Below are 144,179 nucleotides of genomic sequence, written 5' to 3'. Positions count from 1 at the left end.
TCTGGGAATTGAACCCTTGATCCCTGTGACCAAAGGCCAGCATGCTAACCATTTAGGCATGGAGCCAGACAGTGAATTTAGAAATGATCTTCAATGAAGGGTCCTTCAGGACATTTTGCAGAGGCCTCAGGATGCTCTATTGTCTAACATTCATGCATAGCATAGAGCTTGAATGTTACAGCAAAAATCAATTCTAAACATGAAATTACCAGTATTTCACCCCAATATGGCAGCAGGCTCATCAACTAGAATGCCACACCTTTCCAAGATGCTGGCGGCTATTGCACCGGTGATTCACCGTTGCAAGCCTCCTTTGAAGCACATGCTTTGATAACTGGTAATTTCACTCCTGAAAAATCCTTAAGAGCTTGAATACTTTCAATTGTTTAAATTACAGTGTAGTAGCAATTGGTAAAATTAAATTAGGGTTCCTTGTTGGGATTTACTTTTTGATATAAATTCTGAACAGTTCCAGAAGTTGTGATTGTCCTGAAATCCCAGATAAGTTGGTTGGCACATGAAATCCTTGTCAATAGATTTACTGGCACATAGAGAAACCACTTTTTAGGGCAAAATACTGGCTTTCTGGTGTCTCTTAGAAAGAAAAAATAATTTCAAGGGATGGTAATGCCATATCATCATCATCATCATCACCACCACATCTGCCTCCTTCTATTTCTTCTTCTTCTTCTTCTTCTGTCAAAAGGTAACTAACTTGACATGAAATTCAGAGAATAGACTAAACACTATGTAAGTGTATTCATAGTTCAACACTGCAATTTTTAAACAGCATTGTACTTTACTGTTTACTTTACTTCCTCTTCATGGATTAGGCTAATAGCCCGTTTCAACCTCAGATTTCATTCCAACTCTTCACAGGACAACCAACATCTCTTCTTCCCGTAGGATGGTATTCCAGGACAAGTTTTGGGATTCTGTTGTTATCCGTCCTCAGAACGTGTTTTTTCCAATTTATCCTGTTTTGGAATATTCTTTCATTAACTGAGAATATACTTAATTGTTGTCTTATCTCTTCATTTCATATTTTATCTTTTAGGGAGTATCCTTTCACTGACCTTAGGAATCTCATTTTAGATTATTGCGTTTTGTTCATATAGCTTGTTTTATCACCCATGTCTCACTTCCATATAACAAAGTTGGTACAGTCATAGTCTTATAGAATTTAAGTTATCTTCTCTTACTTTTCCTTTCAGTGTTTGGCAAATTGTCCCACACATATATTGAAATCAAAGAAGCTTCTTCTTCACCTTGTCATCATCATCATCATCATTAAAAGATATTTCACAACCAAGGTACTTGTTCTAATGGTTGATTGTAGAACAAGCCTCAAGACGACACGTACACCCAGCCCCCGTGTCAGTGGAATTAACCAATTATGGTTGTCATGGTAATGATCTCTAGGAGAAGTGCAAGCCAGTCTGCTAGTACATCATAGTCTTGCTTGCTCAGTGTACGGTATGTTGAAGAAGGATTGCCAGACTGTATAACAGCAAGCTTTGGTAGATTAGATGTGCTGCATTACTGTTCTAGAATGGTCTCTTCAGTCATCTAATGACAGAGTTAGTGCAAGTTACACCTGCAGTTGAGTTGTGGCTTTGGTGGACCAGATTGACATGTAGATTACAAATATGCACACATTATGTGCCATTGTTAATTGTATTGCAGTTCACAAACATGTTTCTGTTCACTCACAGAGTTTTAAAAAAATGGATATTTCTTGGATGTATGGCAACATGCCTATTTCTACTGAGTTCAAAATGAAAGAGTTATATAGAGATAACATGTTTTGGCATATTTGGGAATGGTAGGACCAATTTTTATTTTACTTTTTGCCTTTTAAAGTGATAAATTGATACATTTATTCACTTTTTCCCATTATGTTCAGAACATGTCCTATTCTAATATTCTCTTCTAGGAATACAATGCTGACTGTCGGTAATGGTGAGAAAGTAGCAAACATAAGTTCTCCAACCCTTGTAAATACAAAGACATTCTTGAAATTTCCAGGGCTACCTGAACCTCATAATGACTACTAAATACTGCATGATGACTACCCCTTATTTTTTTCCCACCATTGCCCCTTCATCTCTGAGTCTCTGTTCTAAACTAGCATGTCTGTTGTAGAGTACTTTAGGGTTTGGTTTTCTGTAAACGTGAATTGCCCATAGTCATCTTGTTTTTGCTAGTGGCTTTACGCCACACCGACACAGATAGGTCTTATATCGACGATGGGATAGGAAAGGCCTAGGAGTTGGAAGGAAGCTGCCGTGGCCTTAATTAAGGTACAGCTCCAGCATTTGCCTGGTGTGAAAATGGGAAACCACGGAAAACCATCTTCAGGGCCCATAGTCTAAATGCTGAGAAGAGATAGATGCAGTATGCTGAAGTTAAGTAGATCATTGAGCAGCAAATTGCATGGCTATGTTAGGGAGTTCAGTGCTGATGTATTTTCAAACAGACAGAACAGTTTTATTGTGGAAAGGTTGTACAAAAAAAAAAAAACGAGTACTTTTAACACAACATACCTCTATATCCAAGCATAAATTTGTACATTGTTATGTTATTATTTAAGTACTGTATATGTAAATGTTGATGTTTATCCAACCCTTGTCCCGTTTCCCTACGGGGTCGGGTATGAGGTGAGATGAATCTGTCGTGGCGGGTTTTTATGACCGGATGCCCTTCCTGACATCAACCTCATCAGAGGAGTTAATGAGATGAAATGAATGACATGATGTATGATCGTAGGGGGAGGGTGAAACCCGGTGCCGGCACATAGCCTACTGCTGTCGAATAGCACCAAGGGGTCTGTTCAAGGCCTAACATCTCCATCCGATGGATGAATCACCATCAACAGCGTCATATGCCCTCACTCCATATGAGCACTGCGGAGAGGTTTGGAATTTAATCCAGGCTTTTGGCACGCAATCTAGTGGTTAGAAATTGTATACCACCACCTCTCCTACCTTGCCGGCCAACATTCTGATGGTGAAATTTTTTTTTCGACCAACGGGACTCGAACCGGCTAACCTCGGTGTCAGACCATTTAGACTACAGCGCCTTAACGATCATGGCCACCAGGCAGTCATGGTTCAAACAGTGTACACTAAAGGAAAACTATTAGTAATAATCTGTCCCTGTGAAGCATTCCCTGGGAATAACAATATTACAGAACTGACATATCAAATCAACCGGAGAATAAACTAAATGTATTATTATTCTGACTGAAGTCTTGTTCTGGAATGTTTTGCAGCTATTTGCACTACCTGTGTGTTACACAGCAGACTAAAGTGGTAAATATTGATATTTTTTTAAATGCATTCTTTTAAATTTGAAATGCTTATTTTACGTATATGGCATGCCTTTTTTTGACTACTTTGTGTACATAAACATCCAGGCTCTACTTTCAAGGATGCACTTGTTCATGAAGTATGAAATATAAATTGATCACAGTAAGATGCACTTTACAAATGCTTGCTGCAGGCAATCTTCTCAGTCACACTGCTTTTCAAGATCAAAAATTTGCCGGGCTGAGTGGCTCAGACGGTTAAGGCGCTGGCTTTCTAACCCCAACTTGGCAGGTTCGATCCTGGCTCAGTCCGGTGGTATTTGAAGGTGCTCAAATACGACAGCCCCGTGTCGGTAGATTTACTGGCACGTAAAAGAACTCCTGCGGGACTAAATTCCGGCACCTCGGCGTCTCCGAAGACCTTAAAAAGTAGTTAGTGGGACGTAAAACAAATAACATTATTATAAGATCAAAAATTTATCCAATAGGGTCCGAAACTGCTTTGGTCTGATGGTGAAGCCATCATATCCAGCTACCGTCCAGAAATATCTAATGAAGTCTGCAAACTTAGGAGAACAAAATTTATTGTGTATTATACACATAAGAATTGAAATTGAATCCTTAATTTGTGGTGTGAAGTGAATATTGTTAAGTATGACATGATCTTCAATTCATCCAGGAAGAATTGATGGTGGTGATTATTGTGTTAAGAGGAAGTACAATTAGACAACCATCCTCTATATAAACTAATCGGAGAGAAAAAATAGAAGGGAGCCGACACTTCGAAAAATGAAGGCATCAGCCAAAGGAAAACAAGGGCCACAAAGGACGTGGAAATGAAAGACTCCCTAGGCCTCCTAACGTAATAACATCTGGGTCAGAAAAGAATAAAAGAGTTGACCATGGGAAGTCAGATAGGATAGATGAAAGTGAATAGCCTGGAACAAGTAAGTGGAAGCAATGCCAGGACTCAGCGAAGGGCCCCATGGTTGCCAACCCATGCTCCCAAGTTGAGAGCCTCTAGGGCCCCCTTTAGTCACCTCTTGAGACAGGCAGGAGATACTGTGGATGTTATTCTACTTCCCCCATCCACAGGGGGACAACACTGATGCACTTGAATGACAATCGTTATACTTGCAAGGGAGTGTAACAACAATGGAATGGCATGTTTTCTGAATGCAGCAAAGGGATTAATGTGTAAAGGGTCATAATAACATCAGCAGTTGTGACTCATTTCTCTAGAGATTTTATATGACCTCATTAGAAAATTGTATTAAAGATACTTCCATTCTTTGTCAATAAGGCTGTGAGAAAATGGACTTCACTTTATTCACTTGCAAGGCTGTCGTGGCCAATGTGTTTTGATGTTACAGGAAAACTGTACGTTGTTCTCTTTGCACAGGTAATGGTATTTGATGAAGATGATTTTCTGTATACACTGCAGTACATATACTATATTGTTTTCCAACATTCATTCCAGTTGTTTGATGACTAGGTTGATTGCTCAATCTGGGTGGATACTGGTCTGATCAGCCATTACAGATGGCCTAGGCACCTTTGAAGAGGCATACCAGGGAAATTAGGCTTTCCTCACTGAGCCAGAAGTTGATATTGCATATCATTCTGCCAAATCCACTGAAATATATGCACCAGCCAATCCTATGAGCAACAGCATCTATTGTGCATCAGTTGTAGAGTGTTGGCCTCTGGATCCCAAGATTGTAGGGTCAAACACAGCAGAAGGAGTCAGACAAAGGTGGTCCTTTAACAGAGAAACAATCCAGTCGACCTCAATAATGATTCATGCAATGCTGGTGTTGTAAGTGCCGATGAAGGTACTGGAAATACCGTGTCTACCACGTTAAAGGAAATTAAATAATTCATTATGTTGCCAACATGTGCAGTCTCTCAGATGAATTTTTAATGAACATGTATTAAAATTACACTTACTACCCAGCATTCACCACACTATGAACACTTGCTAGGGTTGGTAGTGTGTATGAGTATTACAGCAGTCGTTTTCACTCTCCTCTGACCATGTTGACACACTACAGGAACACCAATCTTCAGCACGATATTGCATGTTCTCATGTCATTAGAGCAACCAACACATCATACTCTACATGGTGTATGCATGCCGCTAGCCTGATGGGATGGTGGTGATTACTGCTTTAAGAGGAAATACAACTCGGCAACAATCCTCTATATAACACTAATCAGAGAGAAACAATGGAAGGGATCTGACACTTCAAAAAATAGAGGTATTGGCCAAAGAAAGACAAGGGCCACAAAGGGTATGGAAATGAAAGACTCCCTAGGCCTCCATACGTAATACCATCAGGGTCAGAAAATAACAAGAGTTGACCAGTTGAGATCGGATAGGATAGATGAAAGTATGGCACAAGTATGTGGAAGCAATGGCAGGACTCGGGTGAGAGCCCTGTGGTCGCTAACCCACACTCCCTAGTTTAGAGCCCGTGGGTCCCCATTTAGTTGCCTCTTATGACAGGCGGGTATACTGTGGATTATTACATGTGTGATAAATATCATTCTTGATCCGTATTGATGATACTTGAATGGAATAATATCAATAAGTTAATTTATTGAATTTGATTAGGTGGTAAATTCAATAAATTAACTTATTGATATTATTCCATTATGCTGTGGATGTCATGATGGGACAGCACCTGATGTCCAGCGCAGCCCTGGGAATGACCATAGCCTAAGTATGCCATCAAGTACAGTGATCATGGGAAACCACAACCTAGAGAGACATTCTGTATTTGTATGACAGATTACATGTCAGAACTGCTGCATATGTGGCCATTCAGGGTGGTTACACTCCTTATTAAGGTGCCTGCTGTGTCACATTTAATGTTCTGGATGTTTTACGGTCTTGATGTTTTGATCAGTCCCACATGCCACCTCCATCTATGTGTACCAACTTTAGGGCAAATTTGTTTATTCCTATGGGGTGTTCATATATGTACTTAGGTGGCATATGGGCAGGCAGACCGCCATATTTTGAAGGTTTTTTTAAAAATTGTAGAAAATAGTAGGTAAGTTACAATTGTAACATATTTATATCATCAAAAAATTAAAAGTGTCTATTATGCAGATTAAGAAGTTGCGTTAAGATCTAGTGAATACATTTCACATTACACATTTTCCAACGGTATGCCTTTTGCAACAACAAAAAAGTATGACAACAAAGTCTTACATATAATGAGCTTAAGTGAGGAATAGTTGGAAGCATTCAGGGTTACAAAGTGCTATAGAACACACTGGACATCACCAGCATGTCTATTTCCTTGTTACTTTCCCATTTTCTGCTTTTCCTTTATCTGCACAGACTTTGCAAGTGCATCCAAATCACCAGAAGTACCCGGCGAATGTGAATCATTCCCTGCCTTTGAATTATCATTGCTTGTGTCACTTCGTTCTAAAATAAATAAAACTGCATTACTAATTTATTTCTGAATAAATCTCCAGTCATATAAAGATCATGAAACATTAGCTAAATAAAATACAAAGTGCAAAATCAAACTTGGGTAGAATATGATAGATCATCCTCATCATCAATGTCCCACTCCAGTCACCCGGGTGTGGTTAACAAGCCTCCTCCACTCCTTTCTGTCCTTCCACTTTTCCTGCTCCATAACTTCTGCCACATCCAATCCAGCTTCTCTAATGTCCTTCCAAATCTGATCCATCCACCTTCTTCTCGGTCTTCCAACTGGTCTGTTTCCCTTAACTTCCGTTTCCAATTCCCTTCTTACTACCCGTTCCTTTCCCATTCTTTTTACATGTCCGAACCATCTCAGTCTTGCTTTCTGTATATTCTGTACTAACGGTTCTATATTTAGCTCTTCTCTGATTTTAATATTTTGAATTATATCTCTTCTTGTCTTTTTAACAATTTAAAAACTTCATTTCTACTACTTGGATCTTACTATCTTTTCTCTTATTAGTTACCAGCGTTTCTAGTCTGTATGTTACAATTGGTATGAAATACTGTTTATATAATGTTAATTTTGTTCTCTTCGGTACTTTGTCATCTCATAAAAGCTCTCTGACTTGATGATAAAATGTTGTACCTTTACTTATCTGTTATTAATTTCAGGATTGATTTCATTACTTCCATTAATAATGCTACCCAGATATGTAAACTGTTCTACATTCTCTAACCGTTCTCCGTCTATGTTCACTTGGCTTCTCTTTTCCACAGTGCATGACTACAGTTTTCTTTTTACTAATTACCATTCCAAACTACTTCAGATTTTCATTCCAAATATCAAGTCTCCTTTGTACTTCCTTTTCTCCCTTTCCCCAAATCACCACATTATCTGCAAATACCAAACCATTCACTTCATCACTACTGATACTCTGTTTTACACGTTTTATGATTTCATCCATCAACATAATAAACAATAATGATGACAGTGCACTTCCTTGCTTGAGTCCTTTTTTTGTATAAAATATTTCAGAGTCACCACTCCCCACTTGTACACTGCTTTTACTGTCATGATACAACATTTTTATCTTGTTATTTAATCATTTTGGTACATTCCTTTTCAGTAGGCAATTCCCATACAGTACATGTTTTCTCTTACTGTATCATAAGCTTTTTCCAAATCCAAAAATACGAAGATGATTTCCTTGTTCCTTTCCAGATGTTTTTCCATTATCGTTCGCACTGTAAATATCAAGTCTATTGTTGATCTATTCGGTCTAAAGCCATATTGTTCTTCCTCTAACTGTGTTTCTATTATATCACTCAGTCTTTTTTCTATGACTTTCTCCATTATTTTTAGCTCATGTGACTATCTTGCTCAATAATTTTCACATTTCTTCCTATTTCCTTTTTTGAACAGTGGTACAATGGTTCCTTGTTGCCAATCTTCAGGTATCCTTTCATTCTTCCATGTGGCATTGAGGGCTCTGTATAGCCACTGTAGTCCAATGCTTCTTGCTGCCTAATCATATCAACATTGAATCAGTCTTTTCCACTTGCTTTACCTTTGGTCATTGCTTTCACTGCCCTTTCAAGTTCCCACCATGTTATCGGGTTCTCTTCTTTTTCTCCATCTATTATTTCCATTTTCTTATCTCCTTTCTCCGAGCAGTCATCCTCATTATAAAGTTTTTCGAAATACTTTGCCATCACCTTCTGAAGACCTTTTTTTTTTTTTTTTTTTTTTTTTGCTATTGGCTTTACGTCGCACCGACACAGATAGGTCTTATGGCGACGATGGGACAGGGAAGGGCTAGGACTGGAAAGGAAGCGGCCGTGGCCTTAATTAAGGTACAGCCCCAGCATTTGCCTGGTGTGAAAATGGGAAACCACGGAAAAACCATCTTCAGGGCTGCCGACAGTGGGGTTCGAACCACCTATCTCCCGAATACTGGATACTGGCCGCACTTAAGCGACTGCAGCTATCGAGCTCGGTGAAGACCTTTTTTGTCATGTATTATGGATTCATCTTCCCTCTCAAATGCCTTGATTTTTCCTGATTTATTCTTTTTGATTTTATTACTCTGTATAATAGTTTCTGATTTCCTTGACTATCTTGCTCAATTTTGTTGGTAAACTCTCCCCAACATTTCTCCTTTTCTTCCTTGATACTCCTCTTTACTTATAGTTTCAATCTTTTGTATTCCACATGTAACCTTTCTATCTTATTCTCATCCCCCTGATATGTTTTTTGCTTTTCCTTATCCATTTCTTTCTTCACCTTGTTCCTTTCTTTTATTTCTGTTTTTATTTTGTCTGTCGACCACTGTGTCTCCTTTCTCTTAACCTTTGCTTTTGTTTTCCCGCATACCTCAATTGTTGCTTCCACAAATGTCTGTTTTAAATTGTCCCACTCTTCTTCTCCACTTCATATTTCTGTGTTAGGCAACTTCCTTTTTATACAATCTTGGAATGCCATTATTTTATCCTCCTCCTCCAATTCCCAAATCCTGATCTTTGGTTTCGTCTTCAGTACAATGATCAGGATGATAGAATAGGTTATAAATACCTTCATCACTAATATGTTCTAAATCAGGGTCTAGACCTGAATTATCTACCTCTTTTTCTGAACCACTGTCATCAAAATTCTCTTCTAACATCTCTACAATTCCACTTTCATTCAATGATCCATTCATGATAGCAGAAACAAATCACAGTCCAAACACTTCGCACGATGTAAACAAAACTCTGAAAGTGCACGCCTTCAGCAGCTGGAAGTAAGGCTGGAAGCATGGAGTGTAGAAGTGAACACGTGCAAAAAATAAGCTGCTATAAGTTCGATAAAACAACGACAGAGGAGACGAGCGCGTGGTATAGCTGTTATAAAAATTCTAAAAAGTGGTATATATAGTTTTCGCCCGATTCTCGTTCTGGCTGTGTTGAAAATGTAATAAATACGTGGACCCGAGTTAGCCTCGGGCGTGGTCAGTCTGCGCAGTTGCCCCACCCCAATACACACTGGGCTTGGTCTCCAATGTGTTAATCAGGTGAACAACATAGCAGGTCAGTGTGAGAAAAGGGAGCAACAGAAATAGGAGACAAGGACATTCTCCACATCTTCATATACAGTCGTCTTCAAATACATAGGCTCTCTTCTCATCAATCCCTGGTATTGAAAAATGGGAACAGCTGTATTAAAACTAGAAACAAAAAATTCTCCACTTCAATAGTGGATGTTCGACAGAAGTAGATACTTAAAAGCGACATATGTTGACTGTGAATTTCTGCTTACTACAAAATTTTGAGATGCTCGTAGTAAAACTGCAATCCGCTGATGTAGGCTTACTGTTGAAGGGAATGCATATTGTTCCTGAAACATGTATGATAGAATAAATAATTTTCAATAATTAAAAGTGTACTGGCAAGGTGGACCCAACATAAACTATTTTAAATAGTTTCTTTAATAGATGTAGGTTCAGTAAGTCTGGTGATGATCATATTCTACATTAATAGCAATGTAAGTGAAATGGGGATAGGCATTGAACTCTACTGAGCGGTCATCGGCCGATGGAATAACCGCATAAAGTACCAGGTATGTGGACTAAAATGTGATGTAAATTACTTTGAAATGGTGTTGGTGGTGATAGTAATTGCAGTGCTGTTGGTAATTGAAGGAGTGGAAAGCAATCCTGGACTATTGAGTTGGGAGGATATTGAAAAAATTAAAGAAGTCAGCCAAGAGGTAAAAGAGGTCAGCCAAGCTGACACAATGAGAGAGCTGATCATAGAACAGCATAAGGACATTCAGGACTTGAAAGATAGCCTGAGAGGTGACATGGCAGGTATAAAAGAACACCTGGATAAATACCAGGAGGAAGTGGAAATTTCAAAGGAACATCACTTGGTGTTGGAGCAGCGCACACAGGAGCTGGAGATGCAGGTTCGGAGATCAACTCTTGCCCAACGTAGCAGATGCCTGAACATATATGGGATTAAAGAGAATAAGGGCAAGGGTAAATTGGCATCATTACTTTCTGTGTTGTAAGTGCTTACGGCAGGAGTGAAAGTAAATTGCATAGAATCGAATGTGGATGACATGCAGAGAATAGGAAGGACCCAAGAAAATGGGCCGATTAAGGTGCAATTGGTATCCAGGATGAAAGCTTAAATTAATAGTAAGAGAGTGAGAGTTGGATCAATGAGATAAAAACTAAGCTCACTAAAAGCAGTTATGGAAAAGAATTAGAGATAACTAAGTCAGTCGTCAAGTGCATCGAAAAGAAAAAAATGGTTAAAACACGTTAGCCTATTTTTAGAATAGGCATGATCAGTTGAATTGGAACTATGAGGATCAAAATTATTCCTGTAGTTTCACTGGCAAATCATTTTCCAATGAAGATCAAATTGGAGAAGCAGAAAATTATTGTGGACTGTTTGTTGTTACATTAAATAATTCAATACTTTCCTCTTTATGGATATTGACTTTCTTTCTCCACAACCATTTAAACATTAAACACTTAAGGAGCTGGAATGATCAGCTCAGATGGTAGAGTTCTGGCCTTCTGAGCTGAAGTTGGCAGCTTCAATCCCGGCTCAGTCCGGTGGTCTTTGAAGGTGCTCAAAATTTTGGTACATCACATTTAAAAATAATTGGTTTTTTAATTTACAATTTCGCTTTATGTCGCACTGACACAGATAGGTCTTATGGCGATAATGGGATAGGAAAGGACTAGGAGTAGGAAAGGAAGCAACTATGGTTTCAATTAAGGTTTAGCCCCAGAATTTTTCTTCTTCTTCTTCTTCTTTTGCTACTGCTTTTCCCCACACCTGTGGGGTCTCGGGTGCGAGCTGCGTCGCACATGTGGATTTGGCCCTCTTGGTGTTGGTAGTGTGGTATGTTGTCAGAATTTGATGAGGAGAGTGTTGGGACGGACACATGTAATTAGTGGAATGTAAAATCAATAAAAAGAGTTTTGTTAAATCTCAAGGAAGGAAGGAACAGGTGTCCTCTTCTCTCTTCTTGAAGGATGCCACTGACGAAGAAACTAATTTAGGGTACTAGAGAAACAAACTGTAAAAAAACTATTGCCATTGATGCTTTCATGGCTGTACTTATAGACATGATATAGGCTTTTGGGCTTATGCTGTGTTAAGAAAATAATGTGAAATTCTTTGTTTTTCGCAGAGAACTATGCGCTGTGTCATCAGAAGAAAATTTTGACTGTCCTCGAAAGGCTTCTAAAACAATGAACAAGTTTTGAATATAGACGTTACCCAATAGAAGTGGAAATGGTATGTTCATTCATCACCAGATGGCTCCTCGGATGTGGTACATTGCTAGTGTTCGAAGCGGGGGCTGACTGAACCATCAGAATCATTCTGAGAGGGTCACATAACATAACAGGTGTACGCACATATGAAGGTATGACATTGACACAAGTCTCAAATGAAACATCTGATGATGAGGAACGTACGAATTTGGAAAGCACTGAAACGAAATAACAGTAGTGAAGGGACAGGAAAGGGAAATACCTACGTAAATCCTTAATGGTTGGCAACCAGGCATTACTTAATTGATAGCCAGTGTCCCTGTTCAAATTGTTAGAATTTCTACGTATTTCCACAGCTCCCAATATAATCCTGGACCTGTAGTGTCTTGTGTGAGCAAGGGCTCCACCATCTTGGAACATGACATCACGATCCGACGATAGAGCGTGCTCAGCTGTTGCTGATTTGTCTGGATGGTTGAGACGAATATTACGTTCATGTTCCTTGATGCGAGTACCAATGGACCGGCATGTTTGGCCAATGTATACCTTGCCGCAAATACAGAGAATTTCTTATACCCCAGGATGTAAAAGTGGGGACAATTCGTCCTTGGTTTTACCCAGACTGTGAGCAATTTTAGTGACGGTGCCAAACACTGTTTTTATATTGTGTTTGCTGAGGACCTTGGCAATTCTATCTGTGGTGTTATGAGCTCTTACTCACGCAAGACACTACAGGTCCAGGAACATATGGGAAGCTGTGGAAATACGTAGAAATCCTAACAATTTCAACAGGGACACTGGCTATCAATTAAGTAATACCTGGTTGCCAGCCATTAAGGATTTACGTAGGTAGTTCCCTTCCCAGTCCCTTCACTATTGTTATTTTGTTTAGGTGTTTTTCCAAATTCGTACGTTCCTCATCGCCAGATGTTTCATTCCGGACTTGTGTCATTGTCATATCTTCATATGTGTGTGCACCTGTTATGTTATGTGACCCTCTCAGAATGATTCTGATGGTTCCGTCAGCCTCCGCTTCGAACGCTAGTGATGTACCACGTCCGAGGAGCCATCTGGTGATGAATGAACGCACCCTTTTCACTTCTGTTGGGTATATAATAATTTTGTGTGGCTATTTTTAGCCGAATGCAGCCCTTGTAAGGCAGACCCTCCGATGAGGGTGGGCGGCATCTGCCATATGTAGGTAACTGCGTGTTATTGTGGTGGAGGATAGTGTTATGTGTGGTGTGTGAGTTGCAGGGATGTTGGGGACAGCACAAACGCTCAGCCCCCGGGCCACTGGAATTAACCAATGAAGGTTAAAATCCCCAACCCGGCCGGGAATCGAACCCGGGACCCTCTGAACCGAAGGCCAGTACGCTGACCATTCAGCCAACGAGTCGGACACTTCTGTTGGGTGACATCTAAACTCAAAACTCGTTCATTGTTTTAGAAGCCTTTCTCGAGGACAGTAGAGATTTTCTTCTGATGACGCAGCGCATAGTTCTCTGCGAAACGTAAAGAATTTCACCTTATTTTCTTGACACGGCATAAACCCAAAAGCCTATATCATGTCTGTAAAAAAACTATTTATAACTCTAATCTCAACATCAATTAACTGCTTCAGATCCTTTGTCCTTCTGTGTGACCATTTTTTTCAGCAAACAGTGGCTACCAAGATGAAGGAACATTTGAAACATGCCTGCCTGCTAGATGTCTTACGCATATGAAACCTATCATACGGTCTTATTTTGTGAGGTTACAGTTCCAAGCTGATCGGAAGAGTACCTACCTAGTTAAGACTTAAACACATTCCGCCAAAGTTAATAGAGATGTAGGCTGTTATTTATACAGAACATGGACAGACATTGTTATCTTTCTTACTACCAAGGTAAAGAAATTGCTTAATTACAGGACTTTATAGACACAGTAAAATTATCTTTTTTCTTTCATTAATTCACTGTCCTTCATCTATTAACATTAGAGATGGAATGCTTTGACCAGTAATTTTGGGAGGTATGGGTATAGCATTTTTGTGTGTTCTATACATTATTGTTTTCTTCTAATTACCTTTTCGTTACTCAAATAATTAATATCATTACAAATCAAATGTTATATGAGTACAATGAACTACGGAGATAAAACTTTAAACACTACAGTATATTGCTTGTAATGTTGCAGAATATTCTTAACTACAAAAAAATCTCTTACTTTAGCACTAATGAAATGTTATCGTATAAAACCTCTTAGTACACATAACAGGAAAGTAATTGTGTTCAGAAATGAAGGATGTCCTTTTCAGCTTGGCTACATGTTCTGAAATCATCTTCTAGATCTTAAGATGTTAAATAGTAAAGGATTTTCCCTCTACAGTGTGGGATAACGAAGGAAATTTTAAAAAAAGAAAAGGACACTATATCACCCCTAGTGGTTTTCCCAGTGGTCAAACCTTTCTGCCGACACTATTTTACTATTCAGTTATATGAAAAATTTGGATGGGAGAGGGCTATGTTGTGCCCTCCTCAATAACTATTAATTGTCAGCATCAGTTTACAGCTACATACACGAAACTTGCTAGACAAGGCACAAGACTAATTACAGCTGCACCGTCACTCCAACTCAATCTCGTACATTGTAGTAATGCCACAAAATCATCAGAATAGTTTTCAAGCAACTATCTGCTGTACTGAAGTAAGCTTTAAGCAAAATTTTCAGATTTGAAGAAACCTTCCGAGATGTCCATCTTACAAGACGATCGCAATTTTATGAGTCCAAACATCAAAGCCATCATTCTCTGTCCACTTTACAAGCGAGAATACTGGAAACAATGTGAAACAGATGCTGCTCTGTGGAGAAAGTTCTACAGATTTAATTTCTTGGGGAATCAGATGCAATATCACCATATCAAGGATACTAAAAATATACATATATATATCTATATATATAAAATAACTTGTCCTGACTGACTGACTGACTGACTGACTGATTCATCATTGCCGAGCCAAAACTACTGGACATAATGAAAGGAAATTTTGAGGATACATTTATAGTACAATGTAGGTGCTCGCTAAGAGAGGATTTTTGGATATTCCTTCGCTAAGGGGGTGAAAAGGGGGGTGAAATTTTAAAATGAGTGTATCTATATCTCAAAATTTTAAAAGTTTACAGATGTAAAAATTAGTATTTAGAATCTCCTTCAAAAATAAGGAAACATGCATTTTTTTGTTTTCAGAAAATCCCAACAGGAGGGGTGAAAAAGGGGGATACTTATATCTCAGAACTGAAGGTAACAGACGTGAATATTGGTATTTGGAATCTTCTTTAAACATAAAGAATGAGGATACTTATATCTCAGAAACTGAAGGTATTACAGACCTGAAAATTAGTATTTGGGATCTCCTTTAAAAATAAAGAAACACGTACTTTTTGTTTTTGGAAAATACAATTAATGGGAGGGTAAAAAGGGGGTAAATTTTTAAAATGAGTTAATCTATATCTCAAAACTTTAAAAGTTTACAGATGTAAAAATTGGTATTTAGAATCTCCTTTAAAAATAAAGAAACACTTTTTTTTTTTTTGGAAAATCCAATTAATAGCGGGGGGGGGGGGCTGAAAAGGGTGTGAATTTTTAAAATGAGTGTATCTATATCTCAAAACCTTTGAAGTTTACAGATGTAAAAATTGGTATTTGGGTCCCCTTTAAAAATAAGGAAACACTTTTTTTGTTTTCGGAAAATCCCCATAGGAGGGGCGAAAAGGGATGAAAAAGGGGTTGAATGCTTTAAATGAGGATACTTATATCTCAGACACAAAAGATATTACAGACCTAAAAATTAGTATTTAAAAACTCCTTATAAAATAAAGAAACTCGTATGTTTGTTTTTGGAAAATCCAATTAATGGGGGTTAAACAGGAGTGACAAATTGGGGTGAAGTTTTAGAAAGACTATATCTACAGTATGTCTCAGAAACATAAACTTTTACAGACGTAAAAATTGGTATATGGAATCTCCTTTAAAAGTAAAGAAACATAAGTGATTTGTTTTTGGAAACTCCAATTAAGGGGAACTAAAAAGGGGGTGATATTTTAAAATGAGCATTTCTACAGTATATCTCAAAAACATAACATATTACCGAAGTAAACAATAGTTTTTTATCTCTATTAAAATAAAGAAACATGTATTTTTTGTTTTCTGAAAAACCACTTGGGTTGCTGGGTGGTAAATGTGACTGAAAATGGGGTTGAATTATTTTAATTAGGACACTGATATCCCAAAAGCTGAAGATGTTACAGATGTGAAATTTGGTATTTGGAATCTCCTTTCAAAATAAAGAAATTTTTTTGTTTTTTGTTTTTGGAAATTCACCTAAGGTGGGGGATTGAAAAATTAGTTGAATTATTTGTATGACGATACTATTGTCTCAAAAACAAAAGATTTTGCAGACGTGAAAATTAGTATTTGGAAGCTGCTTTAAAATTAAAGAAACACGTATTCTTCGAAAATCCAATGAAATGGGGGGAGTGAATGAATTGAAAAATTAATTGAATTAATTGTATGAGGATATTTACACCTTATAAAAAGTAAAGTTGTTACAGATGTGAAAACTGGTATTTGGGTCTCCTTTAAAAACAAAGAAAGAAAGTGTTTGGGGGGGGGGGGAATCATCTTGGGGGTAGGGGTGAAAAGGAGTTGAATTCTTTTTATGAGGACACATTTCTCAAAACTGAAGATTTTAGAGTCGTGATAATTGGTATTTAGAAGATCCTTTACCATTAAAGAAACAAGTATTTTTTGCCGGAAAATTAATTTAGGCGGGGGGGGGGGGGGGAGTGTGAAAGGAAGTGAAAAAAGTGAATTCTTTTTATGGGGATACTTATATCTCAGAACTGAAGGTAACAGACGTGAACATTGGTATTTGGAATCTCCTTTAAACATAAAGAAACACGCCTTTTTTTTTGGGGGAGGGGGTGGGGGGTTGTAAATCAACTTAACGGCAGCGGAGCGAAAAAAGAGTTGAGACAATTGATTTACTGTTCATAATGTACTTATTCTGATCATAAACTGATCATTTTTAATCTTTCCTGGGTTTGTTTTCAAGAGCCATCTTTTGCTTTGGACAACATAAAGTTAGATTACAGTTGATTCTCCTGGCATATAAATAAAAATTTAAACGTATTTGAAAAAAAAGATATGAATGATATTGACCGTGCAATTGTTCACCTCTATAATAAGGTTAATAATGCACGCATGTATATCATTCGTGTCGCCAGAAATCTCGCGCACTTGCCTACGTGCGACGATGGTGCTGGTCGCATTGTCAGCAATGACAATGGCAGCAGATGTAATATACCACCAAGTAGCGGTCTTGCATCTTGCTGTGGGGTCCAGAACATCAATAATAATAATAATAATAATAATAATAATAATAATAATAATAATAATAATAATAATAATAATAATAATAATAATAATAATAATATTCTGGACCGTCATCAAAATGTGCGGGCCGCACTGGAAACGAGTCCTGGCCGGGTAATGACTACGAATGCAGTCCGCCCGCGGGTTCAGTACCGCAAAGGCACCAAAGACGTCACCACGCCGGATCTCCTCAAGGATTTGATCCATATTAAAAATGCTTATAGGAAAAGATGGCAAAGATTTAGGGGCCCAACTGACTGGGTGGAATACCTGGACCTATCCCGGGAAGTACGAAATCGATTGCTGGAAAGAAAGATTAAAAAATGGGAGGAATTTTGCCGTAATCTGTCAGAAAACGAGTCAGATCGTTAATTTGGATGGATTCTCTCAGAAAAGATCGTGAATTTCGGCGGATTCAATTATAAATTTCGGTATAATACCATAGCGAAGCATGGGTATCTCGCTAGTATATATATATATATGCAGTGTTATTAGTAGCATTTATTTCTAATACAGCATCAATTAATTTCACAATAAGAAGTGAATGGATGCAAACCAGGAGCTTTGCCACTAGCCATCCACAGATTCCACCAAAAATTTTGTGCTACATCCCGACATCATGAAATGAATGTGAACTGCATGTGTTCGTTATGCGGCAAAGTTTGCGATTGTTCCCACATTCAAAATTGCAAGAAAAGAACAAAGTTGATTGTGGACTACAATAAAGAGAACTAGTTTAATTTAATCTGCAATTATTTGTACATTTGTGTGCATTTCTTTCAATAATAATAATAAATGTCATTTAGCAACTTTCAATAGAGATTTTGAACACATCTGATAATTAGTAGAATGCAGTTCTGCCTGAATGTTTGAGACTAATGCTTGAATTTCGCTTTTAAATTTGCTTTTTCAGGATTTACAGAATGAAAAAAAAATCATTCCCGGTGCTTTTGGTGTATTCCCTCCTCTGTTCTGACAATCCATCACCCTTCTCCTCACTGTCAAACACCAACAGAAAAGAAGGTTAGAGAAATAATACAGCTTTGACACACTCCAGATGTCACTGAAATGGACTTTGTACAATTTTCCATCATATAAAACCTGACACTCATATCTCTTAAACATATCTTTTGTGATTTTCCATGGGATGCCACTTTCCTCCAGCATTTGTCATGGAACTCTTCTATTAAAGGTGAGATATACAGTGTTTTGCCACACAACACACTACTCCAAAATAAATAGATAAAGTTAAAGCAACTCTGGTGCTTGTGGAAGACTGTCTGTTTTTCTGAAGGCATAACTCAACATCATCTTTCACTCTATTTAAAATTATTTTTTGAAGTTGTGTGCAGGGTGCAGATAGCAGAATAATTCCTCTCCAGTTGTTAAAATTCTTAATGTCTTTCTTTGCACATTCACAATTAGACCTTTTTTCCAGTCTGTAGTCAATTTTTCTTCATCCCAAATTCTTTCTAGCATATGTTTCAGCAGATCAACAGAGGTTACTATACCTCTATGATAAATCAAGTAAGTCTTGGAGTGTGTTAAGTATAGCAAACATGAAGATCAAGAATTAAAAAGTGGCCCAGGACAAGTAGCTCGGACAGTAGAGTGCCAAATACATCTGCCTCATACAACACATACAAGAACTCCTGCAGAACAAAATTCTGGCACCCTAGTAACTCCGAAAAAATAGTTAGTAAGGCATAAAACCATTAACTCACAAACATATATCAGGTCATATATACACAGAGATAGGAACAAGAAAAAGAATGCCAGTGTATGAAGATGAGGTGATTGTCCTTGTCATTGTGTTTGTCCATTGTTTGTTCCTTTTCCTGCTCCTATCTCCCTCTATATGACTTGATTTGACACTTGGTTGTTGTTCCTTTCTATTACAGTACTTACAAACATATAGAGCTACAAGCACAGAAATGAAATGGCGTATGGCTTTTAGTGCCGGGAGTGTCTGAGGACAAGTTCGGTTCGCCAGATGCAGGTCTTTCGATTTGACACCCGTAGGCGACCTGTGTGTCATGATGAGGATGAAATGATGATGAAGACGACACATACACCCAGTCCCCGTGGCAGCGAAATTAACCACTGATGGTTAAAATTCCCAACCCTGCCAGGATTTGAACCCAGGACCCCTGTGACCAAAGGCCAGCACGCTAACCATTTAGCCATGAACCAGACTACAAGCACAGAAGATAAAGACCACTCTCACACTTAAAATATTCCTCCATTTAAAAACATAATTTGTTGCTGATTTCTCATCAAGATGGCCATAGTTTGGCTCCTAGTCTATGCATGTGGGAATTTGCAAAATAGAAAATCATACCCCAGAGATTCAGATTCCACCCAATGCTGTAGATCCAGTTATTTATATTTTTAAAAGCAATTATCTTAAGCTCAGGAAGTTCATAGAATATCAGATCAAACTTTTTTAATCTGTGACTAAGAAAAATCTGGAAATGTACAAATAACTGAAGGGGGAAGGAAATAGTCTCCATGACTCTATGCTACACTCTTTAATGTAGGAAGACATAAACAGTTTATCAATAATGAATCTATAATGTGTTTTTTCTTTTGAATGTCTTTTTTCTTACAGCTTCTTATAGCTTATAGATTTTAAGTCATTATTTGTTCACAACTTTAGTAGTATAAAAATTTATCACTGATGTTGCATTCACTTGAATCGTATCAGATAATTTGAATTAATAATGACCACATTTCTCTTTGGAAACTTCTAATTCTAATGTTTGGGACAGTAAATCAAAAATTTCAGGTCACTCAATTGTAAAAGTTGTTAGCTTGACTTCTATATTATTAGCACTGGTTGCTGACTTTACTAATGTGCTGTACATCATGTAATGTTTCATACACCTAATACAAACTGAATTCTGGCAAGATTAATTGTCGTTACGACCTTGCTCCTCCAGGGCGATCACAAGTAACATGCCCACGAGTTACGATAAAGATAATTAAGAGCAATTGCAAGTTGGGTGCCAAGCTTCGAAATTAAATGGAATTTGAAACCGAATTTTGATATAAATAATACTAAACTTAATTTTATGAGACTATCCCGGTCATGAGGTATAAGGACACTAACCATTCAATACCATGTGAAAAAACATAGGGAACCAACTAAAAAGTAAATTATTTAAAGAAGTACAAAAAAATTTATTGCATAAAAGGATGAAATTACATAACGAGTTATTCCCAAAATTGAAAATGAATGACTGAGATTACCAATTAAACTCTATACATGCAGACTTGAGATAACAGGGCTAACTAATGCTCACCAGAGGTTGATCTTTTCATCGTCTGCTTTCGTGGTTGATAGTTTTCGTCCTTCCTCCAACAGCATCATCCTCGGCATCTGCTTCATAGAATGGATTCCACCCTGAATCTATCACTCCCTATTGTGCTAGGTACCAAAAACATAGTACCAGCCTTACAATATGAAATTCCACTTCAGAATTAATTGGATAGAGAGGGCTGAAAACGTCCAGTCCTTCTATATTGTATGAACTTGGCTTTCTAAATAATCTGAGTAAGTCTCACAGAGACGATAAGAAATATTGAATGTAAGCACATCATAAGCGATGCACTCAGATAGCAGAGTGACTCTCTAAAAGCCGGGGACTACCTGAGAATGGAGACTCAAGAAAGATGGATGCAGAGTAATTCTTCACCACGCAGTGTAGTTCTATATAAATCATCTTCACATTTCCACTTCCTCCCTCGATGTTACATGACGAGTCCTTCCAATGAGAGCTTACATACGTCACCATCCTGTCGATATAGATGTAGTGTCTGTCCTAGACAGAAAGAGCCCTCCTGATAGGAGCATGTAATGTGAGGTGATTTAGCATCCCAACAAAAAAATTTATGGAGCTCCCTCGTACCGTTGTGTACGTTTCCAAGAACCGTCCAAAATGAACCTGCTGTTCCTAGACTATTACGAGACACAAAGTAGCATGTTAGCACAAGACCTACTGTCTTAACATTACACTGGAATATTCTAGTATATTACAGTTAAAAATTATTTCTCGTTCTTACGTACCAATTACGTAAATGATGATGATGGACGTTAATAGTGAATAAAATTACATATGATACATGATACATACATATATATATACATACACAATTAATTTGGATGGGCAATCGAAATTATGTAAATGTCATGGCGACCACGATATTACAACCAGACACCATGAAGTAATGCATATCTCAAGAAACATATGGATGTTGCTATTGATGCTTTCACGGCCCGTACTTATAGACATGATACTGTATAGGCTTTTGGGCTTATGCCGTGTCAAGAAAATAAGGTGACATTCTTTGTGTTTCGCAGAGAACTGTGCTCTGCGTCCTCAGAAGAAATCTCGACTGTCCACGAGAAAGGCTTCTTAAGAAGCCTATACAGTATCATGTCTATAACATATGGATGATATGAAAACAGTCTGCATGTGAGCAGTCGGTGGGGTAATTATGTTGGGCTGAGAATCAGAAGATAAGAAAATAAATAAAACAACAGTAACACACTACAAATACAAGACACCAACATTTTTCCTTTCCTTTTTTCTTTTAAGTATCATGGCAATGTGGTTGCCCTCAGTGTCCTAAAACACACATGTGCCAACCACCTACTCCCTCTTTTATTTGCAATTTCAGTTCTATGACTTTGGACTCTATAATTAAGTTGTATATCAATAATGAGGCACAGTTGATGATGTACAAAACATGTTTTGACCATCTCAGGGACCAGATCACTGCTAAACTCACTTGAAACTAGATGTTCACTGCTGATTGTTGGTTTATTCACAGTTCGATGATGCTCTTGTGATCCTTGATTCACTATTTGGTTACTTGCACATTCCTGCATTGGTCTCTGCACTTAATTTCCCTGTTGTCAGATAGGATTACAAAGTGTTAAATTTAATGATCATGTACAAGGAGAAGTTGATTTTGTTGTTTACATTGTAATTATTTACAAAGATATCCATAGTATTGTAGAAGTATTAACCAAATACCCCTCGTTGCTCATGAATTAAGTCAGGGGAAAAATGTCAGTCTAGTCTTGTTATATGTATCCTTACTGTGCCTAAACCTCCCCTGTCTTTTTTTTTTTTAATCCTCAGATAGATATTCTCTATCCCCTACACATTGCTTTAGTCAGAGACAAAATATTTCAACAGTTTTTTTTCTAATTTCAGTATACATATTTTGTAAAAAATAAATACGTGTAAGTGCATACCTGTTCATCATCAAGGAAGGAACAGGCTTAGTAAGTACGCTAATTTGTATATGCATGAAAGAGCAAATGTGTGTGTAATATTTCCTTTGTTATGTAGGATCTTACGATTTGAAGACAGCTGTTCTTAACATTAAGTTCTCATGTGTTAAGTATTTTGTAGTCCAGAATACTTAATTTTTTTTAAGTCTTTTGCTTGTACGGTATCTTATTTTATAAAATTTGTGTTGTTTCATTGAGAATAAGGTAAAAATATTGAAATGTATGAATGTTTGTATATGAGTATTTTAAACTTGTTATAAGCAAAATTTTACTATGTATGAGCTTTAGAAATAAATCCCACTTTTCTTTTTCTCTGCTCTTTTCTCCTTGCTTGCACAGAATCATTGTCATATGTAGATCCTCCCAGCAGGAGGATTTGTGGGAAGAATATGCCTCCATCCTTTCCTGTCTTTGTACTACTTCTCTCATTACATATTCCCTTTTTTATTAGTTCTTATTTAATTTGGTCCAACCACTTTCTTCTGGGATGTTCCATTAGTCCTTTTTACAGCCACCATTCTCTAAGTACTTCCTGGAAATCCGCATCTCCTATATTAACTTTACGTGGCCAAACCATTTCAGCCGTGCAGCTCTCAGTTTTTCATCTATTGTTGAGTTCATCTGCATATCCCTTCTGATGTAATCATTGTGATTCTGTCCCTTCTTGTCTTCTGCATAATTAGAAACTGCATTTCACATACTTGTAATTTGCATAAGTCTTATGAAATTAATACACAACTCTCTAAGGTTATGGCAGACAGTATGATTTGAACATTGTCTGTTTTGCTCTTAAAGGAACTGCCTTGTCTCAGATTAGATTCTGCACTTGGTAAAAGAAATTGGATTCTTTGGACACACTATTTTGTACTTCTAGTTTAACATTCCCATTACTGGAGACAAGTTTTTCATATTCAGTTCTCTCTCCCTCAAGTGTAGATGTTCTACTCATTTTCATGGTCACTGCCTTTTGCTTGTTCATAGTTAACTTTTATTCACTAAACTTGCTTCTCCATCAATCCAACCTCCTCTGTACCTCCTGCTCTGTCTCTCCCCAAATGGCAACATCATCAGCATAAACACATGCACAGCTTATAACAAGTTAAAACATAATATTTATACTCTTTATGAGAAAGCTATCTGGCTATTAAATTTTAGATATGTAATTTCCAGGAAATGGATATAGAGTAGCAGGAAAAATAGGAGGGACTGGACTTGGGATAGGACCTACATCTTGTATTTCTGCATTCATTACTCTACCAGATTAAGGATTAACCCTCCCTGCCCCTTTTTTGACATGTACATCTGCAAATTTTGAATCTTACCAAGCACAGGGAGAGCTATTGTTGGATCAGCTATATAGTGTGTAGGAAAAATGTCACCCAATAATCACTGGCAATGATCAAGTAGATCAGGATAATTAAAAGGAGGATGGGAACCAACCCTCCTAACCTGTAGTTTTCATCCAGAGTCAACAGAGAAAAGTAAGGCAGTGTAATTTTGCGACCGTAATTTGTCAGGTGGGAGTCTCTATGATGTATCTGCTTGGTCTCAGTTCATTTCTTTCAAGCTTTCGAATGACAGTATGAGCAAAAGAAGTATTGTATCCATGCAAAAATTCTGGTATTTGGTTTCCAACAAATCTTGATGTTTCATGACTGCTGAGCACCGAAAAAAAAAAGAAAAAAAAAAGAGGGTTTCACAATATAGGTAACTGTGATTTAAGAGAATGTGGGGGCTCCTTGTGAGACATCTGGACCGTACATCTTGTCTAAGTCAACATTACATTTCTTGCCCCATTTGAATCTGGATAAAATGTAGCAGGACTGGTTTGTATCATCGTTTTAATTGTCCTGATAACCTTTTATCACAGCCTGTGATTATTGGACAGCATTTTTTGTACACCCTGCAATTCTTGATTACAGAAAAATAACTAAGATAATGGATAATAAAATTCAACTTGGAAAATAGCTGGCAGTCCGCATGAATGACTGTATGCCTGTGCACATTATTCCTAAAGTTATTCAGAAGCTTCTCTTCAGACTCAGGAAATAGGGGCAGGAAGGGTAACTCCTGGGGTTATTATAGCAACTACAACTAAACAAGAAGATCCTGGATGATGAATATTATTTTACGTAATTATGTACAAATGATTGAATAGGATAAAAGTTGCATAATACGAAGTCTTTATGAAGTTTCTTACTAATGCCACTATCTTCCTTTAATATACATCACACAAATGCTTTCTAAATGTATTTCAGCAATGCTCAGCAAACACCTACATTGTTAACAGGAAGAAATCCGTGTAAATCATTGGGAGGCACCAGAATATATGATTTGTATGTAATTTCTTGTCCGGATCCATGGCTAAATGGTTAGAGTGCTGGCCTTTGGCCACAGGGGTCCTGGGCTTGATTCCCGGTAGGGTCGGGAATTTTAACAATCAATCAGTTGGACAGCATTTTTTGTACACCCTGCAATTCTTGATTACAGAAATATAACTAAGATAATGGATAATAAAATTCAACTTGGAAAATAGCTGGCAGTCCGCATGAATGACTGTATGCCTGTGCACATTATTCCTAAAGTTATTCAGAAGCTTCTCTTCAGACTCAGGAAATAGGGGCAGGAAGGGTAACTCCTGGGGTTATTGTAGCAACTACAACTAAACAAGAAGATCCTGGATGATGAAGATTATTTTATGTAATTATGTACAAATGATTGAATAGGATAAAAGTTGCATAATACGAAGTCTTTATGAAGTTTCTTACTAATGCCACTATCTTCCTTTAATATACATCACACAAATGCTTTCTAAATGTATTTCAGCAATGCTCAGCAAACACCTACATTGTTAACAGGAAGAAATCAGTGTAAATCATTGGGAGGCACCAGAATATATGATTTGTATGTAATTTCTTGTCCGGATCCATGGCTAAATGGTTAGAGTGCTGGCCTTTGGTCACAGGGGTCCTGGGCTTGATTCCCGGTAGGGTCGGGAATTTTAACCATCAATGGTTAATTTCTCAGTCACGGGGGCTGGGTGTATGTGTCGTCTTCATCATCATTTCATCCTCGTCACGACGCGCAGGTCGCCAGGCGTCAAATAAAAAGACCTGCACCTGACGAGCCGAACATGTCCTCGGACACTCCCAGCACTAAAAGCCATACGCCATTTCATGTAATTTCTTGAGGATATATACAGTAGGAAACAGAAACAAGTCTGGCTTGAGACTCTTGCAAGCATCTCAAGATGACCATGCTATGCTCTACGTAGATTTTGGAGAACTGCTAGCTGGGTATCTTAAATGCAACAAAAGGCCAAGTAATCACATTTTTTATAGCTATCCTGAAGGATGTTAACCTAAGTGCCGCATTATTTGGCCACAGTTTTTGCCAGTTTTTGTGGTAAAGAAAACACAGAATTTTCAAGGGAAATTCATTTTTTGTTTATTCAAAATATTGGCCATTGGCTTCTACACACTTAAGTTATGGTTACCATGCCAGGAAAATTGCTTATCTTTTGCGGCAAACCATTCGTTGAGCCATTTTCCAACTTCCTCAAAATGCTGAAGTGCTGCTCTGCGAGCGCGTGTCCCATTGATGAGAAGAGGTGATAGTCAGATGGCGCCAGGTCGGGGAAGTACGGCGGGTGCGGAAGGATGTCCCATCCAAGCAATTTCAAGGTGTCTTTGACTGGTTTTGCTGTGTGTGATGTAACAAAATCGCTTTGCCATGTCTTCTGGCCCATTCCGTTCGATCAATGCGTGATTTAAATTAATCATTTGTTGGCAATAGTGTTGTGCATTAACGGTTTCGCCGGGCTTCAAGGGTTCCTAATACACAATACTGCTCTGGTCCCACCACTGTCTTTCACATTGAAATCACCACGTTTTAATTGTCAAAACCATGTCTCACATGTTCTAATCGATGGAGCGTGTTCACTATATGTTTCTACCAGAAAACAATGACTTTCCACACCCCTTTTCTTTTGATTAAATAAGAAAAGCAATGCGTGCCGGAAATGTTCTTTTTCAGGAACAAACGTCGACATGATCACTGAACAATACAGCACAGACACTAGTGTTTGGTGGACTCAGCTTGTGTGTGTTGGTAGGTTACTGACAATGATATAGATGTTGATTCCCATAGGGACCCTGAAATATTTGTCCTGAATGAGTAAATTTATAATACCAATATAAATGGTCCATTATTGGACATGGGCTGGCAACCAGGTATGAGTTGATATCTTTGCCCAGTACTATGCTGCCGATCTAACAATCCAAAGTTCCAGTACTGAAATGACCAGGAAGCAGACAGCCACGAGCACTGCTTGTTCTAATCAGTGCCTGAGAGTAGGGATTGAATAGCTGGAATGCTATGATGAATCAGTGTGTTACGTACCAGTAGTGTCAGAAAATGTAGGAACCAGAGAAAAGCAATGGCAAGCTAAAGAGAGATCTAACTTCCCAGCTACTTCTGCCAATATTGGCAGGCTGTTATACTCAGTATGCAGCAGTAATCCCATCTATCGGAGATGAGTGGCAGCAGCAGGCACAAAGCACATCACAACAAACAATGGTCAATGTAATGTAATTGTTGATCAATTTTATGAGCTTCCTATATTCTAGGCCAGGGATGGCGAACCTATGCCACGCGTGTCACTAGGTGACACGCGAACATCATTTCGATGGCACGCCACATGAACATAATAATGTTTTAATATACGTCTTGTACTACAGACAATACATATCTTATAATGTTTCACGTGTAAGAAATAAATATCAAAAATCTAAATACTTGTTCCATTCAGACGTGCAATATGGCAACACTACTACACTGATAGGTCTGAAAGTCAAGTGAGATAATGGTCATTTTCTGGTGGTTTTGTATACGGACATTGGAAACATGTTTTCAGAGCCGAAAAAAAAAAAACCAGAAACTTAACAAAGGTAGTGACCGGATTTTTCAAGGACAGTGGACAAGGGAATTCGGAATGATAGGAAGATCTATTGCCTGCGTTCGAAAACAATTGTATTCCCCACATTTAATGTAAAGTGCCATTTCGAGACTAATCATTCAAATGTTTTCTCCATGCCAAATGAAGAAAGAAGAGAGTTCGACACAAAATATCAAAATTTACACAAAACAAACTAGTTCTTTTGTATCATATTGCCACACTAGGAATAATATTAGTGCGGCTGTTGTATCTGTCTTACTTCATAGTACGGCATGCATGGGAAACCGCTTTCTGACGTGAGTTCTTGAGATAAACTTTCACATTATTTGAGAACTTCCCTAACAAACAACAAATAATTAACAGAATTAAAGGAATGCCAGCCAGCTGAACTGCTGTCAAGGATAGAATAATAAGAATGAGTATATAAGTTTCTGAGCAATTTAAAGCTAATTTGGATAACTCCCAGATGTATGCAGTATGTTTTGATGAAAGCATGGATGTGACCTTACAAGCGAGGATAGCTGTTTTCTTTCGATTTTCTTGTAGAGATGTGATGAGGGAGAAATAAGTAAAATTGTTGACATACGAACTACGACAACATGGAAAGATAATGATGATGAAGGAGGAAGTGAAGTCCATTGGCAATGTTAGTATTTTTTAAATTTTTATAACTTATCTAATAATTATTTTCTTACAATTTGTTCTACGTCGCACCGACACAGATAGTTCTTATGGTGACGATAGGAGAGGAAAGGCTTACGAGTAGGAAGGAAACCTCCGTGGCCTTAATTGAGGTACAGCCCCAGCATTTGCCTGGTGTGAAAATGGGAAACCACAGAAACCATCTTCAGGGCTGCAGACACTGGGTCTCGAACCCACTATCTCCCGAATGCAAGCTCACAGCCGCGTGCCCCTAACCACACGGCCAACTCGCCCAGTCAGTTGCATTTTAAACTTAGAACAATTTGCCCGGCAATAATATTTATTGACGAAGTGTGTTACAATGGGAACTTATTATTTATATTTTTACAAATAATATTAAGTATTCTAAAAACTTACATATTTAAAAATGGTTTTTTTGCAGTATTTGCAAAGCACGACCACGGAACATGCAATCAAATGTATTTACAAGATATATACCTAAAAAGTAAATAAATCGGTAAATAAGTAAATGAATAAATAAATATTATGAAACATAATTGGAATTGGGAAAATAAATCGCGGTTGGGGTGGTGGGGTTGTAGGTTGTAGCAATTTCTTAAAGGAAAATAACAAGTGGCACGGTCAGCAGTGGAAAATAATAAACCAGACTTAAAATGGCACACTAGTTGGAAAAGGTTCGCCATCCCTGTTCTAGGCCTTCACATTTAGTTTTCTTCTGACTCTGTGATATTAGGGCATCTGATAAAATTAGTTTTAGCGTAGACTGTCGCTCCTTATTCCCCGACTTTGCATACCGATTTTCATTAAAATCTATTTACCCATTTTCTCCTGACTCGGACTGATATGGATTTAGCAACAAAAATCCAAATTCATGAATATCTCTCATCATAGCCAGTACAGCAAAAATGTATAAGACATAAATGATGGTAAATTTAATACTCTATAACTTTAGTTATGAAGTATTTATCGATAGGACCACTAATAACATAAATATTCGAGAATTACATTTTAGGCCTTCTCCTAAACTACCATTTCCCTCAGCGTGAATAAAATTATTTATGGCCTAAATTGTAGTGACTTATTCCCCAACTTAACATACCAATTTTCATTAAATTCTCTTCAACCGTTTTCTCGTGATGCACGTACATACAGACAGACATTACGGAAAATTAAAAAGTGCATTTTGTTGTTACTGTGGACATGACTGATACAGAAATACAATTACCTTTAAATTCTGAGCAATGTACATACAAAAACTCTTATTTTTGTATATATAGATGTGTTTGCTTGGGAATGATGTGAACAGTACATGGAGTCAAATATTTTAGAGCCAGAACCAACAAGGCTGAATATTAGCATTTATTCCAACTCTAGTAATCATAAGTGTTTGACGTGCATTGGAGATTCCTATCATCATCATTCTCTAATTCCAGTTTCCCGAGTGTGGTATACAAGCGCTCGCGATCTCTTCCTGTCTGCATACATCTTCTCTTCCAGGACATCTTCCCATTTGAGACCTCTCTCCTCCACATCTGATTTCACTGTGTCTATCCAGCTATTCCCTGGCCTTCCCCTTGGTCTTTTTCCTTGGATAGTAAGGTTGAAGTATTTTCTGGCAGGTCTCTCACTCTTCATTCTTATAATGTGCGCATGCCACTGAAGTCCATGCTTCTTTATTACATTGGTAATAGGGACCTTCTTGTTCACCCCATCAATGCAGTAATTAAAACTGAGAGGACTTTTCCTATTTGTGAAATTCGCAACCTGACTTTTAACCCTGTTTATCAACATACCATTGCCTGCTGTCCATCTCACATTATCGAGGTCACATTGCAGTTGCTCACCAAACTTGCAACTTATTTATTACTCTATACAGAATAACATCATCTGCAAAAAGCCTTACCTCTGATTCCACTTCTTTACTCATATCATCTATATATATAAGAAAATATCAAGGTCCAATAATACTGCCCTGAGGAATTCCCCTCTTAATTACTACAGGGTCAGATAAAGATTCGCCTACTCTAATTCTCTGAGATCTATTTTTTAGAAATATAGCAACCCATTCAGTCACTCTTTTGTCTAGTCCAATATTGCACTCATTTTTGCCAGTAGTTTCCCATGATCCACCCTATCAAATGCTTTAGACAGGTCAATCGTGATACAGTCCATTTGACCTCCTGAATCTAAGATATCTGCTATATCTTGCTGGAATTCTATAAGTCGAGCTTCAGTGGAATATCCTTTCCTAAAACCAAACTGCCTTCTATCAAACCAGTTATTAATTTCACAAACATGTCTAATATAATCAGAAAGAATGCCTTCCCAAAGCTTACATGCAATGCATGTCAAACTTACTGGCCTGTAATTTTCAGCTTTATGTCTATCACTCCTTTCTTTATACACAGGAGCTACTATAGTAACTCTCAATTCATTTGGTATAGCTCCTTCAACCAAACAATAATCAAATAAGTACTTCAGATATGGTACTATATCCCAACCCATTGTCTTCAGTATATCCCCAGAAATCTTACCAATTCCAGCTGCTTTTCTAGTTTTCAACTTTTGTATTGTATTGTGAATGTCATTGTTATCAATGTAAATCTTAATACTGCTTTAGCATTAGTCTCCTCCCCTATCTGGACATTATCCTTGTAACCAACAATCTTTACATATTGCTGACTGAATACTTCTGCCTTTTGAAGATCCTCACATACACACTCCCCTTGTATATTAATTATTCCTGGAATGTCTTTCTTGGAACCTGTTAATGCCTTAAAATACCTATTCATACCCTTCCATTTTTCACTAAAATTTGTATGACTGCCAATGATGCTTGCCATCATGTTATCCTTAGCTGCCTTCTTTGCTAGATTCAATTTCCTAGTAAGTTCCTTCAATTTCTCCTTACTTCCACAGCCATTTCTAACTCTATTTCTTTCCAATCTGCACCTTCTTCTTAGTCTCTTTATTTCTCTACTATAATAAGGTGGGTCTTTACCATTCCTTACCACCTTTAAAGGTACAAACCTGTTTTCACATTCCTCAACAATTGCTTTAAACCCATCCCAGAGTCTGTTTACATTTTTATTTACCGTTTTCCACTGATCATAGTTACTTTTTGGAAACTACTGCCTAATAGTCCTACTTTTAGACCTGCCTTTCCAACACATTTATTTTTAACTACGACAAAAACAGCTTCATGATCACTAATGCCATCTATTACTTCGGTTTCTCTATAGAGCTCATCTGGTTTTACCAGCATCACATCCAGGATATTTTTCCCTCTAGTTGATTCCATCACTTTCTGAATCAGCTGTCCTTCCCATATTAACTTATTTGCCATTTGTTGGTCATGCTTCCTGTTGTTCGCATTTCCTTCCCAATTGACATTTGGTAAATTCAGATCTCCCGCTACAATCACATTCCTTTTCATGTCGTTTTCCACATAGTTGATTATCTTATCAAATAATTCTGAATCAGTGTCAGTGCTACCCTTTCCTGGTCTGTACACTCCAAAGACATCAAGTTGCCTATTATCTTTAGAAATGAGCCTTACACCTAAAATTTCATGTTTTTCATCTTTAACTTTTTTGTGGCTTACAAATTCTTCTTTCACCAGAATGAATACTCCCCCTCCCACCATTCCTATCCTATCTCTACGATACACTTTCCAATAGGATGCTAAAAAGTTTATTATGTCACTTATTCAATACATCCAGTTCCGTGAGAAAATTTCTGCATCCATTATATCATTTCTCAGCCATGATTCAACTCCTATTACAATATCTGGTAAATATATATCTATTAAATTACTTAATTCTATTCCTTTCTTTACAAAACTTCTACAGATCAACACTAACATTTTTATGTCATCCCTACTTGACTTCCAGATCTCTGTACCCTTATCACCACTCCTTAGACAACCCCGTTTCCCTGAATGTACCGCCCTATTACCCTTCCAAACAAATTTCCTAACTTATACGTACCAGTGTGGTTTAAGTGAAGGCCATCTGAGCGCAGATCCCTATCTCCTACGCACCCATTAGGATCTAGAAATTTCACTCCCAGTTTCCCACATACCCACTCCATAGTCCCATTTAAATTCCCAATCACCCTCCAGTCTGTATCCCTCCTACACAGAATTCCACTGATAACAATCTCCGCTTCCTTAATCTTCACCCTGCTGCATTTACCAGATCCCACACATCCCCAACTTATATCAGCTTGCCTTACGTTGTTGGTACCAACGTGAAACATTACCACCTTCCCCTTCCCCTCCTACCTCTCTTCTACTTTCCTCAATATCTGCCTCAACCTAATTCCTGGATAACACTCTACCCTGGTTCCCTTTCCTCCACACACTTTCCCCATATGTCTAACAATGGAATCCCCCATGACCAGAGCATCAACCCTACCCACCTCATTTGATCCCCTTCCCTCCTGGTCAGCCATATCTTTCCTGATAGCTGCAGAAGCTACTTCCTCCTCCCTTTCTTCCTTCCCTTGACTCTGTTCCACCTGTCTTTTCCTATCCTCTACTCTATATAACAACAGAACAGATTGTATCACTGACTACTAACAAGAGAATAAAGTGTTTCTCCTACATTGGATTGTAAATGTTTCTGTTTTATTGTATAAAAAATAGGTGCAATGAGTATGGTATGAAAATTACCCTTTCGAAGACTAATTTGATGTCAGTAGGTAAGAAATTCAACAGAATTGAATATCAGATTGGTGATACAAAGCTAAAACAGGTCAATAATTTCAAGTATTTAGGTTGTGTGTTCTCCCAGGATGGTAATATAGTAAGTGAGATTGAATCAAGGTGTAGTAAAGGTAATGCAGTGAGCTCACAGTTGCGATCAACAGTATTCTGTAAGAAGGAAGTCAGCTCCCAGACAAAACTACCCTTACATCGGTCTGTTTTTCAGACCAACTTTGAATCACAGGAGCGAAAGCTGAGTGGACTCAAGATATCTTATTCATAAGTTAGAAGTAACAGACATGAAAGTAGCGAGAACAATTGCTGATACAAACATATGGGAACAATGGCAGGAGGGTACTCGAAATGAGGAGGTAAAGGCTAATTTAGGAATGAACTCGATGGATGAAGCTGTACGCACAAACCGGCTTCGGTGGTGGGGTCATGTGAGGCGAATGGAGGAGGATAGATTACCTAGGAGAATAATGGACAGTGTTGTGGAGGGTAAGAGAAGTAGAGGTAGACCAAGACGACAATGGTTAGACTCAGTTTCTAGAGATTTAAGAGGTATAGAACTAAATGAAGCCACAACACTAGTTGCAAATAGAGGATTGTGGCGACGTTTAGTAAATTCACAGAGGCTTGCAGACTGAACACTGAAAGGCATAACAGTCTATAATGATAATAAATGAATGAATGTAAATTGTGACCATCTTACCAGATGGATGGCCACCGAAGCTCAACTTGGGAATTCCAGCAAGATATAGCAAATATCTTGGCTTCAGGAGGTCAAATGGACTGTATCGCGATTGACCAGTCTAAAGCATTTGATAGGATGAATCATGGGAGACTACTGGCAAAAATAAGTGCAATTGGACTAGACAAAAGAGTGACTGAATGGGTGACTATATTTCTAGAAAATAGATCTCAGAGAATTAGAGTAGACGAAGCTTTATCTGACCCTGTAATAATTAAGAGGGGAATTCCTCAAGGCAGTATTATTGGACCTTTATGTTTTCTTATATATATATATGATATGAGTAAAGAAGTGGAATCAGAGATAAGGCTTTTTGCAGATGATTTTATTCTGTATAGAGTAGTAAATGAGTTACAAGATTGTGAGCAACTGCAAAACGACCTGAATAATGTAAAATGGACAGCAGGTGATGATAAATGGGGTTAAAAATCAGATTGTGAGTTTCACAAATAGGAAAAGTCCTCTGTTTTAATTACTGCATTGATGGGGTGAAAGTTCCTTGTGGGGATCACTGTAAGTACAAAGAGAAAGATGTTCCACCTATTCAATACAATAATAAATTGTTGCACAAATTAATGTTGCAACATGTTTAATATGTTTTGGGACCGGTTTCAACATATATCCATGTCATCATTAGCCGATACAAAAATGGCAAGAAGTCAACACACAAAAAACATTAAATGGTAATTGTAACACTTATGACACTTTTCTTGAAGAATTAATAATTGAAGTTCATGTAGCACTTTTCAGTGAAGATAATTTTTTGTAGATATCTTAGGTTATTGAGCACTCTTGCTGTGGTTAAAAAAGGATGCAGCATAATTCACAGTTGTTGTTATGCAAGGAATAAACTTGTTGCTAGGTAACAAATGATATGGTTTTTGTTTTTGGTACTTCAAAAGGTGGGTAGTGGTCTATATAAAAACTCCTAGAATATGTTGTAGGATATGAACCTATCAGTACTGATATGGATTTTATGAGATCTAAGGAAAATAAAATAAATTAAAAATAAGAAATAAAAAACAGTGAAAAATGGTAAGTAATACTATGAGGCTCACGTTTATTTAGCTTTGCCATGAAGTACAAGAGGAAGTAAGAACCGAAAACTGAACATAGGTAGGAGTTGACAAGTAGGCGATAGATACTCCATGTTATAGACAACACCTTCTCGCGCTACTTGCCCTTACAACAACACCTCCCTGGCAGTGTCAATGCACTATGAGAGACTTTGTCTCATTACCAAAAATTGATGTCTGCTGATGTCTGTGAGCCTCATAGTATACTTATCTACGATGAATACGATCAGCAAGAAAGACTTAATGACTATAGCCAAGCAAGAGGCTCCACGAAACAACAAATAAGAAATAAAAAACAGTGAAAAATGGTAAGTAATACTATGAGGCTCACGTTTATTTAGCTTTGCCATGAAGTACAAGAGGAAGTAAGAACCGAAAACTGAACATAGGTAGGAGTTGACCATTTCACCATTTCAGGTCTAATTTCATCTATTCCTCCTCCCTTATGACAATGGAGTTTATTTACTATCCTTTCCACTTCCTCAAGCATAATTTCACCAACATCATTTTCCTCCTCCCCATGAGCTTGGATGTTTGCAATACCACCATGATGATTTACTTTTACATTGAGAAGATGTTCAAAATATTCCTTCCACCTCTCCAGTGATTCCCTGGGATCTATTATGAGTTCACCTGAATTACTCAAAACACTGTTCATTTCCTTTTTCCCTCCCCTCCTAAGATTCTTTATTACTGAAAACCTACGATATCTACAAAAACTATCTTCACTGAAAAGTACTACATGAACTTCAATAATTAATTCTTAAAGAAAAGTGTCATAAGTGTTACAATTACCCTTTAATGTTTTTTGTGTGTTAACTTCTTGCCATTTTTGTATTGGCTGATGATATGGATATATGTCGAAACCAGTCCCAAAACATATTAAACATGTTGTAACATTAATTTGTGCAACAATTTATTGTTGTATTGAATAGGTGGAACATCTTTCTCTTTTTCTCTTTCACTGTAAGTATCTAGGTGTTAATATAAGGAAAGATCTTCATTAGAGTAATTACATAAATGGGATTGTAAATAAAGGGTACAGATCTCTGCACATGGTTATGAGGGTCTTTAGGGGTTGTAGTAAAGAATGTAAAAGAGAAAATTCCAGTGTATGGGACCCTCACCAGGATTACTTTATTTAAGAACTGAAAAAAATCCAAAGAAAAGAAGCTTGATTTGTTCTGGGTGATTTCCGACAAAAGAGTAGCGTTACAAAAATGTTGCAAAGTTTTGGCCGGGAAGACTTGGGAGAAAGAAGACGAGTTGCTCGTCTAAATGGTATGTGATATAGATGATGATTCCCATAGAGAACCTGAAATATTTCTCCCGAATGAGTAAGTTTATAATACCAATATACAGTAAATGGTCCATTATTGGACATTACAAATTTTCAAGCTAACTCATTCCTGGTTGCCAGTGTTTCGCCCCCGTGTGCTAAGTTGGGCTCGTCAGTTGGTACATAGCACGCCTATCAAGACGCATGGCTAGTGCATACCGTGGAGGCTGCTGCTGCTGCTGATGAGGTTATTTCATTCCTGTCCTTTGACAGCTAAACCAGTAGCTCTTTGGCCTTTTATTGTTGATTTATTGATACTTTGACTTTAAATGTGGTTGTATGTGTTGTACATACGTCATTAGTTATTGTTGACTCTGGTGCAGAGATCGCCGGACCACCAAGGGGAACCAACCCAGGGAGAGGACCCGCACCACACCCCCCCCAGAGTTTTCCCCCGCTAGACCCCGTTTATTGAATTCTTTCTTTGTACATTTACATTTACATATATTTACATTTTGGTAATTGTTTTGTTGAGCCTCTTCTTTGGCTAGAGTCATTAAGTCTTTCTTGCTGATCGTATTCACACCATATGTATCATTTTACAATATAATTACATATCAAGCACAAGTTATATATTTTACACATTTTTATAGGTAAATTTGTTGTTTCGTGGAGCCTCTTGCTTGGCTATAGTTTTTAGGTCCATTTTGTTTTTGTATTTGTAACATATGTGTTAGGTAATACGATCCACTTTTGTATAATTTCACAAGTTACATTATTTTATATTTATTTATACAGTGGTTTACACTACTTAGTACGTCTCTTGTGGGGTATGGTCTGTCTTGTCTTGGTGTTATTTGTTTGTTTATAAACATCTGTGGTAGTAATACTAGTCACATGTTTGTTTGGAATGTCATTCATAGTCGTAGTGGTCACTGTGTTAGTGGGTCAGTCAGAGTTGTCAACAATGCAGTAGTAGTAACTATGTGTTCATTGATGGTTTGGTCTCGTCTTGTGGCGGTTTATTATTGAATTCAAATCTTTGTATAGGATGGAAATAAAATGTTTTAGTAAATTAATAATATTATATAGCATCTGTAATAACAATAGGTACTTTTAATAATGATAATGATAGTTATATTAATCAAATGTTTATGTTGTCCGTTTAGATATTATTATTGCTGTCCGAGGAAGTAGTGATAATTTTAATTAATAGCCATAATATGATGATAATAATAATAATATTTTGAAAAGCAATAATAATAGTAATAATATTAATAGTAATAATAGTGGTGATTGTGATATTATTCATTTTCACGTAAACAATTTGTAACACTCATATGGTAAATTCACTGAAATTTTTCACTAACTTTGAGTATTACTAGAGATTTAATTCACTTAACTTCCACTTGTTATCTGTGACAGCACTTGTGGTGCCTTGTTTCCCCCAAAATAGAGGTAGATAACTTACTCCATATGTTCTAATAAAAGGCATAAACCATATTGATCCTAAAAAATTAGATATCATAAATGTCTTTAGTGATAATAAGTTATAAGACAAAGAAAACTTAGATACCTCATATCCAAATCATCCCCCCAATACTCTTACAATCAAAGCCAACAATTTTGAAGTGGTTGGTAAACAAATCATAGAAGGTGATGGAAATATAACTCAACTTAATATACACCCCCCTAAAATTGCTATTATAACCAACACTAATATTCTCTTTAGTATAATTCACCCTTCATCATTTAATGGATGAAATGATGTGGAATTAAATTCACCTGTTATTGAATAATATACTAATCATAAAGAATAACATACAGTCAAACCCGTAGAGAAAAAATATAAAAAAAACTAAATATATTAATATAAGATAATCTAACAATTTCTAAAATTAAATCCTTGGAATAAAATCCAGCTAAAAAAGGTATCCCACAAAGCGCAAGATTAGAAATATTAAAACAAACAGCCGTTAATGGTATTTGTCTACAAATATTCCCTATAAACCGAATATCTTGGGAATCCTTCATATTATGAATTAATGAACAAGCACATATAAATAAAAGGGCCTTAAATAATGCATGTGTTAAAAGATGGAAAAATGCTAATTTAGGAAACCCTATAGCTAAGATTCTTATCATCAAACCTAACTGTCTTAAAGTTGATAAAGCAATAATCTTCTTCAAGTCGAATTCAAAGTTAGCTCCTAAGCCCGCCATAAATATAGTAAGACCAGCTATTAATAAAAACTTAGATAATCAAGTATCCACAAATGCTCTATTAAATCGAATCAATAAGTAAAGTGATGTGTCACCGTGGTCAGGAGCATTCTGTTCTATTATGATATGCGATTGTTGAGACTTTGTGGCGGTGACAATGGGAAGGTGGTGGAAGTTAGGTGATGGGAGGTGGGAAAATATGGGAATTTTCTGGAGTGCGGTTGTCGTTTAGAATTGCGGTGGCTAGAGGTGACAGAGGTAAAGCTTCTCTAATTATAGGGTTGTTATGGAGTGTGCCTCTTGTCAAATATTGGAGGCGTAGTTTGTGTAGGTATGATGTTATTTTTGGGAAGGTATAGTAGGGGGTGAAATTGGCAGAGGGTGTGTCTGTAGGTAGATGGTGAGCTATACATATGGCGTGTCGGTCGAGTCGGTTAAGTTTAACGTATTCAGATGGGTGGGCAGTAATCCATGTCAGGGAGGCGTAGGTTATTAATGGTCGGATGAAAGTCTTATAAACGTTAATTATTTGGGTGGGTTTAAGTCCCCATGTGAAACCTGTTAGGGATCTGAGTGCTCGGAAACGGTTAATAGCTTTCCTATGGATATCTTCCAGGTGATGGTTCCATTGCAGGTTATTTTGAAATCTAATTCCTAGGTACGTTAGTCTGTTAGTTTCAACAAAGGGTGTATTATACATTGTTATGTGGACTTTGTGGCGTGCAGGGCAGAGACGGGATTTATTTTGGAAAACTATGAATTGGGTTTTGGTGGGGTTGATGGAGATGTGCCAATGGTTGAGCCAGGTTTCGAGAGTGTTTAAGTATTTCTGTAGCCTGTTGTTGAGGGATGTGAAGGTAGGGCTGAAGGCTAGAATGGCAAGGTCATCAGCATATTGGTAGAGTCGTAATGGTGGTGCTGGGTGCGGGATGTCGTATGTGTATAGTATATAAAGGAAAGGAGCACTGCATAGGCTACTTGGAGCCACTGGCAGTGTCTATGCACTATGAGAGACTTTGTCTTATTACCAAAAATTGATGTCTGCTGGGCCATCAGATGATATAGATGATTCCCATAGGGAACCTGAAATATTTGTCCCGAATGAGTAAATTTATAATACCAATATACATGGTCCGTTATAGGATATTATAAATTTTCCAGCTAACTCATTCCTGGTTGCGAGCATTTTGCCCCCTTGTGCTAAGTTGGGCTCATCAGTTGGTACATAGCACGCCTGCCAAGACGCATGGCTAGTGCATAATACCAATATAAATGGTCCGTTATTGGACGTTATAAATTTTCCAGCTAACTCATTCCTGGTTGCCAGCGTTTCGCCCTCGTGTGCTAGGTTGGGCTCATCAGTTGGTACCTAGCACACCTACCAAGACGCTGGCTAGTGCATACTGTGGAGGCCACTGCGTAGGCCACGTGGAGCCACCGGCAGTGCCAATGCACTATGAGAGACTTTGTCTCATTACCAAAAATTGATGCCTGCTTGGCCATCAGATGATATAGATGTTGATTCCCATAGGAAATCTGAAACATTTGTCCGGAATGAGTAAATTTATAATACCAATATAAATGGTCCGTTATTGGATATTATAAATTTTCCAGCTAACTCATTCCTGGTTGCCAGCGTTTCGCCCTCGTGTGCTAGGTTGGGCTCATCAGTTGGTACCTAGCACACCTACCAAGACGCTGGCTAGTGCATACTATGGAGGCCACTGCGTAGGCCACTTGGAGCCACCGGCAGTGCCAATGCACTATGAGAGACTGTCTCATTACCAAAAATTGATGCCTGCTTGGCCATCAGATGATATAGATGTTGATTCCCATAGGAAATCTGAAACATTTGTCCCGAATGAGTAAATTTATAATACCAATATAAATGGTCCGTTATTGGACATTATAAATTTTCCAGCTAACTCATTCCTGGTTGCCAGCGTTTCGCCCTCGTGTGCTAGGTTGGGCTCATCAGTTGGTTCCTAGCACACCTACCAAGACGCTGGCTAGTGCATACTGTGGAGGCCACTGCGTAGGCCACTTGGAGCCACCGGCAGTCCCAATGCACTATGAGAGACTTTGTCTCATTACCAAAACTTGATGCCTGCTTGGCCATCAGATGATATAGATGTTGATTCCCATAGGAAATCTGAAACATTTGTCCCGAATGAGTAAATTTATAATACCAATATAAATGGTCCGTTATTGGACATTATAAATTTTCCAGCTAACTCATTCCTGGTTGCCAGCGTTTCGCCCTCGTGTGCTGGGTTGGGCTCATCAGTTGGTACCTAGCACACCTACCAAGACGCTGGCTAGTGCATACTGTGGAGGCCACTGCGTAGGCCACTTGGAGCCACCGGCAGTGCCAATGCACTATGAGAGACTTTGTCTCATTACCAAAAATTGATGCCTGCTTGGCCATCAGATGATATAGATGTTGTGAGAACTTCCTAACTGTCTGACTGAATTTACAAACCTATAAAACTGCATTTAACTTGAAAAATCTGAATATCTGCATTAAAATGGAAAATCTGAAAATTAACATTCATTAAATAAAATACACACTCGTCGGACCTTGTACTCACACTTACTTGTTACCTGCTTACTTACACATACGTTATTTGAAGGGCGCCAGCTGTCACTCAGTACAGCAATAATAGAATGAGACTCTTGACCATCTCTAGGGTGTGGGGTAATAAGCTTACTTTTGACAACATACCATATAAGTTCTGGGAAAAGGAGATTGGCGTTCGGTTTCCCCATTAATTTTGAGGTTAAGATATTTTACTGTCAATGAAATGAAACTATGAATTCGTTTGATAGAACAATATATATTCTTTAAATAATATATCAAAAAATAGTGAGTCTTGTTGCGATAAAACAGATGAGAATATGAAATTATGACATTGCGACTCAAAGAAACTAGGCATGAATTTGAATTCTTCTTGACCGGACATTTAACAATTTATACGAAATATTTCCCTCACTGATTCACTTGACTGTACCTTCAACACTTTTAGTGTAATTACGACGTAATCCATTGCTCTGGTGTTTACTGTAGATGTGTCACGCCTAACGTGGTGATACATCCTTGCGACTGCTTCTTCTCCATATCATCTGACTTCTTTGTAAGTCAATATGGTATGACCTCTTGGTAGGTCCAGGGTTGCCCTCTCTGACTCCTTGGTAAGCCTTGCGTCCGCGTCTTCCACTAAGTGACGGACCAACCATTTGGTCTCACTCTCTCAATGACCAATAATGGCTCACTGAGTCTTCACCATCTCTCGTTCACACTGGTTGGCTGACCACTTAAGGCCTCTTGATCTAGTAGACTACTTCACTGTACTGCATCCGTATAAGTAATGACTGACGCTACAATGTGCACCCACCTTATGTAGACTTTGGTTGACACAGCTACGTAATCTCCAGAAATAACAATGACATACTCCCACCTACGCGACAGATATTACATACAGTGGTGAAATAGCCCCGCGGCGATTGAGTCGATGCGCGCATATCTAAATAAATACAATGACGTAGCCAAGGCGCGGCGATGACTTGGCAGAATCGCCACTAATATTGCACAATGCCCCAACGTCACATCCCATCTCTGATATATACTACAATTCTCACTGTACAGGTATTGAGTGTTATACTACACATACGTATATATGTGTATACATCTAAGTGCAATCTTGCAAGCAACAGGCAATTGCAAAATTGAATAAAACGGATAATTACAATAATAGTACAATATCACAGATAACATAATAATAATACTGACATAATAATAATAATAACAATAATAATAATAATAATAATAATAATAATAATAATAATAATAAAATACAGATAAAATCATACAATAATAAAAATACAGATATCATCTTGTAACGGGATTTGAACCGTTACAATTCGCCTCCCTCATAAATAAATCGAAGAACAAAGAATCGATTGATTTATGAACAAAATTATATATATAACACTGACACAGATAAACACTTTAAATGAGTATACAACAATAATTTTCTTTTTCAACATCCATACATTTTATAAAATATCACAAATATGAGAATTCTTCTCGCACATTGCCATCGTAGATAACTGTCCAGTGTCCCATTCTCTCTCTTTCTCTCATACAAATCACAAGAGTATAGCACTTGATTTAACACACACAAATAATTTTCAATCAATATACAACATTCTTCTCCTTTTTTTTTTTTAACATATCAAAATATTTTGTGAAATATCACTTATATGAGAACTTTTCTCGCATATGGTTATCGCAGATAACTGTCCAATGTCCTGTTCTCAGTTTTGTCACACAGAACATGACAATGTAGCACTTATTCTTCCAATGCACCAATACGACACTTGGTTCACACGCTAATTCATGTATGTTAATTTTATTTTGCCAGTTTCTTACAAAAATTTAATCATCTTACTCTTATTTCAACAAATCTCACGTGAAATACTCCTTTACATATATAATACTACAAATACCGACAATATCCTCTTCCTGAATTTATAAGAATATGCACACTTCCCGATACGGTTCACAATAGTGAAATACCCCTGATACAAAAGATAACTTCAACATATTTCCCGCCTCTGCAGATGATGAAATGGAACTCTGAGTAGCACTCTATCACTCAAGCTGAATCAATTTTGCCCTCATTAACTTACATCTCTCAATAGATCACATCCTCCTTGGCAACAATAATTAAAGGCCCAACACTATGGCTACAAGATGGTTCAATTATTCCGTAATCCAGCATAATGTTTATTTGTTCTTAGACGTCACTAGCATTTTTAAGTTGAATGGGGTACTTACCTCCCACAAACGATCTATGGTCATGTACTACAAATTTATGTTCATATACGTGTTCTTCCTCACTTACCACTAAATACATCTCGATGCTTACCTAACATCGACCACAATTACTCCTCCTGTAATTCACTCAAATTACCTCACGTCACTGCCTCATACCGACGATCCCTCAGATCCTGGTCGTATAGACACGTAACACACCCAACAACACATTTCCTCTCACTAGGAAGAACTTCACTTACCTCTCATATATTTCAAAGAACACACGTCACCAACACACTTACCTCAGACCATCATAATTAACACGTACTTCTTTGCTAGTTTCCTCATAGAACAAACACACACTACCTAAATCAAAGTCTACTCTACTTCCATGATTTGCAACCAAGTCAGCTCCTAAAACAACTGAATACACAAGTTTTGGTACCACAAGGCATGGCTTAAACTTACAATTATCTTCAATTGACTGGTACCGCTATCATTTTATTTACTCACTTTGACTCACCCAACGGCTGTTATAATATCTAATAGTACCTTCACTTACCTTCTTCATATCACAATTTCCATCATCGGAGTTACTACCTCACTACTCACGTCATATTCTCGGCATTACAAGTACTTACATCACTTAACAGAACACTTCTTACGTCTAACTTACTGCTACCATCAATTACTTCATTATCTACGACTACGTCATTACTTAAATATCTCACTTAACATTACTTAGGTCACAATCACACTATTCTTAAATCTACTTTCACTACATAACTACTTATAATAAATACCAGTTCATCTTCTACCTTCGGACTGTTCACTTACTTTACCCGATTCCCTGTGAATCTGAAATACTCTGGCTCGATGACTATTCCTGAATACCATTCGCATTTATCCTATTACTCTCTCTCTCTGATGACTAAAATCCTCACGCCTTCCGTCACTTTGGCCTATAAAGTTTCCACGCCTTCCTTCACCGGATTGCCCCTGATAACTCTGCTGAACCCTATCACTATTGAAATGTCTATTATTCGTCTACTGATCATAATTATTCCCTCTCCAGCTATTCTCTCTATAATTCCTCACATAATTCACATCTGCACGCCTCCCATCTTCCGATTCTCTCTGGTAACTCTGCTGACCTCTGTCACTATTGACATTTCTATTATTCCTCGGCTGATCATAATTATTCCCTCTCCAGCTATTTTGTCTATAATTCCTCACATAATTCACATCTGCACGCCTCCCATCTTCCGATTCTCTCTGGTAATTCTGCTGACCTCTATCACTATTGAAATTTCTATTATTCCTCGGCTGATCATTATTATTCCCTCTCCTCTGATAATTATCTGACCTGTTTCCCGCTCCTTCTACAGTTCTACTTTGCGGTCGATTATCAACTACTCTACCATTCAGAGCCTCGAAACTATCTAACAATACCTCCATTTCTTTGATAGTACTGACTTTCTGCATACACGCAGCTTCCCTAATCTTATCAGAATAATGTTTTAACATAATCCTTACGATATCAACTTCTGAACCAATACTATTAAGATTTTTCCATATAAGCACGTGTGTCAGAAAGTATTCTGTCATAGACACTCCCTCCTGTTGTCTATATTTACCAAGCATAATCCGTTCTCTCTCACGATCTTGTATATTCTCATCCCAAAACTTGTCAACGAACTTCTCTTTAAATTCTCCTAAATTAGACATATCATTACGGTACACTTGAAACCAGGTTTTACTTTCACCGATGAAGGAATTAGACAAGATCTCTAATACGTATTCCCATTCGATAATATTATCCCTCAACTTATTTGCAAATCTTTTCTCAACTAATGTTACAAATTCCATAGGATTAAATTGTTTTGCAGTAAACTTAGGCAAATCTTGGTCTCTATTGTATAAACCACTCGTTACTATTATTTCTCTTGTAATCTGACCTTCTCTCATTTCTTGCCGTAGTACCCTCTGGCAATTCAAAACTTTTTCTTCCGCCACTCTCTCCGCATTCTCTTTCATTATTCTCAATTCTTCCTGTAATTTTTCCTCTTTCTCTGTAACCTTCTGCGACAATGTTTCTTGTTTATTCTTTAGTTCTCTGACCTGCCCAAGCTCTTTTTCAAACGTTTCTACCTTACTGACACATTCCCTCATATCTTGCCCCACTGCATTATAGATCTTGTCTAGTCTTTTATCTATGATCTCGTGAATTTCTTCCCGGATATTAGAAATCTTATTACTTAACTCTACGATATTCTCTGTATATGTTCCTTTGACATGATCAATTTGAGTATGAAGATCGCTCCGATTCAACTCCATTTCTCCTCTAAGGTCAACACACTCTTTGTTTAACTTATTTTCTAACTTAGATATTTGATTAGTTACCTCTACTATCTTAGTATCTATTTTAGAATTTAGTGATTCACTTAACCCATCTATTTTATCATTGATCACATTAAAATTTCCGTTAATACTAACAATCATTTCTTCCATTTTACTACTTATGACGTTAATCCGTTTATTACAATTTTCATTATTAGTACTAATTAATTCTTTCATCTCTTTCTTATTATTTTCGTTACTACTAATTATTTGTTCCATTTTATTACTTAGAGAGTTAATCTGTTTATTACAATTTTCATTACTACTATCAATTTTTTCCTCCATACGTTTCTGACTATTTTCACTACTACTAAAAAATTCTTTCATCTCTTTTTTATTATCATTACTGATCTCGGTAAATTTGGCCATCAGCAAATTTAGAAAATCTTGGTTCATTCCCCCCGCGATTTCCTTTTGAGTTTCAGTGTGCTTCTCAATTTCTGTACTTTCCTGAATTATCTCAGAAGTTTCCATCGTATTCACCTGCTCCCTACTCTGAATTTCACCTTGGATGTCCGCAGAAGCAATGACCTCGTCGTCACATGACTTGTTATTGTCTTCCTTGTCCATCTTTGATTCACTAGTGATAGTACGCGATCTCAAATTAATTTCCCTCTTCAAATCCCTTGACATATCCCCAAAATACAAATATATATTCCAAAATTACACTCTTGACATTTACCGGTAATAATTTCCGTTGGCTTAAATGCGCACACTCCTCCCAAAATGAACCTATGATATGCCGTCATTCAGAACAAATTCTGAATTTATTCGAGCCCCACGTTGGGCGCCAAAATGAGAACTTCCTAACTGTCTGACTGAATTTACAAACCTATAAAACTGCATTTAACTTGAAAAATCTGAATATCTGCATTAAAATGGAAAATCTGAAAATTAACATTCATTAAATAAAATACACACTCGTCGGACCTTGTACTCACACTTACTTGTTACCTGCTTACTTACACATACGTTATTTGAAGGGCGCCAGCTGTCACTCAGTACAGCAATAATAGAATGAGACTCTTGACCATCTCTAGGGTGTGGGGTAATAAGCTTACTTTTGACAACATACCATATAAGTTCTGGGAAAAGGAGATTGGCGTTCGGTTTCCCCATTAATTTTGAGGTTAAGATATTTTACTGTCAATGAAATGAAACTATGAATTCGTTTGATAGAACAATATATATTCTTTAAATAATATATCAAAAAATAGTGAGTCTTGTTGCGATAAAACAGATGAGAATATGAAATTATGACATTGCGACTCAAAGAAACTAGGCATGAATTTGAATTCTTCTTGACCGGACATTTAACAATTTATACGAAATATTTCCCTCACTGATTCACTTGACTGTACCTTCAACACTTTTAGTGTAATTACGACGTAATCCATTGCTCTGGTGTTTACTGTAGATGTGTCACGCCTAACGTGGTGATACATCCTTGCGACTGCTTCTTCTCCATATCATCTGACTTCTTTGTAAGTCAATATGGTATGACCTCTTGGTAGGTCCAGGGTTGCCCTCTCTGACTCCTTGGTAAGCCTTGCGTCCGCGTCTTCCACTAAGTGACGGACCAACCATTTGGTCTCACTCTCTCAATGACCAATAATGGCTCACTGAGTCTTCACCATCTCTCGTTCACACTGGTTGGCTGACCACTTAAGGCCTCTTGATCTAGTAGACTACTTCACTGTACTGCATCCGTATAAGTAATGACTGACGCTACAATGTGCACCCACCTTATATAGACTTTGGTTGACACAGCTACGTAATCTCCAGAAATAACAATGACATACTCCCACCTACGCGACAGATATTACATACAGTGGTGAAATAGCCCCGCGGCGATTGAGTCGATGCGCGCATATCTAAATAAATACAATGACGTAGCCAAGGCGCGGCGATGACTTGGCAGAATCGCCACTAATATTGCACAATGCCCCAACGTCACATCCCATCTCTGATATATACTACAATTCTCACTGTACAGGTATTGAGTGTTATACTACACATACGTATATATGTGTATACATCTAAGTGCAATCTTGCAAGCAACAGGCAATTGCAAAATTGAATAAAACGGATAATTACAATAATAGTACAATATCACAGATAACATAATAATAATACTGACATAATAATAATAATAACAATAATAATAATAATAATAATAATAATAATAAAATACAGATAAAATCATACAATAATAAAAATACAGATATCATCTTGTAACGGGATTTGAACCGTTACAGTTGATTCCCATAGGAAATCTGAAACATTTGTCCCGAATGAGTAAATTTATAATACCAATATAAATGGTCCGTTATTGGACAGTATGCACTAGCCAGCGTCTTGGTAGGTGTGCTAGGTACCAACTGATGAGCCCAACCTAGCACACGAGGGCGAAACGCTGGCAACCAGGAATGAGTTAGCTGGAAAATTTATAATGTCCAATAACGGACCATTTATATTGGTATTATAAATTTACTCATTCGGGACAAATGTTTCAGATTTCCTATGGGAATCAACATCTATATCATCTGATGGCCAAGCAGGCATCAATTTTTGGTAATGAGACAAAGTCTCTCATAGTGCATTGACACTGCCGGTGGCTCCAAGTGGCCTACGCAGTGGCCTCCACAGTATGCACTAGCCAGCGTCTTGGTAGGTGTGCTAGGTACCAACTGATGAGCCCAACCCAGCACACGAGGGCGAAACGCTGGCAACCAGGAATGAGTTAGCTGGAAAATTTATAATGTCCAATAACGGACCATTTATATTGTTATTATAAATTTACTCATTCGGGACAAATGTTTCAGATTTCCTATGGGAATCAACATCTATATCATCTGATGGCCAAGCAGGCATCAAGTTTTGGTAATGAGACAAAGTCTCTCATAGTGCATTGGGACTGCCGGTGGCTCCAAGTGGCCTACGCAGTGGCCTCCACAGTATGCACTAGCCAGCGTCTTGGTAGGTGTGCTAGGTACCAACTGATGAGCCCAACCTAGCACACGAGGGCGAAACGCTGGCAACCAGGAATGAGTTAGCTGGAAAATTTATAATGTCCAATAACGGACCATTTATATTGGTATTATAAATTTACTCATTCGGGACAAATGTTTCAGATTTCCTATGGGAATCAACATCTATATCATCTGATGGCCAAGCAGGCATCAATTTTTGGTAATGAGACAAAGTCTCTCATAGTGCATTGGCACTGCCGGTGGCTCCAAGTGGCCTACGCAGTGGCCTCCACAGTATGCACTAGCCAGCGTCTTGGTAGGTGTGCTAGGTACCAACTGATGAGCCCAACCTAGCACACGAGGGCGAAACGCTGGCAACCAGGAATGAGTTAGCTGGAAAATTTATAATATCAAATAACGGACCATTTATATTGGTATTATAAATTTACTCATTCGGGACAAATGTTTCAGATTTCCTATGGGAATCAATATCTTTATCATGGCTAGTGCATACCGTGGAGGCCACTGCGTAGGCTACTTGGAGCCACTGGCTGTGTCAATGCACTATGTGAGACTTTCTTATTACCAAAAATTAATGCCTGCTTGGCCATCAGATGATATAGATGATGATTCCCATACGGAATACCTGAAATATTTGTCCTGAATGAGTAAATTTATAATACCAACATAAATGGTCCGTCATTGGACATTAGCAAACAATTTCTTAAACAGAATTAAGATTGTTGGGTCTATCCGGACTGTAAAAACAAATTGGTTTATGAGGTCAAGTCAATAAATTCCTGGGATGATCTTGTGAATGTACCTTGAACATTATTGGTCCCATCTAGAGGCACTGCCAAGATTGGAAGCATTCCAGGAAGTAATTTTCTTCCAATGTGCTTCTAGACAAACTGCTATTCAATTTAAATTTCCTTTGTCTGACCTCACATCCTCCTGTTAAGAGTTCCAAAACTTTGACGTAGAAAGCAGCATTTTACCAATATACCAGTTAATAATATTGCATTTTAACTTTTTTTTTTCTGCAGTTAGGGTGCAAAATGAAATACACAGAATTGGTATACATCACATTGAAAACGCCACAATAATTGAATCCTTTTGTATATCTCAGTGCCAGACATAGTGCTACAAATATCACCCTAACTGTTCATCCTACTTCCAGAAATCAACTGAAGAAAAGCTCCCTTACTTGCAGTCCCACAAAAATATTACCTGGCTAAGCATTTTCTGCAAGTACACAAAATCTTTAATTTACTATGTAATTGTATACAGAGACTTAACAAAAAAGCCCATCAGACAAAGTTTAATGAGTAAGAGATTGATTTAACAAAATTGTTCATTAAATCCAACTTCAATAACAAAGTGTAAAAGGAAAACTTCGTGTTCATCCACTGGAGACTTTTTATTTCGCTACCTGTCCGTGTTTTAACATCGCACCGACTTGGTGAATTCTTTTGGTGACAATGGGGTACTCAAGAGCTACTACTGGGAAGGAATGGTTCGTAGCCTTAATTACGGTATATACCCAGCATTTGCTTGGTGTGAAAATGGGAAACAATGTCAACCCTTCTTAAGGGCTGCCAACGGTGTGGTTTGAATCTAATGTGTTCCGAACACAAGTTCACAATTTGCTCGGTTTTGCTACATGTTAAAGGTTGTACAAAAACAGGTAATTTTTGGTTACAGTGGTATAAGAAAGGTAGTGGCCATGGTCTTAGTTAAGATTGGATCAGGAAGTCTAATTACTTGTAACAAACACTTTTTAAGAAATTTTTACTTGTAAACATTACTTATTACAAAATGTACTTTTTACTTCTAATTTACTTCTTACCAAGCAGAGTGGCCGTGCTACAGGTATGGAGGCAAACTCTGCATTCAGGAGATGCGCGGGTTTGAATCCCACTGTTGCCTGTCCTGAGAATAGTTTTCTGTGGTTTCCCAGCTTCACTTCCAGGCAATTTCACTCACCATCATTCATTTCTTCATTATCTCCTCAACTAAGGTTGGCATCAGGAAGGGCATCTGGCTGTAAAAACATGCCGTATAAATTCATCTCGCCTCATTCCCAAACCTATTTTTGAATAAACAGAACTAAGGGGGAGACATATACTTGTAATTTCTTGAAATAAAATTTTAATTGTTACATTCTAGTAACTGATATAGATCTCATGGAAGCCGAAGAGCTCATGAAAACCTTTCTCAGTTCTACTATACCAGAACCAGTAGCTTTACCAGTGCGAGGTGAGCTACCGAATATTCTTACCTCTACAGTACTTCCAAAGACATCAAACTTATCCTATAATATCACTCACTGCTACGGATATTCTTAAAATTAAACACAGGTATTCCTTCAAGTGCCCCCGAAGAGTGTTATTTCAGCATATGCAAAGATGTAAGAGATTGATGCTTAGCGATGAGAATTTCAAGAACCAGTCATGTTGTTAAAGTAGATGGCAAATTATCTGAAATGCTATAAGTCACTAACTAAAATAAAATTATGGGCAATTTTTTTTTTTAAATTCCAAGTCTCAGTGATAACAGTCACTTAATACCTCTCTGCTAAAAAATATACAATTAAGTACCTTTTACTTCCAACTTCAGTATCATTCTAGCCCCACACAAAATAAAATGTCGGTGATTTCCTTAAGACTGGCGTTCAGTAATTGTAATCGTACTTCTACTGATCGCCTGGACAAGATCAATGATAAAGGTATTATATAAAAAGCTCATTTCCTCAAGTTAATAATCAGTACTGTGTACTCCGAGTCCATTGAAGATTCAATAAGGAACCCAAAAGGCACACTTTATCGACTATACAAAGGCGTTTGTAATAATAATAATAATAATAATAATAATAATAATAATAATAATAATAATAATAATAATAATAATGTTATTGGCTTTACATCCCACAAACTACTATGACGGTCTTCGGATATGCTGAGGTGCCGGAATTTTGTCCCGCAGGAGTTCCTTTGCGTGCCAGTAAATCTACTGACACAAGGCTGATATAATCTTGAGCACTTTCAAATACCACTGAACTGAGTCAGGATCGAACCTGCCAAGTTGGGGTCTGAAGGCCAGCGCCTCAACTGTCTGAGCCACTCAGTCTGGCCGAAGGCGTTTCATGGGGTAAACAGTAATATCCTCATCCAGAAGCTCGAAGCAGCTTTAGGAGCAGAAGATCACTTCCTCAAGTTAATAATCAACATCATGGAAGGGAATGTAATAAACATCAGTGATGGTCTTCTTCAGTCAAGAAACATACAAACGAATGGCGTTCTACAAGGTGATCCCAAGCCCCATGACTTTAACATAATCACACATGACGCAGTAGAAAAGGTAAAAACCAACAATGTGAATATGTACTTGTATGCAAATGATGTGGTTATATTGACCAATAACAAGACCTCATTATAGGAAGTGCTTAACACTAGAACAATGGGAGGGGTCAAAATGACACCCATCTTCTTTAATAATGTGCGCACTCCTATAATGTTTCTCTTCAAGTATCTTGACTTTTCATAGGGTTTTTTTGTCCTGTTTACGATGATGTATCGTACCCAGCAAAATATTTACATTTTCATAGATTTTTGATATAACATACTCTGGACAGCAGAAGGGGTCATTTTGACATCTGTACAATTCTTTTTTACAATGCAGGAGTTTGCACTGCCAGGAAACAGTGTGTACCCAACCTGGATTATCAGTATTGTTGAACTCTTACTGTCATGAGTGTTTCAGTTAGCAGGATTATTGTATTCAACTCATCATTTAGAAAGTGTTCATCTTACAGACATGTGTTACTATTGTCTTTCTATTGATAAGGTGTTTCGTATGCTAGAAAATTCAGATACTGAGTCTGAAAGTGAACTATCCAATTCAGACGACGATATTTTTCTGGAGACACGTGAGACAAGTGAGGACAAAGATCATAAAGAGACAGAGGATGAATTATCAGCAGGAGAAGTCGAAAGTGCTAATCTGCCTCTGAACTTGCCTCAAATGTCTCAATCTCAGTTTGGTGTTTTATCAGTGAAGATGGTCGCTCGAGTCGGAACCGAGTGGGAGGTCTTGGATTCAAACTCTTCATCTGGAAGGCTGGGCTGTAGTGAACATTCTGAAGGAGCGGGGAGGTCCCACAACATATGCGTACCACCAAGTTGATGACTCTTGTCTTTAGTGCCTTTCCTCTCCTCTTTGATGAATTGACGCTTCATCTAATAATAAAACGACACACAGAATCACTCGCTCGAATAGAACTCAAGAAACTGGCCTGGACTGTGTCACTCGAGGAGTTACTGTAGAGGCTATGATTGCCATCATGTATACCCAGGGTATTATGTGTTCAAAAGGTGTATCCATGGATGATCTATGGCCGCGTTTTTGTGCACAGCAATTCATGAAGGACACAGTGTCAACAGACAGATTTCAAGAACTTCTCAGATTCATCCATTTTGAAGAGAAATCAATCCAAGTCGAGCATCTGCCAGCCAGCAGGTTCACTCTTGTCTCTGAAACCTGAGACAAATTTGTGGAGAATTGCCTTCATTGTTACTGCCTAAGTGAAAATATAACATTTGATGTGCAGTTACTTCCCAGCAAAACAAGGTGCAGATTTACTCAGTTTATGACAAACAAGCCTGACAAGTATGGACTCTCAAATTATGGACTGCTGCAGGTGTGGCCACAAAATACATCTGTAATGTCCTTCAATACCTTGGTAAGGTCAACTCACACCTGGATAAGTAGCCAATGGGAGAGTACATCGTGCCTCGCCTCATGGAGCCGTTTCTAAACCAAGGGAGAAACATGACAACAGAAAGCTTCTTCACATCCCTTCAAATTGCTAAGAAGTTCCAAGACAATCTTTCTTGGTGGAAAAAATCATCCCCATTCATAATGAAATCCCTATGAAGTGAAGAAGTCCAAGTCTGAATTTTTTAAAACCATCTTGAGACAGACTGGGAAAACACACTGTGCACCTTGTCAGTGTACCAAGGGAAGAAGAACAAGAAAATTTTTCCTCTTAGCACATGGCACACTCAAGTAACAATGAGCAAAGAACGAAAGAAGAAGCCAGAAACTGTAACTTTCTACAACAGCATGAATCTCGGGGTAGATGTCATCGACCAAATGTCTCGTAAATATACCTCCAAGGGTGCATGCAAAAGGTGGCCAAGGCATATCTTTTACAATATCCTAGACCTAACAGCTTTCAATGCTTGGTTTATTTACAAGCAAGTAACGGGTAGAAAGATAAAGCAGATGTTCATCCTCCATCTGGCAAATTAACTTACAAGATGGAATGAGCATGGGAAACAACAACAACAAGAGAAAGTTGTAGAACAGTATATATAAAAAACGGAAGAATTGCAAGTTGGTCCGTCTAAAGGCAACAAGTGTAGCGATGCCTGCAGCAAGTGTCTCACAACAGTGTACGGAAAATGTGCACGATACGTCGTAAGTACAAGTGTGCGCAAAATGTGTTTAGGTTGTTTTTAATTTTCTTAAGGTATTTCTGAAAATGTGTAATTGTTGCAATGTGGATAACAGACTAGGTAACAAAAGGGGGTTCAGCTGGTTAATTTTGTGAAAACTCCTTATAGAAACAGAAACACGATGCAGTTGTTTGTGATTATTCATGTGTCCATCAGAAATATGAAGGTCCGTATGCTAAATTTAGGTCTTTGTGTGTAAAATAACTTTGTGGAAACACAGTAGAAGAAAATACATTTCATATTGAGTTATAATTTGAACATTTCTAAGCATTTCTTATGATAGGTCAAAATGACCCTTTTCTGCTGTTCTAGGAATGTAGATTCTCAGCAGTTCTAGTGTTAATAAGACTAGTGGAATGGTCTCAAAAGAATAATACGCATATAAACCAGAATAAGATGAGGGGTCATGTTCTGGAAAGGAGGGAAACTGTCATCTACAGATACATTTTCCTGCAGAAACCAAACAATTGAAATATTCAAATCTTTCAAATATCCAGGGGCGACTCTACTGAGTTGCATAACTTTTAGGTGTTGTCTTAGATCGTATCCCTAATGATTGGGACTACTGTATGCAAAAGGCACTGTAAAACCGTTGTTCGGGCTAGATGGTTCTTGCTACTCCTTTAAATAAATTTGCGTTCTAGCCTATTAGTGCTTAAATATCCAGGCTGAATTGTCAGAAGCTGTAGACAATTCACCTAGAATCTCTCTGAAACCTAATAAAAACTTCTGGTGCAATGAGAAGCTGGATCTAATGAGGAAACAGGTACTAGCTTGTTGAAATAATAATAATAAATTAATAAATTAACTGATTATTATTTCAATTATTCATCAATACAGATCAAAAATGATATTTATCACTTGTAATACTAGCTTGTTGTCGACGATACATACAAAGTCGCTGCCCATTGTTACGTGAGAGATATGCTGAAATATATTTGGCAGCCAAACAAGAATAAAAGAACTTAAAAAGGAAGCTAGATGTCTGGAAGAAATTTTGCTCTATTCCGACAAATAGTAATCCTTGGGGTGTGATTTACAAACTCAAACTTAAAAAAAAAATTGAATAATAATCTTAGCACAATCAAGACTGAAAATGGATTTACTAAATCATTCAATGATACTGCTGTGGTCAACGCATTTTCCCAGATGATATAGCCGATTCTGTCTCACAAAGAGCTACTAGGAAGTTCTCTCAATTTCCTCCTGACAACTTGCCCTTCTCTTATGAAGAGGTTGAGTACATTATTCTATCACAAGATGATATGAAAGCTCCAGGTTGGGATGGACTATCTGCTAACATTATTAAAAATGTTCATTTCTGCTTGCCACTCCCATTTGAGACCCTATTTAACAAATGTCTAACCTTGAATTTTTTTCCCTACCTTATGGAAACTAGCTATTGTCAAAATAATTCCCAAAGATAGTCCCCTTACAGAATTGACTGTTAAATCTTTTAGACTGATTTGCCTACTTCCAGTGCTCAGGAAGGTTTTGGAGAAACTCATGATTAATCGTGTTATGTACCACATGTATTCCTATCATCATCTAAGCTCAAAACAATATGGCTTCATGCCACAAAAATCCACTGAGGACGCTGTTTTTGCAGTGGTTGAATGGATTCAGAATGTATTCTCTGGAAAGAAAGTAGGTTTACTGATTTCACTTGATATAACTGGCACCTTTGGTAAACGCATGATGGCCAAAACTTCTTTCTCAGTTGAAGAAAAAACAATGCCCTAATTACTAATTTCAGCTAATACAAGCTTATTTCAGCAGTCGGAAAGTAAAAATTCAGATTGGAACTGCAGTCAGTTCAAAAAGTATCAATAAACGATGCCCACAAGGACCTGCCTGCAGTCCTCATTTTTGGAATATCCTCTATGATGAGCTTCTACAGTTGCCCCTACCGATAGGTTGCAAGGTCGTAGCTTATGCTGATGACGCTCTTCTTTTAACTGAAGCCGACAGCGCACAGGATTTGGGCAACCAAGCTAACTCAGCCTTAGTCATTCTATTTCAGTGGGGCACTGAAAATAAACTGCATTTTAATCCTTTAAAAACCAAAGCTATGCTCACCACGAGAAAAAAGGAAATTGGAAAAACCAAACATTATGATGAATGGTCATAATATACATTTGGAAGATCAGCTATCATACTTGGGTGTCATACTTTTTTTTTTTTTTTAATGCTATTTGTTCGGGGCATCGACTTAGAAAGATCTTTTGCCCCTATTGCACCATATGTGAGGAACCTACGTGTATTTTGTAAATGGCGAAAGTGTAAAGTGTTGAATGTGAAGAAAGGAACGTTAAGGACGACACAAACACCCAGTCCCCAGGCCAGGGATATTAATCATTTACAATTAAAACCCCTGAACCGGCCGGGAATCGAACCCGAGGCCGCCGGGTGACAGGCGGACGCGTTGCCCCATGCATCGCGGGGCCGGACTGGGTGTCATACTAGACAAACACTTAACTTTTAGAGAACACCTTAACAAACAGAAACTGAAATCAAGTAAATTATTACAAGGCCTATCGATCCTCTCATTCAATCAGTCAATACTGATCTGCATTTAGGGCAGTCGCCCAGGTGGCAGATTCCCTATCTGTTGTTTTCCTAGCCTTTTCTTGAATGATTTCAAAGAAATTGGAAATTTATTGAACATCTCCTTTAGGTTCTACAAGTAATTTGTTACACAGCCTATGTTCCACAAATTTTGTACTGTGTTTCGGCTTTTCAAAGTATTTTGGAAAGGAAATGGGCTCGGTTAAACTGCTACAGATTCAAGGGGGTTTCACTCTTTGAATCTCACGGGCCTACCGTACAACATCTACCAAAGCTGCTCTGGTAATTGCGGGAATTGAGCCATTATTTCTAACTGGAATCGGTATAGCTGAATTGACTCTGTGTAAGAAAAACAAAGCATCACTTTTACCAGTTTCAAACACTGTTGTTGAGAGAAAGTATTATTTTCTGAAATCTGGCCATCCTAGCTATTTCAAGAAACTTATTTCCAGCAATTGCTCACATTTTCATGATTGTATCATCTATACAAATGGCTCGCGCATACTTCATACTGATGGAATTCACAAAGTTGGATGTGCCTATGTAGTCTATCAGGATGGTGTTGAAATTTTTTCAGCTCAGTATAGGCTTTCAAATAGCTACTCAGTTTTTCATGCTGAACTCTGGGCCATAAAGAATGTAGTGCTGTGGTGTAACAAGTATGTGAAGATACTCAGTGATTCGCAAGCAGCGTTGAGCTCCATTAACAAGTACAATATGAATCAAATAGCCGCTAGTACAAGGACAGAAACTGAAGAATGTCCTCACATCTGTATGTCTTGGATTCATGGTATACAGGATTCGATGGAAATGAAAGAGCAGATTCTTTAGCAAAATTAGCTGCCACGTCAAACATCGGAATTACATATGATGAACCTCCAGTATGTTATGTTGAACGACAAATCAAGAAATGTATTAGACATCTACGGAACAATAGCTGGACTTCTAGCTTGAAAGGATCTGTTAAAAGAGAACTATTCTTTCCCGAAGTTAAAGATCAACTTCAGAGTAAAGTATTAGTGCCTAACTTTGTCCTAACGCAACTTCTATCGAGACATGGAAGATTTAAATCTTATTTTGAGCAATTTAAAATCCAAATTGCAGATGGATATTTATGCTTTTGTGGTTCTGCTCAGACAGTGGATCACTTATTTTTCTCCTGCCCCGTGTTTGGAATGAAAAGACTTATATGTTTTTCTTCTTGTTCAAATTTTTTTTATCCCTGGTGAATTAAGTGCTCAATCACAAACCATTATTATATTTTGAGAACTCTAGTCACTGTTGATTTCATACAGAAATGTTGCTTCATTATTACAGTGTTAATGAAAGAAGTGCAAAATAATTAGTGATTGTTGCACAATATTAAAACTAAACTTTTTACATATGGTACCGGTACTGTAGATTTCAAAGCACTAAGTACCGGTACTGTACTTACAAATAATTTAAAATATCAAAAGATTAGGTAGGCCTCTTTGTGTAAATGCTAATTCACTTTTCTTTTCTGTTATGTAAGTACATTTTCACATCCCTGTTAACTTAAATGCTTTAAATAAAAACACAATCATAGAGGCTTTCCTAGGGCCTAATCAGTTTAGTACTTTTGAATGCACTAACCCAAAATATGAAAAGATTTTTTCAGCACTTGCTGCAGAAGGTCATGCAGTAACTGTTCAATAATGGGATAAACATTGTCATTAAATTTATCTTCTTCCTTTTTTCCCCACCAGTCGTAACCTATGATGTGACTTCTTTCTCATAAAGCAGAAGCCAAGGCATTTACTGAAACTTAACAATATTAATGGAATAAGTAATAATAATAATGTTATTGGTTTTATGTCCCTTTAACTACTTTTTTAAGGTTTACGGAGAAGCCGAGGTCCCGGACTTTAGTCCCTGCAGGAGTTCTTTTATGTGCCAGTAAATCTACCAACATGAGGCCGACGTATTTCAACAACTTCAAATACCCCTGGACTGAGCCAGAATCAAACTTGCCAAGTTGGACTCAGAAGACCAGCACCTCAACCGTCTGAGCCACCCAGTCTGGTGATGGAATAAATGAACTTGACGCATAGGGCTGTATTGACTTTGCAAATCCAAATGTTACTTCTGTGTCTTCTTCACGTAAATCCAGTACCAGTTTATTTTTTCCTTTTCGATCCAGCATGTAAGCTAAGAAATGAACTCGTGTTAGAGCCATAGTACAGGGACATTTTTTTATCTATTCAGGGGATTGCTGCTCGCGCGGTCGCCTGTGCTGCAAGCTTCTCTCCAACCAAGCACTTTGCCGTAATGCGGCCAGCACTCACCCGGCACTGAGTCGTAGTGTTTTCGCAGCAAGATTTCCTGTACTTTAGGAAGGTTATGTACATACACATGCTAATGTAATGAAAATGGCATTGAACAACACATTTCCTCTGCATTCTGGTTTAATACAGAATTAGATACTTGTGTTTGCGCTACTTTATCAATCGTCATCACTAAATGATTTACTCATTTCTGAGCGTTGTGATCCCACTACTTTTATATCTTCTTGTCAAATCCTCGCTTTAGTGTCACCATCTTAAGATGATCCTTGGTATTCCTCAAGGCACATTGAAAACATAAACTGGTGATGGTCTTCATTTGTCCCATACATCAGATTGCAGTCCTTCCCTATTGTCTACTGCCCTCAAACCTTCCCTTCCATGATCATCTTCCGTAGATTTTCTGCACATCATCTTGCAGTGTGACCAAGGAACTGAAGTAGGGTATAGCGGTACAAGTTTGATATAAGTACAATTCCGATCAAACTTAGAAAATTTCATATTTCACTTTTTAGTGTTAGTACGGTACCACTTACATGTGACTGGCTGATATGAGTGACGCAGCTCCTTTGTGATCGTGAAAAATAATACATCTGTTTCTATTAGTTTGCAAGAAACTGACAGTTTTACATTGCAAGGTGGTCGATGTTTCATTGTATGTCATGTTGTTATAAGATTGAAGCGGTCTTAGCTAAGCTCTGGGACCTTTTCTTGAGGTGTAAATTGTTATTTATAATAACGCCATATCTCTATGAACCTCAAGATGGGAGTGTGATACGGTAGGCACTGTTTTGTGTATTTCTCTGTAACTAGTTTATGGATCCATTGTAGAAGTAGGCTACATGTGGTTCCTTTTTCGATCGGATGGAATGGTACAATTTTGATCATAGATGTTTGCATTTTTCTCACCACAGATGCCGCACAGAAGGTAAGGGAAGAAAGTTTATATGAAAAGGTCAACTGTGCACCTTGACTGACCATCAGTCATTTGTTTATCAAAGAAACAATACCGTTGCCTCAAATTTCTGAGACTCCTTCAAACAGTCAACCCAAAATGAATCATCCTATCGCCGAATGTAATGAATGACTCCAATTCAGTACTAATTCAACACCAGATAATTAAACCACTATGGAAAATGCATCAACTTCTACTTTTAATGTTACAAGCGCTGTCTCACCTGTCAATTCTATGAATAAAATTATATTATCATCTGAAAAGTAATCCATGCCAAAAAAAAAAAAAGGTAATATTTTCATCCACTTGATATCAGATGAGTATTTTCAGATTGTTAAGTTCAGAAAGTATCTCTTTAAGAACGACAATAGCGTAAACATAAATCGAAAGATAACCGGCATGTCTAGCAGAACAAATCTGCAAGATGATAAATCTCAATTAGAGCATTCGAAAGGCAACCAGTGTGGATTTTATCATCTGGATTATAACTGTGAGAATTATGTGATAAAAAGACCATGTAATCAATGCCAGGACTGCAATGCGTAGTATTATGAAATATGTGTTTTGGGAAAAAGAAAGTGATACCTTGTACATGGAAAATGTGTGCGATCCAAATTGTACCACCAGCAGTACAATTGCGATCAAAGACAGGCTCCTCATGTTTCATACCATTATTATAAAGAGGGTTTATTTAAATACTATAGATTAATAATGTGTGCCATTGTTTAATGTGGCTACCTCATTGACGGGTAATGGGGTGAAAGTTCCTTATGGGGATCACTGTAAGTACCTGGGTGTTAATATAAGGAAAGATCTTCATTGGAGTAATCATATAAATGGGATTGTAAATAAAGGGTACAGATCTCTGCACATGGTTATGAGGGTGTTTAGGAACTGTAGTAAGGATATAAAGGAGAGGGCATACAAGTCCCTGGTAAGACCCCAAATAGAGTATGGTTCCAATGTATGGGACCCTCACTAGGATACGTGATTCAAGAAATGCAAAACATCTAAAGAAAAGCAGCTCGCTTTGTTCTGGGTGATTTCCGACAAAAGATTAGTGTTACAAAAATGTTGCAAAGTTTGGGCTGAGAAGACTTGGGAGAAAGAAGAGGAGCTGCTCGACTAAGTGGTACGTATTGAAATAACTAGGCTGTAGAATATAAGAATCCATTATATTATCAAATTCTAGTATATTTGAAAATGCTTGAGAAGGATCAAGAAAAAAGAATTGGAATTTCTCCACCTACATATAGCCCTACAACTTATTCCTCCTCAGTTGAAGCTATAGGTGACAGCAAGGAAATTCTTGACACACCTATATCTCCCGCTCCTCCACCTCCTCAGGTGCAAGAGCAAGGAAGAACGCATCATCAATATTACACCCGGCGCAAAACTGTGAAAGAATGACAGGAGTTACTGTTCCAAAGGAAAGCAGGCTTGATAAGATTTGACAACTAGGAATTAGTAGTTATATTTTCATCTATGTTAATAATAAGAGCCGCACTGTGATATCAGGATTTCTTCATTTCGATAATTACTTATAAATTGTATAATTTTTAATTTATAAATTGATCTTTTTTCATGAATTATTAAGAAAAGAATATTTATTAGGACAATTTCTCTATGGAATATTGTACAAGTGTTTCCTTGACGACTGCTTTCTATTGTAGAAATAATTTATATATTTTCTCTTGAGTTATTTGTTTGTTTTCATCTTGTCAATCTTATGTTAATTTTAAGGTCACTTCCTCTAAAGCATTACTTTGTCAATTTTATATATTTTTCATCTAAACAGTGTTATGTGGCTGAAGATGTTGATAATATACGAAACATGTACCACTTTTGACCATTAAAAATTGCCTTAAGCAATCATTGTATCGACTAGGTGGAAAATAAATAAATACTTAATTGTGAATGACTGAGGTCACTCGATTCACTTTCACAAGGCACACTGAAGATAGAACAGTGGCTGCGATAAAGGCTGCAATAGAGATTTGCAATCTCAAATCCCTTTCACGAAGTACAGCAAAATCAATATTCAAACTGAAAGTTGCACTAGTAGCATCGTATGCAATTGAGATAATATGGTCATATCTTTCATAGAGAAATCTGAAAACTTTAGACAGAACTTGTCAGATACATTAAAAAAAATCACTCTGCATCTCAAAGTATTCACCAAATTGACTTCTATACCAGATAGCAGAAACATCTTTCTTCAAAGAAAACCTGATGACAACTTACAATCTGACATCAACCTTAACTACCAACAGGTTCCTGGATGAACAACTCCAGAAAGCTGCAGAAATAGATCCAGAATTTGTTAATAATCCTGCCATGAACAATGATGAATGGAAAGCAACCAATTTTGAGCTATGTCACCTGTACACGAGAAGAATAATTCATGGCAGTGAGGATCTGGCCAGTGGTGATGTATGGATCTTCTACTGCTTGTGTTCATGTTAGAAGTACAACAATGGATGCTATAAATCAGAACAGGATTTGATTCCCAGGACAAAATTGAATTCCATGGAATTTATTGTTAGCTGAAAATGGAGGGATAACCTCGGTGCTAGCTCTGGACCTCAAGAAATTTACAAAAGACGGCACCAGCAGCGGAATATGACATAAAGGAGTCCTGTCTGCAGGCCGTAAGTATGTATTCATATTTCTCTAATAACGACGGTATTTCTTAATTTACCGCAGATTTTTCACTTCATTTAAGTAAAAGCAATTATTATGTTCCATTTGTGACAAATTTTACAGTGACATTTCATAGATAGGAATGTGCGATGTAACCTGGCAATTGATATAACTAGGGTGATTACACCCCCTAGTTTGCTGGGGATTGATCGTAAAATGGTGTAAGCGAAAAGGAAGTATCAGCCTGGTATGAAAAATGGGAAACCACGGAAAACCACCTTCAGGGCTGCCGACAGTGGGGTTCGAACCTACTATATCCCAGATGCAAGCTGACAGCTGCACACCTCTAATCGCACAGCCAACTCGCCTGGTGCGGTAAAATTGTCTGGGTCTCCAATTATGTAAGGTTCTAGTAAGGTTAGTAATAATAAAACTGTTACTATGATGATAAATAATTCATGGCTTTCATCACCATATTTATAATAAGAAATGTTTTCACCAGGTATCCAGCGACTTGTCTGTGAAATGTTCACAATGTTCACTATACCACCTGTTTGACTGCACACAAAGAACACTGCCTTTTTCTCATGATGCAAAAGATGAAATCTTGTACTCTTTAAGTGTAATTTCTTTATTTTCAAATCATATGTAACACATTGTGTTTAATATTAAATACAGTATTAATTACTAACAAACTGTTGAAAAGGTAATTTTAATTGAGTAGAATATCCCTATTACTTTTTTCTTGTACTTCTTCGATCAATGGTTAAGATACAACTTCACCATTTCTGATGTGAAAACAGGGAAAGCATATTTAGAGCTGCTGTGAGTGGGGTCGAAATTCATTATTTTCCAAATGCAAGTTAAGAGGTAAAAGACCTGTACTGCATAGACTAATCATTCAATCCACTGGAGACTGAGCCACATTTTTCTAACCAACAATTTAGGCCTACTTCTTTTGCATTAACTTCAACTTATACAGGTAGACATGATATAGATTTTTTGGGCTTATGCCACGTCAAGAAAATAAGGTGAAATTCTTTACGTTTCGTAGAGAACTTTGCTCTGCGTCTTCAGAAGAAAATCTTTGAGAAGTCTTCCTCGTGAATAGTCGAGATTTTCTTCTGAAGACACAAAGCAAAGTTCTCTGCGAAATGTAAAGAATTTCACCTTATTTTCTTGACTCGGCATAAGCCCAAAAAGCCTATATTATGTCTATAAGTACATACCGTGAAAGCATCAATGGTAATTTATACAGGGTTTACAGCATATTGTCTTTACCAGACATAGAAATATTCTTTACAATCAAGTGTGAGTGGTGTCTTTAAAAGTAGGAAAGATCACAATATGAAGATAAAGTTGGAATTCAAGAGGACAAATTGGGGCAAATATTCGTTTATAGGAAGGGGTGTTAGAGATTGGAATAACTTACCAAGGGAGGTGTTTAATAAACTTCCAATTTCTTTGCAGTAATTTCAGAAAAGGCTAGGAACAGAGCAGACAGGGAATCTGCTACCTGGGCAACTGCCCTAAATGCAGATCAGTAGTGACTGATTGTGAGGATGGCACAAACTTGAGATTACACATACCTTTGTGTGTGTATTTCTTTAATTAAGGATGCTAATATCCATTACTCCCTAATCTCATACATTATTACTAGACAGCGGATTTTGAGAAAATGCTATTTTTTTCCTTACATATATATATGCATCACCTTTTAAATTTACGTTTAGGTCTATATAAAGCAGTTTTATAATGCCTAAAAATGTCTATTTTGACGTTAGCACCTATTTTCAATTTCAAGTCTATTTTCCAGTTTGACTAGTTTTCCCTTTGTTATATTTGAATCTCCATTTTAATTTTGACACTATACACTATTCATAATAATGGTCTACTGCACCATTATTTTTAAAGAGCCTGTAACTTAAAGGTCAACTATGATTCTTATGAGCCTGTACCGTTAAACTCTGCAAGGACAGACAGCAACCCCTTCCTCCTTCCCAGCTTTGGAAAGCCCAGCAGTTAGTGACACAATGCTGACATCCCAATCTCTTTATCTTTATAAATATAACCTTGTCATATCTTGGAATTTCATCTTTCACAAGAACAACAGCTGCACATCTGGTACGTGTGTACTGTTGGTCTTTAGAGCTCGACGTGTTCACTTGAAAAAAACGTAATGCCGAAAATAAAATCATCTAAAGTATCATTAATTTGACAGTGGCTCCTTGAATTCCCTGATTACTTGACACGTGGGAAGATAATTTTTTGTCAATTTTGCAACAAAGAGGTGAGTAAAACATATTTTTTCTCAACTTCCATATGATAATTTGATGACAAAACTAGTTGTGCTTAGTAGAAACAATCCTGTAACCAAATAATAGTTAACAAATAATGACATACATATTAATATTAATTGCTTTTTCAGGCATCCAGTGAAAAAAAAAAAAAAAGTACAGTACCATCTTATACAGTACAACACGCACAAGGTGCTCTACACAAAGCAAATTCAGAACGAAAATCTAATCTGAAGCAGACACTCTTGACGCGGACATCCAAGACTTCATCCAGGAATAATGCATTTAGTGCTCATTTGTGTCGTGCCATTGTAATAGCAAACATTCAGTTTAAAACTTTACAGAACTCCCATTTCCGAAATTTCTTGGTAAAGTACTGCCACCAATCAGTCCCTTCCGAGTCAACCCTTTGGAAAACATATTTGCAAGATACGTATGAGGATGCTATTTCTAGGACAAAGATGGATCTTGAAAATTCATATTTGTGGTTCTCAGGTGATGAAACAACGGACAACCTTGGGCGGAACGTTGCCAACTTAATTGTTGGAAAGCTTAATCCTGATACACCGTTCAGAGCTTATATGATCTACACAAAACAGTTGAGTAATACCAATCAAAATACAGTGGCTCATTTTGTGAACAGTAGATTCAGAGTTATAAATTCCAATGAAGACAAAACTTTTAATAGCTGTGACAGATGCTGCTTCATATATGGCACCTGTCATGCATACACTTTAGGTGTTTTTACCTTCTCTTGTCCATGTCACCAGCTTGGCCTATGGCCTAAATTGAGTAGCGAAGCAGATCAGACTTGAGTTTCCAAAAGTGAATAAAATAATCTTGTCTGTGAAGAAAGTTTTCGTAAAAGCTCCATTAAGAGTACAGGCTTTAAGGAGCCTATTTTAGGCTAAACTTTGGCTGCCTAATTATTACACAATGTATTGTGGTGGTGATAGTTTTAAGAGGAAGTACAACTGGGTAACCATCCTCTATTAAAGGCCATCTTCTTCTACAAAGGAACCTAAACTTGAAGACTACAGGAGTCTGCAACTCTTAGCTGTAATGGCCTGCTATTAATTGTCAGAATGAGTTTTGTTGCACAAACTTTTTAACTGTGCTTACCTGGATACACCCGATATCAATCTCTTTATGTAAGGGACGAATAGTCCTCTCCACAGGTATTATGATATCTGACTGTTGGTTTGTACAAATAGACCCAAGCATACTTTACATGAAGCTGTTGCATTTAATCACGCTTTAATCCCAACAGTCTAAGTTCCAATTTAATATACAATTTTGAGTTTAGTAATGGAAATCACTTGGAACAATTCACAATGTCAGTTATCTAACCTTGCAATGTTACATAATTTTAAAAAAATGAGGGCTTCTTCTACCCATATATATATATATATATAAACGCTTACCTTTAAAGCTGCCAATGGGTAAAATTAATAAACCATATCAGTTATAAAATGAGACAAAAAATGATTCAAAGTGCTATAACTTATAAGGAATATTATTTGTGAGAACAGAAGAAAACGAGGAAGATAAAAGAACAAGAAAACTTGTACGTAATTCACACTTTCTAGGCTCAAGCATTTTAATGAGAATTCTCAATATGATAGATCTCAGGACGAGTAGGTATATAGAAATTCTTCTACTTCCACAAAATTCAAAATTATGATACTGTTGACACTTTAACATCGCTGTCGGACCTGGTAAAAAATAAAATAAAAAATAAAGAGGTAAATTACCACAAGTGACTAGAATAACATATTTTATTTACATATCCTACACTCCAATCAAATTTATTTTTGAGGTATAAACGGATACAAACATTAGTTCTTTAGCCCGAGTCTTCAGAAACAAACGGCTCGTTATTGCCATAGAGACGATTGTTCACTCGAGTGTTATCTTGCCCTTTCCCTGCTCTCTCTTTTCGCTGCTTCCAATACCTGCATAGCTTCATCATCCACTTGAAAGATACTAGCTCGTTTGCTGTCGATGTCTCCCATAAAAGACTGTCTGCGAGAAAAAAAGAAAAAATGAGCAGGAAGATGAAAACAAGAGAAATGCGATCCTATTTATGACAGCAAATAAGAAACAGTACGTTTCAGACAAGATTAAGCAACTTAACATGCGAAGAACAGGAGGCTGATACCTGTAAGTGAAACCCATAAAGGCCATCATCAAGAAGCCACCAAATATAACTGGAAAGCGGAATCTGGCGATACCTACAGACTTCATTTCAAAAGTAAAATCCTCGGTCGCTTGTGTAACTTGTGTCAATTGAACTACTGCTGCACTTCACACGGATACACGAGAATGATGATCAAGAAATAAATAAACAAGGTAGTGCCGAAATAGTCGCGTTTGAAAAGGAGTTCCACCGAGAACGAGTAAAGTATGGAGCAGTGCCCATCAAAATTCCATTAACTGTCCATTTTCATAGTTGCGCCTTTTTGAATAAATACTACACACGGATATTCCAAGCTGCACTATGAAAGATATTAAATCAATAGTTTCGCGGGAGTATTCTGTTCCCAAAGGCATTGGTCTAATTCTTCTGTCATACCCTTACAATCATACCAACGAAGAAATTATTTTACCATCTATTAACTTTCCTTTATATCTAGTTTTTAGTCAGTTATGTTTTACAGATTGTTCATATAATTTCAGAGGAGTTTATATGCTTGAAATTTGAAGTAATAATAGAGAGAAAGAGAATGTGTTGCTGTATGTAAGTGCAAAAGTTAGAAGACTTAACTTGCAATTTAGGGGATTACTAATGCTGCCATTTTGCTAACTTGGTTTGCTATTGTGTGCGAACTGCGAACTTAATAGGCGTGTCACGAGAAAGTATTGGTTCAAATTTAATGTTTTGATTTTATTTCGTTACTCATTCAACCCGTATATAAGGTATTTGTATATTTCGGGCAGTTATATTTTACAACATAATTGTTCACAAGGAATATTAATTGTGTTAGTGGAAATTCAAGTCGAAATTTTGTAAGGGTGTAGTCTAGTGTTAGGTATTTCTTGTGCTTAAGTGTTGTTCTTTCGCTTATTTTGTTACTGATTCTCACTGAAAATCCTCTTCCTCCCAGTGAACTGGATTTAATTCGTTTACTAATTGTTTTACTTTTTTTTTTTTTTTGGTGTACTTCAGGTGTACGACAATAGTACCATAGATGGAAAAAGACTGTGAAGAAGTCCATGTAGTTAAAGGACTCCCATTTAAAGTTGTCGATTTGGCCCGTGAAACTAGGAAGGGTGTTGTAGCGTCTTCACTGCATGAATTTATAATAAGAGGTACGTTATTCCATGTATGTCCAGGTATTTGAAGTGATTCACCTTCTGTACGTTCTTCCCATTAATTGTAAAGTCATCCCTCCCTAGACAGATACTCGTCCTCCCTTCCTGAATATCATCACGGTTTTGTCTTCGTTCAGATGGAGGTAAGTTTCTTCCGCCCATGTGATTAGACGGTTGCAAGCTAGTAGTACTGTATTTAGTAGTGGTAGTAGTCCATGTGATGTGGAGAGGAAGTATCTGCATCTGTCATGGCTATGTGAACAATAGGGGAAGGTCGGGAGGTATCGGACGGCTGCTGGTATCGGACAATTCACAGATGTCTTTGTTAACAGCATGTGGCAGACTACTCACAGGTCCGCCTGCATGTTTGAAGGGTGGGTACATCCTATTCAGTCGAAAGGCAGGGTCTTTTATGAGTGATGGCGTATTTTTGTCCTTTGTGTGATTTTCGGCCGGCACGGATTTATATTTACCAAGAAGTAGCAGCAACAAGGATAAGTTGCATTGAACTTTAAGTACATTAGCAGAAGCAGTATTCCTTACTCTGTAATTTCGTGGGTTTAGAATCAGTTTCTTTTCGAACGTTCTCGTTCAGTTCCAGTTGTTTCTTAAGGGAGTCAATCGGGCGGTATCGGACACGAAACTGGCGTGCGGTATCGGACACATAGGTTGCAATTCCGTCCGGGTTACTGATAGTACTATCCTTTATTTTAGGTAAGCATGGGGAAGATACGAGGATAATGGGAAGAAAGAAATATAATATTAGCCGTGAATAGTGTCAGGGACAATAGAATGAGTATTAGAGAGGCCAGTCAATGTTCCTCTGTTCCACAAAAGCACGTTAGATGATAGAATTAAAGCTCTTGAAGCTGGTAAAGAGATTCCAATAAAAGCGTGTACGGCGAACAGTGAGACTTTTCAGAGAATATTCTCAGATGAAGAAGAGAATGACCTGTACATGCATATCAAGGCCCTGACAGTCAGCTCATGCCACTCATCAAAATAGAATTTTTAAAACTTGTGTATCAATTTGCTGAGGAATTGAGAGCTGAACATAGGTTTAATAAAACTAAAATGATGGCAGGAAAGACCCTTTTAATGATTTTATGAAGAGGCATTAAGAACTCCGTTTGAGGACGGCTGAGTCTATCAGCTTGCAGCGAGCAGTAGGCTTCAACAAGGAGCAAGTTGACATATTTTTGATAAATTAAATGATCTTGTGACTAAATATTTGTTTGGTCCATCAAGAATCTTCAACGCTAATAAGTATGATATTTGCAGAATGGCTAAACGTTAATTTGTTTTATTTTGAATGTGAAAAAAATAAATTTTTGTTAAAAAAGATTGACCGTCCGATACTGCCCTCCATTTTTCAAACCTACGAAAGTGTAATGACCTCCTTAATTTGTTAATACTGTCCGTGTTTTTAATTGTGATTAAATATATTCTAGTGAGTAAATTGATACAAGAATATAGATGCTTATAAAAATGCATTACATGAATTTTTTCCTATTCCATAAACAAATTATGGCAGAAAAGTTAAACTGTCCGATACCTCCCGACTTTCCCCTATATTACACCCTCACAAGCTATCTATGGATACAGCTTTGAAATTCGTTCAAGATCATAATCACGCCGGTCATCAGCTACGGTCTTGAAATCATATGGGCATACTTGTCATAAAGCATATTAAATAATGTTATTGTTTTTACATCCCACAAACTACTTTTGACGGTTTTCGGAGATGCCACGGTGCCGGAACTTTGTCCCACAGGAGTTCTGTTTTACTTGCCAGTAAATCTACCGACACGAGGCTGACATATTTGAGCACCTTCCAGTACCAGTGGACTGAGCCATGATCGAACCTGACACGTTGGGGTCAGAAGGCCAGCGCCTCAACCATCTGTGTCACTCAGCCTGGCTTGTCAAAAGAGATTTTCCTGAGATAGAGTCAAGTCCATCTATCTTGTCATGACTTGCATACGTGCTTGCAAAAGAATCGCTTTTCCTCAAGGAGTTCCACCTGCAGTTATCCATGATGTCCATGAGGGCATATGAAGCAGCCATAACAGAATTAAAGGAAAAGAAAGAATGCATATGGATAGGTTTTTGTTCTATGGTTGCAGACATGTCACATGTCTAGCAGTACATGGATTTTACCACCTGTTCTTTGTCACCAAAAGTTATCACTATCTGAACCACCAGTGCATATGTGAACTGTGCTTAAATTATTGTGAACATTACATTTTTGTAGAGGAGAATTATATATTTTTCTTTCTATTTATGCACATTGTGCGCCTTATTGAATGATTATAATTTCATATATGTGAGATGTAATGTGCTGCGCTGGTAATAATATTGGTACCTTCACCTGTTCATTACAGACTGTTAAGTATGTTTAAAAAGATTGCCTCTATAAAGACCACTTGTCTTGCTAGGCAGTGAGGTGAAATAGACCAAGGCATATTTTAAAGCTTTCCTTTCATAAATAAACTATAGGCTATAACATAGATTGGCAATATTTCATCAGCTAATCCTACAAGGGACAAGCTGAGGATATGGTCACTCCATTCAGAGAGAAATTCAAAAGGAACCTGTCCCATAATTACAAAGCTGCCATTTTTGTTTCCCAAGATGGAGTCAGCTAAGGATGTAAGTGAAGATAGCCGGGTTCTCTTGCAAAATAATCGGGAATAAGTGTGGTGTAAACAAGAAGCGAGTGAAGAAAGGTATCCAGTGTGAAAAGTGTTTAATTTGGTACCATTTTGAGTGCATATGTAGTGCTAGTTTTGCTAAAAATGAAGATACTTGGACCTGTGTGAGCTGTGGCGAGAGCAATTTGAATAGCGGTAACAAACCTAGGTCTATAACGGTCAACGAATCGCTGCCGTCTCATTCCTTGGAGGATGGAGGTAATGATTAATGTACTTGTAATTCTCTCTTTATTGCAACAGGATTTACAAGCATTAAAAGCGGAGAATGAGATTTTAAAGGAGAAGGTACGTTTACTGGAATCGAAAGTACTGGTACCAGTAAACACTCAGAACCCAGGTGGCTCCGTGAATTCTAGCGTGTGGTGTCAAGTTGCTTCAGATTCTAGGAGGAAAAGTGTACAGTTAAATAAGGACAACTTTGTAATTGACACCAAAAAATAGATTTTCAGCCCTGAGGGAAGTAAGCGATACGCAAGGACTTATCCGTATAGGAAGCAGTCAAACGTATAGCTCAAAATCCGTTACGAGAAGCGGCAAAGTTAGACCTAAAATCCCACACAGTGTACCGGCGAAAGTGTCGAACGTTCTTATATTTGGTGATAGCCAGGTGAGGGGAATTGCGGAGAAAATGAACAATGAAGATATTACAGCATCGACCGTCGTCTATCCTGGGGCCCCAATCAAGAAGGTATTGGAAAACACGGAACAGGCAGCAAGAAATCTCGAAAGTCGTGATGCAGTAGTGATCATCGGCGGGACGAACGACGTAGCTCACAACGCCGCTAAGAATGTCATTTCTAAACTTAAATGTACACTAGGTAAGCTGACTCACACTAACATCTTTGTAGTGAACGTGCCCCACAGGCATGGTTTGATTAGAGACTCGTGTGTGAACATTGAAGTAGACATAGTTAATACAGATATGGTTAAAATTTGTAAACATTTTTGTAATACACAAGTAATTGATAGCAGCAGTTTCGAGAGACACTGTTACACAAAGCATTGTCTCCATCTAAACAATTCAGGTAAACGAAAGATAGCAAATATTGTTCTAGATTTTATTATTCTTAAGATATGTACTGTATAAAAGGCAAGTCCCTTGAGTTATAATACTGACCAGGAAAACTAGTAGAAAGAGCCAGCTGTACTTCAAGTTGGCTCAGTCAACTAAAAATGAAACTCAGGAAAGTAAGGAATTTCAAGTTACCCAATTGCAACAGTCAAGTTTTAGGGAGGAAGGGGGGTCTGAGATTGCTCTTGGTAAACTGTCGGTGTGTAATAAATAAACAATTAAAATTTGGTATATTGATGGAATCTTATGAGATTGATGTGGTGACAGGAGTAGAATCGTGGTTGAGAGAAGGGGGGTGGGTAATAGAGAAGTATTTCCAGAAGGGTACACAGTCTATCGTAGAGACTGAGGAGATATAAAGGGAGGGGGGTGTTTATTCTGGTGAAGGAAACTTATTGTTCACATGAATGGTTTACCGATGAAAGGGATGAAATATTAGGGATAAAATTAGTTTGTGATAATATGAAGGAGGTGGGAATTATAGGAACATACAGGCCTGGAAGAGAGGAAAGAGAATATTTGAGAAAATTATAGATTATACTCATAAAAACAACAATAATGATATGGTAATAACTGGGGGAGATCTAAACTTGCCTGAAATTGAATGGAATGGAGCTGCAATTGAAGCCCATGAACAGAAACTGGCAAATAAGTTAATTTGGGAGGGAGGATTTACATAAGTAGTACAAGAACCGACTCGTCTCAATAACTTACTAGATGTATTCTTGGTTAAACCATGGGAAATTGTTGATAAAACTGAGGTAATTGAAGGAGTAGGTGACCATAAGGCTGTAATAATGGATGTAGGACTGGTACCAAAAAGGCTTAATAAGAGGGTCACACAAGACAAGAAATTGTACAGAAAAACTAAAGTTGATGAATTTGGGACTTACCTTAAATCACAATTCAGTTGTTGGGCTAAATTCAAAGGAATCATTTGGGAAGGAGAGAAGAGATTTGTACCTGTTAAGAAGGGTAAAATGACCTCAGACCCTGTTTATACAAGGGAAATAAGAACATTAAAAAGAAAATGTAGAATAGTAACAGGAAAATCAAAGAGGGTAGGGAAAGTAGAGAAAATAGAAAACAGCTCATGAGGGAACTGAATAGAGTGAAAAAGGAAGCAAAAGAGAATTATATGAATGGCATACTTCAAGAGGGTAATGACTACAAAGGGAAATGGAAAAAGCTGTATTCATATAGGCCTATCAGGAATCAAAAAGGAAAAGGAATCCAAATTCCTACAATGGTGGGAGAAGGGGGTGAACACTATTTAACAGATACTGAGAAAGTAGGGAATTCAGAGATTCAGTAGATGATTGTCAGGAGTTGGAAACCGAAACAGAAGATGGAGAGACACAGGGAATAAAGAAGCTTCTCATTCACAAATGAAGATATTTTCAGAGAAATGCAACTGCTTCAGGAAGGAAAAGCAGCAGGAAGTGGTCAAATTACTGGGGAGGTGTTAAAGACAATGGGGTGGTACATAGTGCCTTATTTAAAATTCATCTTTGACAATGTAATACCAAAGGAATGTAAGGCATCTATAATAATACCAATTTATAAAGGAAAGGGTGATAAAAGGAAACCAGAGAACTACCGACCAATCAGCCTGACCAGTATAGTTTGTAAAATACTGGAGAGTTTAATATCAAAGTACATCAGAGTGATATGTGATGATAAAAATTGGTTCATGAGGAGCCAGCATGGATTTAGAAAGAAATTTTCTTATGAGGCACAACTGGTGGGATTTCAGCAGGTCATATCAGATCAATTGGATTCAGGAGACCAGTTAGATTGCATAGCCATAGAACTTTCCAAAGCTTTTGATAGAGTGCAACATGGAATATTATTAAAGAAATTAGAAGGAATAGGATTGGATGTAAGGGTTACACATTGGATAAAAACATTTTTAAATTCAAGGGTTCAGAAAGTCAAAGTAGGATATAATGTATCACAGGAAGAGAAAGTTTGAAAGGTCCGTTACTTTTCTTAATATACGTAAATGATTTAGGGAATAATAATATAACGTCAAAAATCAGATTGTATGCAGATGACATAATTGTTTATAGGGAAATAAATAACATTGAGGATTGTTCAGAATTACAAAGCGACCTTGAGAGTATCCAGCAATGGGTTGAAGAGAATAATATGAAGGTTAATGGAGGCAAATCAACTGTTACAACAATTACAAACAGGAGTTTGAAAGCTGAATTTGAATATACTGTGGATGAGGTAGTTATCCCAAAAGATGGCAAGTGCAAATACTTAGGTGTGAGATTTGAAAGTAATTTGCACTGGAAGGGTCATGTGGATGACATTGTTGGGAAAGCATACAGATCGTTACATGTCATAATGAGGCTACTTAAAGGATGCAACAAAGAATTAAAACAGAAAAGTTACTTATGTATGGTTCGTCCATTATGGAATACCTAATAAAAGAAAAGAATACCTAATAAAAGAAATAGATAGTGTGCAGAGGAAAGCAGTAAGGTTTGTAACAGGGGATTTCAGGAGAAAGAGTAGTGTATCAGAAATGTTAAAGGAACTTGGGTGGGAAACTTTAAGTAAGAGAAGGGAGAAAACTAGACTTATAGGATTATATAGAGCCTATACAGGAGAAGAAGCATGGGGAGATATCCGTGAGAGGTTTCAATTGGAAAATAATTATATCATCAGGAGTGACCACAAATATAAAATTAGAAGGAATTTTAGCAGAAGTGATTGGGGTAAATTTTCATTCATTGGGAAGGGTGTGAAGGAGTGGGACAGTTTACCAGGGGTAGTGTTTGATCCTTTTCCAAAATCTGTACAGATATTCAAGAAGAGAATAAATAGCAACAGAGAAAATAAATTAAATGTTAGAGGGCATTCGACCAGTGCAGGTTAATGTAAATTAAAAATGTTTGTGAATAAATTAATTCCATCCCCTGTAGTGATGGGACATTCGATTCATTTTACTGAATCGATTCATTTGATTCCGTTCACGTTACTGAATCGATACAGTGATCCGATTCACGGCTCATTGGTCACCGCTCCTACTGCATCTGTGTAGTATGTGCTGGCAAGACAGCAGCAACAGCATTCAGTGCTCGCAGCTGCTATCTGGTCTTCATACTATGAACTCCTTTCTTAGAAAAAATGCTAGTTACTCTAATACATCGAAGGTTTCCGGCGACGCAGGGTGGGAAAGGTTAGGAAGGTAGCAGCCATGGCCTGAATTAAGGTACAGTCCCAGCATTTCCTGGTGTGAAAATGGGGAAACTACGGAAAAACCATCTTAATGGCTGCCGACGGTGGGATTCGAACCCACCATCCCCCGAATGCAAGCGCATAGCCACGCGATATTAACCGCACGACAACTCGCTCAGTCTTTTTTTTTTTTTTTTAAAGTATTTTTCTATCAGCTGAGAATTTTTTTAAATTGTCATATTTTGTATAGGCTACCCGAGATGTACAGTAGCCCGCTGGTTTTCTGATTGAACATACTGTTATTGCGTCTGTCCACATATGATTGAAGTCTTGTGCAACGATGTGACATATGAACTGAGAGAATACTGAGCCGTTCTTCCCAATATAAAACAGGTACTTTTGAGTGGTCATGACTCATGAGCATGACTCATAGTCATAGGGCAGGCTAGAGTCGAGTTTAACTGTCAACTAAGTTATAATACAAAGATTCATTAAACTAATAAATAGTATAACCTAATAGCCTACCTACTTACTAGCTACTTCAGAATTATGTTGTGACTACCTTTTTAACACTGCAAATAAATCCATCTATTATCAAAATCAAATCAAAATCTCTTTATTTGCAAATGAGGTGTCTACCTCGGTGGCAAATGGTACACTAAAATACATTATTGTCAAGCACTAAATTTTAAATTAACAGGAGACGAAGAAAATTTTCCTAGAATACAATATTATACAATTTACGCTAATAATTTTTTCTATTAAACACACACATCATCCTTAATAAATTTATATTGTTTACAAAATTCTACTTATAATATCTTACAAACATAGTCAACTCATATACAGTACAGTACGGTATGTGAAATTACTTCTAATAATACTATACAACTGGTATAAGATTAAAATTAACACTGAATTTATTTACATATTTATATTTTACCCATTTTGGAACCTAAGTAGCATAACGACCTGCTGCGTCTTAACCAGAGCCCCTTTTGCCACCACTTTTCAGGGTTCCTGAAGGGCCTTCACAGCTACCGTAGCGGTCCCAGGGCCCTCGAAGTCCCCACTGTACTTCACCCCTACAGGCAGTCCCCTACTTGGGCTGTCCAAACTCCTTAGACCAGGGGATGGAATTAATTTAATCACACACATTTATTATTTACAATATCCTGCACTGGTCGAATGCCCTCTAACATTTAATTTATTATCTCTGTTGTTGTTTATTCTCTTCTTGAATATCTGTACAGATTTTGGAAAAGGATCAAACACTACCCCTGGTAAACTGTTCCACTCCTTCACGCCCTTCCCAATGAAAGAAAATTTACCCCAATCGCTTCTGCTAAAATTCCTTCTAATTTTGTACTTGTGGTCAGTTCTACCAATATAATTATTTTCCAACCGAAGCCTCTCACGGATATCTCCCCATGCTTCTTCTCCTGTATAGGCTCTATATAATCCTATAAGTCTACTTTTCTCCCTTCTCTTACTTAAAGTTTCCCACCCAAGTTCCTTTAACATTTCTGATACACTACTCTTTCTCCTGAAATCCCCTGTTACAAACCTTGCTGCTTTCCTCTGCATACCATCTAGTTCTTTTATTAGGTATTCTTGGTGAGGATCCCAAACACTGTTTGCATATTCCAATAATGGACGAACCATACTTAAGTAACTTTTTTCTTTTAATTCTTTGTTGCATCCTTTTAGTAGTCTCATTATGACATGTAACGATCTGTATGCTTTCCCAACAATATCATCAACATGACCCTTCCAGTGCAAATTACTTTCAAATCTCACACCTAAGTATTTGCACTTGCCATCTTTTGGGATAACTACCTCATCCAAAGTATATACAAATTCAGTTTTAAAGCTCCTGTTTGTAAATGTTGTAACAGTTGATTTGCCTCCATTAATCTTCATATTATTTTCTTCAACCCATTTTTGGATACTGTCAAGGTCCCTTTGTAATTCTGAACAATCCTCAATGTTATTTATTTCCCTATAAACAATTATGTCATCTGCATACAATCTTATTTTCGATGTTATATTGTTCCCTAAATCATTTGCGTATATTAAGAAAAGTAACGGACCGATTATACTACCCTGTGCAATTCCCTTCCAGACTTTCTCTTCCTGTGATATATTATTTCCTACTTTGACTTTCTGAACCCTTGAATTTAGAAATGTTCTTATCCAACGTATAACCCTTACATCCAATCCTATTCCCTCCAATTTCTTTAATAATATTCCATGTTCCACTCTATCAAAGGCTTTGGAAAGATCTATGGCTATGCAATCTAACTGGCCTCCTGAATCTAACTGATCTGATATGTCCTGCTGAAATCCCACCAGTTGTGCCTCGCAAGAAAATTTCTTTCTAAATCCATACTGGCTCCTCATGAACCAATTTTTATCATCACATATCCCTCTGATGTAGTTTGCTATTAAACTCTCCAGTATTTTACAAACTATACTGGTCAGGCTGATTGGTCTGTAGTTCTCTGGTTTCCTTTTATCACCCTTTCCTTTATAAATTGGTATTATTATAGATTCCTTCCATTCCTTTGGTATCACACTATTATTTATGACATAGTCAAAGAGAAATTTTAAATAAGGCACTATATACCACCCCATTGACTTTAATACCTCCCCAGTAATTTGATCACTTCCTGCTGCTTTTCCTTGCTGAAGCAGTTGGATTTCTCTGAAAAGTATCTTCTTTTGTGAATGAGAAGCTTCTTGTTTCCCTCTGTGTCTCTCCCTCTCTATCTTCTGTTACGGTTTCCAAGTCCTGACAATCTTCTACTGAATCTCGGAATTCCCTACTAAAGAGGTTTGCTTTCTCAGTATCTGTTAAATAGTGTTCACCCCCTTCTCCCACCATTGTAGGAATTTGGATTCCTTTTCCTTTTTGATTCCTAATATATGAATACAGCTTTTTCCATTTCCCTTTGTGGTCATTACCCTCTTGAAGAATGCCATTCATATAATTCTCTTTTGCTTCCTTTTTCACTCTATTCAATTCCCTCATTAGCTGTTTTCTACTTTCTCTACTCTCCCGACCTTCTTTGATTTTCCTGTTTACTATTCTACATTTTCTTTTTAATTTTCTTATTTCCCTTGTGTAATAAACAGGGTCTGAGGTCATTTTACCCTTCTTAACAGGTACAAATCTCTTCTCTCCTTCCCAAATGATTCCTTTAAATTTAGCCCAAAGTGTATCCACATTATTCCCTTCACTTATCCAACAACTGAATTGTGATTTAAGGTGAGTCCCAAATTCATCAACTTTAGTTTTTCTGTATAATTTCTTGTCTTTTGTGACCCTCTTATTAAGCATTTTTGGTACAAGTCCTACATCCATTATTACAGCCTTATGGTCACCTATTCCTTCAATTACCTCAGTTTTATCAACAATTTCCCATGGTTTAACCAAGAATACATCTAGCAAGTTGTTGAGACGAGTTGGTTCTTGTACTTATTTAAACCTCCCTGTAAGAAGAGGACAGTGAATGCAAATGGGTATTATTTTCAAATGAGCTGAGCTCGAGAGTCCATTATAGCATACGATTCTTTCAGTCTAGCATGGCTCACTGTATGTCTCGCTGCAGCGGAAGCTCGGCTCTCCGCGTGTCCAGTGAGCCGATAAGGAGCCGTGTGTATCATGTGTCTCACTGAGCCGCGCTCGTTCACGATTCTTTCGATGTGCCATGATTCACTGTATGCCTCGCTGCAGCGGAAGCTCGGCTCTCCGCGTGTCCAGTGAGCCGATAAGGAGCCGTGTGTATCATGTGCCTCACTGAGCCGCGCTCGTTCACGATTCTTTCGATGTGCCATGATACACTGTCTCGCTGCAGCGGAAGCTCGGCTCCCCGTTAACGTCCAGTGAGTGCGCCACTCAGCACTGTCCGCTGGGAGTAAGCTGAATCGTGTGCCGTGAGCTCGCCTTTCCTGTGAATCGATTCACTCGGACACTTGAATGAATCGATACACTGCTTTGAATCATGCATTCAGTAGCCAACACTAATCCCCTGGACTAAGGAGTTTGGACAGCCAAACTAGGGGACTGCCTGTAGGGGTGAAGTACAGTGGGGACTTCGAGGGCCCTGGGACTGCTACGGTAGCTGTGAAGGCCCTTCAGGAACTCTGAAAAGTGGTGGCAAAAGGGGCTCTGATTAAGACGCAGCAGGTCGTTATGCTACTTAGGTTCCAGAATGGGTAAAAACATAAATAAGTAAATAAATGCAATGTAAATTTTAATCTTACCAGTTGTATAGTATCATTTTAAGTAATTCCATATACTGTGTATCAGTTGACTATATTTTTAAGTAGTACAGGATATATTATAAGTGGAATTTTTTAAACAATATAAATATATTAAGGATGAGCTGTGTGTTTAACAGAAAAAATTGTTAGTGTAAATTGTATAATATTGTATTATGGGAAAATTTTCTTCTCTTGTTAATTTAATATTTAGCGCTTGACAATAATGTATTTTAGTGTACCATTTACCACCGAGGTAGACACCTCATTTGCAAATAAAGAGATTTTGAATTTGAAGAGGAAGTCCCAATCCTGAAGGCAATGGTTGGCCTCTGAGGTTTAATCTACAGCGCCCTGTGCTCTTTGAGATATCTGCACCTCTGTGAACACACTTCGGTAATAATTAGATGGTGTTAGTGCACTATTCACCCCTCATTGCAGACCTAAATAGGCCTACACTGGTTTTTTAACTCTTAAATTGGTTACTTTAGATCGAGTTGCTCCTCTTTTATATAAATATATTTATAAGAAATGGCACTACAGAGTTTCTTGTAAGTTATCTTTTTCTTCTATAACTTTTTCTTTTTCTGGTAAAAGTTTTGAATGGTGAATGTCACTGGCATTCCCTGGAAGCTACTGATTTTGACCAGTGGTGATATTTTGAAAATGTACACACACACACACACACACACACACACACACACACACACACACGCGCGCGCGCGCGCGCGCTCACACGCACTTGAATGAAGTTTGTTATTGTATGCCTCACTATGCTCGGGTTAGGCCTACTGTACTGAAAGAAGACCTTTTTAGCATGAATTACATTATTTTGAAACACGAATCATCATATACGAATCTTGCCTCACCGGGCGAGTTGGCCGTGCGGCTGTGAGCTTGCATCCGGGAGATATTTCGAATCCCACTGTCGGCAGCCCTGAAGATGGTTTTCCGTGGTTTCCCATTTTTACACCAGGCAAATGCTGGGTCTGTACCTTAATTACGGCCACGGCCGCTTCCTTCCAACTCCTAGGCCTTTCCTATCCCATCGTCGCTATAAGACCTATCTGTGTCGTTGCGACGTAAAGCAACTAGCCAGCTATAATCTTGCCTCATATTAGAAGTAGGGGAGTGAAGTGTTCAATGCCAAGGCTAGGAACCCACTAAACCACCTCTGGGAATATATTTACTTTCATAACCAAATGAAATAAATCATACATTTTCAATATCGCTTGTTTGAAGAGCCACTGTCATTGGCTAAGATACATAAAGTATGGCATTGCTCCCAAAATTCCTCTCAGATAGGTGTGATCACCTACTGCAGTACAATAAAAGCACTAAAGCACACATTCAAATGACATGGCACCCCCTCAGTTACCAAAAAGGCTCCTATGCACCCTTGACGATTTAGACCAGTGAAATGCCACTACAAGCCACATCTGTCCAAATTGATTGAGTGTCCCTAAGAGAGATTTTGTCAACATTTGGTATCGTGACAGATACCTGTAGCACCGAAAGAGCTTCGAGTGCAGGGAGTCTACAGCTGCTGGAACTCTCCTGCAGGGCAGAAGAGATAGTTGTATAAGGCCAATAATTTGATTGAGACATTGAAAGGGAGCTTGTCCCATAATTACAAAGTGGCCATTAGTCTGCTACAAGAGGGAGTGCTGATCCTGAAGGCAATTACTGATCTCAGTGGGGTTCCATCTACAGTGCCCTCTGCTCTCTGACATATCTGCACCTCTGTGAAGACTATTCAATAATAATTGTATCTATTAGTACAGTATTCACTCATCACTGCATGAATTCACTGTCATGGTTTTGATGGCCGTTACCCAGCATTCATCACGACAGGATTGGCATCCAGCAGCTAAGAGTTTTGTCATTATTTCTTTTTTCATTTCATATTATGTACCTGTATGTTTCATTATTTTAGTCCAGCTCTTTAGATGGATAGTAAACACACGGGCCTTTGGTTCAGAGGGCCCTGGTTTCGATTCCGGCCAGGTCGGGAATGTTTGCTATGTATCATTAATTCCTACACTTCTCTTCATAAACACACTGCACATCACACTATCAACCACTACAGAAACACGCAAAAGTGTATATATTGTACCCAACCACGTGTCCTAAAGTGCGCCTCATTGGCTCAGGGCGTGGAGCATCTGGAATGGGCCTCCCAAAACTTAACTCCCTAATTCTTAATCTAAATGGTCAGGGATCTTAGAACATAAATAGGAATGAGAACTATTTGCTGTAGTGGGGTAAAAACATATTTATTCACTAAGATATAAAATACTGGATTGAAATCCACAGATATAAGCACTGTACAATAGTAAAAATGTCATTAAGATTATTATTCATTGGAACATGATGTATCACTATAGCATAAAGAAAGGAAAGACCATATTTCTGGCCTACTGCCCTATTATTTGGTGTCCTGTAATATGAGAAAGCAGCGTAATTATTCTCATGCACGATTTAAAAAACCCTGCACATGTAAGGTACACAAATATCAAACACAATCCTCGAAATTAAACTGGATCCTATACCCCCAAAATACCACTGAATTTAAACCCTGGATCATGACCTAGATTGCACAGATGAGGTCTAAACCTCACAACCTTAAATTAGTGTGTGGCACTATTACCCCTTTAGCGACTGACATAATCACTGCAAACAACAAGAATAAGACACAAAAAATACAACGGACAGTACAAATCACCACACACAGGAAATAAACCGTCCTGAAAACAAAACACATACATAAATATACACTCATCTTGAATTAACTCACTCGGGGCTCAAACCGCTGCGCATTCAGCTTCTCCAATGGTTGGCAGTTCATCTTATCCACACTGACACAGGATAAGCATCAGTTCTTCCAAATAATGGGAACTGCAATCAGTTGGCATGACACATCTCTTAATTACATGATATGACTGCTGGGTACTGAGCCTCTGTTACCATTCGAACACAGGCCAGAAGGGATTATCCAGGCCACAGTTTCTACCTGCCATTCATCTCGCAGCCAATTTTCCTTTTTATGTTTGCTGGGCCTCACCTTCGGGATCGCTTTAATTTCTCGAAACAAGCCAATTCAGGCTAAAAACCACCCATTCGCAAGGCATATTTTAGAACTGCAGTAGTTGTTACTGAGAGGTCTGTATCTTATACTTTTGTTTTTCATTATTGTCATCCATTTTTCTTGAATGGTATATTCTTTGATGCAGTCTCCTGTGTTTAATAATCACTGCATGCCTCACTGCACACCTTTTTCCTGGAATAATTCTCGTCTTGATTTGTAATTGTGTTACAGCTCGGGGAAAATTGCATATTCCCGAAAGCATTCCAGTAAAAGTGGTATTAGAGCAGGATGGAACTGAGGTGGATGATGATGAGTACTTTAGTACTGTGGAGAAAAATACAACCCTCATGTTGTTAGTGAATGATGAAAAATGGCTGCCTCCTGGGAAGACTCCAAGGTAAGGTTCCCTGACCAATTATTTTTAAAATAATGATCTTCAGATATTCCTTAGTGAATGAGAAAATTTTGAACCTTGGATCCCCAGCTTAATTTCACAACATATTTTAGGGTGGAGGGTACCCTAATAGACACAAGGATATACAATTTTTAAGTGTCCTGATGTTTATTGAAACTTAGTTGTGGTGAATGCATTTTGTGGTCAGTTGGTGTATAGCTTGTTGTAGTTACTAGTTACAGCCAGTAAGGCAAGGATGGCTCTTTACATATAGCACAGAAAGAGACAGAGATTCATGTCCACTGTTGCAGCTGTAATGGTGGCCTGAAGTGGACAAATAGCGAATGGACTATGACTGATTATCAGCCATTCTTAATGTTTTAATGAATTCTTCAGTTCACAAATCACTACAATTATTAACATGGTAATACTCTTGATCCGAGTGCAAATAACGTAATAATGGCAGCAACATTGCATCAGGGTGTAATTAATAATAGCTTAATAACTAATAAACCTTTGACAGTCAAAAATAATACATTCTACCCTCAATAGAATTGTATTTGACAAGAATAAAAATATCACACCACTCATGTGGTTACAGTACAATACAGTCCAGCTGGTTTGTTGAATGGTCAGCATACTGGGCTTTGGTTCAGAGGGTCCCGGGTTTGATTCCTGGCCAGGTTGGGGGTTTTAACCTTCATTGGTTAATTCCAATGGCCTGGAGGCTGGGTGTTTGTGCTGTCCCCATCTCTGCAATTCACACACCACACATAACACTATCCTCCACCGCAATAACATGCAGTTACCTAAACATGGCACATGCCCCCCATCTTCTTCGGAGGGTCGGCCTTACAAGGGCTGCACTCGGCTAGAAATAGCCACATGAAATGATTATTAATACAATATAGACAGTAAAAACTTCAAACTGTGCAATACTCTCCACTAACCAGAACACACTAAAATTGTGCATAAGAAAATGCGTGAAAAGTGTTCTCTTGGAAAGGTTCTCTGTCACTCTTGATGTGTATGTGTCGGATTCTTGGGACTCTGACATAGAATTTTGAAGATTGACGATAAAGTGTTCCATTATGCTGCCTATTGGAATCTCCCTTGTGAAATCCTCCTCCTGTAACTTCTCTGCATGTGCAACACAGTTAGGCCTGCTCTACATCTTTGTTGAAGTGCTTTCTATGGCCTCGTGAGTGAGCTTTTCAACATCGGTGATCTTAAAAGTCTTGTTGTTGTTTGCTTTACCTGAGCCCCTTCAAGTTCAATTGGATTGTACTGGCAATGGTAAGGCAGCAGGCAAACAACCTTGAGGCATTTTTCTGTGGCAATGAAATCCAATTCATACTTTACAGACCTGGGTTTGAGTGCTTTCACTATTTGCAACAGCTCTGGACGGGTTTGTAAATTTCTGCGAGGAATTTTGTTCATAGACAACCAGGATACAATGTTTTCCTTGCAAGTGCTATTGTTTGGTGCTTTATCTAATTGAACTGATTGAATGCTTGCTTTGTCCATAACAATATTACTGAATGCGATCAGATATTAGGAAGTAACTGTTCTAGGAATTATTTTTGAAACAGTGTGGAATTCGTGTCTAAATGATAATCAGTGGAACTATTTTTCTATTTGGAGTGAGAAATGAATTTGCATTGGGGTATGAATCCTGTGGAAGCTGATCCCACATGACACACTATAAGCTGAGTCCCCTTACCCACAGGAACCTTAAGTCCACCAATCCTGTCATTACCCTGTCTTTGTGTGATTGGGGTGTACGAAAGTCTCGTCCATTTAAAATATACCGGGTGGGCAAAATAAGACTGGCCCGGAAAATATTTACAATAGGACTGATGCAGGAGTAGAAACAGAAATGGCGTATGGCTTTTAGTGCCGGGAGTGTCCGAGGACATGTTCGGCTCGCCAGATGCAGGTCTTTTATTTGACTCCCGTAGGCGACCTACGCGTCGTGATGAGGATGAAATGATGATGAAGACGACACATACACCCAGCCCCTGTGCCAGCAAAATTAACCAATTAAGGTTAAAATTCCCGACCCTGCCGGGAATCGAACCCGGGACCCCTGTGGCCAAAGGCCAGCACGCTAACCATTTAGCCATGGAGCCGGACGACGCAGGAGTGTCCCATGTTAATGAACATCACAGAAGATGCTGAAAATGGTCACCTTTGACTTTGATGCAATGTTGTGCTCGATTTGTCAAACTGTGAGACGCGCACCAGCTCTGCCTGAATAATAGCAGCAATAGCATTTTCAGTATTCTGCTGTAGCTCTTCTAGTGTGTGAGGATTACTGGAGTACATTTGACCCTTCAATTTGTACCAGAGGTAAAAATCACAGAGAGAGAGAGAGAGAGAGATCAGGTGATCGAGGTGGCCTGTTGATTGCACTGCCTCTGTTGATTGTCTTCTCCTCACTGAACACCTCATGCACTCGTGACAAGGTTGTGCAGACGGTGTTTGCTGTTGCGCCATCTAGCTGAAAATATCCATACAGTCATTCATCTTCTGTGAGTTGATCCACAGATGGATTAAACAATGTCTGGACATACCAGTAGGTATTAACAGTTTGGTGAAAGAATTTTGTTACGATGCAGACAGCAGACATTGCGCACCACATACTAATCTTGAGATTATCCAACGGCTTTTCAACGTTCTGATGGGGATTTTCTGATGCATAATGGCGTGTGTTCTGAGAGTTCACATAACCCTGATCGGCCGAACCAGACCTCATCTGAAGAAATGAAATACTGAGGATCCGAAAGTCCTGACTTGACTTCACTCATAAACGACCAGCAGCAGTAAATTTGTAAGGATACAGATGCAGGTTCTTTTTGATAATGTTTCGACTGAATGATCTCTTAATTCCCACTTGCACAGATAAATGCCGTTGAGATTTCATCAACTGGGCAAGTTGGCCGCGCGGTTGGGGGCGCACAGCTGTGAGCTCGCATCAAGGAGATAGTGGGTTTGAACCCCACTGTCGGCAGCCCTGAAGATGGTTTTCCGTGGTTTGCCATTTTTACACCAGGCAAATGCTGGGGCTGTACCTTAATTAAGGCCATGGCTGCTTCCTTCCCATTCCTAGGTCTTTCCTGTCCCTTCGTCGCCATAAGACCTATCTGTGTTGGTGCGACGTAAAGCAAATACAAGAAAGAAAAAATTTAATTGGACTTCGTTCCAGGCTTTTCTTCACTCGAGCAATGTTTTCTGGTCTTCTGACTCTTTTTCGGATAGTTACAGTTTTTATTCGTTACAAAACAGTTTCACGCCATTTTGCCACAAAGTTTTGCATTGCAGACTTTGTTGGAGGTTTGCCAAAGCACTTCCTGGTCTTAAACAGTTCTGCACAGGTTTTCCATGAATCTTGCTTCGTATAACACTCGACAATGAACATGCACTGTTTTATCATGAGCACCATTTTGTGTTGCGTTCGCCTGGTCACTAAACATATCTGCTCCTCTCGATCACTCACACGTAATGACACAGCAACGTACTTGGGAAAGAGCCTGCGGGAGATGTGCATGCTCATCTTTGTGACAGCAACTGATTGGTGCATCGAAATCATAGTTTCCAGCATTTCCTGTGATGGGCAGGCAGGTCTCTTGTTTATTAACTAGGGTTAGTTCCACATCAGTCTTACAAACATTTTCCAGTCCAGTTTTACTTTGCCTACACAGTACCGGGAGATCGTGGGTTCGAACCCCACTGTCGGCAGCCCTGAATATGGTTTTCCGTGGATTCCCATTTTCACACCAGGCAAATGCTGGGGCTGTACCTTAATTACGGCCACGGCCGCTTCTTTCCCACTCCTAGGCCTTTCCTATCCCATCGTCACCATAAGACCTATCTGTGTCAGTGCGACATGAAACAAATAGCAAAAAAAGTCTAGTTACCCCCCACATTTTATATCATGAATGGTCTTTAGAAATACCATTCTACCTGCAGCAATGTCACTGTGTTCCATTAAACTCTTATGTCCATCATTACACATTTTATATTTGAAACCCATACTCCTTAAAATTCGAAGGAGAGACTATTTTTTTTTTTATCACTGAAGCCCACTGCTTCTTTCAATTTCATGAGAAGTTTCAATGTTGTTGGATATTGTCCATCAGCATGCATGTCAAAAATTGTACGGTGCGACAAGTTTTGATATGAAACAAGTTTCATATTATCTGTATTGGTGATTCCTTAATTCATTATTTAACTTCAAGGGAGGAGATGTTCCACCTAACCAGTACACTAATATCTAAATTCAAATCGTATATTTTACGCATTAAAACACTAGAACTAGTTTTGACCCTGAGGAGGGCCATCATCAGCTTGATGCATAAATAATCCTTAAAACCTATAATTAGAGGAATTATTTTTTCGCATTAAATTTATGTTCAATATTGCAAAAAAAGAACTTTTTTGCGTGATTTTGCAAAATAGGACTAATCCAATCGCTTTAATTTCGCTTTAATCCTTTCCTAAATTTATTCGTAAAAGGTTCAGGCTAATTCTTGAGATTTGTGAATCATTTATGTGAAAGATAGATAAATAAAGATAAATAAATAAATAAAGAGAAGCAATATTGATAATCATTCATTATTCTTTGTGTAATTTTGATTAGAACTATAACATAGTCCTAATCAAGATTATGTAATAAATTACCCTTTCACTCTACATGGCCAGACCTTTCACCCTTCTTCTGGTTCTCTTCACTAGAGATGAGAATTATAGGCACTAAAACAGTTTAAATAGGCAGGCATATATGCTCCTAAATTAGCCAAAATAGGCATGTAAATAGGCACTGACATGTAAAATAGGCAACAATATAGGCATAATTCTTATAATTTAATAACACACTCAATTACTATAAAAGGAATTTACAACAAGCAACTTTTCAGTGTTTTCCGGTAACAATCTTGTTCTCTTGTCGGGTAGAATGTTTTGTACTGAGAGAAAGATCTCTCAACATCACAGGAAATCATAGGACAAAACTTCAGCGAAGCCACTTTATCTGGTTTTAGTTCCACTGCTTCATTTACCTTACCTCGTAGCACCCTGGCTACTTTTACCGTCACTTTTCGTCATGGATTCTGCTACAGGAAAATTATGGAACTTTTTGCTGATAGCGGCTATCTTCCCAGAGGTTCAAGTCAAAACTTCCCCTGACTTCTTCCACAACCCTAAATGACTCCACCAGGGGAAAGCCACTCTTCTCCAACTTGGTGATTGCTTCCGGCAGCTTGTTGAAGTTTGAAGATGCTCCAGTTTATGCAGGAGGATATTAGCTCCCACCATTGCAGTGCATAGGTCTATAGAAAATTGTTGGTTGCTGTTCACAGTGGACTGGTAGAAAAGCTGCGTTGTCACAGCTTTCTGTACTCGTGTCAAATGCATCACAGTATTTCTATGTTGATCTATATGGTATCTTTTCACATTTGATCCGAAAAATAATAAAATTGACTTAAATTACAATGTTCCTATATCTTAAATTTTTACAGCTGGGCTAATTGGCAATAATGCTTATTATAAACATGCATTTGTTTCATAAAAAAAGAAAAAGACTATTAGGGGTGATGTTTCTAGAAGTACAAAACATTAAAGTACGAACAAGAGAATTAGTAATTTACACGGAAAAATGTCCTCAAAAATGTTCGGCAGTTTCCTGTCGAGTTCACCGGGTGAAAAAATAATAAAAAGGACGTGAAACAATACCTGAATAGCGTAGAGGAGAGATCCTTCCTATATGCTTGCCTGGGATTCACCAAGCTGCCCGTAGCATTATTCTTACTTATGTAGAAGAATTAAAATGGAGGAACTATAAATCTCAGATTTGTGAAAATTTTATGTTGCTATTTGCCGGCTTTGGTCACCCAGGTCAGCTGTCATGAAGACTATTTTCTGTTGCCTGCAATAGATCCTGCATCATGTGTGCCCCCAAAGGTTGCCACCCTCGTTAAAAATTAGAAAACCGCGTGATTTGAAATTGTCATGGCATGCGCCCATAACCTTACTTTTTGTCACAATTTAGCAAGACTCTAGATGGGATGCTAGAGCTTACACCTCCTAGACTCTTTGCTTGCCGCCCAGCAGAACGGTTACTAACCGGACCTCACCAATCCAGACCAACGGTCTTTTCACTGGCCTGGTCTTGTAAAGATAGTCTTTGCAGCCTTGTAAAACACGCTGTGACATCGTCTTGTATGTAGCCTCTGTGACATAGTCCTAGCTGCACCACATTGGATCTTCAACCTGTGTTTTGCGAAGGCTTTGGGGGAAGTGTAATAGAGTTCACTAGAGCCTACACATAGCGCTGGTGAAAGTTACTCACGATTTAAAAAAATTATATTTCAGTTGTAGTCCGCTTCTGTGGTGTAGTAGTTAGCGTGATTAGCCGCCACCCACAGAGGCCCGGGTTCGATTCCCGGCTATGCCATGTAATTTGTAAAGTGGCATGAGGGCTGGAACGGGGTCCACTCAGCCTTTGGAGGTCAGCGGAGTAGAGGTGGAGTCAATTCCCACCTCAGCCATCCTCGAAGTGGTTTTCTGTGGTTTCCCACTTCTCCTCCAGGGAAATGCCGGGATGGTACCTAACTTAAGGACACGGCTAATTCCTTCCCTCTTCTTTGCCTTCCTTTACAATCTTCCCATGCCTTCACAAGGCCCCTGTTTAGCATAGAAGGTGAGGCTGTCTGGGCGAGGTACTTGTCCTCCTACGCAGTTGTATCCCCTGACCCAAAGTCTCGCGGGGATATGTGCAGTATTTGTCAACAACGTTTGTAGCATATATAACAATTGAATGAATATTGGCCTATTTTCCCCGTGTTGAGCTAGGTCTCCCCCCTTAAAGCAAAATTTACTCATTTTGCAATAAGTGCAAAAATACAGCAAAATTCATGGAAAATAACGATCTTGAAATTGTATTCCAATATCACATGTGTGATGAGTAAAGACGGGAATTTGCCTATTTGCCTATTTTATTCCTGTGTTCAGAAACGTAGGCTTTTGAGATATAAATCCATTTAGGGTCCTTTAAGACAGATTTTGTTGGTTTTATTGTGCTTATAAATGCCTATTTCAGGGGTTTGTGCCTATTGAGTATAATTGGCTATTTGATGCCTTCTGAATCTATTTTAAAGAAGCCGAGTTTCTTCCAGTGCATTATATTGTAACTGATGTGCTCGACAGAATTATCTTCTCATTTCTCAAGATCTGTTTACCCCTTGAACAAAAATGGAAATTCTCGGAAGTCACCAGAAATAGTTCTTGGGAAATTTCCATCAGGAGAAGCAAGGAACAATTTGACCTGGAAGCCTTCAACCCCTCCAAACTTTTAGGTCATAGGCCTATGCGAGAACCAATCATCGTCGAACTACGTTGCACAACCCATATCCCTTATACCTCCTCCTCGATGTGAACTGTTGTACGCGCGCGCTTTATCTTCAGAACATGTTGTGATTTATTGTGAAAAAGAAGCGTGTCTGTGGCAATGCCCAAAGAAAAATCACCGGGCGAGTTGGCTGTGCGCTTAGAGGCGCGCAGCTCTGAGCTTGTACCCGGGAGATAGTGGGTTTGAGCTCCACTGTCGGCAGCCCTGAAGATGGTTTTCTGTGGTTTTCAATTTTCACACCAGGCTGTACCTTAATTAAGGCCAGGATCGCTTCCTTCCCACTCCTAGGCCCTTCCCATCCTATTGTCACCACAAGACTTATCTGTGCCTGCGTGACGTACAAAAAATTGTAATTGCAAAGAAAAATCCAAAGTCCTACTGGCTGAAGCGGTGGATCATAGGGGATCCCAATTTCACTACGGATGGAAGGATAGTCTTCTGCAAAGCTTGCTGTAAGGAGGTACGTTCATTTGTTCCTTTTATATTTTTTTTTTGTGACTGAACTACAATCGCATTTCATTGTAGCATTTATAGGCCTATTAATGTACGTATTGTCGAGAGTTGTTTTGTTGCAATGCTGCATTAGTCCTTGGAGTTAGAACGCCAGTGGTCACTTGTCACAGAGTGGATGAAAATTAAAAATCAGTATTTTGAACCCTGCTTCATTTCCGGTGAAAATAGAGATTTACAACAAATGTTTTCTTTCTTTATCTGTTTACCCTCCAGGGTAGGATTTTCCATCGGAATCAGCGAAGGATCCAACCTCTACCACCTCAAGGGCAGTGTTCTGGAGCGTGAGACGGTTTTATATAACATATTTATTTACAAAAATATTAATATTGTGTGGTGCTCGGAATAAAAACCCGACAAAAAATCCAAATCACAGTCTATGTTAATGATTGAGATTCATTTTGTAGCTGGAGGTTTGATACACACTTTAAAAAAGGAAAAGTACGAAAATTCTTATAAACTTGGAATTTATAAGGGAAACAGTGATGTATTGTTAAAAAGACGGGGAATTTTGAACATTTTATTTTAAAATATTAAAATTATTAAAATTCTGACATTAATGAAGTTGCTTCTGGTTGCCAGGAAGCATGCCAATACTGGGATATGTGCAGCAATTGTCAACAACAATTGTAGCATATTTAACAATCGAATGAATATTAACCTTATTTTTTCCCTTTGTTGAGCTGGCTCTCCCCCCTTAAACTGGTGTTGCAGCTTTAATTTGCTCCAATAAGCGAAAACAAAATCATTAATTTCTTAACCAGAATCATATGATTCGTTAAGATATTTCAAAATTGCTTCAAAATATTTTTTGTCACGTTTATCGTTAATGAGGAAAAATCATGGCTCTCTATATAACCGTAATTGGACTCTTCAAGGTAGTTTAAAAGTATGTTGCTGTCCATAAAATGTTCACAAGGCTGGTAAAATAGGTCTTAATCGTGCTATGCAGCAGAAAATTATAAAATGTCCTTTACTAATTATATAAGCATGTATGCTTAAGCTGTATACAAGAGATGTAACTTCTATGCAGTGTATGGATCTTAGATTTAGCATATATTTCATTATTGTATGATAGTTGATCTGAGGGAACATCCTTTAGTTGATATGAAGACTGATAGTGAAAATGAGAGATTGTTTTAGATTAATGAATAGTCAATACATGTTGTAGCTATTTCATATCTGGATTCAAATGAGTGGATCTCTCGAAAGAAAGAGAAATAATTAAAGAATGTCGTGTCAAATGGAAATCTGATTAAAAAGGATCAACGTTTAAACTTACTCCTAGCAAGTGTGTGTGTTGTGCATTGAGTGTTTACCTTCTGCTCGAGGCAGGTTGTTGCCTGAATTGTGAAAGGGAGGGCGAGGAAGAGGGGGAAGCTGATAGTGGAGGTCAGTGAGAGCGTGTATTGCATTAACAAATTTTTGGAATAACAATTATCAATTAACGGGAGAGATGTATTCAATTTTGTTATCTTTGAAAACATATTCTCTGTATCTCTAGAGAACTTGTTACAAAACAAAGGGTATCTTGCATTCGTTATGTAATTAGAAATTTTACTAAAATTTTCTAATTTTTGATAGTAAACCCTCAGTACAGAGCATTACATGTTCAAACGAGAGGAGCTATATTGTTTCGTTTTAGGATATTGTAAGCGTAAGCAGTTCCCAGCTATGTTATTAGACTCACGTTTAGTTATTTCTGTGACATTGATGTAAATTTTGATTTTTAGTCACACTTCAGTCTTCGAGGTACTACTTCTTAGTGTAAATAAGTTTACAGGTATGTTATAGTGTTGTGTTACATTTTTTTGGCAGACTGAAAAGCTTGCATGTTTTATTAACTTGTTGACACTGAAAACCAAAAAAACATTCAGTTGTCGTATTGATTTACATCAGAGATATTTCAGACATTTAATATTTCGGATACCCCTCGATTTGAACAAATTTTTGTGCCAGTGACTGGTTTCTGTTGGCCATTTGCAGCTGTTAATCACTTGTTTTATCATGATTTGACACACATTATTACTCTTAATGCAGAGAGAATATGCAATTTGAACTTTCATATGACAAATGGGTAAAATTAAATTTTGATAATAGTGCCCAAACAAATACTTACTATCAATTGTACAACTTATTTACTTATCTCAAGAAAAGATCTACCTTAACATATCGTCCCTGTCCATTTGATACAGCAGTAGTCCTAGACATCAATCAGTCAACTATAACATTCATAGAATGCCTTAATGCACAATGATCATTGGAAGTAATGAATAGTACAGGTTCAAGGAGAGTGTATTAAAGTGGCAACTCATTTAAAATGATTTTCACTTTTGCAGGTTATTGTCTTCTGAATATATACAGCGGGCCAATGACCTTCGATGTTAGGCCCCTTTAAACAACAAGCATCAATATATACAGTAGTGAAAAATATTTAAAATGACTGTAATGTTTACTTTGTATTGTGAGTGATATTTTAATTAGGTATATTTTCATTCTTGACTATATTTGATCATGTTTGTTCTCTTAGGTCACGAGGACTTGTTTATGATGAAACTGATGCTTGTGGTGGGAAATTCTCCAAGGAGAAAGAGTTAGAATCACTTGTGGATCGCTTGCAAGGTGATCTGAGCCATATCTCTATGCTTGGAGGAAAGGAACTGGAATTGCTAAGCAATATGGATCCTGAAAGTTTGACTGATATAATCCCAGACAGGTATTGCCTCTCATTAGTTTATTTTATGCTTGAGATATGAATATGTAAAGAGGATATTATTCTCTTGATTTTATTGTTCCTGAATCGTTGTACTTGCCATGTCTATTTTTGTTACTGATTACATGATGGTTAAAGAAATCATGTTGAGGTAGATCATGCCGCAAACGTAGGCAACACTCTCCAATGTCATTTCATCTTTCAGTCATTATCATTGCCCCAGAGGAATGCGACAGGCTTCGGCAGCCGGCACAATTTCTATCCTTGCCGCTAGATGGGGGCTTCATTCATACCATTCCTGACCCGGTCGAATGACTGGAAACAGGCTGTAGATTTTCATTTTCACATGAGGGCTGGTTCAAAGTTCACTCTGCCTACCTGAGAACATTTGAGGAGGTATCTGAGAAAGTCAGGAAGATTTGCAGAGCTGACAAAGAATTGCCTTGCAATCAGTAGGCCTTTGAGTTATGCAGCAGTCGTCGGGTCATCATCTCATACACAACGAGACAAATCCTGCATGGCAAATAATATCTAATGGTCAGAAAGATTTATGCTGGACAAAGTGGAGGCAGAACAGGTTTTTCCCCAAGTACTCCAGTTTTCCCTGTCATCTTTCACTCCAGTAACACTCTCAAATGACAGGGAAAACCGGAGTACCCGGAGAAAAACCTGTCCCGACGCGACTGCTGCATAACTCAAAGGCCTACAGATTGCAAGGCAAATCTTTATCTGCTCTGTGAATCTTCTTGGCTATTTTTCTTGGGTTTCTAGACCAAGGCTGCTATCCCACTCTCAGATAGCTCCTCAAAAGTTCTCACGTAGGCAGAGTGAACTTAGAATCAGCCCTTATGTGAAAATGAAAATGAAAATCCACAGCCTGTTTGCAGTCATTCGACCGGGTCAGGAGTGGAATGAATGAAGCCCCCATCTAGCAACAAGGATAGGAATTGTGCCGGCTGCCAAAGCATGTTGCATTCCTCTGGGGCAATGATAATGACTGAAAGATGAAATGACATTGGAGAGTGTTGTTGGAGTGAAAGACGACAGGGAAAACCAGAGTACCTGGGGAAAATCCTGTCCCGCCTCCACTTTGTCCAGCATAAATCTCACTTGGAGTGACTGGGATTTGAACCATGGGACCCACTGGTGAGAGGCTGGCGTACTGCCGCCTGAGCCACGGAGGCTCTAGCCCTCTTGTCCTGGTGGTTAAAAGCTCTAACCTGAGCAGAAATTTAATCCCGAGCCTCCCGGTGAGATGTAGGCTTCCGTGTGGCTGGCTTAATAGCACACGTAGGGGCAAAAGAAAAGAATCTCTGGAAAAGAAACGGGAAAATATTGTGATACAGTGAAACCTCATTAGTGCATTCCTCATTAACACGTTTTCTCACTTAGCACATTGTAAATTTAATGTCCCAATTCTCATCATATTAAATCTATAGAAATACCTCACTTATCATGTCACAAATTTTTGCTATTACTGCTTAGTACGATAACATTTTTCCTAGCCCTGAAAATGTTATTTGTCATCCTTTGTGAATGACATGTGATTTCCAACTCGGATAAGAGCTGTTACCACAGTTGTGTGATTATAGTAAAAGACCTTGAATTCCTGAACTTCTCAGGATAATTTGCAGCTTCGAAGATCAAGCCATTAGCCTCAGGAATGTTCAGTTTTGCTTGTCAGTTAGCAACAAGTTTGCTGAATAACACAGTGAGTCTGTTTGTGCTTTGTATTTCACATTCCATTCAGAAGTTAGAAATGTATTTTGTGCTGAGTGGTGCAGTGAAGGGTAGCGAATATTTTTCGCATGATAGCCTACTGGATTCACAATATAATCATGTGAAGTTGACTAGTGTGGTGTATATTTGTCTTGTGATAGCCTAGTTATGGATACGAAAAAAGTCGTGGTGCATATTGAAACTCGCACCTTCGAGTTTCAACTTCACTCAAGTTGATTGAAGTTTTGTCGGTTTCAAAATGGCGGCTGAAGTCATTCCTTGCAGTTGTACAGGGTCGATAGTAACCTCCAATTCATTGTCGTAAGAGTGTGACAAGAACCACTGGTCCAAAATAAAAGGCTTCTACTAACATTTACAAGGGGGGATATAAATTTTTATTTAAATTCATTTATTGAAAAACAAGGCAATTACAGTTTACTTTTCCACATAGTTTCCTGCTTTGGAAATGCATTTGTCCCAGCATATGGGCAGCTTTTTGATGCCCTCATTGTAAAAGGAACAGAGTCTTGTCACCAGCCAGTTGTGCACAAAGTCTTCCACACTCTCGTTATCTTCAAATCGTTGCCCTCCTAGAGCTTTTTTAAGCGGTCCGAACAAATGGAAATCGCAGGGCGATAAGTCCTGGCTGTAAGGAGGATGATCAAGTATAGTCCAGTGCATTTCCTGTAGCTAGGAGACAGTTAGAGCTGCAGTATGGGGCTGCGCATTGTCGTGGAGGAGGATGACCTGTCGAATCGGTTGGTCTCATCTTTTGCGGCGATATGCAACCTTCACCTTGTTCAACAGCTCGCAGTAGTAAGCAGCATTGAGTATGCATTGCTCATACAAAAAATCAATCTGCAAAACGCCCCACCGATCGGAAAAAACGGTTGCAAGAACCTTACCAGCCGACAGTCGAGTCTTGGCTTTCACTGGTGCTGCCTCCCCTTTCCTCCGCCACTCCTTACTGGCTTGTTTGGATTCGGGAGTGTAGTGGTGGACCCATGTTTCGTCACAGGTGACGATCTGACTCAAAAATTCACAACCTTCTTCCGCAAACCTTGCTGTAAGCCTCTGACAGACCTCCAAACGTCTCAACTTCAGATTTTCGGTCAAAAGGCGAAGAACCCACCTGGAACACACTTTACGGAACTGTAGGTCATTTGTAATGATTGCTTGACAGCTCCCATAACTGATTCCGATTTGTTCTGCAATTTCTGATACTCTTGCCCATCGATCATCGTTAATAATGTCTTTAACCGCACGAATGGTTTCGTCTGTAATGCTGGTCCGAGGACGGCAATCGTGTTGCTGGTTTTCCACACGTTGTCGTCCTTCCTGGAACTTTCTATGTGACAGGCAAACACATGGGTTCTTGACAATGTTTGATCACCAAACTCTGCAGTCAATCTCTGGCAAATTTCCGCCGCTGTAACTCCTTCACAAGCAAGAAATTTTATAATTATGCGTTGCGCAGTGGAGGGGTGCACCTGTTGCTCCGACATTGTGTTATTGACGAAACGGCGGGAAATATCTAACAGCACGCTCTCGCCACTCCTAACGGTCCTGCCTAAGCATAGCAGAAGTGCGGGGCCAGTCCTACCAACTGTTGATGTTCAGGAACAAAAATCCTGTTTATATTTGATTGACCTTCATATTTTAGAAAGAGTGCGATCTTCAATAAAACTTCGATATGTTATGGGTCCCCGTGCGAATGTTTTCATATTTGTTGTCTAGTGTTTTTCACACCTTTCAGTGCACTGTTGTTATTTTATAAGCCCTAGCGGAAAAGTGTTTCATATTTGTTCTCTCGTGCTTTTCACACCTTTTAATACTTTCTGCTCATCTCTAGAAAGGGTAGATATAGTTTTCACTGTACTCGCGGGTAAAATGCCCTCATGTCGGAAAAAAATTATACTTAGTGTTTCCATATCCTTGTTGGATAGTTTTTATTTGTATATTCAGTAGGACGTTTTCTTGCTTAATACGTTCTTTTTACTTGTTCCCTGCAGAAACGTTCTAACAAGGTTTTACTGTAAATAACATTTAACATACCGGATGTTACAATTAGTCATTTACCTGGCTACTGTTGGCATAAACAGTCTTCAACCAGAGCACTGTCACAACACATTTGCTCTCCTGGAAGGAGCATTTCATTCTGAAATCACTTGTCAGAATGATTGCCTTAAAAAAGGGAGAAAAAATTACAAGAATGCCAGTTTTCGTCCAAACTTGATGCGGTTTTGAGAACCTAAAATACAGAGCTTGATAAAATATATGTGATGTCACTTACTCTACTCACTGTCGTCTGTATACATAGGACAGGAATTTAAGTGTACATTTGAATATTAAAACATACCGGTAAACCGCAATTGATGTATAAAATTCTACTAATACGCATAATATTGTTATTATTTACTCACCTTTCTAAATAAACAGCAACTTGGGCCGGAATTGATTCGTTAGCAGCCCTAAATCCTTTATTAATTCCATCAGTTTCGAAGAACGTATTCTTACCTGATTTACTACACATGGTAGTATTACAACATGACTTTTACAACCAACTGCAGTCCATGAATTGTCCAATTTACAGACTGTTTATATGCTACATATATGGTTTTAATTCACTTGTATTCATACTGACTTTCTGCAAGTGTTTTAGAGGTCAGGACTGGGAACCTTCACCGAATAAGATTGGCAGTTCAAATCTCAGCCCCTGATATTGGCTTATTTTGAGTATGGTTTTGTTTGTAAGACTTTCTAGGGCATATCCTGTATTCCTGCCCAGATATTTCCCAATACACATAATCATTAAAAAAAAAAACAGTAAAAGTAGTTGTACCGGGCGAGTTGGCTGTGCAGTCAGGGGCACGCGGCTGTGAGCTTGCATCCGGGAGATAGTGGGTTTAAATCTCACTGTCGGCAGCCCTGAAGATTGTTTTCCATGGTTTCCCATTTTCACACCAGGCAAATGCTAGGGCTGTCCTTAATTAAGATTATGGTCGCTTCCTTCCAACTGCTAGGCCTTTTCTATCCCATCATCGCTATAAGACCTATCCGTGTCAGTGCGACGTAAAGCAACTAGCAAAAAAAAAAAAAAAAAAATCTCAGTTTCTACAGCAATATGTGCTTGGATTGGTTATGAATGGGATGTCAGAACTTCAGAACTTTATACAGTAACTCAACCAAAATATGTTACACGTTTTCCCATCTGCAAGTAGTTGGTACTTCCTTGCCAGTCACTAATTACTGAAACAGATGAAATTGATATGAAACAGTGCTTTTTTTCTTAATGAGAAATATTATTTGCTAATCACATGGTGGCCATGATCTTTAAGGCATAATGTGTATATGGTCTGGTTAGCTGGATCGAGTCCCGTTGGTGGAAAACATTTTCACCATCAGAATGTTGGCTGGCAGGGTAGGAGAAGTGGTGGTATACAATTTCTAATCATTAGATTGTGTGCTAAAAACCTGGATTCTCCTCAGTACTCATATGAAGTGAGCGCATACCACACTGTTGATGGAGACTTAAAGCCTTGAGCAGATCCCTTGCTGCTATTCGGCAGGAGTTGGCTATATGCCGGCACTGGATTTCACACTCTCCCTTCCTATTACCGTACAACATGTCATTGTTAGGCGGAGTGGCTCAGACGGTTGAGGCGCTGGCCTTCTGACCCGAACTTGGCAGGTTCAATCCTAGCTCAGTCTAGTGGTATTTGAAGGTGCTCAAATACATCAGCCTTGTGTCGGTAGATTTACTGGCATGTAAAAGAACTCCTGCAGGACTAAATTCTGGCACCTTGGCGTCTCCAAAGACTGTAAAAGAGTAGTTAGTGGGACGTAAAGCCAATAACATTATTATTATTATTATTATTATTATTATTATTATTATTATTATTATTATTATTATTATTATTATTACAACAACATGTCATTCATCTCATCTCATTAACTACTCTGATGAGATTGATTTCAGGAAGGGCATCTGGTCATAAAGACTCGATGCAAAGATTCATCTCATTTCATACCCGACCTCGTAAAGAAATGGCATAAGAGCTGAACATACAGGAATTGTTTGCTAATTCATAAATAAGGAATTTTCTAGCCAGGAAAAGTTGGTAAAGTGAAGAAATTTGTATTACTGCTGCCTAAAACATAAATAAATATTTCTGTTGAGTTCACTTTTTTTTTTCAAATGCAAGTGTATGATGGCATTGGATAGCATCAAGGCATCTTGCAGCTATCACTGATTTAAATCGAAGCAGCAGTAATCTCGTTGCGCCCATGCTGCTGCTTGGTGCTGAGCTAGCAAATAGAATTGACGTCACCACCTTTGACACTCAGCTGTTCATCTCCAAAACACATGTTCGGATTCTAATGTCGAAAACTTGCTTGTTTCCTTTTATTCGAGGCCTTTGTTTTCAGTTTTGTATCATCTTACTTCGGACTGCTCATTTAAGATTTCTGAATTCTCAAAAGTAGTCGCCCATACAGGGACAGAAAGAGATCAGAGGAGAATATGTACAAACCCACAACTCCAGACTAGTTTGCGTTCAGAAGATGAGTTTGAATCTTACTGTTGGTAGCCGTGAAGATGGTTCTCTATGCTATCCCATTTTCACACCTGGCAAATGCTGGGATTTACCTTAACTAAGGCTACAGTCACTACCACTACCTTTCCAGTATTATCCTTACTGTATTCCATCATTGGTGGAATCCAATAGGAGTTACTGCAACATTAAACAAGTGGCAAAAGAATTAAGAAACAACCACCAAACTAATGAAAAAATTCTAATGGAGGGAAAAGTGGTGAGAGGAGAAGACTATAATGCATTTCACTACAATAGCACAACAGAAGTCATAAAATAATAATGAAAAAGAAGATAAGATCAGTTTGCGATGAAAGTCTACAAAATATAAACTGAAGATCAACAGGGAAAATATTTGATGTAGGGGATGTTAGTTTGCAAACCCAACACATTTTTGCTTGCATCTTAGGCATTGTGAGTTCTGGAATAAACACATATGAAGGGTTAAAAGCTCCTTCTTTTGGTGCCGTCTTCTCACAGAAGTTTAGCGACCATCATAGAATAATTTTTCTTATTTTATGTTTCCCTTATCAGAATTGTCGTTTCGTGGATGTCGAACCTATCTCAGAGGTTCTAAGCCCAGGATAATCTTCTCTGCCCATGTCCAAGTTTCCCTTCTATCTTGCCTTCTATAACCAGTTATAACAAGCTGTATTTGTCATTTTGGAAGATGTAATCAAAATATGCTGCTTTCCTGATTTTTGCATGTGATTTATCAGCATCTGCTCGTTGCTGACATTGTCCAGCTATGGGATCTTGAACATACTGTAATACACCCACATTTCAAAAACCTTTAGTGTCCATCCTTTGGCACCATATAGCTTCACCGATAAAAGTAACTCTTCACTATATGCCAACAAGGAGGGCTAAATCATAACTTGGTATTAGGTAATCTTATGGAGTGTTAGACAGTTATTCCTTTAAGAAGTATGAAGAAAGGCATGGGTTTAGATTTATGGAACAGAGTAACTGCCAGTGGTGGCTCCTTGCCATCAAACTGGGTGGGCTCAAGTCTGCATAGTAGTGTTGGAACTAAATACTTTACATCGACTGGTGTTTCCTCAAGGTAAATTGACTTTTTTAATAGTGGCAACAATGCTGTAGTGCCGCCATGAAACGGAGCCAATCAAAGTCGTTTATACCGCAGATGGGTTACATGACTACCCTTCCTGTGAGCAAATGAACAAGCCCTTACCCCTCCATGCGTGTGTGCAGTGACAACAGGTACAGAGCGTGAGCGAGTAGTCACAGAATGCAGTCGCAGTGTTTTCGAAGCAACGGCAGAGGAGCTGAATATAAATAGAATCTTCTAGAGGTCATAATGCATGACTATGTCACTAAGGACTGCATTACCTTTGATAAGACCAGGGCCACATCTTGCCAACCAAAACTAAAACGCCATTCAACCAAGTGGCGTCATTACGGGTCACTGCTAAGAACAATAGTTTGGCATCCCCCCACCAGTGTGAAAGTTGGCTATGATTGGGATGGTATTTTTGTAAAGCATACCATTCCCCCCAAGGCAGACCATTAATGCAGAGTATTACTGTTTATTTTTGCAAAACAATGTGTGAACAATGCTGAGAAGAAAATAATTACACTTTATGCATAACCCACCCATCATTCTGCTTGACAATGCAAGGGTCCATGCAGCAGGAGTGGTGTCCGATTTCTTCAGTCGCTGGGGTTGGGAAATGGTCTACCACCCCAATACTCTCTGGATTTAAGTCCCTGCGACTTCAACCTAATCCTTGAAATGAAGGAACTACTGCATAGGATTCACTTCTGAAAATTTGAAGATGTTCCGCAAGCAACCAATTGCTCTCTTTGCACCATCCAGAGATTAGGCTGTGCCAAGAGTATCCAAAGGCTTCCACATTGCTAGGAACATGTTGCACACAATACTGGTGACTATATTGAAGGCCTGTAAAACCTAGAACCTTGTATGTATGTTATGTATCTTGAAAATAAATATTCCCACTACTAAAATCAACCTATGTATTAGTCTCCAGTGCTGTAGAGTTGTAAACACCTGCCATGAGCCTACCTGCCCCATTTAGACTGGCTACTGCTGAGAACTGCATTAGGTTGTCATCAGGAAGAAAAGAAAGAAAGAAAGAAGAGTCTGAAATATCCCCTGGTTTGGACCATTTTGCCTTTGACTCTTGTAAACATAATTAAAAAAAAAAAAAAAGCCATTCTAATCTATCATACATTTATCTGTCTTATACTTGCCAAAATAACGTAATGATAACACTCTTTCTGTTCGAATTAACAAGGTTTTTACTGTATTCTAAAAAGATCAAGATGAAAGGGTACATAGAATATTCGCCACGCTGCTGTTGTTACTGCATTCAGAATGCAAGGTAAATACAATTTCATACTTGAGTCTTTTAGTGTTTTATATTCAGGATATTCTAATAACAGACCTGCACTGATAGGAAGTTGAACAATGTGTCTATGTTGTACTCATAGTTAATTAAGAAGTAGAAAGTATCTGATCAATCCACAGATGTGACCACTCCAAATGTGAATGCTTCTGTAATACTGTCATTGTGAAGCTGTGGGAATTACTGGTAGTATTTAAGCTGCCAACTATCAGGTAAGAGGTGTCTCTAAGCTTTAAAAAACTTCCATTGGTCACAACGTCCTATTGCTGGAGAATTTATTTATTTTGATTAAGAAATGGAACTACTTCCAGAACTGTAGAAATGAATAATTAATGAAGAAATGTATGTGCTGTAAATTCTGTGGTTAGATGTAATGTCATGTTCCAGTCATTCCTTGTTTCATGTTACCTGTAAGCAAACAGAACAGTAGGAAGAATTTTAAGTTGTAAAAGCTAATCCATGTCTGTATAGGTCATGAATGCCCATGGAGTAGTTGAAGATTAAAACTTACACATAACTCAGCAGGAAAATTGATACCACATGACCTTTGTCTTTGTAAGTGAGCCAAATGTGTATTTACTGCCTCAACTTGGAATCCATTTGAATTGTACACCAAAGATTTAATAAATATAATACCAGAAGTGGTGGGAACGGCGGCAGTTGTTCTTTTCAGCGACAAGACATGTAGATAATTAGGCTCTGCAATGTAATGCTGCACATATTTCTGATGGAATCTCAAATTTCCTTTCCCGAGATTTTAAAAATTAAATTTGACACTGATTAATCTCGTTCAAAGTTCAAAGTATTTCAGTTGTGTTCAGGTTGTGTTCAGTGTTGGGACTGTATTCGACTTACAGCAGTGATATGAATTTCAAAGTACTTCACTTGAATAAAGAAGTTGTTTGTCTTTTGTATGTGATGGTGTGGTGTGTTATCCATAACAGTTTGAGAGCAGCCACATCCATTGTCAAAGTTATTCACTGCTGACTTTTGAAAAGTTTCACAAGTTTCATAAGTTGTTGATATGAAGAAAGTGAGACAGCACTCATTAATTGAAATATGAATAAAAGTAGAAATAGCTTTAAATTTGTAAGTAGAAAAGATGAAATTTTATTAAGTAAAGGATGTAGCAGTTTATGTATGACTTTTACCCTGGTAGAAAGCAAAATATTGATGTTTCCATTGCATTTGATTATAGGACTGACACTGCACTGGGTTACATGCCATATTGACAGTGTTGAGGCTAAGGTAAAGCTAATACTGTCTGTTCAAAATTTTTAAATCTGTGGTGAGGAGAAATGTTGACAACTTGGATTGAAAATAATGGATAACACATCTTACCGTAGAGTGAGTAGCATGCCTTTTTAAATAACCTATTTGTTGTGACAGTGATGTAATTTCCTTTCTAAATTAGATAACATTGGAGAAGAAAAATTTGCTAAGATGTTCTAGAAAAATCATAACTTTCCCAAAGCAGTTTGATGCATAACTTAGAAATTACTTTAAGACAGGGTCATACATTAGTTTCTGTATCTTTGTGTCCACAATCCAAAAAATTTTTTTGTCAGCATTTGAACTTGTCAGGCATTGCATCTAGCATGTTGAAGGTACAGAGGGTGAGTTATGCGAGGTAGACGGTATGGCCAATATTGTTGTTGACAGGCTCTACATGACTGCGGACACTGACAGTGATACGTCCATCATATCAACGTGTCGGTCAACTGACTCTGATACAGATATAGGAGGAATTCTTCCCTTGTCAGATAGTGATTAATGTAATCATGTAAGTAGTCATTCATCTCTCTTGCCTCTTTTAAAAAAAATAATGTACTCTAATAAGGTTTCACTAAGTCTAAGTAATGGAGATAAGTCCATTGCCTCATGCTTGTGAGAGTCTATTAAATGTTGTCGCATGTGTTAAGTGACTTAAAGTTATTACAGATCTGTCATGATTGGCAAAATGAAATACTAGAAACATTTTAAGATATCTTTTAGGTGAGCAAAGTGCTCTCATGCCTTGTTAGATTCTCTCAATTAAGGATATTTTGGACAGATTAAATTTGTAATATTCTGGATTTTCAAGATCACAATGTCAGCTGAGACAAAATTTAGATGCATAATTTTCCCCTCAAATGATAAGGGACAAAGGATTTTTTTAAATGGGGGGGGGGGAGTAAACATGATTTTTAAGTAAAGAAAGTCATGCATGGTTTTTAAATTTAAATTACTTGTAAGGTAAACCTTAAAATATTTCTTGATATTGTTGTGCATAAAAATAACTTGGAATATATTAATGTAACAAATGTGAATGAATAAATAAATAAATAAATAAATAAAATAAATAAAAAGAAGTACAGTTGAAATCGTATATTGCAACATCGCTTTAAGCGGCGTATTGGATATAACGGTGAAATTTAACAGTCCCGACTAAATCCTATATAAACACTGTATTTTAAAATCGCTTAATATGACTTATTATGATATATCGTATAAAACGACGTATTTTGATCACATTTTCGTAGAAATGTATCGGCTATAACGTCCAATATTGATTTTTGTTTGTTACGTATTTGGGAATTTCTAACAACAATGTAACATTTATTATTGTGTTAAACAGTCAAGGCAAGCATTGCTGTGAAGTTGTCTCAAAAGAAAAGGAAAGTGTTTAATATTGAAGGAAGGGCACACATATTACGGTGATTAGAAAATGGGGAAACAAATGTCAGCATCACAAAGTAATATGGTGTATCACACTGAACACTTTCTGCAATTTGGAAGGACAGACAGAAAATAAGTATCTTTTTGAAGAAAAATCTTTTAAAATCAAGCGGCCAGATCATTCAAGCACAAAAATGTTGAAGAATCTTTTACTTAGATGGTAAGAACCAATAATCAGTGAACCTACTTTCCAAGCGAAAGCCAATGACATTTCTCATTGCCCTACTGCACAAAGACAGTTCTTATTTCACTTATGTTCCTTGAAGTTTCAACTTTTTTCTGTTACTTAACCATGTTAAGTGTACAGCCTAAAACTTACAACTTTGACATTTTTAGCAACAACAACAACAAAAAATCCGGTTTGTGCGACTATCGGCTGTAACGACCTTCCTTGGTGGTCCCTTCGAGGTCGTTATAACCGATTTTGACTGTAAATATTATACAATTAACCAATTGGCAAAATTGTAAAAGACAATAAACATAATAAACTGTTGTAAATGTTACACAACATTTTAATTATTATAACTTGAATACAATCTTCTCCTAAGAGAATACAGCTTGATTGCTATTTATACATCATCACTAAGGAATTGTGCAATAAAATATTACTATTTTCATCATTAAAAATCTAGAAATGCCAAAAGAATAATATTCAATGCACGTTGTTATTAATATGCAGTTTATTCACAAAATTCAAGAAATATCAAGTTTCTTGTGCGTACCGGTATTTAGAATTTGAAGTTTGCAGTCTCGTGGGACATTCTCTTAAATTCCACCTGCTAATAAAGGAAAATAGAATTTGAAATTAATTATTAACCCTTTCCGCTCGTGTGTCAACCTGAGGTCGACAGCCGTCATTTAGCGTTATAGCTCGTGTGTCGACCCTGAGTCGACACAATGTTTCGCCGTTTGTTGCTAGGTTACCTAGGATGCCAGGGCTTTTGTACTTCGTTTCATAAGTGCTGGTCCATTCCGGAATCCGAAAGAAACCGAATAGGTGTGTTTTCGTGTTTCTTTGCTTGGCAAAATTGTTCCGATTCCTTGACAGTGGAAAGCAGTCACATGAAGCAACATGGCGGCGCACAGTCTGACCGAAGCAGAGGTTCTTGAGTCTCTTTCGGCTGATTTTGATGATAGTGACCATGAAAGTGATAAAAATTTTGAATCTGGCCATGAAAGTGATATATCCATTAGTGATTCAAATGACGATATTGATATCAGCGTCGCAAGAAATCGTGGAGGATGTGATAGTATTGTGACTTATACCGTGCTGACTTCAAGCATACCTTGGAGATCATGGAGAACGGGTGATGCAGGATTAGCCAAATTTCCTTACAGATTAGTTAGTGGTTCATGATTCATGAGTTGTGGCAATAGGCCTAAAATAGAACTAGAGTACTGGTAGCTAATTTTTACTGATCAGTTGATAACGTCTATTGTCCATGAGACAAACAAATTTGCCGAAATGAAAATACAGCAAAATACTCCACTTCAGGAGAGATCTATCTGGTTTTCTTGGAAAGCTGTGAATTTAGAAGAGCTGAAGGCATTTATTGCTGTAATTATCAACATGGGGATAAACAGTAAGGCAGAAATGCAGGATTATTTTAGTGAAGACTGGTTGGATAAGCAAACAGGGCTCCATCCAAGCATTTGCTTTGAACTCTTCCACACACACTCAAGACATACCGTTAAGAAAGTGAAAAACATGATTTTGTGTCATGTAAATACCATACATTCATTAATTTTGTAGTTCATTCCTGTATATATTGTTACAATCAGTACTTAATACCAGGTTTTAAAATATGAAGAATGCTGACAGAAATAAAATACGAGTTGGGAGAAATCAGGACTTACAAATAATTCGAATGGAAAGGGTTAAAGGAATTTGTGATAATATAAATTATTAAAAGTTCATTTGATGTTAAAATATGTTGTGTGTTGGGTATTCAGACAAAGGCTAGTTTGATCCTCTGCAGCTCTGCCAACAGCTGTCATAAATAGCCTATGCGTCACTGAAGAGGCATACTAGGGAAATGAGGAGTGAGGTAGTTTCCTGTTGCTTTCCTCACCGAGCCAGCCATTGCTATTACATATCAGTCTGCCAAGTCCACTGAAATGCATGCACCAACCGACCCTATGAGCGATTTTTTTACACCATTCATAACAGGGACTGGCTGCATAAGCAGTTGTATTACTAGCATCACTCATACCTCAGTCACTTTCATATTGTCAAAGCCAAGGATGAGACTGAGACAGGTCAACAAAAGTAACAAATTTGATATAGCCCATACCAGAAGACATAGTGCACTGTAAACACTACATCTCGCCAACAAAGGCATATTAAAATATATAAATATTTATATATTTATTAGTTGCTGTTAGTGATATATATAACCAAATGTATGTATACACATTATATTCATGGTTCAATTAATGTTTTCATATTTAAAATGAAATTTTAATACAAATTATGAAACCAAAAATAAAACAATTCGTCATTAATTAAAACCCATTCAAAAATTGATTTAAATAAATGTAACATTGGTGTATTTTAGTTCATGGGGTCATGGAGAGTCGGAATCGACTAAACAAATAGAGAGAAGCATACTCAGATCTCCAATCCCATATTTTGTACTCGTCCCCAAAATCGAAGTGACTTTAGTGATTTTCAAAAAATTCCTGCTTTTTACCTACTCAGTGGATTTTAACTTGTGAATGTGAAGTGAGAAAGTAATTTCAACCTATTTGTTTCTCTATTAATGTTACATACAAATTATGAATTAAATTAAAAATTAAGAGTAAAATATTTCCACCTTTTCAATTCAAAATCAAGTAATGTGGGTTACATTACGGAAGAAATATTTATTGGAACTAGTTTCGACCTATTTTTAAAGTCCATCATCAGCCAAATCACGAGTTGCACATTGTATCCGATAGTTCATAGAAAATGTAAAAAAGTCATGAAAACACAGTGGTAAAAAAAAAAGTCAAAATTGTTGTAAAAGTTTTGGATAATGCATAAAATGCATTAATTGATGCACTTAGCTGTTGAAGGAAGAATTCAAGAAGAATAATTTGAGCATTGAAGATTCTTGAGGTATTCTTTGTACCATAACACTCCTAAATGAAGTTCTGATAGTTGCACTGCGATGTGTTGGACGTATTGCAGGTAAGGTCTCATTGGTGATCAAAGTATCAGATTATGTTTAAAAATGCATACATCAATGCATATAGTTGTCATTGAAGGATAACAAAGGTTCTTGAGAATTACGTATCACACAATACGGAATTCTAAAAACTGCAAATCATCAGCGGTAGTAATAGTGCTGAGAAAACAATCCATGCACCGCAGTGAACAATGTAAAAAGATGGTAAATAGAAGTCATTCAAAGAGATTAAAGTCCTTAAAAAACTGAAAGTGAAAGTAGCGCTTGAAAGTTTTAAAAAGTAAAAAAATTAAAAATGGTGGAGAAGATTCGCAGTTCAATGCGGAAATAAATAGTAATAAAAGCCAGATTAGTGAAATAGAAGCGGAAGCTGACCGAACCATCAGAAACATAAGATACTTCGAAGGCCAGGATAATATATCAACGCGTTAACAAGGCTCTTGTGATCGAGAGAGTGCATTACACTCGTAAGAAACTGGACTCAGTCTCCCGAGAGTTGTTTCGTTTACACCTGCTATTAAGTCTGTACCGTTACTGGAGGGACGTTAATTCGGGTGGTGTGGGCAGGCCTAACGTTTGGCTTGGGGGATGAAACATCTGGATGAATGGATTTAAAAAGATTAGGGATTTTATTCTGATGTGAATTCACGATATATATTAATTTGGGTGTTAATTCATATAAAGAATTTTTATTTTCTTTGACCTTGTGGCAGACTCAAGTATTAATATATGTATATAAACTCCTTGAACTTTGTTTATGTTTTGAATGTTTTGAAGACTTCTAATGTTATCTCTCTGATAATTATTCATGTTGTACGTTTGTCCCCACGATACTTTGAGTCTTCATTAAACACATAAATACATCACCCCTTTCCTATTATTGGTTTTCTATAAACATCATCAATAACTACATTGGTGACCCCGACGTGGTTAAAAGTAGAGCGCGGAACACATTTTTGTGGTTAGTCAAGTGTGAAAATGACCAATGCCAGCAACGAAGCAAATCCACTGCCAACAACAGTATGGAATGAAGCGGGTATTGCTCACGTTTCAGTGAAGATTCCGCCCATATGCAAAAAAAATATAAAGGTTTCTTCAAGTTGAAACACAGTTTACTACGTTGGGTATCACTAACGAAACCACGAAATTTAATCATGTTGTTGCGTCATTAGAAGCAGATATTATGGAATTAATTTCCGACTTTTTATCTCAACCATTATCTACCAAATTTGAAGAGTCAGAAAATAGAAAAGTGATGAAATTATTAACAGAATTAGAATTAGGTGACAAGAAGCCAACTCAGCTCTTGCGTGAGATGCGAACTTTAGCTGGTATGCAAGTCAAGGACGATTTTTTTAAAACCATATATATGCAGCGGCTTCCTGTTACCGCACGTTCTATATTAGCTACAAGTAAAGATGATCTGGACACCATAGCCACTATGGCTGACAAAATTGTTGAAATTTTAAAACCGGGGTTAAATGTTTGTGCTCAAACCGTGCAGGCACCATCCACCATTGCAGTCAATAAAATAAATTATGCCAGTAATGATCGTATCTCAAGACTAGAAATGCAGATCGCTGAATTAACACTGACAACCAATGAATTAAAAACGTCACGCTCTTCAAGAAGTAGCTCACGTTCATCTCGTTCCTCACCAAGAAGATCACAGGTCACGGTCAGCCCAGTGTTTTAATCCTAATGGAGCACTATGTTGGTATCACTTTAAATATCGCAGCAGGGCAAAGAAATGTCAGAGCCCATGCTCATATCAACCACCTTCTGCTCAGAATTCCAACAAGCAGTTAAACTAAAACGCTCCACAGTAGCAGCGGCAGGTGATCGGAGTCATCTTCCACGCCACCTATTTCTTACAGACAGAAGTAGCGGAAGCCGTTACCTAGTCGATACCGGAGCTGACATTTCTGTGATTCCGCCTTGGGATAGTGATCGCCCAAAAAAAAAAAAAAAAAAACCAGCACACAAGTATGAAGGATGGTTTTATGAGATGATGAGATGTATTGTAAACAGGTTACTAAAACTCTTATTCTAATAAACACCACGTCCCTGCATATTTGCGGCCCAACAATGCACTTTGAATCATGTCATAAAACCGTTGAACAAAGTGTTGGCATTTAACATTAGATATCTGAACCTGACATCAGAATATCAGTGATTTTTCATAAACTCTAAGAACTGTATTCAATTTCACCCTCAACAAATATAATTTTTGAAATATGTAGAAATCACGGGGCCAGGATAAAAGCCCTTTAACCCCAAAACTGTACCATATGTATATATCTTAACGTTAAGTATTTTTTAGAATAGTGGTATTCATGTTTATTTTAATGGCATTCTTGTTTAATTTAATTTTAGTAGTATTTATTTCTGTACAGTCGCTGTTAAGCAGGTTTTTCGACAGCTGAAGATGACCTATTTACAGGTTGAAACCGGTACTGTCCTTTTATGTAAATAATATTGACAGTATGTAAAATAAAGTATTGATTAGGTGGAGAACTCATTCTTCATACTTGTGTGCTTGAACTATCAATACGGACTATGAAGCTAATAGGTTATAGCAAAAAAAAACAGATCGTAAACTTTATGCAGCAAACGACACTGGTATTAATATTTACAGAGAGCATTTACTAGTACTCAATTTGGGCTTACGGCGCAATTTCACATGGAATTTCGTAATTGCAGATGTGCAATCACTGATTATCGGATCCAACTTCATTCACCATTATAACCTTATAGTAGATCTAAAGAACAGGCGACTCATTGACCCATTAACGTCAGCAGATACACCTGGCACATTGATTAGTCTTGGGCATAGAAACAGTTTATGTACTGCCACCAGATCAAAAACATGCTGACATTCTAAAGAAATACCTCTGTTTTTCATACCATTGTCACAGAAGGACATCCTGTAGTAGCAAAGGCACGGTGACTACCACCAGATAAACTCAAAGCAGCTAAAGCAGAATTCCAACAAATGATCAATATGGAAATCTGCCAGCCGTCAAAGAGCGCCTGGGCAAGTCCCCTCCACTTAGTTCTCAAGAAAGATGGATCCTGGAGACCTTGCGGAGACTACTGTGCTCTCAACAACATCACCAAGCCTGACAGGTATCCTATTCCTAATCTTCAAGATTTTACCAGCCAACTACATGGAAAACAAATATTTTCAAAAATAGATCTGGTCAGAGCTTATGATCACATTCCTGTACATCCGAACGATGTACCTAAGACAGCAGTGATAACTCCATTTGGTTTGTTTGAACTTTTGCGACTCCCGTTTGGACTCCATAATGCGCCTCAAACTTTTCAGAGACCTCGATTTCGTGTACTGTTATATAGATGACAGACATCCTAGTGGCATCACAAGATGAAGAAGAGCACAAGAAGCATCTTCAAATGCTTTTCGAATGCCTCAGTAAGTTCAACATTAGAATCAATCTGAACAAATGCATTTTCAGTTCAACAGAAGTACCTTTTCTGGGATATGTGATATCTGCAGAAGGAATCAGACCACTACCAGAGCGAGTACAAACCATTGTTGACTATCTGCTACCTACAACAATAAAAGAACTGTGCTGGTTTCTTGGCCTCCTTAATTTTTACCAAAGAGCACTACCAAATTCAGCCAGTAAACAAGCAGAACTTTTGAACTTTCTCCACGGGACTAAGAAAAATGACAACAGAAGAATTAATTGGACAGAAAATCTTCAACAAGCCTTTAATGACCTAAAAAATAGGTTGGCCGATTCAGCACTTCTTGCTCATCCATCTTCAAATTTTCCTCTAATTTTAAGGGTAGACGCCTCAGATTATGCTATTGCTGCATCTTCGCAACAAATCAAAGACAGTAATCTGCAACCATTAGCATTCTTCTCCAAGAAACTGACAAATGCAGAGAGGAATTACTCAACCTATGACAGAGAACTCCTCGCTGCCTACTCAGTGGTGAAGCACTTTCAGTACATGCTTGAAGGACGTGATTTCCCGATTCACACTGACCACAAGCCACTCACCTTCATGTTCAAGCAACGTTCAGACAAAGCTTCTCCATGTCATATACGACACATTAGTTTCATCGGACAGTTCACCACAGACATACATTACACTATTGGGAAGGAGAACATCACAGCTGATGCTTGTTCATGAATTGCTTCAATCACTATACCTCCAAATGTTACCATGGAATAAATAGCAGAAAGCCAACAATGTGACGAAAAACTTCCACACATTAAGAATACGACACTTGCACTTCAAACAATAATGTTGCCCAATGGTAAATAACTTGTTTGCGACATGACTTAAGATATGATTCGCCCATATGTACCTCATCAACTACGACAAGCAATTTTCAACTCGCTACACAATCTAGCGTACCCTGGGGTTCAAGCAACCATTAATTTAGTAAAAAAGCGCTTCATTTGGCCATCATTAAAAAAGGACGTTAAGACCTGGACATCAGCATGTATTTCTTGCCAACGAAATAAAGTCTGGAGACATACCAACAGTGCAGTGGGACATTATTCTCCAACGGCAGCAAGATTCAGTCACATTAATGTGGACATAGTTGGACCCCTACCTCCATCACAAGGATATCACTATTTACTAACAATTATTGATCGTTTCTCCCAATGGCCAGAAGCAGTTCCATTAGTGACATCACATCGGAAGCAGTTTCATTTGCCATAGTCTCAACATGGATATTTCGTTTTGGCGTGCCTCATATCATAACTACTGATCGCGGAAGGCAGTTTGACTGTCAACTTTTCAAATGCCTCACAAGCACACTGAGCATCATCCACATTAAAACTACACCATATCATCTGGCAGCAAATGGAAAAATTGAACACTGGCACCATCAATTAAAATCTGCTTTGAAGGCACAGATGTCTGATGATAGGGTTTCGAAGCTTCCTCTGGTCTTGTTAGGACTTCGTTCCTACATAATTCCGCAAGTCAATACCTCGCCAGTGGAAATGACTTATGGCTCAACAATTAGGTTACCAGGAGCATTAAAGGAGCATTTCTCAACGAACAGAAATTGGTGACTGACATCCCAACCTTTGTTTTCCAATTGAAGGAACAGTTGAGGAGCCTAAGACCAGTCCCAACAGAACATCGCGACCACAAAAAGATCTTTATTCACCCACTGCTGATGATGAGCAAGTTCGTTTTCGTTCGACATGATGCGGTCAGAACACCTCTCCAATCACCATATAACGGGCCATATCCAGTCCTGTCTCACAGTGAAAAACACTTCGAGGTGGAGATGCCAACAGGGAAACAAACTATTAGCATTGACAGATTGAAACCTGGCTTCCTTCTGACAGACCAATCATCAGACAACATGGAAGACACATCGGGAGAAACCACTTTCGACATTCCGTCGAATTCCATTCCAAAGACTGTCAACCTTCGGAAGACGACAGGCAGCAATCAACCCAATACACCTGCACCACAGGTCACCAGATCAGGTCGCCAGATCAGGTCGAAGGGTCACCTTCCCTCGAAAATACATGGATGCTGTCACTGCGGAGGGAGTGTGTGGCGGACTCGAGTATTAATATATGTATATAAACTCCTTGAACTTTGTTTATGTTTTGAAGACTTCTAATGTTATCTCTCTGATAATTATTCATGTTGTTGTACGTTCATCCCCATGATACTTTGAGTGTTCATTAAACACGTAAATACATTACCCCTTTCCTGTTATTGGTTTTCTATAAACATCATCAATAACTACAACCTCATTTAGATTATGATTGTTATTATAGGTGTGATCCAAAATATATGTAAATTTTCTATTTCGTTCATTTCCCTTTACTGATACTTATAATAATAATAATAATAATAATAATAATAATAATAATAATAATAATAATAATAATAATAATAATAATAATAATAATCAGCCTCAACTTGGAATCTTGACGCTGCTTCACTAGACAGAAAACATATAATTACAACATTTTAATAAAACACTCAATCTTATCCAGTTTACTGTTAAACATCCAGCTGCTGTTTATAATTAATTTGACATTGATCTTATCATGATCAGATACATTGACATTTGGGTCAAATGTATCCAAGGAAGAGTACACTTTTTACTCAAGACTGTTGCTATCCCAATGGTTTGCAAGTTATTATAAAGTGGATCCATTTTAGCTTTGGACTTTTTTAGAACCTAGAATGAACAGCACCAATAAGTTTTTAATTTTCATATACACAAAATACCAATCAATTCTAAACACTCATGGTGTGTAATGTGGCATCTTTTTATAGTATAATTGTAGCGTGTTAAAGTTTTTAATTTTCATGTGTACAAGATATCATCAATTCCTGATACTTATAGTGTGTAATGTGGCATCTTTTTATAGTATAATTGTAGCATATTAATTTTAAGAGATCTTTAATGTGTAAAGGAACTTTCATTGTAAACCCTGTATGGATAGACAAGGTTTGAAACATTTGACCTTAAGGTTGCCTACAGGCTGATGATGCCCTTAAGAAGGGGCAAAACATGTCCCTGAGAAGTTATGTAAATTTCAACCACTTAACACGTGGCATGTATTGAATAGGTGGTGGTAATAAATAAATTATTTTTGTGATAATTTTGCTTATAGTCAGTTTCAATACGCACCAAGCATGAGAGTTGTCACTTGCAACATACCACTTAGTCGAGCAGCTCGTCTCCTTTCTCCCATATCTTCCCAAACCAAACTTTGCAACATTTTTGTTAACGCTACTCTTTTGTCGGAAATCACCCAGAGCAAATTGAGCTGCCTTCCTTTGGATTTTTTCCAGTTCTTGAATCAAGTAATCCTTGTGAGGATCACATACATTGGAACCATACTCTATTTGGGGTCCTACCAGAGACTTATATGCCCTCTCCTTTACATCCTTACTACAACTCCTAAACACCCTCATAACCATCTGCAGAGATCTGTACCTTTTATTTACAATTCCATTTATGTAATTACCCCACAGACACCCTGTGATTTTTATCTTAAATCTGTCGCTGAATCTAATACACTGCTTGTTTCCTCTTTATTTTCATTCGATGATGGAACTTTTGAAACGTTTTTAGAGGGAGAATTTAGATCATCATCAGGCACAACAGAAAGAAGCTTGTTGTTAGGAAGAGGATATTAATCAGTGAAAGGAAATTCATTGTTGATTTTGTCATTGGCAGTGCGTTGGAGAAAAACTTGCAGGGCTGATCACAATAAGTGACATAAGGACAAGGCTAGCGATAGCGGATGGTTGTTGATGAGGAGAGGCATATTTAGGTGTGAGTGGTTCATAATGCAATAACACCATGGGACCAGAACATTTAACATGTAATAGTATCCTTCCCTCCACGGGCTCTTCAGGGAAAAGCTGCACATCGCAGATGTTGAAATTAAGTCAACACATAGAAGATGGCTTTGAAAGCCGAAAAATCACAGGAGCTGCATTTATAGATCTCTCGGCAGCATATGATACTGTTAATCACCGAATTCTTGGAAAGGTATACAGCACGACAAAGGACTTCCATATGACTTGTGCCATTAGAAACCTACTTCAAAATCGAAGTTTCTTCGTTGAGTTCCAGGGAAAAAGAAGCAGGTGGAGGATACAGAAGAACGGACTACCTCAGGGAAGCGTGTTGGCACCAATGCTTTTCAATATTTACACAAATGATCAGTCTCTTCCTGCCGGGACGAAAAGTTTCATCTATGCTGATGATTGTGTCATCGCTTCTCAGGGTTATAACTTTGAGGCGATTGAACAAACATTGTCCACAGCTCTAGACACTCTTACTGGCTATTACAAGAAGAATCAACTAACACCAAACCCAACTAAGATGCAAACCTGTGTTTTCCATCTAAATAACAGAGAAGCTTCCCGAACTCTGAAGGTCACTTGGCAAGGCATAGCATTACAACACAATCCTACCCCAAAGTACCTCGGAGTCACTCTGGATCGTGCCTTAACCTACAGAAAACATTGTTTGAACATCAAGCAGAAAGTGGCTGCTAGAAACAATATTGTGCGGAAGCTAACTGGAACATCTTGGGGAGCACAACCAGACACAGTGAGGACATCTGCCCTTTCGCTCTGTTATTTCGCAGCTGAATACACATGTCCCGTGTGGTACAAATCTTGCCATACCAAAGCAGTTGATGTAGCACTCAACGAAACCTGCCGCATTATTACTGGATGTTTGAGACCTACACCTTTGGAAAAAGTGTATTGCCTTGCAGGGATAGCACCTCCCGATATTCGCCATGAAGTGGCAGCCAAGAAAGAAAAGAGAAAGGTGTTGACATCGGAAGCCCACCCTTTGTTTGGATATGAGCCACCATGCCAGCAGCTTAAGTCTAGGAAAAGTTTCTTGAGAGTAACCAAAACACTTGCAGGAACAGCGCAGCAAGCAAGAATTCAAGAATGGCACGTCAGGAGTCAACATACGAGGATCAGTCAATGGATGACCCCAAAAGAGGAACTCCCTCCTGGCCATGTCACAGATTGGGTGAATTGGAGAGCACTGAACAGACTGCGCTCTGGTGTTTCGCGGTGCAGGGTAAACCAGAAGAAATGGGGTTTCGAAGTGGACAGTACCTTGTGTGTATGTGGAGAAGAACAGACCACAGCCCATTTGCTGCAATGCAGTTCATGCCCATTCAGCTGCACAACAGAAGACCTGGTTAAAGCGAAGCCAAATGCACTTGATGTTGCAAGGTTTTGGGCTCACATAGTTTAATGTGGCTCTTCGCCATTGGAGTATTTATATTATGTTTTATGTTTTTTCCTTATCTTTAATTTTAAACTTATGTATGCTTCTGACACGATATAAATAAATCACATTCCCTTCCTAATACACCACCAGATGGTAAGAATATATTTCACCAGCAGGCACAATTTTGCGATGGGTGGTGTATGAGGTGGGAAGGGACATGTAAGCCTTGTATTGAACCATAGTTCTGTACATATTTTCACACAGTGGCGTAGTAAACACTTGGAACTGTTGCCAGTTGTTACAAATGTGCTGTACGACATGAACCTGAGGTGCGAGCAAGTCATTGCTGTACATTAAGTAAGATAGGGAATAGAAAAAACAGGGCCTGTCTCCCTTCGTAGGTACGACACGGTGAGGTACAGTTATGTCATCAATAACAATGAGCTCCATGCCTTACAAATCCTGTTATGAAAAAGTTTTATAGGAAAATAGTCATCTATGAGAAACAGGAACTACAGTATACAGGAGCTGTATTAAACAGAAAGAAGATGTGTATGACAAATAAAATTTACAAATATAGTATTTTGTTGGCAATGTTGAAGAAAAGTCTGAATTTCAGTCCAATATCTTTATTTATTGTGAAGCCTAGATTAATTTTACAACTTCAACAAGCTCTATGAAGATATATGATAGAAAGCAGAAGCACATCTGATCACACTGATGTAGGTGCATGCAGAAGCTCATTTGTGCCTTTCTAGGTGTAAAAGAGATACAGAAAAGTAAAGAGAAATAGCTGTGAGTAACAGGAACTGCAATATACAGGAGTTCTAGAAATGCCTGGTAGAACAACTATATCGTGACCAAAATTAGTCAGAAAAGGTGGGAAAAGGTAGAAAAGAAGGAAAGAAAGTGTATACTGAGACGCACCTTGCTTTTCAATGTAACATTGTCTTTGACTGACTTCTCTATTATCTAAGAGTTGTGAATTCCTTTCAGTATCTTGACTTTAAAATACCTTGACTAAGAGAGTTTATCTTGTAATTAAGATTTTATCTCTTTGAGCCTACTGCCTTTCATCCCTTGTATCTCTTGGGCTCCCACTCTGCCATGATAGAGGCGAAAGAATTCCTCCTCTATTTTTATGAGATCTACGAAAGATTTAAATAACCCTGATCTTGTGATTCTTGCAGAAATTGTAAGTTACCTATATGAAATTAATTAGTCGATTCCGATGTCTTTGGTTACTGCCTGGCTATGGTTCTCCCATATTAGGAATTTGCTTTGGATTTTATCTTGATTGTTTGCCTGTTTTGAGATTTCTGTCCATATAACATATTTATTTGCTTGGCCCTCAGTTTATTTGGTTATACTGCTTTCATTTTATGACATAGTATGATCTAAATTTGTGTATGTTTGCGATTAGAATCGCTGTATTGTCATGCCTTTGCAATTCTTTCTATGGTCATACTGCCGGGGATGTTCTTTGAAGGTACCGTATTTCTCCGAATCCTAGATAACGGTTTTTTCTCAGAATCTCATGTGAAAAATTAAGGGTCGTCTTGCATTTGCGACCTAACAATAATGAACACCACTGGCAGTGGCAGCTACCATGGGAATCACGCATAAAACTCGACCTTCAACGTCCGCACCTTTATTAGGCCTATAGGCTACATCACTAGCCGCGGCAACCGGTTGTACAGTGCCTCTGTGTAACATTACGGGTTCTCGGGAAATAGCAAAGAGAGAATGACATTTTACTTGGCAGGAGACAGGCTCATAGTGCAGGCGACCGGGCAAGCGACAATCCCCTGAATAGATAAAAAAAGCTTATTACGGAAGGTAGAATGGGTTATTCTGCCTTCGTTTTTACTGATTATTTTAAATGAGTTTGGAACATCACTGCCATCACTTTTGATGGTATAGCATATTATGAAACTATCAAATTGGACATTAAAGCGACATATTGTAATGCCCCATATGATGAAAATGTATGTAAGTATGCATACTATGAGCTGAGCTCACTCTTATGAACCCCTTATGCCGTGATTTTATTTCTGTTTGTTTTCTCTTCCAAATTTTTTATTTTATAATAAATTTGTGATTACCCTTATCTCATCTTTACCTTGGTTAAACGTAGTCTTAGGCACCTTTCTTGATTGGTGGTATTGATAGGACAGGGTGAGTTTACTTCAGACAGTTTTCTGTTTATTACAAGATATTAGAATCATTCCTTATTGACGTTTTTCACTTTACAAAGGTAAAATTAAGTGTTGCAGAAGACAACGGTTTCAGTAGAACTTTCATCAGCAGAATCATCAATAGATATAAGAGCAGGCCCAAGACTACCCTAGAAAAAGATTCCGCTCCTGAAGAAAAGTTTTCCACATTCACTTTCAGTAATAGTAGCATTTACCAAATTTCTAATATTTTTATAAAACACAATATCAAAATAGCATATAAAACCTCCCACACCAACTCCAAACACATTTTCAATCCACACACTGTCAACAATAACAATAAAAACATTAATAGTAGATATTTGAGCTCCAGAGTTTACAAATTAGAATGCCAATCCAATTCCAGTTATATAGGTCAAACAAGCCGCAATTTTGTCATAAGATAGCCGAACATCGCAATGCCATCCACATAGGTTTAGATCAGTTTATGAACCCTTCTCACAGTTTAAATGAAATTAATGAAAAAAAGAACATTCTACTTGAATCATTAACCATCTTGCTAATAAATGGTGTATAACTTTTGTACAAGGTTTATACACCGTTTATGTGAAATTCGTTACTAATAAACCGTGTATAAGCCTACTGTGTATACATCTGTTATAGTTATTCATTGAATTGCTTATACATACCAGGACCCTTGTATAAGCATTGTATAGCAGCGAGTAGCGAAAAAAGAAACGATTGAGCAGTTTATTTTCCTGGTATTTATTGTCTACAGTAATATAATCGTGGTGAAATATTCGACTTATCCATTTAACATTGAATACACATTGAAAGAATGGACGATAACGTTGATGATCTTCACGATATTTTAAACATAGAAGACATACACCATTCAGAGGTTATGGAGGCTAGACAACTTCGTAAAGTAAAACACTTTAAAGAGACGGAATGACAATGAATAACTATAAAAGAAATTATGGTTGGGCCTTATTTTTGTGTAATAATGTGTTACAGAATAGACTTTTGATATTGCGAGTAAATTATACATTATCTGCCCGTACAAAGATCTTTCTCAAATTTGAGTACATATAAAAAGGGACATATTCCTCAAGATAAAAAATGGCATAACTTGAAAACCATACGTAATATGATTTCTGTACTTTGTAGTTGAATATGCAGAAATATGATGTAGAAATGCCTAATAAAAACTTTTTTGATCAAACCTTTCTTTTAGCTACAAAACAGGTTTTCCTTTCTCCTGAAAAGTAAGGATTTTGGAATGTGTACACTTTTCAACTCGCCGATTCAATTACAATTGCTTACGTTTTCCGTACTATCCCAGTTAGGGGCTATTGATCTTTTCTTAAGCTTTTCCATTTCTCTTTCTGGCGTTCATTACACAAGCAAGCTGAAGAAATGTTGATATCAGTATAAGTCAATTTCCAGCTGTCTCACTTTGTGTTGCCACTGCCTTTTCAATATGGTGTGCTACTGTGCGACTTTCCGGAAAGTTTTGCTCGTAGATAACCAGCAGAAGCGATCATAAAGGCGGTGAACGTGCGAAATATGTCAGTGAACTGCAGGAAGAGATTCCTATGCTTTGGAACGAGTGTATACTGCTTTATCGTAATACAATGCGTATACCTCGTTTATTAGTAAGAAAAATGTAAAACGCTTATACAGGGTTTATTCACTGTATAACTATACAAGAGTTAAACAACTGTTTAAGGACTTTTTATTAGTAAGACGGTAATTCCATATATTTGTCAGAACTTCCACAATATAAACAAACCCTGCCTCCATCTCTCCAACTCACCACCACTCCCCACCAGCCCTACACCACCCCTACACCACCCCTTCCCCCTCCGCTCCTTCAATTTGTGCAAATACAGCTGAGCCAACAATAGACTCGATCGTACAAACGGGACTGTTACTTTGAGAAGGCCAGGTCGTTTTGAGAGAACAACCATCGTCTAAAAACTGTAAGTTTAAAGCTTTCTTCACACCCATTTTACACTTTTTACTTATCAGCCCAAGTTTCTCACACCTCATTTGTATATTACAGATTGGAACTTCAATGATGGTTTCCACTAGGTCATTTACAGTTTACCATGCATCTGTCATCTGCTCTCAGTTTTTGTTGCGGCCCTCTCGATCTTTTAAAATAAGACAAACAAACCAGCCAACATTGTGAAACAATAACGAGAACGGGACCGCTAGATTGAGAAGATATTGAGAAGGCTGCTGTTCTAAAGTTTTAAATTTCATCGGCGTTTTTCCATCACCTGTTACATGCATTTCACCTGCACATTATCTCAGGCTTGGTTTCTCCAACTTTATCGCTCCCGCTTCCCTCCTAACCATTCGATGTGATGGTGTTTCTACAAAGGCAGACTTTCGACCTGATTTTTCGACACAATGATTTCATCCTGTTTTCAATTGTTATAAAACCAAATTTTGTAAACTAAGAGGTGCGCAACCTTGCTATGTGCACTTATCGTTCGTTTCCATCTGTATCATTTGTTTTCATTTCTTTTCTTCTTAGGTAACACAGTGTTTAGATTCGATTATGTTTTGTGTCAACCCTGTTTTCACTTAATTTTAACGCAGCGAATTGTTGTTTTGCTGCACATGATGTAAATATTGTATATTGGGTTGTTTTTATTTCTGTCATGTCTCTCTTTTGTTATTTCATTTGTTTTTTTGGCACATTTTTAGCTTGTATTATGTAAATTAGTTCAAACCCCCCCCCCCTTTTTTTTTTCACTGAAGGTGGCTCAAACAAGCCGAAACATGTTTAAATTTGATTACTCCATCTAATGATGGAATTATATGATGTATTGAACAAGAGGATACACTTAATTTTACCTTTGTAAAGTTTTCTGTTTGTCCTGATTCAGTGGACCTGTAAGATTAATGCACTGCTTCACTGCACTCTGTAAACTCTGATATTTTAAAATTGGTTACTTCGCTGCGTAAAATAACTCTGCTATTACTTATGATGATACTGATAATGATGCCCATGATGATAGGTTACGTAAAATAGGTAGGTAAGGTTTTGACTGTTGGTGGCGAATAAGAATTAGTTTAGTGAATAATATAAAGCTAACTGAGTATGCAGAAGCACGGTTGATCATATTCCATTTAATGAGAGAACTGAAAGTGAGCACCATGAACTCTCGCAGAATAAAATCTTATTCCTGCAATTTTTCTGCATGTCTTACACAATCTGCCCAAGCAGAAGTTTTAATGCTCGCCTCGTTCATGGTTGGTCAACATGTGCTCTTCAGCACTTAGACTGAAGAGCGATGGCAGTGTGGTTCTCATATCTCAAAAATGGTTGGTAGGACCTTAAAACGTGGTTTTCATACCCGTAGGGACTTATTGAGATTTGTTCCTCGCGCCGTAAGTCTTAAAATGAGCTTTGTCTCGTCCTTGTATGACAGGTTCAATTTTCGCCTATATTAGCCTATGCTATTGGGCAAAGGGTCCAAATATAGGACAGAAGCTGAATTTTGAAAAAACCTTTTTTTTTAGTGTACTTCCAGGGCAGATGTTCCTAATTTTGGCTTTCTAGGTCTTTGGATCTCGAGATCTCGTGATCTCGTGATCAGTGAGTGGTATTTGGCTTTTATATATCTGTAGATAAAAGTATTGTCTGTACATTGCTCAGAATTTTAAAGGAATAGTATTTCTGTAACAGTTATGTCTAAAGTAAGGAGGGAATGAAATTTTTAATTTTCGGCCATGTATGTATGTATGTATGTTCCTCGCACTGTAAGTCTTGGCTGAACAGAATTTATTGATAATTTGTACGTAAAGTATGGCAATAAGGCACTACACTTAAGGCTATAAGTACATTTTTTCTCGCTGAGCAAAATGGTAGTTTAGTGGAAGAAAAGTTTACTTCTCAAAAATCCATTTTATTAGTGGTTCTGTAGATACTGTAAATACCACATAACAAAAGTTACATAGAATACAATTTCCAATTATTTATGTTATAACTTACATGTTTACCATACAGGCTATGATAACAAATATTCATGAATTTAGACTTTTGTTGCTTAGTTCATATCAGTGCCGAGATATGAGAAAATGAGTAAACAAAATTGAATGAAGATTGTTGTTTTAAGTCAGAGATTAAGGCATTACAATCTAGGCTATGAATAATTTTATTCACGCTGGGTAAAATGGTAGTTTAGGGGAAGGCCTAAAATGTAATTATCAAATATCTATGTTATTAGTAGTCCTAGCCATAAATACTACATAATAAAGGTTATAGAGAGGGAATCACAAGGAGAAAAATGTAAAGGAATGATCACTTGAAGAATAAGACAGGAGGGAGTCATGAAAGAAGGATGAAGGACTTGCTTTACATTATATGCCCTAATATCACAGTCAGAAAAAAAAAACTAAATGTGAAGGCCTACAATATCAAAAGTCCATAAAAATGATCAACAATAACATTACATTGATTATTCTTTATTGTAATGTGCTTTGTTTCTTCTGGTGCCACTCGTCTCCGATAGAAGGGATTACTACTGCAATCCGAGTAGAACAGCCCGCTTGAATATTGGCAGCAAGTAGCTGGGAAGTTACATAACTTTATTTTCTTTGGCTGCCATTTCCATGGTTCATACATGTTCTGTTAACTACTGGTTCATGACAAACTGGTTCTCATAATATTACAGTTATTCAATCCCTGCTCTGACGTGCTGATAGGAGTGAGGAGTATGCACATTTAATGCAAAACAGCAGAACAGAGAATTATTTGTATAAGAAATACATCAAACTAATAATTAGGACATGAACATTATGTGTGATCTGCTCTTCAGGTGGTGTAATTGCTTTTTGTATGGTCCACTTCTAAACATTGTGGCACACAAAGACCAAGATCACACAAATTTCTCAGAACCACCTGGTTTCTTTTCTCACTCTTTTCCCACTAGTGGCTATTCCTTTATCAGATCAATACCACTTGTCATCAATATTTGATCCCGAATTGGCATATAACACTTCAAATAAGTTGCTGACGTTCAGTCTTTGCTCATGATCGGCCGCCATTACGTACACACAGTTATCGAGTTCACACAACTCTGAAGCGATTTGAAAGGCAGTAGTATATGAAGTGTAGAGCTGTATTTTTGATAGACCTTAAAATCTGAAATTATGTATGTTTGCTTAACAAATAAAACATGTTGCATGTATGTTTTTCTAAATCTATGTGTGTTTTACTTTCAGTTACTGTCTATTATGTATGTGTATTTTCCTTATTGGTATGTATCATATTGATTTATTGGTGTCTGCAAAAGCATGGCAGGTGAGGCAAAGAAGAAACAGTTAATATTCCAAACTCAAATGTGTTTCTGGGCAAGAGTTTCTGTTCTGTCAGTTTTAAATACGCAAGGATGTGGTGATTAAGCAGAGATGAGCAGAACTGAGACAGGTGTCTTACTGATAACTGATAACTAGAATTTCTGGAAGAGTCCATTTGAGAGTTTGGAAATTACAGATATTGTCAATGAAGCCACGTAGGTAGCTCCTGTTTCTTAGGCAATACTATAAGACAGTGAATCAGCTGGTCATAGAATATAAGTAGCCTCAATTTCTACCACTCTCTTCATCAGATTCCTTGAGATGGAACATTTGCACAGCCTCAAAGAATGTATAAAACATACCTTTTACATAGATTGCAAGCTGTAACATTGACTGGGCCAGTTAACTCTTGTATCCAGGCAACTGAAATGAAGTTCTGTTGTTGCCTACAAATGATAAAGGATAAAATAAAAAATGAGAATATACGATAGCAATTCGGTTTAGGAGAAGTTGCAAATGAATAGTGTGTGAATGAAGTTGGGGGAAAGAGAGTTAATCGGTAAAATTTCAACAAAATATATGTATCAAAATGACATATCTTGAGACATCCAAGACTCGCTCACTTATTTTTTCAGGGAAGTGTAGGAAAGACCTGGGGATGGATGTGACAAGCAGGAATGTAAATAGGTTAATAGGGCTTCATTGTCCCTTGTTTCCTTCCATTACTTAATTTAACAGTAGATGCAATATGTAATAAGTGTACAAAGATTTTAAAAAGTTAATGCTGGGTAGGATGATGCGATGAACTTGAACAAACCATTCCTTAAATTTATGAGATTCAACATCAGTCAATTATTATCCCGTGCTTTTCATGGCAAAATTGTATGGTACCAGTATTTTAAGTATGCTTGTCTCCACTCACTGTTTATGGGAAATACTCTTTATCTTCTCTTGGGACCTCAGTCTGATGAGATGATGGCCTTCAACTTATGCCAGGGCCTCTCAGGGTGCATGCGCGTGGTGCATGCACTGTGCACGGTGCAAAAGACGACTTGGCTTGGTTGATCAGAGTGCAGACCCCCACTCCTCGATTTGGAGCAATAGCGCTAACTCTCTCTTTCCTCACGCCTGTCTCGCTCGCTCCCCCTGTCTCCCTCTCCCCCACTTGCGCCGTAGCGCTCCAAATCCGGGCTGAGTTGAGCCAAGTATAGCCGAGTAGAGCCGAGCATAGCCGAGTAGCCCAGAGACGAAGCGTTGATCCGAGCCATACCGAGCGGCACCGATGCACAGTGCACGGAGCTCTTGCGCCTCGCTCTGCACGTGTGAGATTTTGGGCGTTTGAGAGGCCCTGACTTATGCTTTCCTTCTATCATTCTCCCCAAAGTGATGTGGTCAACTAATTATTTTACACCATAATTTATATTACGTTTGTGAACATTAATATAGGTACCTTTCATTTCTCCTACATATCCTGCATTTACTCTTTTTATTGACACCTATTGCACTCTGTGTTTGAGAGGCCAAGACTCTTCCATTTTCTCTCATTGGAGTTGTGACCTGAATACTTAACTTCAGACTCTCAAACTTCATTCATTGTTCCTATCCTGTGAAGATTCTTTCTTGGCTTTCTATCTTTCCTGTAGCATATGTTTAGATCAGATTGTTTAGTTTGGGTCTGGGCTAATGAGACACATGCATGCAAGCATGGCAGTGCCAGCATAGATTGCAGTACCTTTGTTTAGTTGATTAAATGCATGTGAGTATATGATTACTGATTACTTTATAAGGAACCTGTGCTATCAACATTGTTCAAAGGAGTGTTCTTCTGCATTCTGTTTTGAAATGCCTACTTCCTCTGAAACATGACATGAAACATTCAAATGATCTAATGAGCCCATTTAATTAACCTAAGAAATAGCCATATCTCTAGCTGGAACTGAATCATCAGAGAATCCTTTCTCAAATTGCTTGCACACATCTTAATATGATTCTGTTGTCATATCCGTATTTTCGTAAATGAAAGTTATTTGTTCTAGCATAAACATTTTGGATAGGGGCCCCTTAAAACAACAAGCATCATCATCATCATCATCATCATCAAACATTTTGGCTGATATTTTGAGGATTAAAAAAAAAGTAACACAGTAACTGAATTCACACACTCAGAAATAACATTTGAAACAGCCGCCTCTTAACATAACACTTCTTGATCTAAGGAACATGATGAACATGATCCAGGATTAATAAACAAACTATGTGGGAAACTACCGTTTGTAGAGTGGAAATAGTCAAGTGGCTCTTACTGGTCACCACACATGCACTTGCTTCTTTTACCTGGACTCAGACTGAATGGTCTGTATGAAAAGTGCCACTGTTTTAATTTTCAGGGCATTAGATTCATGGTTGAAGATCTATAGGTACAATTGAATGTTCCAGTAGGATCTTCCTGGTGCAGTTAAAGGAAGCCAGCGGGAGGTTCCTGTCGGAGAAGCAACAAGCTCAGGACGCAATGGATTTGCTCAAATTGTACCATGGTGCCCAGAAAGAAACCATGGTGCTTAACAAGAAGGAAAAAGTATAAGGTATGCCTTTTATAATCCTGTGTGTGAAATGTTCATTGTATTACAGTAAACTGATATTATAATTTGAGATTTTTAAAATGTATAATCCATTTCTCAGTTATATAAAACTCTGTCACTTTCAAGACGAATCTGCACTATACAACTGTGTCCTATATGCAGTGGTTTTACTTACTAGGGAAGCTTGTGGACCTCCTGGCGACAATTATCACGAAACTTTCTGCGGTATACCTCAAGAGACCAAATTAACTGGCATGAACTGTGGTGTTTCAAAATCATCCGCACCCTCTGAAACAAGGCTTATGAAAGTTGGTGCGGGACTGACATGTGATACAGCGCATGCCTGGCTGATATCCTGCCTTCTGTACATCATTGACTCTCACTTCAGCAGCCTGGTTCACGGCATGGGCCTGTTCCTATGCTAATGAATATGCGTGTGAAATATACGTATGCTGTTGTGTACTTAGCCAAATGACGTGTACCCCTCGCGCTATGGTTCAGATACTGGAGAATGAAGTGATAAAGAATTCAATCACAGTCACGGACAAGGCCTACGTAGATGATACAGAATTACCAAGCAAACAGCATGCCTCCAACATACATTGACAGGCACGTTGCATGGGAATCGTGTACCCTACTGGAGCAGCATGTCTGTGATGGCGCTGTCATATAGGTAGGACAGACATTGTGATGTGATAGTGATGAAATTTACAGTCAAAGATAAAAAATTTTGACATTAAATAAGTGATGAAATGTCAGATACTTTATCTGAAGATAATGTTGAGGACTCCAGCACACAGCATGGCAACCAGTTCCAGTTCCTATGACCCCCACCAAGTGAGATGGAAAAGTATCCTTGATCAGTTTTCTGAGAAAATGCAATATATTTCTGACATTGTCGTGATTGCAAAGAAAACTTCCAGCAACTGCCCAAAAATTCCAGTTGTTACTGGAAAAAGTGAGGCAAATACACAGTTCAAAAAAATTAGGGGAACATGTTTTGTAATGCCTGGTATGTGAACGTTAATTTGGTGGATGGGGTTCCAGTGGTCGTACAGCATACCTTGAGACCTTAGCTACTCAGGAGGGTATGTCACATCGAAGTGATACTCCATCTGTAGACGTAGCCATGCATTAAACTGTCAGGTGACCTCTCAAAATAAAGTGAATGTCCGTATATCATTGTGAGGTACACAGACTACTGCGGTCATTTGAGCACGTACGTCAACCAGCACATCCTATGAGATATCTTAACGAGGTTCAAGTCGCAAGGGCCGTCACTTTGATCCAGGAAGGATGGACTTTTCGTCATGTTGCTGTGGATCTCAATGTGTCTCCGTCAGTTATTCACCGTTTGTGGAATCGCTACAGTGAGACAGGCCAGTTGACAAGGTCGTGGACGCATGCTAACCCCACAAGATGACCAATATCTGACCATTTGTGCATTGCAGCATCGTTCAGCAACTGCCAGAGAACTGCAACAAGACCTCAGGAGGGTCACTGGAGTCGCGATGTCTGACCAGACTGTAAGGAACAGGTTAAGAGAAGTGTCCTTACGACCCAGACGTCCTGTTCAAGTGCCCCGTTTAATGCAGCAACATCGCGCAGCTCGCCTTCTGTTTGCCCGTACCCATGTCAACTGGCAACTTCGCCAATGGAGACCTGTGTTGTTCACAGACGAGTCCAGATTTCCCCTGACACAGCGTGATGGACATCAACATGTATGGAGACGCCGTGGTGAGCAGTACCTGCCAAATGTTGTTCAGGAAGGCGACCGATTCGGACAAGGTTCTGTGTTGGTGTGGGGTGCCATCAGTATTGATGGCTGTACGGATCTTGTCGTCCTCCATGGTAATCTTACCGCTGCAGGGTACATCAAGCAGATACTGCTACAGCATGTCGTGGTTGCTGCATACGGTGTTGGCCCTGAATTCATACTCATACGCGACAGTGCCAGGGCTCATGGTGATTGATGATCTGTCTACAGAATCAACATTTACCAGTTCCCGTTTTGCAATTGAAATTGTAATGATTAGCAGTGATGGAGCAAACAATTCTATGAATATCAACTCAAGAAAGAGTCTGGATGATGAGCATACTCCAGGTGCTAAGAATTTAGAGCCTAATGCCTGTTGCTCACGGTAAAATTTTCTGTCAAATTTATTGTACAATAATTTAATTTTCTAAAATTTCTGTTGCTCACGGTCAAATTCAAGTTTTACAAAAACTTTGATAAAACTTTTCATAAAATAAGATATGTTCTATTCCGTAAAATTAATTTTACGAAACGAACCAATCAGCGAAGCTCACATCACAATGATGCTGGCGCTACATCGTGAGAAGATTGTGAAGATCGATAGTAAACAAACACTTCTTTGTAAAATGGCAGGACCCGGGTGGACTAAGGAAGCTGTTAGTGTTTTATTGGACGAATACCAGAAATATCCGTATTTGTACGAGGTTAAAACGCCACTTTACCACAATAGAAATGCAAGAAGAGAGACAGAAAACACAATCGCCGAATACTTTATGAATGTTGGTCTTCTAGCCTCAACTAATTTTCGACCAAGGACAGCAATCCTCTACCTTCTCTCTTCTTTTGATCCAATCCCGAGTCCAGCATTTCCTGGCATTTCTTTTCTTCCTTTTTACCACCGTACAACATATAATTGCAGCTAAAGCAGCAAGTTTTGCTTTGTTTGTTGGAGCCATACTCTCAAACACACTGTAAGTTGAACAGCTGATTCTTGGTTTATAAGTTTATCAATAGATGGCAGCACATATACATCTTAGTTCAGAAGTGAGTTCATAGATGGTCATCCCGATGTTTCCACGGATTTTATAAAATAATTTTACCATGAGCAACATAACTTGTTTTCACCAAATTTTTATAAAATTAATTGTACAACAAGTTTTACGAAACATTTTACCGTGAGCAATAGGCATAATTTATTTTTCAGTTTTTACACTTAGTTCATCCCAGATTTTAATGTTAATTGTGTGTTTGTACATTGGTTTTCATGTCAATTGTGTGTTTTTACATTTGTTTAGTTATTAGATGTATTACATTATGGCTGAAGATGGCCAGCCAAAGCCGAAACTAGTCCCTAGTTTAGTAATGTAATTCAATAATATTGCATAATATAGTATTGAAAAAGACAGACCATATGACATTAATTTAATAATTATTTTTGTGATCACAATTCAATACGGATCAAAACCATGAAGTTTATATCCTATGACATTGAAAACATGTCGAAACTGGTACCTTCATAATAATAAAAATGTTGTATAATTTAAGTGCAACAGTTGTGTATATATTGAAGAGGTGGATTTCCTTATATTAAATTACTTTTGTGATTCTCAGTTCAATACGGAACAGCTATGAAGTTTCTAACTTTAGATAAGTAGACAAAAACCGAATTGAACCTACTTTCATCTTTTATATAACTAATCCGAAGTAATAAATTATGAAGCAAAAATTGGAAGTGTAGGCTACAGACAGAATTATAGCCTGCCCCATGGCAGTTATCTTTAAGGCGTCAAGTGTATGTGGTTTGACACCGAAGTTAGCTAGGTCAAGTCCTGTTGGTCGAAAAATTCTCACCATCAGAATGTTGGTCGGCAGAGTAAGAGAGGTGGTATACTGAAATTCAAGTCAAGAGCTTAGGAAAAGTATCCTTCTGCACGTGAGCACGTCCCATGTTCCCCCTACCCGTCACCGTTCTCCATCTCCGCCACAACCAGCTTATTATTAACGCAGTGCGTCTATCTGACAAGTACTTCATTCTCAAATAGTGGAGCATCAAACGAAATCACATCCTTTCACATAGCTGTACTTTGATCACGTACCATGCCTATTTATTCCTTTATTGATCAAGTAAATCCTACAGATTACTGATGAATACCAAGGCAAGAGAAGCAAGGTTTATTTTTATTTCATAATGCAATTTGTGTGAGGCACATGGGGACTTACAACAGAAGTATACGATTTCGCTTTCATGCAACGACTGTCAGTGGCAGTTTCTCACAGTTCAAAAAGCTGAAAAAAACACCTGTGAGTGGGATTGCAAAATACAATGTTTCCAGGAATGTTGTAAATATTGTAATCTCATCATTCGGAAAGTAAATAACGAACTCATGATCCCCTCATGACAACATTTCTGCAGGTACAGGGCGGTTACGAACATAAAGCAAAGTACAAATTATTATTATTATTATTATTATTATTATTATTATTATTATTATTATTATTATTATTATTATTATCGAATATTCCAAGGATCCTATTCCCATACCGTGTTAAGGCCCTTCCTGTTTTATTTTCGGCGAGTGACACATCGACCTTTCGCTGGAGACTTGGATTTTCCGTGGAGGTTAAATTCCACGCGAGCGGCGTAAACACTGTACACAGAAACGCCGGTCAGCTGCGCGGTGTTTTTCACCACGTCTTCCACAGTCCACAGCGGATTCTCATATCGTAGGCTACTGTAAACGTTTAAAACAATTTGGTTTAGATTTCCCTCTTAATTTTTCTCCACGTTTGTTAGCTTTATAGTATTTCACAGGGGACTAAAGCGTCACAACATCACACACGTCTTGATCACAGCTGGCAGCCATTATGAATACTGAACATGCTGTTGCAGCCAGTAGCCCAGTATTGCCAACAGTTTTCTTGGATCCATCTTCAACGTCGCACATATTATGCGAACTTATCAGCAATGGAATGAACTCGAACAAAGCTTACTAAGTACACAGTGCAATAAGATATCAATATCATATTAAATAATTATTATTTTGCTACATACACCACTGAGAACAATAACTATTCATAGCCATCTACATATAATATATGAGTTGGTAACGAACCATACAACCTGTGATATATTTTCCATATTTATACAAGGCAAAAATTTTTAATTCGTCAAGTCAGTTCACCAGAATATCTAACAAAGCTGAAGGAAGCTCCTGACTTCAGGAACAAGTAACAAACCTAGGGAACTATTTGGCGCTGCGGAAGCCATTTCACCGACCAGAAGTCTGACTAACATCAAAGGGACCGCTAAGGTCTTGAGTTGACTGTCAGTATAGTATACAATTCCTAATCACTAAATTGTGCGCTAAAAGCGTTGGATTCAACTCCAAACCTCTCCATAGTGTTCATGTGGAGTAGTCTTATGTGCTGGCACCGGGTTTCATTCTCTCCCTTCCTACTATCATATGTGATGTCCATTTCATCTCATTAACTCCTCTGATGAGATTGATGTCAGGAAGGGAATCTGGTCATAAAAACTGCTACAAAGATTCATCTCGGTTCAGACCCACCCCCCGAGAGAAACGGCATAAGGGTTGGACACACACTGTTCATATAATTATATAGTAACTTATGTGAGAACACTTTGTTAGTATGATGTATTCTTGCATCTTCTTGCAGGTGGTGGCTCGCCAGTGACGTAGTATCGTATGCATAGCACCAACAACATCCACCTTCTACATGCAGTTAGTGCAGCAACGTTTTCATTTGCATAGCATTCCCACACATATCAATGTTGATATAATTATTGTTCTTAATGCACCACACTATTTCATTAGCAGTTCATAATTATTGTCCTGTCATATGGCATTTGATTGGTCAAAAATGTTGAACTTGTCAAAAAAAAGTGTTGATAATACTAATAATAATTCTTTGCTACTTAAGGAATTAATTTTAGCAGATGATGCACACTGCCAAGCATTTCTGAAGAAATAAGAACAGTTTGAAAAATATTTGTGTGTAAATGATTTGGTGACACTTTCAATGAGAATATTTTGTGTGAGTGTTAATTGGTAATACATTTAATTAAGCTACAATATGGGTGCCATTTCAGTATTATCGTTGTGATATTTGTATGCATTATGGCTACTCTTCTATGTTTGCAAATGAGAATAAGTTTGCTTTAGCCATGCATTTTGTAATTCCATCCAAGATACTGTTTATTAATAAAAGGTTGGTAAGAAAGGAACCATTGATTGGAAAATTACATCCTTATTAATTTCAAATGCATTGATAATCTTTGAGAAAGTAAAGTTTGTTGTGCTAGTTTTATATTGCATCATATGGGAGAGTGATGAGAGCTACTGCTGTATACTTCATCTGGTTCTTGTTATTCACATTAAACATACATATGAGAACATGCAATAATGTACAACAATACTATATTTTAATCAAGTAAAATGATAAGATTATATGTATTCACAGTGGCAACTTGCTCATAAATTCCTCATTTCTTTGGTCTCTCAGGGCTGTCTATAACATAAAAATATAGCCTCTGTGGTAGTATAACTATTAGCCAACTATTGTGTTCTAGGACTAACTTCCTTTCTCTGAACTGAAGAGAGAGATTTTATGATCTTTATTTAATGTAATTAAGCAGCTCACGATTAAACTTCCAATACAGTGGACCCTTTCATATAAGTCACTGGACCGGGAGATGGTCAGTACACAAAAAAGAGATTGGATCATCTGTGGATCAAATTAAAACTTTTAATATGACTCGGGAAAAAAAAAAAAAATTTGCAAACTAACATAGTTTGTGAGTTGGTTAAGTCTAAATTTGGGAACTTTCGACAACGGTGTCTGTAATAGGAAATGTTAGAGTAGGGAAATAATCACAAAACACAAGTCAATTATCTGTACTTTATTAGGAAATTAACAAGACTAAAAAAAGTGCAACAAATTTCACCTAATGCTGTGACCATTATAACAGTATAGTTACATACTTTTTTTAACATTAATCTGTCGTATGTTTAATGAAATTAACATGAAAGAACGGTTCAGTTATGTAGGCCTGCTAGTTATTATGCTGTGTTTGATAAAATATTAAAACATACTGTACTGTGTAAAATTTATTTTTCCAAAATATATTTGCTTGAAATAACTTATTCTTTTGTTTTGTTTCAAATGAGACATTCTGGAATTTACGGATGTTTCCCTCCATTTGTTTACCCAGAGCATGTCCATAAATGTTGAAATGTTGCCACTGGATTCTCTTCAGTGTATTTCAGTGCAACCTTGAACAGTTTAACACATGTGTACACAAAATTCACTGCACTGATGTTTGTTGTCAGTAGCTCACTGTTTGATATTTTGTTAGGACAGGTAAACAATGAGTAGTGATGACTCACTTTCATATTATGACAAGTGCAGCAATTGGTGAGAGGGTCTACTGTATTTCATTCTCTTTCTGCATAATTTTTGTTGTATAATCTTTTTTTCAGAGGAGATTTTTGTTTTGCTGCTTTTTGATTTAGAATATTTGATCTGGTTTTGTTCATAAAAAATCAAATTTCTTATACGGTATCTTATTCAAAGTTTGTTAGGATATTTCTTTAACTTGCCAGAAATAATTATTTTACTGCTATGCAACTAATAATCCTATAACTACTAATGTTTTATATGGTCTTCATTATTTATAGCCTAAAAGACAGAGAATATTGTAACTATAGCAGAAGCATGTGTCCCTTATCATTTGTATTGAACAACATGATTTTCCATTTTATGTAGTAACTTAATTGGTTTTTTACTTTTCATATTAAACAGAAAGGCTCTCTTCATAACTGTTGATATTTCCATGATATCATCGTCCTCATCCTCATCATGGCAAGTTGCCACTTTGTCAAGTGTGGAGAATAAAGTGTATTGCAAGAAGACTGATTGGCTGTGGGAATTAAGACAATTTTTGCTCAAAGTTTCTCAAATCTCATGACATCTCTACTTTTGTACTAGTGAGTATAATATTTGAGTTATTTCTTCTTTTTTAAATAAAATAAAAAAATATAAAGAGTGTTGTACCAAATTCATTCACAATCAAACTGCATGGTTGAAACCATTCCAAATTTCTTGTAAATCAATGTGATCATGTTGTAATTACAATAAAATTTATTGGAAACCTAATCATTGCTATCAAATTATTGTAGAAATGTGTTACCAGCTAATAGTGTTCCCTTTTGAATCCCAGAGATAGTCTTGGTCTTATTTTGTTTCATTCACTGTCATATTACAGGCTGCAAGTAGGCTACTTATAATCAAGGATTTTTAAAAGGATGCAATGGAAATCTTTTCATTTCTTTCATTTGCCTGCGTTTAGCTGAAGGAATTCATAGAGGGAGCTTCAATGCAAATTGTTTGGAAAATTTCTAATCTTACGATGTTCACAAGTGCTCATATTCAGAGATCAACTGCCTTTTGAAAATAACACTGTTAGATTGTGCAGATACTTCAAAAAGCATTGCTTTAAATGATTCTATTGAACACACGCCTTTCTTTTTTCCCCTGCATGTAAATGTTATTAGCTATCATGAAGGTCTTTTCCCTTCCAGTTTGTATGCAAATCTCTTTTTTTTCCCTAAAGTTATTTTATCTTCTTTTTTATTGCATGAATGGTTCTTAGCCTACGTTATGAATGCAGAAAGATTGTTTGAATATACAAAATTATTTTTATTTAGTTGTTACAAATCTGTAGGATGTCTATACATTGTGAAAGTTATGAGATTTCCTTTTAGATAATTTATTATTATTTATTATTATTATGTTAAATTTTAAAAATTCTATATACTGATTAGAAATTATATTGTAAGTAATTTCCAGCTTTCATCTCAACCATTTTTGTGGGGACAGTTAATTTTTTTAAGACTGTTAAGAAACTTTTACTTGGTTATTATCAAACACATGCAAATAAAGTATACCGTGAGCCATTGTGGATAGGAATTAATTTAATATCTTGTGAAACAGCTTTAGATAGCACCTGCTGTGTCACATGTGTGTATAATATGTCATGAAAGATATGAAGAACTTAAAAAAAAATATTTATGTATCCTAATTTTATCATCTGCTTTAAAATCAATATATTTTTGTAGAACTGAATAAACTTTACTTCCATTAGTGAAAAGGAATTGAAAGAAAGATTTTTAGATCTGATTCTAATTTTTCCCATCAAATTTTTTTCTTCAAACTGTATCTTGTGTCCCTTTGCTTGTAGCTAAATTGAGGAATAGTGAATAGTGATTGAGTAAGTAGTTACTTATGGTAAGGAGGAAATATTATTTCATGGAACTTAACATTTTATTAGATTTACAGGATGATATTGTTAAATGTTTGGTTTTATTTGGTTATCCTATGCAATGCTTGATAACACATAGCAGTTAAAGTGGATCACCAAGTTGTAATAGTTTCTGTTGCTAATTTCTGCTTGTACATTCTATTTACTGACTTTTTAATATCCTTAACGGACAGTAGAAACATGTTATGCTGCAGTTTGTTATGTTGCAGAATTGGATGAGTCCCTGGTAAATAAATATACATCGAATATGACTCAGTAAACTGAGAATTTTTTGTAGGTAGGAACAAGTTTGCAAACCTCGTACTGCTGAAACTTTAAATATCCATATATTTTATACATCAAGGTTGGAAATTGTAAGCCAAAGCTGTCACATACTTATCCTGATCTCTTACAATTATCAGTTTGAATGGAGTAATGGCAAGTAGTAAGAGCCTCAGTCGAGTTGCCGGTTATTCCCTGTTCTGTGTTCGGGCAAGTGGATGATATAGCCATCTGACCCATGTAGTTCGTCCAGTGATGTCATGGTCCCTGCTAGTCAGCAATAAGCTTCTGTACAGCATACAGCATGATTGTTTCTTATGCAACAATAATCAACAATTGTTCAGTTTAATGCATTTTGTGGTTGCTGAATTAAGTGTTAAACATTGTAGATTTTGTGTTGCAGATCTTTTTAAGCTTAAATCTGCTGGGAGAGTAAGAGAATTATGTGAACTACTTCCTGGAGTGCAAGTGCCTACACGTTATGGAATTAAGGAAGTTGCAAATAAACTCAAAACCAAGAGTTCAGTGCTAAGCAAGAAACTAGTTAAACAGCTAACTGTCTTAACCGATGAAAAACTCAGGATATTTGTGATAAATTTGAGTGATCCCCATGAAAATCTTCAAGAAAACTGGCCCTGCATGGCAAGCAGTAAGAAAATTGATATTTAAACTTATAGAAGTGCAAACTTTAACCCCCATGAGATCCAATGGCAGGGGGTTTCTTCTGTCTCAACAATGGTGAATTAAATCCTGAATTACTGCTCTTCTGTGATGAGGCATGGTTTTATTTGTATGGACATGTAAATTTGCATAATAACCATGAGAATTCAAGAATAATTCATGAATTCCACTTCATGACCCTAAAATAAGAGTTTGGTGTGCTGTTAGTGCTAAAAGAATTGTAGGGCCAATTTATTTTAATGACATCATTAATTCTGGCCAATGCATGGGATTAATGCTGGATGAGTCTTTTCCCCTACTGACTGAACTGGAAAGGTCACTTAGATATATATATACAGCAAGATAGGGCTACAGCACATACCATTCGTGATGGTTTTGGGGGCAGAATAATTAGTGCAGGTAAACAGCCAGTTCGCTCTCCTAATTTAATGCCTTGTGACATCTGTGAATAGTTTGATAGGTAGAATATATAGAAATAACCCCTGTACGATTCGAGGATGGAAAAATGCAATTCACACCAAAATTTTGAAGATTTGTGAGGCCGAATTGCAGAGTGAACCAAAATATCTCATATCAAAAATGGCTTTCACGGCTGCAGATCTTAAAATCACAGGAATAAAACCAGCTTTTGGGTGGTTAGGCCATGTGCATTTTGCAGAGTTTCGCCCAGATGTGCCATTTGGGCTCATCAGCTGGATTGGCACGCCCCTCCAGGACTCTGCTTAGCAGTGGCAGACCAAGCGCATGGTCCCGCCGTGTTAGCAAATAGGGATTGCTAACCTGCTAAAGGAGAAGTGAATTCTCCATTTCCAAAAAATATTACTCCCCATGGAGTTAGAATGTCAAAAATGGCTTTCACGGCCGCAGACCTTACAATCACAGGAATAGAACCAGCTGGTTCCTGTAGCAAGCAGGTTCTTCAACCTTGAAGCTAGAAGTTCTGAAGCATCCTTTAGGAGATTTAAATCTCTGACCAAATAATTCAGTTCATTTTGTGTGAATGGTTGGCGTGTGACTTCAATGCCTCCCCAATCAGAATCTTCAGATGACTCGACTAGCAGAGAAATTTATTCAGAATGCAGTTTTGTAGTAGGTTTAGGTAAAGGAACATCAGTGCAATGTGGTATAGGCCTTCTAGCAGACTCCATATGAAGATAAATCTTTCCTTTTTTTAAATTTTATTGAATCCTTTTATTTTGCAAATACAAAAATAACAATCCTCCAGATGGTTCCTTAGCTCACATCATACCATTGGAACCCCAATGAGGGACGCATGGTTTAGTCTGATCCCACAGTTTCAATCCAAAAATAAGCAAAATAAACTTTTTTTTTTACAAGTTGCTCCATGCCACACTGACTTAGATAAGTCCCACGGTGACGATGGGACAAGAAAGGGCCGGGAGCGGGAAGGAAGTGGCCAATGTCCCAATCAAGGCACAGCCCCAGTACCTGCCTGGCACGAAAATGAGAAACAATGGAAAACCATCGTCAGGGCTACCAACAGTGGGGTTCAAACTCACCATCTCCTGAATGCAAGCTCACAGCTGCTCGACCCTAACGCATGTGAAATTATCACTTTCATCGAATGGTGTTATGTTCTAAGTAATCAGTAAAATTACAGTTACAATTATTTCACAGAACATGAGGGGGCTAGAATTATACTAAAGTTTGTAAGGAAAAAGAAATTAGAAATTACTTCATTTTGTGCTGGTGTTTTTTTGAGACATTAAGTGGCTAACATCACTAAAAGAAACTAAACAAACTTTCGAAATGATCACTCCCAGGCACATTCTGTCACATTCATATTTTCATTTTTTTCAGAGCCAGTAATCAGTAATTCAATTTTTTTATTCAAATAGGGGAATGGAAATTCCCAAACTCATTCAGTGGATTTTTCTGAATCATCCTATTAAAATCAGTGTAAAAATTTCAGAATTGTATCCTTCCCCATCAATGCTGGGTTATGCTACTTTCTGTTCTTTTTTTCTTTGTTGTCACATGTTTATTTCTGCTCCATTCTCGACCACATAGTGCACAATTATCTAAAACTCTACCAGTAACTACAATAAGCTGCGAGAAAATCACATCCTATCCTTGGCTTTATAGTGAGTGCTGGGGCTCCAAAGTTGTCTGTAGATTATCTGTAGATTCAGTATACTGAAACTATTTGACACTCAGTGCGATGTTTAGCAATGTAATGATTACTAAAATGTAATAATTATAATTTTATTTATAGAAGTAAATTATGAGTAAAAATTTCATTTTGTGAAAAGTAACAGTTACAAGTAAAAATTTCTAGAAAGTAATCATTACAAGTAATTTGATTACTTGCAGTCAGTAACTTACCAACTCTGGTTATTTCTCAGTACTGTAGGTGGCTTACAATGTCAGCTTACTTACTATCTCCCCCCAATACCCATGGTATAATGAACTTTACTGTAATGTATTTGCAGCTTAGTTCTCATGTAAGTATGAAGATTTTTTAAAAATATTTACTTAGTTATATATTATTTCCATCCATTCCCCTATGATTCTAGATACATTTTAGTGGGGTATTTAGAAAGTTCTTTTTTTGTGTAATGTTTGTCTTTTGCATGAATTGCTTTTCATTGTGCTTAGTTCACTACTGTATTGTTTAGACCTGCCTTGTTTGTTACTGTTATGTCATGCATTATTTTGAACTTGATCCTTTGGCAGTATTCCTGAATGAAGGACCTGGTTTTATTGAAATGTGTGTTCTGTTGATAGATGTGGCATTATAAAATAATGATAATTTCACTTTTGCTTGCCATGTAAAGAATGTTATTAGATTGGTGTTAAGGATGGAGTTACAGATTTTATTTTTATTAATTGAAGTACAAGACCATTACTTTTCAAAGGTCATAAAAAATAATGACTGTTACTGTAAATGAGGAGGTTGGTTTAAATAATATGGTAGCAATGATAATTGGTCTTCAAGCTGTTAAACAGTGTGTATCTTAATAATATTTGTAAATCAGGGTACTTCTGTGCTTTTTATCACAATTCATGTTCTACCACACTCATGCATAGAGAATTGATACCATTTGCTGAATTGTTGAATTCAGCAATCAAATTCTTCCTAACTGTTACTATGTGTTTACATGGCTTGAAATATATTAAATGTACAACTTACTTATATCGAATTTATGTTTGAATATCCGTAGATTAAATATACTGAAACTATTTGACTAGTGATTATTAAATAGATTTGTATATTAATGAAGTTTTACAGAAACAAATTATGTATACACATTATTTGTAATGTATTTGGCAGTAGCAAAGTGTCAGAATATGGATATTGTTTAAGGCAGATTAGTGTTATGTAAACCGTAAAAAGAGAGGATGTTCATGATACAGACCACGGAACAAAGAGGAATTCATGTAAATTGCATTATGAAATATTGTCTCAACTTGATTAATTAGTCATAATGATGTGGTATATCTTCCATGAGGCATAAACAGCTTGCAGATATTGCTTACTATTGCAGATTTCTTTTAAGAACACTTCATATCTTTCTGTATTTCAGTTACATAAAAATATGCTTGTGTTTTTGTGAACTGTCTTTTCAAAGAAGAAGTTGATTTAATTTCCCCTCTGAATGTGTCAATGTAGAATCTGAAATTGACCTCCAGTGCATTCTTCTGAATCATCCTATTAAAATCAGTGAAAAATTAAAGAATTATATCCTTCCCCATCAATGCTGGGATGTGTTATTTTCTGGGTATTTTTTTCTTTTTAACTTTTGTTGTATAGTTATCTAATCCCATTCACACTCCTTTGGATGACAGCATTTTAATTTACTACTCATCACAATGGATACTCACTGCAACAAGGAGTTAAATGCAAAGATAGGACAGCTTTTGTGAAGAAAAGAATACTTCTCACAAGCAAAATTAGATTTGGAGATGAAGAAAGAACTAGTCAAGTGTTACATTTGGAGAGTTTTGAAATGTGATGTTGGAAAAGATTAGAGAAGATATGTAAGGGACAGATCAAGTGAGCAATGAATATATCCCAAGGAGAGTCAACAATCATAGAACCATTCTGCAGGAAGTTTTATAAAGAAAAGCTAATGGAATGGGGCATGTTATGTGTAGGAATCGAGTGGGACGAAGAAGGATACAACTAACTGATGATCTCAAGGAAGGAAGGAAGGAAGGAAGGAAGGAAGGAAGGAAGGAAGATGACTTGTTACCAGCTAAAACAAAAAGCTATGAATAGGACAAACTGGTGAATTATCTTTGGATAGATCAAGAGACCTATCACCAGAGATAACTTACTTAAACTCACCCATGAAGTTTGAAAGCCAAAGATGTAAGCTTGGATATGAGTCTCTGGCATTTGGTATGTATGTTGAACAGACTGGTTGCACACCATAGTTGGTTTAGGCACTTGCCTGCTGTGCCAGGATTGCAGGTTCACAGAAGAGTAATTGTTGTCCTGTCCCCAGAATAGTGAATTCAATCCTGTTTGAGGTCGGTGGCAATTGAAGGCGTCTGAACGCAACAACTCCATTTTGCTGGCGTCTGGCACATTAAAGAATTCTTGTGGTAAAGAATTCTTATGGAACAAAATTCCTACTCTTAGTCTCTTTAAAAATCTAAAGCAATTAAAGAGATGTTAAACTACTATACTATTATTATTATTATTATTATTATTATTATTATTATTATTATTATTATTATTATTATTATTATTATTATTTCCCTAGAAGCCCAAGATACATAGGCATTCTTGGTGGATCATTATGTAAGTAGTTTTGTAGTGTAACTGAAATATGGTTTTTATATTTACTTCATTTCTTATTCATAAAACACCCTTTTTTGTGGTCCCTCTCTGATCTGAATGCATTGTGAGGGAATCGTATTGAGAGCCTAACATTTTGAATAAGATTCTCCTATGATTGTGTTAGTATCTAATCTCTGATACCAAGTTTGTCTTATTGTTTCCTCCTATACTTCGTTTGCCTACAAGTTGTTAATACCCACATGGGAGATAGACCAAATCAAGATAGCTTTTCTGTTAGTGAAGCTGTAAGAAGGTTAAATTACAAGGTAGATTATCTGATAAAACCAAAGCCATATAACAGGCAATCCTGGTAGATGTTTGTCTGGCACTTTGGTACTGAAATTTAATAATTTGGTACTTTCATTGAAATCTCACGACTGTTGAACAATCAGGTTTGATACTTTAATACTGTGAGAGTAAGTTCTTTCATAGAACTTAGTATAAGCATGAAGTTGATGATAGGCTGAGCTCATCATTGTTGCTTTAAATTTTCATGCTAATTGGATGTTTAGAATGTGATTTTAAATGCCAAAGCTTCTTATTAATGTAATACTATATCTTATCTTTATATTAGCAATTCAATCATTCGCCGTGTATTATTCTGTATGTACATGTGTGTACGCTTGCTTGTACTGAAAAGAAAATGTGTTAGAAGAAGTTGATATACCTGCTCTCATACAGCATTGAATAGCATTGTATGATTTTAATTTGCAGCAGAATATGTTAGCTGAACTTTTTGTTGAGATAGGTTGATGAATAGTCAAATATTGGTGAGAGTTTTCATTAGGTTTGAAATGATGTCAGTGAAGTCAAATTATTAAACACTGCTTCCGTCTTTATGAAGTATATATTTGGAAATAAAGATTAAACTATACTGTATTTGAAGTGAAACTGTAATTATGAATTTTAAAGCAATCTATCATTTTAGATTTTAATGTGATCTTTGCTTTCCTTGGATTCAAAAATTGTTTTCAGGTCACTTCATAAAGACAAGCATGTTAATGAATTATTCTCTCATAGGCCTTTTTATTTGTTGGCATTACTTTCTAAATGAGCAGTTCTTATAGTGGGCGCTTTGTTGTTATGATGGTCAGTCAAGATAAAATTTAGCCTTGTAGTTGATAATTACCAGTAAGCTAGTAAGATTATACTAAACCAATTACTTGGTACCGAACTGCAGCTTATAACATTTTGTCAATCGTTTTGCTACCATGGAGTGGTAATTTATTCTTACCTATAATGAGATAAATGCGAAAAATAAAAATGAATAGGTTAGTGTAGGAGAAATCTATTTCCTTCATTTTCATGTAGATTTGATATGTTAGGCATATGACATTTTCATATAAATGACATAGAGCAGTGCTTGAAATAAAAAGACTAGCTCTCACTCTTTCCATTAAAAACAAGTAAGAGTTTTAAGGAAAAATACTTCGTATTATTTTACTCTGGAACAATATACTAATCACACAAGACTCTGAAACCATCCGAGAGAGCTTACTTTTTGCCACAACTTTGTCTTCTCTCTCTTTTTGTTATACTGTTGCTAGGATGCACTCTATACATTTATTTTATTGACATACATAAAACTAGAAGTAATAGAATATTTTTATCTGATATTTGCTGGTTCAGTGTCAAGAGATGCAACATTAAGTTGATGATTCGCTACCATTGAAACATTTTTTCAACATGTGATTTCTAGTTCTTTGTTGTAAAATACAATATAGCAGTATCTGATGTTTTAGTTTTAGAGAGGCTGCAAAGAAAGTTCTAAAAATCTTCTTAAAAACCCCCCACAAAGATTAACTATTTTATTTTTCAAGATAGGCCTATTGACATAAATTGCTGCTCGTTCATTGTTTTTCTGTTAATACATTCTCTTAGCAATACACAGTAGAGTTTAAGTTGATATAAACATGAAAAATTTGTTCACTGCTCTGTTTGGCACTGAAACTAGCCTGTTAGTGAAATACAGTAAAATATGTTGGTTCTTGTTTAAGACAAGTGAAATCCAGTCATGCTAACAATTTATTTTTCATTATCAAGCACTCTCTATCTTCATTTACCTAGTGGCATATATGGTTCGTGAGGAAAAATTACTTAGGCTGTGTTCATGAAAATGTATTAACTGATATTCCAAAGTTTGTTTATTTATAACAGTTTACACATATATTTCTTTTCACCATAAACATTTAAGGTCATGCATGGGGAGAGAAAATCTGTGTCATATGTTCTTTTTAATGAATAATGACTTTTGGTTTTGTTTGATGATGTTCATAAAAGACCATGATGATGGAGGGTGGTAATATCATACTACTCTAAATGCTGAGATTCTCTGTATTTAAGTAAGTAGACTTAGGTTGTC

General features: G+C 37.6%; 1 protein-coding gene and 1 long non-coding RNA gene across 6 annotated transcripts; one reads left to right on the top strand and one right to left on the bottom strand.

Annotated features, from left to right (window-relative positions):
- Positions 1 to 66,655: 66,655 nt before the first annotated feature.
- On the bottom strand, positions 66,656 to 67,452 carry LOC136867080 (uncharacterized). Its single transcript, XR_010859616.2, has 2 exons — positions 67,053 to 67,452; positions 66,656 to 66,916 (listed from the first exon to the last, which is right to left on the bottom strand). It is a non-coding gene; the product is annotated as an uncharacterized lncRNA (long non-coding RNA).
- Positions 67,453 to 67,682: 230 nt separating this feature from the next.
- Positions 67,683 to 134,894, top strand: LOC136866051 (DNA fragmentation factor subunit alpha). Of its 5 annotated transcripts, none has more exons than XR_010859482.1 (6): positions 67,683 to 67,810; positions 68,061 to 68,203; positions 82,770 to 82,935; positions 93,381 to 93,566; positions 103,463 to 103,611; positions 126,828 to 126,963. XR_010859482.1 is itself a non-coding variant. In XM_067142688.2 (6 exons), the coding sequence occupies exons 2-5, from the start codon at positions 68,083 to 68,085 to the stop codon at positions 126,967 to 126,969; spliced, it is 615 nt and encodes a 204-aa protein (XP_066998789.1). In that variant the 5' UTR covers positions 67,683 to 67,810; positions 68,061 to 68,082; the 3' UTR covers position 126,970; positions 134,547 to 134,894. The 5 variants fall into 5 exon arrangements, 3 of the variants coding, with proteins under 3 accessions (XP_066998789.1, XP_066998787.1, XP_066998788.1); XR_010859481.1 differs by having other exon boundaries at positions 126,825 to 126,952; XM_067142688.2 differs by lacking the exon at positions 103,463 to 103,611 and adding an exon at positions 134,547 to 134,894 and having other exon boundaries at positions 126,828 to 126,970.
- The last annotated feature ends 9,285 nt before the right edge of the window (positions 134,895 to 144,179 follow it).

Source organism: Anabrus simplex, chromosome 3, assembly GCF_040414725.1.
Source record: "Anabrus simplex isolate iqAnaSimp1 chromosome 3, ASM4041472v1, whole genome shotgun sequence".
In the NCBI taxonomy this organism is placed as follows: Eukaryota; Metazoa; Arthropoda; class Insecta; order Orthoptera; family Tettigoniidae; genus Anabrus; species Anabrus simplex.
The sequence above is the reverse complement of the archived record's forward strand: the minus strand, read 5'-3'. Positions and strand labels throughout refer to the sequence as shown.

What these genes read in the sequence shown, in the direction of transcription:
- LOC136866051 (XM_067142686.2), top strand. Translation starts at nt 68,083, where the DNA reads ATGGAAAAAGACTGTGAAGAAGTCCATGTAGTTAAAGGACTCCCATTT. An exon ending in CCTCCTGGGAAGACTCCAAG is followed by an intron (nt 82,936 to 93,380) that starts GTAAGGTTCCCT and finishes TTGTTCTCTTAG; the next exon opens with GTCACGAGGACTTGTTTATG. An exon ending in ACTGATATAATCCCAGACAG is followed by an intron (nt 93,567 to 126,824) that starts GTATTGCCTCTC and finishes TGAATGTTCCAG; the next exon opens with TAGGATCTTCCTGGTGCAGT.